The sequence below is a fragment of the Dama dama genome, chromosome 25 (assembly GCF_033118175.1).
Source record: "Dama dama isolate Ldn47 chromosome 25, ASM3311817v1, whole genome shotgun sequence".
NCBI classification, from domain to species: Eukaryota; Metazoa; Chordata; class Mammalia; order Artiodactyla; family Cervidae; genus Dama; species Dama dama.
Window position 1 is genome coordinate 70,546,411 of NC_083705.1, and position 125,502 is coordinate 70,671,912.

Consider the following 125,502-nt stretch of genomic DNA (forward strand, 5'->3'; position numbering starts at 1 on the left):
TTAAAGTCTGACAAGATAATAGTGAAGGACAGATGCCCCTCAGTTAAAGACTTGATTCTGTGTGTTAGTCACTCAGTCCTGTCTGACTCTTTGCGACTCCATAGATTGTAGCCCACCAGGCTCCTCTGTCCATGGGATTCTCCAGGCAAGAATACTGGAGTGGGTTGCCATTTCCTTCTCCAGGGGATCTTCCTAACCCAGGGATTGAACCCTGGTCTCCTGCATTACAGGGGGATGTTTTACCATCTGCGCTACTAGGGAAGCCCAAAGACTTGATTACATGAGTTTATGTAAGCCTCCTTGGCGTATGACCCAAGAGACCATGAATCAATAACTGGTATTATTTTTAGTAAAATAAGAAGTAGAGGACACATGGAAGTTACAAGACTACTTACTGGAGTATAAGCAGTCATATTTTTATAAAACTGTTCAGCAATGCAGCTTGTTTTTACTGTTTTCAACGGTCTCGCCACTCATTGCTTTTTCACACTGAATTATGTAGATCAAACATGAACTTTCCCATCTTTTTTATTCCCAGGCAAAAGTAGGTGTTTTGGCAATGAATTTATTTGCAGGGCCACAGTGGAGAAACAAACATAGAAAACAGACTTATGGGCACGTTGGGGTGGGGGGAAGGAGAGGGTGAGATTATGGAGGGAGTACCATGGAAACGTATATTAGCATATGTAAAATAGACAGCCAATGGGATGTGCTGTGTGACTCAGGAAACTCAAGCAGGGGCTCTGTGGAGGCCTGGAGGGGTGGGATGGGGAGGGAAATGGGAGGCAGGTTCGAGACGGATGGGACATATGTATACCTATGACTGATTCATATTGATATTTGGCAGAAAACTACAAAATTTTGTAAAGCAGTTATCCTTCAATTTTAAAATAAATTAACTTTTTAAAAAAGTAGCGGGTTGAAATGTGTTATTATTAGCTTTCCCATGTGTTCAATTTTTGTGTCTATTATATATGTGTTTATGAAACCTCTGAGCTACCTATCTAACTCTACCAGGTTCTTAAAGAAACCATAAATGGGGAAATCAATAAACAGTAGAAAGATAAGCCACATCATATTCATAGTGGAGTTTCCTAATGGTTTCATTCATAATCATTACAAAACTTTGTGAATAAAAAAGATGGCATGCTTATATAGTGAACATAGCAAACTGCAGGAGAAAATTCTCTCTAAATTAAAACAAGCCAGGATGGAAGGAGACTTCATTTCCTTATAGTTTCTTGTTGTCTTTAAGGGCTTCCCTGATAGCTCCGTTGGTAAAAAATCTGCCTGCAATGCAAGAGATCCTGGTTCAATTCCTGGGTTGGGAAGATCTGCTGGAGACGGGATAGGTTACCCACTCCAGGATTCTTGGGCTTCCCTTGTGCCATAGCTGGTAAAGAATCTGCCTGCAATGCAGGAGATTTGGGTTTCATCCCTGGGTTAGGAAGATCTCCTAGAGAAGAGAAAGGCTATCCACTTCAGTGGCCTAGAGAATTCCATGGACTCTACAGGCCATGGAGTCACAATGAGTCAGACACAACTGAACGACTTTCACTTTCAAGCTATAACCAACTCATTTTTCCATTCTCCGTGATGATTCTTTCAAATAGTTGCCTTCTCCTAAAAGATCCACATACTTATTATTGGAAGCTCTTGTTTCTAAACTCTCTGTGATATTACCATTGATCTGTCTCAAACTTTTATCATCAGTTCTTCAAACTCACCTACACTTTCATCCGAGTTTTCCCTTTTTCAGGCCCTGGAAGGGGTCCCCCTTTCTGCAGCAGTAGGAGTGAGCCCTTGACCTGTGAGGTGTGATACTATACTTGAGTAAACAGTGTCTAGACTGAGCAGAATTGCAGGACACTAAGTCAGTATCAAGACGTTTCTTGCTGGTGGGAAGCACACACACTGGAATTGTTAGGTACAGGAGCTTTTAGATCCTACTATGAATGAAACTGTTTTCTTAATTTCTTTTATGGGTTGTTTGTTAGTGTATAGAAATGGAACTGATTTTCATATCTTGATTTTGTATCCTGCAACTTTGCTGAATTTGTTTATTAATTCTAACAGTTCATGCATGTGATGCCTCTGTGTGTGTGTGTGTGTATGTGTGTATAAAATATTTAGGGCACACTTTCTTTTAAACTGTTTTACAATGTAAGGCATGGGAAATTCACACCATTGCATTTTAGCATTGAATGTGCCACTTGGGCAAGCACAAAGATGCACCACCCAGGTGCCCCTTTAAGGAAGGACTTTCTGCCCAGAGGTGGAGAGCGAGTTGGCAGACGGATGTTACAGACCTCAGTCCAGAAGGTCTGCCTCTGCTGCGGGGAGCCACCTCGTCCACAGTCAAGCCCTTCCCCGGGCTCCCATCTCCAGAGACTGAGCAGGCATTAGATAAACATCTGGCCTATTCAGCCGGATGCCAGCAGTCCCTCCCCTGAGCCCCTGCCAGGGTGGGAGGCTCACCCTGTGACTTCATCTCCACCCAGCCCAGCCCCTTCCCCCTCCTTTCACGGGTGATAACACAGATGAACACCTCGCATCCTAAAATCTTAGTGTCCACTTCCGGAAAACGCAGCCTGAGACATTATTATCAAAGATAGCCATTGTTTTAAAAGATGATTCCTGTTGTATTATTTGTAATTTAAGATTTTGCAGTTTGAGAAAAGTCCATTTAAACAATGGCAATAATTCAGAACCCTAGAATCCATTTTTTAGAAATCTTATGACAGAAGCAATTCCAAAGTAGTAACTCTATTTCTGTTTTAATTCCTTCATTCTTGTTTTCAGAGGAATAAATAAAGATGATCTTAGGGTCTCATTTACTTTTCCTGCCGAGTTGACATCAGGCACATGCAATTGTTTAAATCCCAGCTCCTTGTAGCTTTACTGAAAGGCTTAAGCTCTCTGAAGGGTTATTTCATATCTTGAACTGTTGTTTTAAGTAAATCTATGATTAAGAGTCCAATCAAGAGTCATCATTATTGAAAGTTGCCTCTTATGCTTTTTCCGTGCTTCAAAATTTTTTTGTTTATTAAGACTCTGCCTAATTTCAATCCTTCAGCTTTTATTTTGCAGAGCTTTCTTTTCCATGAACAGGGGTTGGGCCTGTGTCACTAAGGAGAAAGGAGAGATGCAGAATCCCTTACAGAAATGTGTGTTCTGTCTCAGCAACTCTCATAAAACCCGCCTAAAGAACAGGCCGTGAGGCTGAAAGACGGGAAAAGGCAAAACTCATTCATGTAGGTTTCACATTGTTTCTAGTCCGATCAAAAGTCATCTCCTCTGGCCATGAAATGACTACATAAAATGACTAATGTCTTAGATGACTGTGGCACAGTCAGCCATGATCAACTGATTTTGTTGATGACTTAAAATAACAAGATTAAACATAAATAAAGCACTATATTCATACAAAGCAACTCATTTATTTCTCATGAAATCTGCTGGTCTGTTTCCAACTTCAGAGGAAGCCTGGTAGTTATGCAATTATTGTCTCCAATGGCAATTGCCCAGATTGATAATTCAGGTAAAATTGGTCTCTGTTTCATGCTTCAATTATCAGTGTTCACTGATCCTTGCAATTTTACAATAACAGAGCGAAATAGAAAGTCACTCGGTCCAGCCATAAGACAATAAAGAAAACCATCAGGGTACTAGTTCTATCTAATTTGGGCTTTGATACAAATTTTCTGGGAAAACTTTAATACCATCCTTCCTCTCTTTTTACTGAAAAGCAGAATGAAGAGAAAAGTGTACTCTTTTAATATTTTTAAAATCTTTTCCAATGTGAAGTTCTTAGTGCCCAATGATTGAATATCAAAAGAAAACAAGAAAAACATGTGCCTCTGTCTCTGTATATACACAGGTATGTGTGTGTGCACACGTGTGCACATGAATTACTTTTTCTGTTTCACCTCTCAAAAACACTTATGGCTCCAATTTGTTGGTATCTTTCATCATATTTACTAAGATTCTTGGCGTTCCATTTTCCCTTGGAATACTTTGAAAATTCAGTCTCAGTTAGGGTTTCTTTCAATGTAAATAACAAACTTAAAGAAGTTAATTATCTGAATCTCTTTCTTCTCAGATGGGTGAGGACTAGAGGCATGCAGTCCTGAATGGGAAGAATATCTACAAACTGTCCCCAGAGAATCAGGCTTCTACTTTACTACTCTGCCATCCTAGGCATGTGACTTCATCCTCCTGTTCACAAGATGGCTGCTGAACCTCCAAGCACCACATCTTACATTCCAGGCAGCAAAACTGAGAGAGAGGAAAGGCCAAACAATATGCCATCTAAGTCTTTCCCTTTTTATCTGAGAAAAGTCTCACCCAAGAAGATGCTAATTATAACTTACTAGACAGAACTGTCACATGGTCACTGCTAGTTAGAAGGAAGTCTAGTTAATTGAGATTTTTAGCTGAACTCCAGACAAAATCAGTTTCCTTAGAAATGGTAGAGTAGTGATAAATATTGGGTAGACCAATTTCAGAGCCCTCCACAACTCAATCAGTAGTGAGGATAGAGGGACATATTCATTTGTTATCTATTTATCTTTATTGAAGGATAGTTGATTTACAGTGTTTCAGGTGTACAACAAAGGGATTCAGTTAGACAGAGGATAGATAGGTAGATAGATAGATGAGAGAGAGATTCTTTTTCTGCTTCTTTTCCATTGCAGGTTATTATTACAAGATATTGAATATAGTAGATCCTTGCTATTTATCTATTTTAACATATTCATTTCTCACTGAATAATTGACACTGAATATGGGTTAAAACTTTACTTTGGGGGACTACAAAATCACTGCAAATGATGACTGAAGCCATGAAATTAAAAGACATTTACTCCTTGGGAGAAAAGTTATGACCAACCTAGACAGCATATTCAAAAGTAGTGACATTACTTTGTCAACAAAGATCCATCTAATCAAGGCTATGGTTTTTCCAGTAGTCATGTATGGATATGAGAGTTGGACTATAAAGAAAGCTGAGTGCCAAAGAATTGATGCTTTGGAACTGTGGTGTTGGAGAAGACTCTTAGTGTTGGAGAAGACTCTGCAGACCCCTGGACTGCAAGGAGATCGAACCAGTCCATCCTAAAGGAAATCAGTCCTGAATATTCATTGGAAGGACTGATGTTGAAGCTGAAACTCCAATATTTTGGCCACCTGATGCGAAGAGCTGACTTGTTTGAAAAGACCCTGATGCTGGGAAGCCTGGTGTGCTGCAGTCCATGGGGTCGCAGAGAGTTGGACACGACTGAGCGACTGAACTGAACTGAACTGATGGGTTAAAATATGCAAGGTTTGTAATATTTATGATGCTGAGAGGAAGGAGTGATCTGGAGCAGAGCCATCAGATGCTGTCTGACTAGTAAGTGGCGGTGCTCACGGGATGGTTGGATGAGCCCCCGGAGGAGGCTCTAGTGCAGCTGCTGAGGCTGCTAGTGCATCTTTTCTGAGTGTCCTGGGAGGAGAGTGGGTGGGAGAAAGGCAGGGGGTGACCCTAGAGAGCAAGCTCTCTGCAGGAGAGGGAGAATGAGGTATATAACTAAGATGAAGGCTCACTCCTGCATGGGGCTTCAGATACCACGTCACTATTCCCCTTGATACCGTGTTCATCAGAACAGAGTGTACTTTCCTGAAGCTCTGAAATCAGTACAGTGTCTAATTTCTCCACAGGACACTGCTGACCCCAGGAAGGCAAATGATGGTTGTTATAAACATGAAAATACATCCACCATGCGCTAATACTGAATAAGGCTTTTTAATGATCTTGCAACAGATCCCATCCACTGTTAGGTTCTTTACATTTCATTTGAACGAGTATGTAGTCAAAAACTGATATATAACTACATCCTCTCGTCACTGCCTTTCATGGTAACTGGAAATATCAGTTCTCTCCCCCTTGACCAGAACTTCCTCTGCTTAAACTTAACATCTGTCAGGCTGAAATTAACAGCAAAATTACAGGCTCTATTGTTTCCACTTCTAACTAGCTCTGTGCCAGGCTACCCATTGTTAAGTGCAACAATTGAACTAAATTACTGCTGTAAATTATCCTCATTTTATCCCCATTTCATCCACGCTATTGAAACCACACTCAGTGATTTTCTCTGTTTTGTCTTTCTTTCCTCTGTGTTTAGGGACTGAAGAGGTGAACAGATTACGTGATAACCAAATTGGTTTTTGATCTGGTTCATAAGGGAGTTGTGCATTACAGTTGGTCAGAGGTCTAGTCCTCCAGATTCTGGTTGTTTCTAAGCTGGGAGGTTGCAGGATAGAAAGGATCAGACGTGGGGTGTCTTCTGCAAAGTATGTATCTGTGTTTTAGCTCCATAATGTCACTGAAAACATTTATGGGTAAGCTAACTAACCATGGGGCTTCGCTCATAGCTCAGTTGGTATAGAATCCACCTGCAATGCAGGAGACCCCGGTTCGATTCCTGGGTCGGGAAGCTCCCCTGGAGAAGGGATAGGCTACCCACTCCAGTATTCTTGGGCCTCCCTTGTGACTCAGCTAGTAAAGAATCTGCCTGCAATGTGGGAGACCTGGGTTCGATCCCTGGGTTGGGAAGATCCCCTGGAGAAAGGAAAGGCTACCCACTCCAGTATTCTGGTCTGGAAAATTCCATGGACTATATAGTCCATGGAGTTGCAAAGAGTTGACACGTCTGAGGGACTTTCGCTTCACTTCACTTAACTAACCATGGGGGCACTAAGAATTGTGACCGTGCAGGTTAATTATTGTGTTTTCAGCCATTATTGCAAAAGCAGATAGGATCCAAAAGATTAATAAAGCATAGAAAAGTGATGCATTTCCTTCATATAAGAGGCGGGGGGAATCTCTAAAAGGAAAAGTTTCAGAAATCTAGGCATGAATAGCTCAAGTTCAGTGCCCATTAAAATGCCAATCCAATGCCCATTCTTGGATAAATCATCCAAGAATCCATTTGTATGCAACTCTACAACTACAAGGAACTAAGCCAAGAAACTCACAGGGCATTGTGAAGAATGTATTCAGGAGCTCAAACCAAATTTTCTACTGAGTATTGTGACAAGCCTCAAAGATCGGGAGAAGCAACAGATAGGACCTGGTTTGTTGTGAAACCCACTGTCACTTCCTGCATGAGCTTCAGTCTCGAGTAGCATGTTAGGAGGTTAGGATCTTGAAAGAGAAATGCAGTCTCACTGTAAAGTTAACCACCAGAGCAAGCCAATAAACAGGCAAGGTAAACCAGACAAATATTCTGTCAATAATTTACCTAGAAAATCAAGATTCAGCCAAGTAAAATGAATTTAAGATAATAATTCTAGTAAAACCAAGAAAAATAGGAGCACAAAATGAGCTAATTTGATATAAGTCTGAGTCACCTGGAGACGTAGACATTTATCTCATATTTAATTCCACAATCATTTTGTTATTATGATTCACAATATTTGTTGAATAATACTATGGAAATGCATGAAGATCAACCACATGAGAAAAACACATGTTATTTATGCAGAGCTTACCACTGGTAAGGGAGTCAGCACCACCACTGGTGTTTGGAAGAGACTCAAAGGCAGGCAGAGGAGTGAGAAAGGTTTTGTGGGGGGAAAGGATAAGGGACAGCTCAGAGGGGCCCCACTGGATGATGCTGGTCTGGGAGGTGGGACTAAGCAGAAGCAGGGCATCCTGTGTGATTGGTTAGGGGGTGCGCATTTGCCTTTCTGTGTGTGTGTGTGCACGCGTGTGCCCGACTCTTTGCAACACCATGGACTGTAGCCCACCAGGCTCCTCTATCTGTGGGATTCTCCAGTCAAGAATACCGGAGTGGGTTGCTATTTCCTCCTCCAGGGGATCTTCCTGACCCAGGGATCGAACCTGTGTCTCTTGTGTCTCTTGTATTTGCAGGCAGATACTTTACTTCTGGGCCACCTGGCATGCCCACGGCTTTCTCTGGCTTGTCCTAAATTGGAAGCAGGGCAGAAGTTAAGGAAGTTGCTTCTTTAGAGTGGATGGTTCTGGGAGTTATTGTATGGTTATTGTGTGGTTCCCAGGATCAGTCCCTAGAGGTAGTCTGACTTCCTACCAGTCTGCCACAGAGAGCAGACCAGCTTCCATAGAAAATGGGCTGGTTTCCTGAGTCGGATACTGCAAGTTGTGGGTCAGAGTGCTATCTTTCTATCTGGTTAGCCCTTGTCCATTTGTATACTATCTCCCATTATTCTATATTGCTGTGAAAATTCCAGTTTCACAGAGTAAGAAACGGAGGCTTCATCAGTTCAGGTCATGTGGCTGACCCACAGAGTGAGTGATGAACTCAATAATTAGATTCAGATCATCTGACTCGGAAGCCTGATCTGGACACTGTGAGCAGGGCTCACAGGCGAGGTTGGTGGTACTTTTTGATGAGGAAATCAAGAGGTAACTGAGACCGGCTTGTCCGCCTGGTTCTTCGTTCTCCATTCTGTTGGAGATTTTACTCCAATCCTCTCAGTGTGTCTTTGTTTTCAGAATAGTAAGTCAACTTCTATTGCAGTAAGTAAGTAGTAGGTGCTTCAGTTATGTCCATTAAATGCAGCCCCAAGAACTGTAGCCTGCCAGGCTCCTCTGACCATGGGATTCCTAGGCAAGAATACTGGAGTGGGTTGCCATTTCAGGGGAATCCCCTTCTCCAGGGGGTCTTCTTGACCCAGGGATCGAACCCAGATCTCTTGCATTGCAGGCAGATTTTTTACTGTCTGAGCCACCAGCGAAGCAGTGTGTTAGTGTCGACAGCAAGGAAATGACCTGACTGCATGAGTGTCTTGAATAGAAGGCCATGGCAGGGAAGGACTCGTATCTTCCCAGAGAGAGAATGCCTCATGCCCACCTCAGGCTTCATCGTTCATTTTATCAACAATGAACAAACAATACCTTCTAGGCAGGAGCTCACGACACCCAGCACTAAAGTCTGCAATAAAATCTAGTGAGAAAAGTGCTCAATTAAAAGTTTGGTCAAAAGTATAGTTTCAGAAGAATGTGAGGACCTTTTAATGCCCCTTCTGAATAAGTAGATCTTAAATTGATATCCTTTAAAAATTCAAAAGCAAAATAATTTGAATGAAATAGCATAATTGGGAAATTATACGGAAATGAAGTGAGATAAAATTTGGGGAGCATGAATATTCTAATTAGGTGCAGTTTTGAATTTTGTTGCTATCCTAAGCCTCTGCATTTTCAAAGGTTAAAGTGCTTCGTGCTCTTTTGCTGCAGTGGGTCTGCAGCCCTCACAGATCGGACATTAGGCATGCCGAGGGAGTTATGAACATATGCAAATGAATTAAATTCTGGATTCCATTTTGCCACATGTTTACAGAAAAAGAAAACTGAAGAACAATTTTTCTTTGCTCAAATTGTCAAATAGTCTAGGCTGAATCAAAGATGAATAAGGATTCTATTTACCAGTGCTAGAGAATATTATAACTTGCTGTGCCTGGGAACATGTGGCATGTAACACAGAGGCTGGAGAAGAACACTGTCAGTGTGATTGATTTTGCTGCTTGTTTACTAAACTTCTCTGAAGAAGACTTTGGAAGTGATCTAATTCAACCTCACTGTCTACATATTAGTCTTAAGGAAGGTCAAGGTTGAACAGAGGCATACAACTAGCTAGTTTCAGAGATAGAACTAGAAATCACTCTTGACTCCTAGCACTTCGTGCCTCAGCAATCTTCCATTTATTATTTCATCTGTTTCATCTCATTTCTTGCATGTCTTCAGTGTGACAACTATCCTGGGATCTGGACGTTAAAATGAACAAGGAAGACAAAGTCCCTGTGCTGAATCTACTCTTGACGTTCTGTCTCCAAAACTGCTCTTGCCTGGTTTAGACAGTTAGACCCAATCTCTTTAGATTCTGTCCAGTACAATTTTCATTTCTCATAAAGGCTTTCTGTTTGCCAGTTTTTCTTACATGTTATTATTTCCCCAAGATTAATCCATAAGAATCTAAATAAAGCTAGACATTTCATTAGGTGAAAGAACTGCTCCTTGGTCCTTTGCTACAACTCACCCATGGCCAGGTATTATTCCGTTTCCTTTTTGAGGTTTCAACAGTTGTTGATCTAAGTGCTCTTTCATTGAAACCAATTTAAATAAATATTATAAGGTACAGTGGTTTAAATGTTTTTTATATCAGAGTCATAAAGATATGCAATGACTTTTTTTCTACCATCTACTTGTTGATTTAGGGGCAGCATAAGAAACTAAGTTGTTGAAGGAATATAATTTATTTTAAAGTCCTTTTGATGCTAAAATCCTTTGTGATTAAATGGAAACTTACTTTCCAAAATTAAAAAATACACCTCCAAAGGCTTTATGGTCATTTCTCTTCCCTGTGGGAATCTGACCATTTACTGTAAAGGACATTTGTCATTTTTGCAGTTCACCAGCCATCACTCCTCATTTTAATAACAGCTTTTTCAGGAACTCTCCCTTCATTGGACACATGTGAACCAAACCAGATTCACCACCCTTCTTACCCTGGAGTGATACCCTGGAGCAGAGGGACACACTGGATCAGAGCTTCCCAGAGAGGTCTCCGATATGCTGAACCTGTTGATTCAGTTTCCTCTTAAATCACATTATTTAAATCATAGCCTTATAAAAACTTCTTTTATCCCTGATTTCACCAAGTTTATTTCCATCTCTTCAAACTGAAAAATACTTCATTATCCATAAGGTATTTATGTATTTAAGTGTTTACTTAAATACTATTACTTAAAGCCAATGTTAAAATTACTTAAAAGGTGTAAATCTGAATAAAATGGAATGAAAAAATTTGACATAGGCTATTTTTTCCCTTTGTAACTTGGTACACCCATCACTTCATGGCAAATAGTTGGGGAAACAGTGGAAACAGTGACAGACTTTATGTTTGGGGGGCTCCAAAAATCACTGCAGATGGTGACTGCAGCCATGAAATTAAAAGACGCTTACTCCTTGGAAGAAAAGTTATGACCAACCTAGACAGCATATTAAAAAGCAGAGATGTTACTTTGCCAACAAAGGTCAGCCTAGTCAAAGCTATGGTTTTTCCAGTAGTCATGTATGGATGTGAGAGTTGGGCCATAAAGAAAGCTGAGCACCGAAGAATTGATGCCTTTGAACAGTGGTGTTGGAGAAGACTCTTGAGAGTCCCTTGGACAGCAAGGCAATCCAACCAGTCCACTCTAAAGGAAATAAGTCCTTTAGGACTTATATTCATTGGAAGGACTGATGCTGAAGCTGAAACTCCAATACTTTGGCCACCTGATGTGAAGAACTGACTCATTAGAAAAGACCCTGATGCTGGGAAAGATTGAATGTGGGAGGAGCAGGGGAAGACAGAGGATGAGATGAATTGGATGGCATCACCAACTCAATGGACATGAGTTTGAGTCAACTCCAGGAGCTGGTGATGGACAGGGAGGCCTGGTGTGTTGCAGTCCATGGGGTCACAAAGAGTCAGACATGACTGAACAATTGAACTAATTAACTAACTTGGTACAAAGAGAGGAAGTCTTCTTTGCAATTCTGCTGTATAAAAATGGTCATTTATCTCTTTGCAAACCCAACACAAATGTTGAATATTTTATAAATCCCCTTACTGATTCTCCAGTTAAAATAAAACAGGAGGAGTTAAGCAGCAAACTTTAAAACAGTGGAATTACTCAAAGTATCCACGCAGTCACCATAATCACTACTGCTGCTGAAGCCACTACTGACTAGATGAGACAATTCGTCGGTCTTCTGCTGTGTGCTTTGCTGTTGTTGTTCAGTCAATAAGTCGTGTCTAACTTTTTGTGACCCCGTAGATGGCAGCATGCCAGACTTCTCTGTCCTTCATTATCTCCCAGAGTTTGCTCAAACTCATGTCCATTGAGTCGGTGATGTCATCCAACCGTATGTTCTTAGTATTTTTCTAAATACTCCAAGGGTAAAAAATTGTAGGCTTAGTTCATAAGCTCAAGGAACTTTTGCTGACTAAAAGGGGGAAAAATAGCATAAAAGCAGGGGCATGTTGAGTTGGAAAGTTGAAAAGGACATTTTGATAAGTAAAAATGTAATTTGGTTTTCCTGTGTTGAGTATATTAGTTTAGACAGGAGAGATACTATTTACAAAAGCAGTGTCTATGAATGAAGGATTTGAAATTTAATGATTTAACTGCCACCTCACAAGATTGGGATTCCCAGGTGGTTCTAGTGGTACAGAACCCACCTGCTGATGCAGGAGACATAACAGACATGGGTTCGATCCCCAGTTTGGGAAGATTCCCTTGGAGGAAGACATGACAACCCACTCCAGTATTCTTGCCTGGAGAATCTCATGGACCAAGGACCCTGGTGGGCTAAAGTCCATAGGGTCACACAGAATCAGACATGACTGAAGCGACTCAGCACCCACCCACAAGATTTAGTTCAGTTCAGTCACTCCATCATGTCCGACTCTTTGCGACCCCATGGACTGCAGCATGCCAGGCCTCCCTGTCCATCACCAACTCCCAGAGTTTACTCAAATTCACGTCCATTGAGTTGGTGATGCCATCCAACCATCTCATCCTCTGTCGTCTCCTTTTCTTCCCACCTTCTATCCTCCCCAGCACCAGGGTCTTTTCCAATGAGTCAGTTCTTCTAATCAGGTGGCCAAAGTATTGGAGTTTCAGCTTCAACATAAGTCCTTCCAATGAATATTCAGGACTGATTTCCTTTAGGATGGACTGGTTGGATTGCCTTGCTGTCCAAGGGATTCTCAAGAGTCTTCTCCAACACCACAGTTCAAAAGCATCAATTCTTCAGCACTCAGCTCTCTTTATAGTCCAACTCTCACATCCATACATGACTACTGGAAAAACCATAGCCTTGACGAGACAGACCTTTGTTGACAAAGTAACATCTCTGCTTTTTAATATGCTGTCTAGGTTGGTCATAACTTTTCTTCCAAGGAGTAAGCGTCTTTTAATTTCATGGCTGCAGTCACCATCTGCAGTCATTTTGGAGCCCAAAAAATAAAGTCTGTCACTATTTCCACTGTTTCCCCAACTATTTGCCATGAAGTGATGGGACCAGATGTGATGATCTTAGTTTTCTGAATGTTGAGCTTTAAACTGACTTTTTCACTCTCCTCTTTCACTTTCATCAAGAGGCTCTTTAGTTCTTCTTCGCTTTCTATCATAAGGGTAGTGTCATCTGCATATCTGAGGTTATTTCTCCCAGCAATCTTGATTCCAGTTTGTGCTTCATCCAGCCCAGCATTTCTGGTGATGTACTCTGCATATAAGTTAAATAAGCAGGGTGACAATATACAGGCTTGCTGTACTCCTTTCCCTATTTGGAACCAGTCTGTTGTTCCATGTCCAGTTCTAATTGTTGCTTCCTGACCTGGGATACAAAGAGTCAGACACTACTTAGGGGCTAAGCAACAACAAATGAATGTCAGGAAAGTACATGGCATGAAGCCAGGCTTCTTCTAAGAAACTTCTTAGGCCACTTTGCTGAAATCGAAAGACGTGAAGCAATGATCTCTCTTCTTTCCTTCTACACCATCCAGTGGGAAGCTAGCTGCCCCTCCTCTGAACTAAGTTATTACTTTCTATCACTCTTTTGGAATTCATCAATGTCTCCTGGTGTGGCATAAACACAGAATAAAGGATGAGCCTCTGGAAGGCAGAGTCTGTGATCATCTCGGATCCCAAACAGCCCTTGTGTCCCTGCTTCCCCTGCAGTTGCTTCCCAGCAGTGTCTTCTTGAATGTGGAAGGATTAGTTCCAGGATCCTCACGGATGCTTTATCCTCATCTCCATCCTCTCCTGGACAATAGCAGCCTATGAACAGCTCCCTTGTGTCTAAGAGAGAAAATTCTTCCAGAACTTGGGGGGGGGGGGGAAGCTGATTTTTTACTTGTCACAATGCACAATTGTGTTCTATAAATCTGCTTTCTGCTTTTTTTGATAAAATACCCTTGGCTCAGTCTACAGACGTTTATTGATGGCATCTCTTTGCTTCAGCACTCCTGGTTCCCTAGAATACTCCAAACCCACATCAAGTGCGGCAGAGCTCCACAAACTTGTGCATGACCCAAAAGACAAGTACTGACACGTCTCCTTGGTTCAGCTAGAAGATCAGTCTTAGGCAGCTAGGTAAGTGTGAGGACAGAGTCACTCACCGGTCTGACAAATGGGTGTCTGTTGTTTCCTGAGGCTCAGAGCACTGCACTCCCTCTGCTTGGCTGAACTGAGGTGGGGGCCTTAGGGACCTGAGTGGCACCGATAGGAGGGACAAGCCTGCCTAGACCCTCCCACACGGGCTGCTACAACGTGTGTTAAGAAGGACGCACACCCAGACACCCCATCCCAGGACACTGGATGGAAGAAGAAGGGATCCCAGCTCTGACCCTCTGATCCCAGCCAAAACCCTCAGTGAGACCTGGGACTTGGGAAGTCACTTTGCCCTCCTGCCTCAGTTTCCCCAGGGGTGGAATGAGGGGGCTGTGACCAGGCTAGCTCCAAAGGCAACACAAGCTGTGTTAACTTTGCTCCTTAGAAATATTAGGGACCAGCACTGGTCAAATTGAGATTCATAACATTGTAAACAGGTCCAAGGGCTTCATAATACTGTAAAGGATGTGCCTCTGTCCGGAAAGACAGTTAAAATGTGATGTTTGCAGTGGCAGCCAGAAGTTCTCTATAATTGAGGAGCTTGTAGATGATTATAAATGATTGCATGACTGAGGAAACACACAGCACAAGGCATCCCAAGAAATCTACTGTTCTCCGGAGCACGGAAGCCAAACCCATAGATTTTTACAAAGAGGTGGGGAATGACCCAGTGCAGTACAATCTAAGACTCCAGGTGGTTATTGGAGTAGAGCTGTGAATATGAATTTTGTCTGTTTTGTACTTTGGGAAGATACATATTTTTGGTTCCTATCATTTATACTACCTTGAATCCGGGAGGAAATAACAAGGTGACAGAAATCATAAAGGCTGTTATCAAAACATGTTTTAATATAGCCACTGTAAAGCACAGAAATATTTTACATTGATTTTGCCAAAGATATTTTCCTAAATATTATAAAAGTTTTATAAAGCTCTCATTGCAATTCAGTTTCCTTTAATGGTATGATTTTCTAAAATCTAGAGTATATAAATGCTGTTAGACACAGCTACCTTGCAATTATAACCATCTCTGATGGGTTTATTGAAGCAGTAGAGTGTATGAAAGCCCCTTTGTGTTCAAGACAGTGGTCTATAGGATACTGTTAGGACATGGCCACCCCAGACTTCCCCTGGAAAAGTTGCAATCTGCAAGAGATGATACCCACATGCCAATAACCACCAAACCAGGCAGCAATAAAGAAGCACTGTTGCAAATTTTCAGTCTACCAAGTCCACTCTTAAACTCCTCCTTAAACTACATAAACTATTGCTGATTTTTCTCAGCAAGTCTACAGAATAGAAGAAGGGTAGGTACTATCACTCCAAATTAACCCATAGAGGCACAACTCAAGTCACCAAGATCACAGTCATCAATTGAGAAATGAAGGTTTTCACTTCCTCCTAATACATCAAGCTGTTCTTAAGAATGATGGGAGATACATGTCATTTCCCAAGGTCAAGATTAGAAACTCAAGACAGCTTATTGATGGTTAGGCTTCTGATTTGAGTCAGAAAATGCAGGTGTGAGTTCTCTCAATGGAGTTGAGGCTGGCGAGTGTCTCAGAGGAGGAAGAGCATGGGCAGAAGGATAAACAGGAGGCAGTAAGGGATGCTCAGGTGACCTACGAGCAGTGAGCTCTGGTCTGTAGCGTCCAAGGGGGAGCCTGGACTGAGCAGTTTATTCTGCAAAAAGTTGGAATCATTGGAAATATTTATGTAAAAGACAGTGATAGATGGAACGGGTAATTTAGAAAGAGTAATCTTGAAGAGTCTTATGTTGTTTTTGTTTAGTCACTAAGTCACATCAGACTCTTTGCAACCCCATGAACTCTAGCCCACCAGGCTCCTCTGTCCATGGGACTTCCCAGGCAAGAGTACTGGGGTGGGTTGTCATTTCCTCCTCTAGGGTAGGGGATCTTCTCCACCCAAGGATGGAACCTGCATCCTCTGCATTTGGCAGGTGGACACTTTACTGCTGAGTCACCTGGGAAGTCCAAAGGAAGATTATCGAACTCAAAATGTCCAGAAGGCAGATGGAAACATGACCCTAGGGCATCCTACAAGGTCACTGTCAGAAGATTTTTGACAATGGAGACTCTCGTGAGCTGAATGGCGTCCTCTCAAAATTCAGACACTAAAATCCTAGCCCCAGGTGACTCTATTTGGAGACAGCATCTTTTTAAAAATATTTATTCAAGTATTTGACTATATCCAGCCTTAGTTTCTGCAAGTGGGATCTTCACTGTTGCATGCGGGCTCTCTAGCTGTGGACTGTGGGCTTAGTTGCCCCATGGCAAGTGGGTGCCCAGTTCCCTGACCAGGGATAAGACCCACATCCCCTGCACTGAAAGGCAGATTCCCAGCCACTGGATCACCAGGGACATCCCGGAGATAGCATCTCTAAAATAGTAGTAAAGGTACAGTGAGGCTTCCCATGTGGCTCAGTCAGTAAAGGCTCAGCCTGCAATGCAGGAGACTTGGGTTCCATCCCTGGGTCAGGAAGATCCCCTGGAGAAAGAAATGGCAACCCACTCCAGTATTCTGACCTGGAGAATTCCATGGACAGAGGAGGCTGGCAGGCTACAGTCCATGGAGTTACAAGAGTCCGACATGAGTTAACAGCTAAAACGCCAACCACCACCAGGTACAGTGAGGTCACTAAGGTGGGCCCTGATTCCATCTGACTGGTGTCCTTATAGGAAGAGGAAGTTAGGACACAGAAAGGCACCAAGGGAAGACCATGTGAAGATACCAGAAAGTGATCATTGCCATGTTCAGGGAGAACCTTCGGAAGAAACCAGCTCTGTGACTACTTAGTCTTGGACTTCCAGCCTCCAGGACTATGAGAAGATGAATTTCCATTGAAGATGCCCAGTCTATGGTTTCTTTCTATAACAGCCGGAGTAGACTTATACAGCAACTTCAGAAAGACTCTCCCAGGGATCACACTGAAGTTTGAAATAGAAGCTTGTGATTTCACATTTGTACCATTTGCACATTCCCACAGAAGCTGTGTGGAATGCTCTGAAACTCTGTTCAAGTTGCAGCTTGATTCATGCTTCACTGGAGCTCACTCTGCTGTCATTATTTGCCCTCAATTACCCCATAAGTGACTCAAATTCTTTAATCTCTACTTGGAGGAAAACTGCTGATCAGAAGAGGCAAAGAGCCCCCTGAAATGGGGCGGTTTACTGGCAACCCGCAGGGAATACTGATGACTCATCAGTGCTGTAGGCGCTATTTTTTCCCCCATGAAGCTGCAGTTGTGGTTCTGGTCTCGTGTGAGTTTCTCTAGGACTTTGCTGCACCCCCTGCTTAGCTGGAGCGGTGTTCTTCCCTTCAGCGTGGGCTATTGCAGACACCACCTCTATGAATAGCGTGTGATGGAAGTGGTACTTTGGGGCCTGGCTGTCTCCCTGACGGATGCTCACCCTTAGAACCCAGCTGCTAGGTTGTACAGAAGCTCAGATCACATGGAAAGGCCACATGTAGATGTTTCAGGCAACAGCCCAGCTTCCATGTGACTGTCACACATGTGGGTGAATGAAGCTTCAGACAGTCCCAGTCCCAGCCCTGCTGCTTCCTTGATCCCCCACCTTGAGCTGCACAGGCTCATGCCAAGATTTCTCCTTGAAAATTCAACCCTTTAAGGCCACCTTTGAGGGAGGGGAAAGGCTCCTTGTCTCTTGGCCTCTGGCCAGCACTAGCCTACAGCCTGGAGGTCCGACAGCCTTGAGACCTGCTGGGGGTCTTCAGTGTCCCCATGAGTCTGGGGCAGCAAGAAAGTCCTCCAGGGGCATAGAAGGCAGAGTTCATGGACCAGCGATAATTGGCCCTCCAAGAGGCAGGCTTATTTGTGGGGACACATGGAGCACTCTAAAGACTCCAGAAGTCATAAAGTATCCTCGGGAGAAAGAACTGAAGCTCCATTACTAACACGGTGGGGACTTAAACCAGGGTTGAACCCACTTCCTGCTCTCCCACAAGCATGATTCTGCCCCCAGCAGTTCCCATGATCCCTCCGTTGAGAGGTTTACACTGTCCACATGGGCCTCACCTTGTGCAAACTATACACACTCAGACTCAAGCAGAATTCTAGATGGTTGCCACCAGGAAAGCTGGCAAAGTTTAAAAGCATAATCCCCATAAAGCTGACAGCATGCTTGGAAGTAAGCAATTTGACACACCGCAGACAGAGAGAACTTTGCCAAAGAACAATTCAGTGATGACACCAAAAGCCTGACATAGATGCACAAAAAAATAATTTTTTCCCAGCAACTCTTTTATTTTTTAATTAAACAAAATTTTTATTACATAAATCACAGGTACACAAAATACTGATTCACAGTTTTTAAAGGTTATACTCCATTTGTGGTGAAATAGATGTATCAATTTGATTGCATAACTTCACTCACAGGACTGAATCTTAAGAATCTAGTCATGGATGTACACAAAAATATGCCTACAAAAACATTCACTGAGATTTTGCTTTCAATAGTGACTGTTGGAAACTAACTAAATCTCCAAAACAGAGATTGGGTATTCATGTAAGTGAAATCAATACAGGCACCAAGAGTGATTAGATTACCTATGAACACCTGCAGGAGGAAGATGCCTGCTCTGATGTCAGGAAGGACAGTACCTGGTAGGCAGCACTTTGAATTCATATGAGCAGCTGCAACAGAGCAGGACCCTACGGTCCTTCCCACCATGGCCTCTGCCTGTCTTTGGCCTGCAGAAAAACTTGAACCAAAGAACAAGTTTAATCAGAGAAGTGGGAACATGTAGAAACAAAGGAAAACATTCAAACAAGACCTGATAATAACAGCTTTGTCGTTAAATACAATTCAGGACCTTTAGCTCCTCCGCTTCCCTGGTAACCCAGATGGTAAAAGCATCTGCCTGCAATGAGGGAGACCCAGGTTCAATCCCTGGGTCAGGAAGATCCCCTGGAGAAGAACATGGCAGCTCACTCTAGTATTCTTGCCTGGAACATCCCACAGACGGAGGGATGGTAGCCTGGTGAAATATTAAGGCGTTTAGCTGTAGCCTGGTAGGCTACAGCCCATGGGGTCACAAAGAGTCTGACACGACTGAGTGACTTCACAAGAGCTGTAGCTAATATTCTGAGTCGTATCCTGTGGGCTGTCTTGTAGACACTGCAACCTCAGCAGGTGGAGAAGTTAACTACATGGTGATCAGTCTGCAGCCAGGTCATAAGCTGCCACCACTCTGAGAACTGGCCTCAAAGAATGAAGGAAATGAATTGACCCTGGAACTGAAGACTAACTGTACTTAATCAAGATGATGCTGCTCAGACCACCGCATAACTGATTTCAAGACGACCTTTAGTGCTGACTGCACTGTTTGTGCACATAGCTCCTTGCCTCCGTATAGAAAAGCTCTTGTCCATGGATTGTCAGTGGGGGGAGTCAGCCCTTGTACAAGAGTCCACCCTTCCCCCCATCACCCCTCCACCCCAGGTGCCCACCTCTGAAATAAAGCGAACTTTCCTTTCCACCAACCTTGCCTCTGGAGTACTGGCTTTAAAGCGATGAGTCTCTGGACCGCATTTTTGGTAACACAGCCTCCTTATCCTAAGAAACACAATCAAGCAGTTTGCCATCACCTTCCTCAGGGCGGGAGGAGAGCCCGGCCAGCTTGGCTCCAGTCTTCACGTTCTTCTTTCCCACCCTCTTCCTCACTGAGAGTCCTGATCATGTTTGGATCACAGTGTGCGAAGCACAACGGTCTCCACTTCCCAGACCTCCCCAAAGCGAGTCAAGCAGATGAAGCAGAAGGCGGCTGCAGACTCCTGAGAAAGCCCTGCTTCAGCGAAGGGCTCCCTTTCCTCCTTGATTTCTCTGAATTCCCATCCTTCCTTCTCTCCCTTTCTAAACTGCAGACACAATACTTGGAGCAGCTGTCTTTTGTCCAAAAGAGGGGATATCTTCAAGGGCCCGGAGGATGAAGGTGCCCTGGTTTCTGAAGGCATTGCACCGGCCCTGGACCAGTTATATGAGAAGGACAACCCCTCCGGATATTAAGTCACCATTTCTGGGGTCTCTGTTCCTGTTGTTCAGTCGCTCAGCCACGTCCAACTCTTTGCGACCCGGTGGACTCTAGCCGGCCAAGCTCCTCTGTCCAGGGGATTCTCCTGGCCAGAATACTGGAGTGAGTTGCCATTACCTACTCCATGGATTTCTGTCACTGACTTACATTTTAAACCAATTAAAATAATGGATAAAATGTTAAATACAGAGTCAGTTTAAAAGATTTTTAATAAAATGTACACAGGGCTTCCCTGATGGCTCAGACAGTAAAGAATCTGTCTACAATGCAGGAGACTCTGGTTTGATCCATAGGTCAGGAACATTCCCTGGAGAAGGGAATGTTCTTTTATAATAGTGTTAAAATACATTATTTTCCTAAGTATCCTTCTTATCAAATTTCTCTCATGTGTAAGTACTTCATATAAAGAGTGTGTGATGGTTGGAATAAAAATGGGCATTTCTGTTAGCACATGAAGGGTGATGTTTGCCATTTCCAGGCATGTTAGCTGCCAGGAGCTGGAAAGCAATGACAATGCTCTTGTATAGTTTAATTGCTTGACCTGGAAAAACAGAGCTACTTTAGCACAAGGCTCCAGAGCCAGCCGAAATGTACAAGCACCATATCAGCAATGCTACCAAATTCCCTATATAAAGCTGGAAAACATTTTGTCTGGGTTCAAAACAAACAAAATGTATCTATGGCTTTAGCATCCTGTCCAAACACATTGAAGTATTAGGTTTCTCAGCGTTTATTCCATCTACGGAGCTGAAAACCATACAATTAGGAGAAAACCCCATGGCACTGCCTTCAGACTGAAAGCAGCTCATTTCTGATTGATGTCGAGTAGCATCTCCAAACTCCCAGGCTCCTTAAATCTGAGACCGGAAAGGCGTTTAAGAACTTCAAGTACCATTGTCCCCACAGTGCTGTCTCTCAGCCCCTCCTCCACCGTATCTTTCACTTACCCTCTTCCACATCCTTTGTCCCCTTACCAATCATCAACCAATCCCCTGTCCTGGAGGAAGGAGGAGTGGGCAAATACTTATTAATATCAAGACTCTGACGCTGGGAAAGATTGAAGGCAAAAGGAGATGGTGGCGACAGAGGATGAGGTGGCTGGATGGCATCACCAACTTGATCAACATGAGTTTGGGCAAACTCCGGGAGACAGTGAGGGGCAGGGAAGCCTGGCGTGCTGCAGCCCATGGGGTCGCAAAGAGTCAGCTACGACTTAGTGACTGAACAGCAACAATGAACGATGCAAAGTAGAATATCTGTTAACTCAGATTTCCGGATGCTTTGGTGGTAGCTTCTATTCCCAGAATCTGTGTTTTTAAAATACTAAATAGCTCTGCTTCTTCAATTACCTGGTGGCCATCTTTATTGTACAAATTAACATTTGATGAGTATTTTGAATATTCTAGGAGAAAGCCTGGACTATCATATAGTCTATGTGAAATTTTCCATGTAACTGTGACCTAAATGCATTCCTTCCAATAGAAACTACATAATACATGTCACTGCAAATTTTTTTTAAGGCCTGAGTTGATGTCATATCAAAAGGCAAAAATGCACAGGTTCTGTCCAGCCCGTGTTCCATGAGTATACAAATCTATCTTGTGTAACCGCCAGTCACATTTCCACCCAACAAAGCAGAGTAAGCCCTCCACACAGGCTTAGCACTGCGTGCTGAGAAAGTGGGGTGGGGCTTGTGAGTATCCCCTGCCAACCCTCAGATCACAGCTTTCGCACAGTTTAAGGTGAGTTCTCGGGGGCTTCAGTTTCTTTATGATAAAGGACTTGAAACAAGAGAGGAGCTGGCGCCTGGGAGCATTAGAAGGGAGTGGGCAGCTCAACAAGAGTCCTGTGTGTGCTCCTTAGACATGGAGCCCAAGACTGTCTTACGTTTTGTTGTTGTTGCTAACTCACTAAATTGTGAATGACGCTTTGTGACACCATGGACTGCAGCACGCCAGGCTCCTCCGTCCTTCACTATCTCTGAGAGTTTGCTCAAATCCATGTTCTTTGAGTCAGTGATGCTATCTAACCATCTCATCCTCTGCTGCCGCCTTCTCTTTTTGCCTTCAATCTTTCCCAGCATCAGGGTCTTTTCCAGTGAATCAAATCTTCACATCAGGTGACCAAAATATTGGGGCTTCAGCTTCAGCATCAGTCCTTCCAGTGAGTATTCAGGATTAGTTTCCTTTAGGATTGACTGGTTTAATGTCCTGGTCTGATAATTATTTACAAATATGCTTAGGGAGTTTTTCCCCACAAATTTCACAAAGACCCATAAGTAATCAATTATTCAAGAAAATTTAAATATATAGGTCCCAAACAATTTCCCTTAGAAATGTTATTTCAACAAAATATACAGTTCATAATTTTAACACATGAATCTATCATTTTTACTCTAATAATATTTCTGAATATTCAGTAATATACCTCTAGGCATGATTACTTGCTAACATTTATTTCATTTGACCTCACACGTTTGTCAACATGTAGGTCTAGTATTAATTAACCCTTTCCTTCCTTCACTTGTGGCATTCTACATACCCTGCTGCATGCATGTTCTTCAAACACTTACGAACAAATGCAGGGCAAATAGCTATGTACATAAACAATTTGAAATTTCAAGGATTATGAAAATTGCAAAGTCTGGTAGCAATTTGAGTTCAGCTGATGGAAATATCTCTGCTTAAGTGCCAGATGATTTCAGTTCTAGGCACTTTGTTAACTGAGGGTCTGGGGTGGAAAAAAAATCAGTGTGATTTTTGTGTTTGTTTGTAAAATACAGAAGATGAAAATACTGTCTACTGTCATGTCTGATCAGGAGGTTATTTTGAAACTAACAGGAAATGGAGAAGAAATCTTTAAAAAAGTAAAACATTAAGGGCATGTGAGATACGACTATGATCACCCTCTTGCTCTTTGTCATAAAACGTGTGTATTTTATGTCCTACATACAAATGCAGATTCACAGGTATGATAGGGACGAGAAAACACAGAGAGAATTTCTGAATTCAAGATCCTGGGTTACATCTTTTTTTTTTCGTTTATTTGTATTAGTTGGAGGCTAATTACTTTACAATATTATAGTGGGTTTTGCCATATATTGACATGAATCAGCCATGGATTTACAAGTGTTCCCCATCCTGATCCCCCCTCCCACCTCCCTCTCCATCCCATCCCTCTGGGTCTTCCCAGTGCACCAGCCCTGAGCACTTCTGAGTTACATCTTCATGAAAGCATTTTTGTCAGTCAAACCTTACATTGCTTTTATCTGGGCACTGGCTTTTTCCTACCAGCCAGTCAGGTTTCCCCATTTCTTTTGACAGCAGAGTCAATATTTCCATGGACTGGTCCAGAGCCATAAACCTTAAAGTCTTTGGGGTTCAACTCCAGGACTGTGGTGTTGGAATAAGCAAGGCTTCCTCCAGTGGGCACTCAAGAGAGGGCGTGCCCCTGAGGAGGGTACAGATGCAGGGGCACTGCGGGAAAGACGACAGGCGTCTCATGCAGGCACGTGTGTGTCAGGGCACCAACACCAGGCTCTGGACATTTGAAACTGACAAATTTCTGCTCTCACAAGTCTGAGATGGGGACCCTTGAACTTGCAGTAAAAGGTCCCTCTCTATTAATAACATGCATCTTAAGACACTACCAATTTTTTAAATAAATGTATTCTTTTTAGAGACTGTTATTAGTAAAATGATAGGTTATAATACTTAAGCCACCAAAATTTAATAGGGTAGGTCCTAAATTCTTTCTAAAAATATACATGAAAACTCTTCCAAATGCCAAATAGAGCGCTACATTCAAGGCTGTTTAAACATGTGGTTGGCAAAGTGGTGAAGTTCAGAGTCATAAAAACCAGGACCATCTAAGGGCCCCTAGAGAGGAAATTGGCACTGAAATCGCTTTGTCCTGCCTTCCCAGCTACTAATGCCAAGTGTGTGTCAACCGATAAATGCAGAGTGAGCCCAGAGAGGTCCTCCCAGATTCCACGGGAGGGAGGTGGTTCCATTTGTATAACATGATGACTTGCAGGTCCCAGCTACAAATCCAAGATATGGAAGAAAGGGCTCCAAACTCACCCCTACTTCGTGGACCAGAAAGATAAAACAGAAGAAAGTCCATAGAATGTTTCCTAGATCTTACATATGGATGTCTAGGTACTTAGGATGTAGCTTGCCCAGGTATCCCACCTGTGGCAGTCCATCTAATGTTCTAGTTGGCTACTGGTCCCAGGTCATTAAGCAGGATGCTGTGGTGACAGAAGGTAAATTTGATAGTAGTGTTTTGGATTTGGTATTTGACAATGACTGCGGGGGCTTCCCTGGTGGCTCGGTGGTAAGGAATCCGCCTGCCAAGGAAGGAGACACGGGTTTGATCTTCTGTGTCTAGAAGCCTAGATGTAGATTCTATACAGGAAGATCCCCTGGAGAAGGGAATGGCAACCCACTCTAGTATTCTTGCCTGGGAAGTCCCATGGATGGAGGAATCTGGTGGGCTACAGTCCATGAGGTCTCAAAGAGTTGGACACAACTTAGCAACTGAACAACAACATGAGTGATGGGACCTGTAGGCCTATCATGGACCAACACACACTTTGAACCAATGGTTCATAAACATCTAAACCAAGCATTTCATCTGATTCTGCAGTCAGACTCTAAGACATTTCAAATATATTATGAAATTTGATTTGAAAGGCTGTAGCTTTCTAGGTAACACTGAAAAATCAAAGTATTAAAATTTCTAAAGCAATCTATTCTGCCTTCCCACAGAGAGTTATTATGTTTTCATATTCTACACAACTCATTAAAACTTCTTTATCCTCTTTTAATCTTAAGATGTTTGTTCAGCATCTTTCTTCAGCTCATGCATTTATTTTCTAGAATTAGGTTGACTTTTTTCTCATTTGTTGCTTTTGTTTCAAAATGGAAATGACTATTTTTCTTAGATGGATGAAACTGGAGCCCATTATACAGAGTGAAGTAAGCCAGAAAGATAAAGAACATTACAGCATACTAACACATATATATGGAATTTAGAAAGATGGTAACGACAACCCTATATGCAAAACAGAAAAAGAGACACAGAAGTACAGAACAGACTTTTGAACTCTGTGGGAGAAGGTGAGGGTGGGATGTTTCGAAAGAACAGCATGTATATTATCTATGGTGAAACAGATCACCGGCCCAGGTAGGATGCATGAGACAAGTGCTCGGGCCTGGTGCACTGGGAAGACCCAGAGGAATCGGGTGGAGAGGAAGGTGGGAGGGGGGATGGGGATGGGGAATACGTGTAACTCTATGGCTGTTTCATATCAATGTATGACAAAACCCACTGAAAAAATAAATAAATAAATAAAAAATTAATGGACATTCCCAGAAAGAAGTCACATATGAAAATACTAAATATTTAACCAGCTTTCCAAAGTTTTTTCAAGCACACATACATTCATATACATGTAATTATACAATGGGTACAATACAATGTTATGAAGTGACCTTGGCCACACTGTGAGACACTTGAAATTTTAGTTCCCCAACCAGGTATCAAATCTGCGCCCCCTGCATTGAAAGTGTAGAGTCTTAACCACAGGACTGCTCGAGAGGTCTAGAATATTATTCTCTAAAATTTTTCTATGGATCTTTGAGTTCTCATATTGAGTTTCAAGATGCCAGTTAGATACTGAGACTGATACATAGGCATTTACCTCCACTGCCCTCCAAATCCCCCTAAAATGACTGTTAAGCCATAAAAAAACAAAAGCCAGAGAGCACTACCTGGGAGGCATCAACAACAGTTTGGAGACTCAAGATGCAGATAGCCAGGCACCTGCAGTGGAAGACACAAAGAACAAGTGAATTCACACCGCAGAGCCCCATTGCCAAGTGTGTGCTAAGTCTTCAGTAGTGTTTGCCTCTTTGCAACACTCTGGACCATAGTCCATGAAGCTCTTCTGTCCATGGGATTCTCCGGCAAGAATACTGGAGTGGGTGACCATGCCCTCCTCCAAGGGATCTTCCCAACCCAGGGACTGAACCTGCATCTCCTGTGTCTTTTGCATTGGCAGGCAGTTTCTTTACCACTAGCACCACCTGGGAAGCCCCATATAGACCCCAAGATGGTCCAGATATCAATAGCAAGTATAAGTGGGGCTGAAAAGAGAGATTGGTTACAAGTCTGTACAAGAGATAATTAAAGCCTCAAATTGCCTTCTTCACACAATGCAGTCAAACAAACACCAAGACCCAAAACCAGTAGAATATTGCCATTTCAATCCCCCAAGTAGTTGAACAGGAGAGATCCTGAGTTCATGACAAGAGATGGTTGTAGGAGTGAGTATCATTATGAGAACAGGAGAGCTGAGTGAAAATCTACTCTAAAAATGGTGAGTCATCTGCATCCCTTTCTATCTCAACTCTGAAAGCACAGAGAAAAGGCCTCATGGTCTAGGCAGGAGCTGGAAGAGTTCTCTTGGAGAAAGCCTGCCCTACTAAAAATCCTCCAAGTAGAAATTAGGTCTTTTGCTGCATTTACAACAGAAGTTAGGCTCCTGCATGACTACCCTGTAGTGAAGTCCACCACTCAGTAAGCCCTGGCTTATAGAACTTCCCAGTTCTGTAAGTTGTATGATGAGTATGTAAATTTATCTTTTTAAAAACTTTCCATTTGTTTTGAAAGTGGTTAATCCATTTTTTTTATATCACCAATGACTTTGTGCCACATGTGACCACATATGTGTGGGCCTATTTCTGGAACTACAATGGTAACTTGAATTTTCTACCTTCACATCCTACTGGTCATTGTCATCCTACCCATGTTAAAACTCTTCAACACGTTATGATTTAAACACTCGGTTTTCTTTTGATGAGTTTAAAAAATGAGAATATCTTTTTTTTACCTATACACTATTTCCAGCATGCCTCATTAATTTATGTAGATCCGTATTTCCATCAGGCTTCCCTGGTGGCTGAGATGGTAAAGAATCCATCTGCAATGCGGGAGATCTGGGTGATGCCAGGGTTAGGAAGATCTCCTGGAGAAGGGAATGACTACCCACTCCAGTATTCTGGCCTGGAGAATTCTGTGGACAGAGGAGCCTGGCAGGCTACAGTCCAAGGGGTCACTAAGATTCTGACACAACTGAGCAAATTTCACTTTCATATTTCCATCAGGTAATATTTTTATTCTTCCTGAACAAATTTAACATTTTTTTATTGCAAGTCTACTGGTAATTAATTCTGTCAGCTTTGTCTGAAAAAAATCCTTTATTTTATTTATAAAAGATATTTTTGGGAAAATTAGAATTCTACCTTGATAACTTTTTTCTTCCACTACTTTAAAAATGCTGTTCCATATTCTTCTGCTTCACATAGTTTCTGGAAAGAAATCTGATGTAAGCTTAGCTTCGTTTCTCTGTATGTGAAGTGTTTGTTTCTCTAGCTTCTTTAAAATATGCTTGTTATCACTGGTTTCAGAAATTTGATTATAATATCCCTTTGTATTTTCTTCATTTTTCTTCTGCTTGGGTCCCATTAACCTTCTTTAATGTGTAGGCTTATCATTTATATTAAATTTGAAAAAATTTTTGCCACTTATTTCTTCAAGTATATTTTTTCTCCCCTTCCTCTCCTCTCTTCTGAGACTGCAGTTATAAATAACCAGTTTGCCGTAAAGCAATTATCCTTCAATTAAAAAATAAATTAAAAAAAAACCACCTTGTACCAGCCACCAGAGTTCTGTTATTTTTTTTTCAGTCTCTTTATTTCATTTGGAATAATTTCTATTAGTATGTTTTTTCTTCTGCAGTGAGTAATTTGCTTATAAATTTTGACTTTCAGGTATTGCATTTTTCAACTCTAAAAATTCCATGTAGATCTTTTCAAATTTTTTGCATTTCTTTCCTCATCACATTCATGTTCTCTTATATGCTCTCAAACATATGAGGAACACTTATATTCCTTTAACATTGTCTGTCAATTTCAGCATCTCTTTCTTTCATTTCTAATTATTGGGTTTTTTTCTGGTTTGGGGTCATATGTTCCTGCTTATTTTTATGTTTGATAGTTTTGAGTGAATCCTAGAAATTATGAGTTTTATTTTATTTTGTTATTTTAGGTGTTGTTTAGGTTTCTTTTTTAACATTCCTCTGTGGAGGGTTGGCACTTGGTTAAGTTCCTTTCCTGGTGGCTCAGACGGTAAAGCGTCTGCCTACAGTGCAGGAGACCTGGGTTCAGTTCCTGGGTCAGGAAGATCTCCTGGAGAAGGAAATGGCACCCCACTCCAGTATTCTTGCCTGGAAAATCCCATGGATGAAGGAGCCTGGGAGGCTGCAGTCCATGGGGTTGCAAAGAGTCAGACACGACTGAGCTACTTCACTTTCACTTTCACTTTACTTTAAGTTCCTTTAGATCACTCTGATTGTCTTGAGACTTGCTTTTTAAGTCATTTGATTATGACATCCCTTGATGTGTATGATTTTCTTAATTTTTCTTCTGCTTGGGTTCCATTGAGCTTCTTAAATGTGTAGATTGATCACTTATACTAAATTGGGAAAAGTTTTTGCTACTTATTTCTTCACATTTTTTTTTTCAAGAAATATGACCCCAAACCAGTTTTGGTAGGCTCATGGCCTATATGGACTAGCTTCTAACAATATATTTTTAAAAAACCATATACAGACTAGTGTTTAACAATTGTTTCTATATTAATCTCTTTGATTACATGTAGCATGAATTAAGAACCCCAAACCATGCAGAGTACAGGCTAGAATTTCTGTTTTCTCATGGGTCCCTAATGAGAAGCTTCTAAATGTAGCTTTTACAACTAGAGCTCCACATGGGTCCCTGTTGCTGTTCAATTGCTAAGTCATGTCTGACTCTGTGACTTCATCTACTGCAGCACGCCAGGCTTCCCTGTCCTTCACTGTCTCCTGGAGTTTGCTCAGACTCATGTCCATTGAGTTGGTGATGCTATCTAACCACCTCATCCTCTACCACCCCCTTCTCCTCCTGCCTTCAATCTTCCCCAGCATCAGGGTCTTTTCCAATGAATTGGCTCTTCCCATCAGGTGGCCAAAGGATTGGAGCTTCAGCATCAGCATCACTCCTTCCAGTGAATATTCAGGGTTGATTTCCTTCAGGATTCACTGGCTTAATCTCCTTGCAGTCCAAGGGACTCTCAAGAGTCTTCAGCACCACAGTCCAAAAGCATCAATTCTTGAGCGATCAGCATTTTTTATTGTCCAGCTCTCACATCTGTACATGACTACTGGAAAAACTATAGCTTTGACTATAAGGACCTTTGTAGGCAAAGTGATGTCTCTACTTTTTAAAACGCTGTCTAGGTTTGTCATTACTCTTCTTCCAAGGAGCAAGTGTCTTTTAATTTCATGGCTGCAGTCATGGGTCCCTAGGCACTGGGTGCCTAAGTTAAGGTTTTTCTAGTCTTTATATTCTGGCCTTTTTTAAAAAGTGGGCTTCCAGTTCCACCCGCATTAAAGGAATATTGTCCTTGCAGAGGCAGTGAATACCTAGTACTTAGACAATATGTGTTTCTGATTATCTCATGCTCAATACTCTCAATGCTCACTCAGGCTCCACATTTAAATCTTCCCTCATTTTAGGCACTTGTGGTGTTTCTTTTCTTTCCAATCTCAGCTCTGTATTCAATTTTACATTGATCATATTTATCTGGGCTTCCCAGGTCATGCTAGTGGTAAAGAATCTGCCTGCCAGTGTAGGAGACACAAGAGACAAGGGTTCGATCCCTGAATCTGGAACATCCCCTGGAGGAGGAAATGGCAATGGCAACCCACTCCAGTATTCTTGCCTGGAGAATCCCTTGGACAGTGGAGCCTGGTGGGCTCATGGGGTCATAAAGAGTCAGACATGACTGAGTGACTAACATTTTCCCTTTTTCACTTCCATTGTAATACAACTTAGTTGAAGAATCTTTAGGCATTTTTTAATAAGCATTTTGGGTGGTAAAGTGTTAGATGTCTGAACTTTTCCTGACTTTGCTTTTATTTTTATTTTCTTAAGGCTAGTCTTTGAGTCTTGGTAGAGTGAGCTGAGGGAAATGGAAGACTTAAGCCCAGGACACACTGGTCACAGTACTTTGGAGGTGATCTAAAAGCAATGCAGACAGCTTCCCCACAGGAACTAGTTTGTCTCCTCAAAACTCGGCCTATCACAAAGGAGAAAATTCAATGTCACTTAGCAGACACAGTAAACTTATTCTCAAAAGAGGCAGACATTGCTACCTTCTTTCTAACCTATCCATTTGAGAGTTAGACACGTTAACCCAGTTTTCTGCTTCAGGCTGTCAGAATTTTGTAAACATCCATGTCCAGTTCTGGAAGGTTGAATGGAGGATTGAGATGTGCTCTGGATTTTTGCCCTCAATCCCTTCCCTTCTTATGTTTCCCACCATCTCAACTTTTTCTTCATATTTATGGGATTAAACTTGGGCAAAGTGGGTGACACTCTGTGTGTTTGTGGACTGGGTAACAAATCATTGTTGACTCTGAATGCTGGTGGCCTTCCCTCACAAAGAACCACCTTCACAAACTCTAAAGCTTCATGCCGGCCAGCAAGAGGACCTGCTATTCCTCAGATCCCAGTTTAATTTTGTTACACTGCTGAAGCTTGCTTTCTGAAAAATCTTCCAGAAAAGAACCTGACTACACTATAAAGTTCACAGTGCTGGATGAATGGATAAAGAAGGTGTGGTACATACACACAATGGAATATTACTCAGTCATAGAAAAGAATGCATTTGAGTCTGTTCTAATGAGGTGGATGGACAGAGAGCCCATTATATGGAGTAAAGTCAGAAAGAGAAAAACAAATATTGCATAGTAATGCGTATATATGAAATATAGAAAGATGGTACTGACCAACCTACCTGCAGGGCAATGGAGACACAGACATAGAGGACAGACTTGTGGACACAGTGTGGGAGGAGAGGGTGGGACAAATAGAGAGTGGCATGGAGACACATACACCACCATGTGCAGAATACATCAGTCAGCCAGTCAGTTCAGTCGCTCAGTCGTGTCCGACTCTTTGCGACTCTGTGAATCACAGCACGCCAGGCCTCCCTGTCCATCACCAACTCCCGGAGTTTACTCAAACCCATGCCCATCGAGTCAGTGATGCCATCCAGCCATCTCATCCTCTGTCGTCCCGTTCTCCTCCTGCCCCCAATCCCTCCCAGCATCAGGGTCTTTTCCAATGAGTCAACTCTTCACATGAGGTGGCCAAAGTACTGGAGTTTCAGCTTCAGCATCAGTCCTTCCAATGAACACCCAGGACTGATTTCCTTTAGAATGGACTGGTTGGATCTCCTTGCAGTCCAAGGGACTCTCAAGAGTCTTCTCCAACACCACAGTTCAAAAGCATCAATTTTTTGGTGCTCAGCTTTCTTTACAGCCCAACTCTCACATCCATACATGACCACTGGAAAAACCATAGCCTTGACCAGACGGACCTTTGTTGGCAAAGTAATGTCTCTGCTTTTTAATACATAGAATATGTACATACATACATAGAATATGTAGAATACATAGCCAGTGGGAATTTGCCGTATGATGCAGAGAGTTCAAATCCAGTGCTCTGGGACAACCTAGACAGGTGGGATGGAGTGGGAGGTGGAATGGAGGTTCAAGAGGGAGGGGACATATGTTTACCTAAGTAATTTTTTGTGTGTGTTTACCAACACAATATTATATAGCAACTATCTTCCTGTTTGGTTCAGTTCAGTTCAGTTGCTCAGTCGTGTCTGACTCTTTGTAACCCCAGGAACCGCAGCACGCCAGGGCTCCCTGTCCAACTCCCGGAGTCCACCCAAACCCATGTCCATTGAGTTGGTGATGCCATCCCACCATCTTATCCTCTGTCATCCCCTTCTCCTCCTGCCCTCAATCTTTCCCAGCATCAGGGTCTTTTCCAATGAGTCAGCTCTTCACATCAGGTGGCCAAAGTATTAGAGTTTCAGCTTCAACATCAGTCCTTCCAATTAAAAATAAATTTTAAAAAATAAAGTTCACAGTGATGCATTTTAAAATAAGCTGGACAGTAGGTTATTTTCTAAGCACTGAGAGCTCACCCTGCATCCTGGTCTCAGGTCTGGCAATCTGGCCTTTACTGACTGCCAAGGCCAGATCGCCCGTCCTTAACAAAAGTCCCATTCCTACCCAAGGGGCCTTTCACATCCCCAGCCCACCCACCATCTCTCCTTCTTTCTCTGCCTCTAGATTACAAAGCCCTTTTCACCAGTTGCGCTGCATTTATTGCCTCCAGGTCTATGGAAGGACCATCTTCCCAGGGTTGACTTCCCGGTGTTTTTCTTCCCAGAGTAGCAGTGTGGTTGGGGGTTTGGACAGTACCAGCTGCCCCGGGCGTGGGGAATAGCCGGGGAGAGGCAGGTGTCTCATGTCCTAGCCCTACCAGCTCCACCGTTAACTCTTCTAAGTGAGCTGCACATACACTTTAATTTAAAAAGAAAGGAACCACACATCTTAGAACAAAAGCAGGGACTGAGCAGGATCTACCCAAGAACCGACAGAGTCGTCTCAGCATCACAAAGCCCCACTGTCCATTATTCCAGATGAAGATTTGCATTTTCAAGAAGGCATCTTCCTATGAGATTGCTCTTATGAAGGAGGAAGTTTGTGTTTCAATTCAGCTGCTGTAAAAGCGATCGTTTTTGCTGAATTCCATTTATCCAAATGCTTCCCACATGGCTCAGTGGTAAAGAATCTGCCTGCCAATGCAGGAGACCTGGGTTCAATCCCCAGGTTGGGAAGATCCCCAGGAGGAGGGCATGGCAACCCACTGCACTATTCTAGACCAGAGAATCCCGTGAACAGAGGACCCTGGCGGGCTACAGTCCATGGGGTCGCAAAGAGTCTGACACGACTGAGTGACAAAGCGTAGCACACAGCACAGTACACGCCCCTGTAAGTGTTATAATTATCCCCATTATGCAGATGGGAAACTGAGGCATGTAAAGGTCAACTAACATCCCAGGGTCACAGTAAGTCAGAGGATGAGCAGGGTCAGAGGATGAGCCCAGGCAGTCCCACCTGTGCCCACCCATTCAGCTGAGCAATCTCCATTCCCACTAGAAGGCAGTTATAATTCCCTTGCACAACTTTCCAGATTAGTTTGAGGATATCAGTTTCTGAGGGGCAAAACCACACTTTAGAAGGATGTAAAAGTCAGTGTACAAGTGCAGTGTATTACTCTGACACTGGTGCGATTGGGGGCTTTTTGCATTGCTTTCTCTAATGTTTGTCTGGTAAATGCTTAGTCATACTTAACTGCTCAGTCGTGCCTGACTCTTAGTGACCCCATGGACTGTAGCCCGCCAGGCACCTCTGTCCATGACGGTTCTCCAGGCAAGAATACTGGAGTGGGTTGCTGTGCCCTCCTCCAGGGGATCTTCCCAACCCAGGGATTGAACCCAGGTCTTCTGCATTACAGATGGCTTCTTTATCATCTGAGCCACCAGGGAAGCCTTTATATGTTAAGGGATAAGTTAAATAATTTTTGAAAAACTACTGAAAATATATAACAAAAGTTTGGAAAAAATGTTTCAGACTATGTGATCATAATCTCTCAGACTACTAAAATGTGAAATAGCCCCTTGACCTGAATTCCCCGCAAAGACCAAATAGTGTAGGAATTTACACTGACGCTCCCAAAATCCACCCCCGACTCCCCCCGGCTTCCCACGTTGCATGGTTCACACTAGCACTGCCTAATTCTGACCATGTTAAAGGTTAACTAGTCATAGTTAATCCCCAGGCTCTATTTTTCCTACCTGTACTGAGACCTTGAGAATAGGCAGTGGAAACCCTTTATTTCTTTATATAAGCACTGCATCTCCAGGATTAATAAAATTCTGTGGATCTGAGCTGGCTCTGTCTCCCTCTCCTCCACACACCCCAAGCTAGGAATAGTGAGTTTTCTGACATCTATTAGCATAGTGAGGTTGACAGATTTAGACACAAAATTGTATTTTCACTTCAAGTGGAGACCTGCGTGGGTGTCTCCATTTCTACTGCTCTAGACGCTTTGCTGGAACATGCTGGTTTTCAAATACCCTCAGATTTAAAATCCACTCAGAAGCAAAGCCAGACATGGACCTCACAGCTGATGGATGCTGGTCTTGCCCTGAGCATTTGGCTTGTGTTCTAGATGACTCTTTTCTTAATAGAACTCTTTTCTTAATAGAACCGCAGTCCTCTTACTGTTTCTAAGCACGGACACAATTTCCCCAGGGGCTGCCGAATGCTGAATTCATTGAGGCCAAAAGCTTGTCCTGGGAGGCTGAACTGGTGGAAATGCCCCAGCCTGGCCCACAGCTTAGAGAACGCCTTCCCACATGCATTGCTATATATTTGGTTATTTTGCCGTCACCTGTGGGTTCCCTGGATTACGACATGCTGGGATCTAGGTGCCCACTCTGTTCTTCCCTTTGGTCCCTTCTTTCTGAAACACTGCTTGCTATCAGCTGACTTAACCATGATAAAGCCTGTCCCTTCTCCTAAGTCGTTAAAAAATGCATTGACGCCATCCATCACGACAACCCCAGAGAACTCTCACTGTTCACCTTCTTAGGAACGGGCTGTTCACTCAGACCCTTCGTCCCGCTCACAGACAGCTACTCTTATCTCTTTATGAACCACGTCTTCCTCAGCCTCTCGTGAGCCGCTTAGCAAAAGCCCTTCCCATTTCGGAAACGCTGAGTGAGTGAGGGAGTGAAGTCGCTCAGCCATGTCCGACTCTTTGCAACCCCGTGGACTGTAGCCTACCAGGCGTCTCTGTCCATGGGATTTTCCAGGCGAGAATACTGGAATGGGTTGCCATTTCCTTCTCCAAGGAAATGGTGCACATTTAAATAAATTATGTCTCCTGAGCTTCCCTCAGCCACTACTATGTCAACTTCAAAAGTTCTGTGATGGATTAATTTTGCAAAAAATTGGCATTCTCTATTTTTCCTGTTTTCATTCAGTCTCTATAGATTTACATTGTTTTGTTTGTTCCTTTTTTCCTCTTGTTCCTCCTGACATTAGACTTCAATTCTAACTGTGTCCACTGGATTCATGCTCATTTAAGATTTTTTTCCTCTCTTTGTTTTTTTTTTTTTAGCATTTCACTCCTCATTGAATTTTTATTCTCATACTAAACCGGTCAGCGACATCTTTGGATGCCTTTTGTCAGGGTCTGTAGAATAATTACCAGGACATCTGTGTCAGTCTTTAGAGTTTATTCATGAAAGAACAGCTGTACTCTAGACGGACCTCTAGTCACCCCAGCATAAGAGCTGACATTTCACACCTCTGCCCTTAAGCCTGATTGCATCTGCAGTAATGAGGTTCCATCCTAGGGTGACATTAAAGCCCCATTCAATTTTTTATCCAAAGACATCAAGTTCACATTTCACTCTAGAAACTTAAGCACCAGGAGCTATTAAATTGGGAAATATCCATCAAGAAAAGTTCAAATTAGCTCTCTCATGGCCTATACATCACACAGACATGTCCAACGGGCAGTAACTCCATGTGGAGCTGCCCTGAGGACAGGTGTGGGTGGAGATCAAGACCATCAACAGTGACAGGGTCAGCATCACTGATTCCGTCCACGCTGCGCTATTACAGCTGGAGAAGACCCAGGAAAGGCAAGGACATGTACACAGACTGGGTTGCCCTAGAAAGAGCCGGTGTCCAGGGCTGAAGCTTCAAGAGAAGGAGGCTCAGGTTGGTGTCCTAATCAATGTTGTTGTTCAGTCACTCGGTTGTGTCCAACCCTTTTCGACCCCATGAACTGCAGCCTGCCAGGCCTCCCTGTCCATCACCATCTCCCAGAGTTTGCTCAAATTCACGTCATTGAGTGAATAATGCCATCCAACCATCTCATCCTCTGTCATCCCCTTCTCCTCCTGCCCCCAATCCTTCCCAGCATTAGGGTCTTTTCCAATGAGTCAACTCTTCACATGAGGTGGCCAAAGTATTGGAGTTTCAGCTCCAACACCAGTCCCTCCAATGAACACCCAGGACTGATCTCCTTTAGGATAGACTGGTTGGATCTTCTTGCAGCAGAAGTCAAGTGGGCCTTAGAAAGCATCACTACGAACAAAGCTAGTGGAGGTGATGGAATTCCAGTTGAGCTATTGCAAATCCTGAAAGATGATGCAGTGAAAGTGCTGCACTCAATATGCCAACAAATTTGGAAAACTCAGCAGTGGCCACAGGACTGGAAAAGGTCACTTTTCATTCCAATCCCTAAGAAAGGCAATTCCAAAGAATGCTCAAACTACCACACAATTGCACTCCTCTCACACGCTAGTAAAGTAATGCTCAAAATTCTGCAAGCCAGGCTTCAGCAATATGTGAACTGTGAACTTCCAGATGTTCAAGCTGGTTTTAGAAAAGGCAGAGGACCCAGAGATCAAATTGCCAACATCCGCTGGATCATTGAAAAAGCAAGAGAGTTCCAGAAAAACATCTATTTCTGCATTATTGACTATGCCAAAGTCTTTGACTTTGTGGATCACAATAAACTGTGGAAAATTCTGAAAGAGATGGGAATACCAGACAACCTGACTCACCTCTTGAGAAACCTGTATGCAGGTCAGGAAGCAACAGTTAGAACTGGACATGGAACAACAGACTGGTTCCAAATAGGAAAAGGAGTACATCAAGGCTGTATATTGTCACCCTGCTTATTTAACTTATATGCAGAGTACATCATGAGATATGCTGGGCTGGATGAAGCACAAGCTGGCATCAAGATTGCCGGGAGAAACATCAGTAACCTCAGATATGCAGATGACACCACCCTTATGGCAGAAAGTGAAGAGGAACTAAAAAGCCTCTTGATGAAAGTGAAAGAGGAGAGTGAAAAAGTTGGCTTAAGGCTCAACATTCAGAAAACTAAGATCATGGCATCTGGTCCCATCACTTCATGGGAAATAGATGGGAAAACAGTGGAAACAAACTTTGTTTTTTGGGGCTCCAAAATCACTGCAGATGGTGATTGCAGCCCTGAAATTAAAAGATGCTTACTTCTTAGAAGGAAAGGTATGACCAACTTAGATTTAAAAAGCAGAGACATTACTTTGCCAACAAAGGTCCATCTAGTCAAGGCTTTGGTTTTTCCAGTAATCATATTTGGATGTGAGAGTTGGTCTGTGAAGAAAGCTGAGTGCCGAAGAATTGATGTTTTTGAACTGTGGTGTTGGAGAAGACTCTTGAGAGTCCCTTGGACTGCAAGAACAGATCAGGAGAGCTTCTTAAAGGAGGTGACACAACCTCACTTTTTATTTCTTATCTGATGGCGACCACAAAGCAGCTCTTAGTCTCAACCTAACCTAATGCAAATGAATCCATTCACTTAACCACAGAATCCAGCTGTCCAGAGGAAGAACAAAGAGAAGGGGAAAGAGAGAAGAGGCAAGGATGGTGGGAGGCAGGGCTAGTGTGGGAAAGACCACAAACTGTGAGGTTTAAGGAGTAGCTAATCCCTAAAATGGTCACTGTAGAGCCAACTCAGCGTCTAGGAGCCCTTGGTTTGGGGAGTTCTCTGGATGTCTCTGCTGTACGCCCATCAGGTCCCACCTGCTGTCATCTCAGAGTCCCTTACCATCCCTTCCCCTGCCTACCAGGACCAGCACCATCTTGCTTTATTGTCCTTCCACCTGGTCAAAGCCCCAAAGGAGGATAATTTCATATTGTGCGTGCATGTGTGCTCAGTCATGCCTGACTCTGTGAGGCAGGCCCAAGGACTCTGGCCTGCAAGGCTCCCATGTCCATAGGACTTTCCAGGTGAGAATACTGGAGTGGGTTGCCAATTCCTCCTCCAGGGGATCTTCCAGACCCAGGGATTGAACTCGAATCTCCTGGGTCTCCTGCATTGGTGGGCAGATTCTCTACCACTGAGCCACCTGGGAAGCCCAGTTTCCTATCAAGCACCCTTAAAGTCTGTATAGTAACGCATATCTGTAGCATCTAGAAAAGCGGTACAGATGAACCTATTTGCAGAGCCAGAATAGAGATGCAGACATAGAGAATGGATATGCAGACACAGTGGGGAAAGGAAGGCGAAATGAATTGGGAGATGGACATATATATCACCATATGTAAAATACACAGCTGCTGGGAACCCGAAGTATAGCACAGGTGCTCTGTGATGACTCAGCTTAGCGCTCTGTGAGGACCTAGATGATGGGTTGGGGGGAACAGGGGGGTCCAAGAGGGAGGGGATATATGTATACACATAGCTGATTCACTTCTTGTACAACAGAAACTAACACAACATTTTAAAGAAACTAACACAACATTCTAAAGCAACTATACTCTAATTAAAAAAAAAAAAAAAAACACCACAACTGGCAAGTTTGAAAGAAAAAAGGAAAGAGAAAAGCTATGAAAACACATTAGAATTGTTGTTTATATAATAAGAAAAATGCCAACATCTGTTTTGGCATATCCCTAGAACTGGCAGACTAATTTGCTTAGCAGTTTTCTACCAGGAGTTGATAATATTTGAAAGGTTAAATGAAAACAATAAGACCCTGTTTTCCATAGCTTGACACAATTGCTAGAATGGAAAACAAGGTAAGATATTTAAATTCTGATGTCTGAGCTTGATCATTTTGGTTTATTGATCAACAGTGCCAAGTCCACAATATTTTATAATTTCTGAATTGAGATTTTTAATTTTCAAAATTTTTAATTTTTAAAAATTGAGATTTTTAATACAAGCCATCAGGTTTTATAACACTTACAATAAAATCTTGAAGACCAACCAGTTAAAGGCAAAAGCAATGACAATCTCTTACAAATGTCTCAAAATGTCAGTCTAGACCTGCATACTATTTTACCTTATATGGAAAAGTTTCCAACCCTCTATGTATTTTGTTGTGTAAAACAGGCCTAAAATCTCTCAACTTATTTTCTAGCATCTTGATAGATCAATGTAATACTTTTAACTCTTTAGAACAAAAACTATACAGAAAGCCCAAATCTCTTTTTAGAAACATAGGTACGATCTCCAGTGTTCAAGAGGATATTCTTTTTTTTTTTTCCCCTTTATTTATTTATTTATTTTTTCAGTGGGTTTTGTCATACAATGATATGAATCAGCCATAGAGTTTTTTGGTTTTTTTTTTACTCTTCTTTCAGTAAGAGGTTAATAAGTACATAAGACTAAGAGTGTAGGAAGTCCTGAGAATGACAAGATAGGACCCAAGAGTTACACGTATTCCCCATCCCGATCCCCCCTCCCACCTCTCTCTCCACCCGATTCCTCTGGGTCTTCCCAGTGCACCAGGCCCGAGCACTTGTCTCATGCATCCCACCTGGGCTGCTGATCTGTTTCACCATAGATAATATACATGCTGTTCTTTCGAAACATCCCACCCTCACCTTCTCCCACAGAGTTCAAAAGTCTGTTCTGTATTTCTGTGTCTCTTTTTCTGTTTTGCATATAGGGTTGTCGTTACCATCTTTCTAAATTCCATATATATGTGTTAGTATGCTGTAATGTTCTTTATCTTTCTGGCTTACTTCACTCTGTATAATGGGCTCCAGTTTCATCCATCTCATTAGAACTGGTTCAAATGAATTCTTTTTAATGACTGAGTAATATCCCTGGTGGCTCAGATGGTAAAGAGGATATTCTTGTATAGTTTAGTCACTCAGTCATGTCCGACTCTTTGTGACCACACGGATTTCAGCACACCAGGCTTCCCTGTCCTTCACTGTCTCCCAGTTTGCTCAAACTCATGTCCATCGAGTCGGTGATGCCATCCAACCATCTCATCCTCGGTCATCCACTTCTTCCACCTTCGATCTTTTCCAGCCTCAGGGTCTTTCCCAGTGAGTCAGCTCTTCACATCAGGTGGCCAAAGCACCGAAGCTTCAGCTCCAGCATCATTTCTAGGTGTTGCCTTCCATCTGGGAAAGATTTCGGGCCATCACCATAATTTAGAAAAACAGAACAGTCCACTGGTTTCTTGAAAGGAGTCCAGAAGTAGAAATGACATTTCAACTAAACGTCTGGGTGCAATTAATGAGACCTTGGGCTGGTTTCCGCCCTTTGTCTGTCTCCCAGCTGTCTCCCTCGGGATCAGGAATAAGGCTGCCCGCCTCAGTTAGGGTTCTACCAGCCGCCTTTTCCCGTCCTCTCCCCTCTCTAGGTCACCTGCTTCTGGGGCCCCCACGCCTGCCTAAGCCCCGCACTCTGTGCTATGGAAAGCTCCTGAAACCCCTGGCCCTCCCTAGACTGCGCCTCAGCCTAGCGCCTTCGCCGAAACCCCAGGGTCTGCTGGCTCCCGCTTTCCCACCTGACCACTTCCCCCACCCGGAGGAAGGAGGGGAAGTTTCTTCTTCCTGCTGCCGGGGAGCAGTGTCAGCACATGGCCTCATCGTCCTTCCCACTTGTCTCTTGGAAATCCCAGGTCACACGATGATCCCCTCTTTTCTCTCCCGCGGGGCCGGCGCTGGTGTTTGTGCGCATGCTCAGTCGTGTCCGATTCTTGGCGACCCCACGGACTGTAGCCCCCCCCCCCCGGCGCCTCTGTCCGTGGGATTTTTCAGCCAGGAATACTGGAGTGGGTTACCGTTTCCTCCTCCAGGGGATCTTCCTGACTCGGGGATCGAACCCGCGTCTCTTGCGTCTCCTGCACTGGCGTGCAGCTTCTTTACCACTAGCACCACCTGCGAAGCCCTGTGGATTAGTCTTCAATTCACGGCTCCTCTCTTTGGGGATCTGCTTCTTGGCTGCTTCTCATCCCTTGCCAGCATGGGTTACCAGCACCTCCGCCTTTATGCTTCACCAGTGACGCAACATCAACTCCACTGATAACTACCCCCAGATGTTCATTGTCTTCAGATGGCTCGGCCACACCTCAAATGTCATTACCCAGGACGGCTCCACCCTGAAAGAAAGAGACCTGAAATTCCCTGCGATGGTAACAGCCCTCTTTCTGCGCCCTCTCCCCGTGCACTATAGCCTACTCTCAACCCGCTGAAATTGATTACTGTATTCTCTAGGCACTCTTCTTCTCTAGCAGTCCTTCTGTTAACTATCTTTTCAACTTCATTCTTACAATTGCACACAAACTTTGTTTCAATGATCATATTTATTACCTTCGTGGTGGTGATGACTTCACAGTGCGTCCATATGTCCAAACGCATCAAATTGTACGCATTAACCATATGCAGTTTTGGTTTTTTTTTTTTTTTTTGGTTTATAAATTATACCTCAATCAAAGCCATTACAAAACAAAGAGAAATTTTTATGCAAGGAAGAACAGAATATGGTTTGCTGGAATGAACTTATGGTTGACCAGGGTTGGAGGGGGGAAGAGATGGGGGAAGGGATAGTCAGGGAGTTTGGAATGTGTGTATACACACTGCTATATTTTAAGGGATAACAAGCAAAGACCTACGGTACGGCACACGGAACCGTAGGTTCTGGATGGGAGGGGAGTTTGGGGGAGAGTGGATACGTGTATGTGTACGGCTGAGTGCCTTGGCTGGTTACCGGAAACTATCACAACACTGTTAATCGGCTATACCCCAATATAAAATAAAACTTAAAAAAAGAATATGTTGTGCTGGAGACAGGGTGAGTGTAACAAGACTTAATCATCAATATGACCAGATACCAACCTCTTGTAAATTAAAAACCCGATTGGCTTTGTTTATCTCGTATTCCCTGTTGCCTCTGAAAATAACTGCGAAAGTTGTTTACGACGTCACAGAACCATCACGGAGCGGGTTGGTCACGTGGGGACCTCACCCAGGAGGCCTCACTCCTTTTCCCACAGGCGCGAGTTATGGGGTTTACCCTGGAGGTCGGCTGAAGCTTTGCTCTGAAGAACGTGCTTTTCAAAGGTTAATCAGGATCTTTAAGCTGTGGTCATGCCTCCGCGCATCTGGAGACACGGGGGCCACTGAGGAGACGCAATGGGAAGAACCATCAGATTGCTTCCTAAACGGTAGGATTTATTTCAATGCTCACACGCAATGCAATGAGACAAACTGTTTACATACAAGATAAGTAGAAAGATATAATACAGCTTTTACTGTACATATCAGGTATATATCAAGTACATTACTATACATATTTTATCCCCCAAATGTTGGCAGATAGAGATGAGGAGGGGGCTACTGTAGAAGGAAGCTTGGGGGACTATTGGCAGGACACAGGATCATCCTTCATGAATTGTTTATAAAAGATGCAGTGGTTTGGGTTCTAGAACCTGACAATTTGCCAGGAGCAGCGAGTGAGCAGGACACTTGCGCTTTTAGGGTACCAGCTCATTTTTACCTTGTAGACATGCTTCTTTTCCTCAGCGACGAAGCTGGGAGCTGGCAAGAGTCGGTCTCTGCTCACTGGCTGTGTGACCCCCGTCCACCTCGCCCCTGAACCTCCATCACTGATCCAGGGCAGCAGGCAATGGGCTCCCTGCCTGGGCTGCCGTAACCGGTGTCTTATTCTGATTTTGAAAACAGCGTTATCTGTCTGGTGTCATTAGACAACTTTCTTAGATTTAGACCCGGACAGCTTTCCGGTGAGCATTTGAGACCAGCGAACTGATGAACAGAAAAGATGAAAGTGAAGAGCACTGGAAATCTGGGTAGCACATAACCTGGTTTCCAAGGACTGTGATAACTAAGATCAAAAGAGCAGAAACTGAACAGTACATCCAATGCCCCAGTGAGAAAATACCAGGCAAAACAGTCACATTCCAACGAGATGACCAAAATTCGCTCTCTCCTTCAGTTGAAGGTGAAAGGCAACGCTATTTCATTCCACAAAAGCTCCACTGTAACTCATATAGACTGCATTTTTTTAATGCAATTTTTGAGGAAAGTGAGGTTAGTAGTTTCCTGTGCTTTTCACCAAGGGTTGAAATTGGCTTTAGAAAATGTTCAATAACAAAGTAAAACAATTCCAAACAGATTTACTGCATGTCACAAAACAGGAACGGAATTAACACAGAATGAACCATTTAGTGGGCCTTCCCTGGTGGCCCAGATGGTAAAGAATCCACCAGCAATGCAGGAGACCCAGGTCTGATCCTTGCTTCCGGAAGATCCCCTAGAGAAGAGAACGGCAACCCACTCCAATATTCTTGCCTGGAAAATCCCATGGATGGAGGAACCTGGTGGGCTACAGTCCAGGGGGTTGCAAAGAGTTGGATACAACTGAAGCAATTTAGCAAGCATGCATGCATGGATTTGCCTCAGGAGAACAGTAACAAAGCTTCTAATTTCTATATGCACCACACTGACATCCCCACTACAGAACCTACTCTACAGGGGTGTGGGGATTGTTTTGTTTATTGGTTTGTTTTGGAAGATACAAAAGGTGGAGGGATGTCAGATTCTGGAAGACACCCTGTGTTAGCCTAAATCCTGAACAGTCCATAACAGCTCTCCTGGAGGCACAGGGTGAAGAGAGATAATGGGCACATGGGTGGTCACCTGTTCCTGAGTTCAAGGAGAGTTATAAGAACAAAGTTATTTAAAGTACAACCTGACTCTTTGCTTCGGATTGATACCAGTAACATCCAAGTGGAATGATCAATCATCATCTTAAACAAGGCACTGCCAACTTTTTATAAGAAATTAAACTATTTACATTTAAGAGAAGGAAGCTAATAGAAGGATAGTTTGGACTTTCAGAATTCAGATCTTCTTCTGAGCTTGTGAGCCTTTAACGCTGAGCTTTTTAACCTGTAATCACTTTTCAAAATCCAGATGCATATTCGAATTATCTTGGAATTTTTTGAAAAATACAAATGCCTAGGTATGGCTTTTTTTTCTCTAAAGCTCCAGATATGCTTCTAGTGAGAGCAGTTGTGTTTTAAAATGACTGGAATATATGATGATCTTTTACTGTTATCTTGTTTGTTTCACTTTTTCTATTTCGTATTCAGAGCTCCCATTTCATTTAGTTTATGTTTTCCAATTTCTCCATCTCTTTTTTTTTTGTTTTGATGTTCATCTCAAGCATAGTAGAAAAGGTTTTGTATATATATATATACACCATGTATGATGTTGGTTTGTTTTGGAAGATATATATATCATAAACTTGATTTTTTTCCACTGGCAGAGCTAATATGATCTTTAGAAAACACTGTATGTGAGGTGAGTTTTTCTGGGAACTGAACAATTGGTGTCAGGCTCCAAATTAGCTTTTTATGGGGCTCTCAGTCATTTTGATATGGGGACTATATTTTCAAAAGAGAACAGGTCTCTATTCCTGTTGCTTCTGATACGAAATTTCCACTAATAAAACTGTATTAAAGTTGAATAAAACCTTATTCCATCTGCTAAAATGTATAATTCATCTTTAATATAAGTTTATTTTTAGAAGAGCATGGTATACAGTCATTAAAAAATCACTGCTGATACTTCTGCATTTCAGAGAGTCAATGGGGCAAGGATAATATACCTCATTCATTGTTTTCCAACATCCAAAAGAGCAAAGAAGCAAAGATTAGAGCAATATGTCTTCTCTGATTTTGTCATTTCAAAACAAATAACCTGAATGCCTTGGTTCAGTATTTATTGCGTTACAAAATGTCCTTAAATCAATTATCAACCAATTATTATTAGTGATCTCAATAGGGGAAAACAGCAGAAATAAATTCCAAAATAGTGCCCAGGCTGCAAATATTTTTACCCTACATGGTAACGCCCTGTGCAATATTTCATTTCCCCTTTTGTGCATTTCTGAGGTCAAAGTAAGTATTATTGTACTTTCTCTCATTTCACAACCACTGATCAGAGAAGCAAGGAAGTCAGAAAGGCTTTCTGGCATCTACTATAGATAATTCATTAGTGGGTAATCAAACATTCATCAGTCTTAGCTCTGTTGTGTCAACAGACATCTCCAAATACACCATGAATGAATGGACACACTGGACATGCAATCACTTTTAAAAGAATAGCAAAGACTCTGCATAGGAGTTGATTTAAGGGCACCATCTGAATCGCCTACTTGTATGGAAATTTATGGCCAGAGCTGTGGTACTTGAGCAGCACCCCCACCCAACATGCAGAATGGTTGCCTTGAGGCAGATGCAAATGAGTCATTGTAGCCACTCAAGGTAGCTCAGGATACTATCTGTTGTTAGGTACCCCAGTCAGTCTTTCAGTAGAGAAATGCTGCATTTGGACACAAGCCATGAAGCTACCTTTTAAATGCAGGCACTAAAACCTCAATGGTGTGTAAAAGACATCCCGGGGTTGGAGAGAGTTGATGACCATGGGGCAAAAGTCAAAGCTGAAAGTAGCTTGACAGTGTTGGGAAAATGTTCCTGATTGAGTCTCAAAGTGAGGAAAATGCCCAAAAGAAGCATCAGAATATTTGTAAATGCAAACACTATGAGGGCTGCACCTCCAGTGTGCATTAAGGGAGTGTTTACACAAAATGACTAGCTGAGCATAGACTTGATACATTTTTAAATAAAATTTCTTTTGACCTGTGGTTCTACTAACACATCCTTTCAGGAAGTCTCTGGGCTGAAAATATGTCCATAACTCTGAAGGCATCTCACTCACTAACTCTGCCAAGGACTCCTGCGCGAACTCTGACCACACAGGCCATGATGCCCATGAACTTCACCCTTTTGCAGATAAATGAGGCAAGAGAGGCACCTTGGCCTGCTCTCTGGGGAGTTGATCCCGGAAGATCCAGGGATCAGACACAGGACTGTGTGAGATGATCATGGTCTCCACCTGGGATCGTCCACAGGCCTGGGCTGGGAGGCACCAGAGTCCCTTCTTTACAAGGCCACTTTCTCCCAATTCTCTTCCTTTCTCTTTGACATCACTCATGAATCAGGGGGCCAGAGCCCTGGCTCTCGTTGACCCCGCAGGCTGACCGTTCCTGGGCACAGAGGCTTCTCCACGTCGCAGCCCTCACCTTCGCTCACCGCTTACCCCTCTCAGTTCCTTTAGACTCTCTGTCCACCCTCTGCACACACAAGGAACCCTGTTTTTCCCCAGGATTACTGCCAATTCTAGTCAGAATCAACAGGCTTAGTGACATGTCCCTGAAACAGCAGGAAGGTTCAGATCCCCCTGTAAGTTCCAGGGGCAGCAACACGGAAGCAGGCAATCGGGGAAGAAAACACCCGAGTCTGGGGACCCTGGGTCTTCATGGAGCACAGCCTGATTCTGGGTCCCCAGAATCCACAGAGTCGCCGTCGTCCAGGGAGACAAATCCCTCCGTGCGATCAGAGCCGTCACCTGCAGAGCTGCTCTGAGAGGCCGCCTGCTACGCCGAGAGCAGGGACCCTGGGGCAGTGCGGGCTGGTGTTAGGCAGTGACTGGTCTGGTCTAGAGAAAGCACCCAACACTGGGAATCAGATTCCAAAGAATGTCAGTGTGAGACTGAAGCCCGTTTCCTAATGAGAACCAGCCAAACTTCAACTGTATCTAGAAGCAACCCTAGAAATTAAACTGTGATTAGCATCATTTGACATTTAGTTCCTTTAGCATGATCAACATGCTGATGCAGCTTAACAGTATTCATCTCTAATTGTTCTTCTTATGGTAAAAATGAAAAAAAAAAAAAGCTCACACAGAAATTTGAAGCATGACAAGCGTCCCCAGAAGGTTTATGGCAGGAATCCCAAACATCTCAGCCCGAGGAAGAGCTGCTGTGTGAAGAAGTTTCCAGCAAAAGTGGTAGACGCCACCGTGAAAGCCCACCACCACGAGGGGCTTAAGGAGGGGCTCGGAGGGGAGGCGTGGACTCGTGAGCTGCAGCCGTATAGGGATGGGAAAACAGGAGGCTAAGACGCTTAGACCACAGCAAAAATTATTCCAAACCAGTCGATCCTCTGTTAAGTAATTATTTAAACCACGCCATTAAGATGGCTAAAACTCCAAAGCTTGACAAGACTGATTACAAGGAAGAATGTGAAGCAACAGGAACTCTCACTCATTGCTGGCGGGAACGCACAGCCACCCAGCCACTCTGGAAGACAGCTTAGCAGGTTTTATAAACCTACCGGATCCTGGTTTAATCAGAGGACCAACAGGAGAAAGCAGACTGGTTGGAAGGAGGTTTAATTACAAAAGGACATGACGTGGGAACAATGGAAGAGGGGGACAGCCAGTCATTTCCTAAGACAGTGTTGTCTCCTATTTATAGGTGGAGACGTGGAGGCTCAGAGCGCCTGGGCAACTCTTCTCAAGGCTACACGGGGTCAGGTAGATCCAATACTAACGTCCCTCGTGACCTTCTTCCTGGGGACTGGAAAGAGACTGGCTTTCTATGCAAAATGTCGGGCTCAAAAACTGGATTAATAGCTCATTGCGGAAGGAAAAAAATAACAAATGCACCACCTCATTGCCTCATAGGGAGGGGGGGGGAGAAAAAAGGACATTTACTGCACTTGAAAAAGTTGGTTGAAAACAGTGCAAATGTTGTCTCGGGGCACCCTCTGGTGGAAAGTTCCTGAAGTGACAGCCTTTTCCTCAAAGACAGTAGAAGGTCTTCATTTCTTGCATTTCCCTTGTTCCTTTAGAATCTACGTACCGAAGGCCATGGGCCTTGGTTTCACAAGCAAAATGAAGGCACTTCCTCATACGGGGGAGGGAGCCTTTATCCTGCCCATCACCTGTGTCACCACCACGGAGCTTTGCCAGGGCTTCCCTCATAGCTCAGTTGGTAAAGAAACTGCCTGCAGCTAAGCAGACCTGGGTTCGGTTGGTTCCTGAGTAGGGAAGAGCCCCTGGAGGAGGGCTTGGCAACCTACTCCAGTCTTCTTGCCTGGAGAATCCCCACAGATAGAGGAGCCTACAGGCTACATGGCCTTGGGGTCGCAAGACTCGGACAAGACTTCGCAACTGAACCACCACTAAACCACGGCCCGGGGTCCACCTGCCTTCTTGGCACGCCTGTCTGCAGCGGCGGCCATCGATGCCCTACCTTGATGGCCTCCACGCGCCCAGATTGCTGCCGTTGTAAGTTCTGCGAGGGGCTAGCCTCGAGGGGCTGGATACCGGTTCCTCTGGCAAGAGGCATGGCCCCAGGGTGGACAGCGATCACTTAGACGGCAGGTTCAAAGCCGTGTCGGTTTCTTTTTCTTCTCTTTCTCCTCTCAACTTTTTCCTTTTCCCCGAGCCCCCTTTTCCTTTCCTGTACAATTCAGGCCTCGGGGCAGAGCCAGGGAGGCATTTGAGGTTGGCATTCAGGCGCTGTGGGGCCAGCGGGCAGCGGCAGGGGCTGGGCAGGGGGAGGTCATCCCAGGGCCGGGCAGCCCCTCCGGGAATTGGGGGTCTCCTGGGCACACCGAGGACGCGGGACGAGGTCCCCGGACACAGAATCATTCCTGCAGGTGCCTGGGGAAGGCTGGGGCCAGCTGACCCCCCAGGATAGCCTGCCTGCAGGTTTGCGCCCCACACCCGGGTCCCCAGGCGTGTGCCCCTTAATCACCCAGGCTCCTCTCAAGGACTCTCTGAGCCTCCTTCGCCTCACCTGTGATCTGCAGCACAGGTGAGGTATTTCCTATGTGACCCTAAACCCCGGGGGGCCCCCTCCAAGCAGGGCCCCTTTGACGCTCTGGGACACATTCCCCCCGAGGCGTGGAGCAGTGGATTGGCTCCCGGAGGTCGATGGACACCCCTGGGTCTTCTGGGGCCTCTAATGAACATGAGACTCCAAACAGACCCGCAATTCCTGAAGCAGGCTCCTCATCTTCATAACCTGAGGCTGGATAATCCCGGAGGACATTACTGGAACATTCCACAAGTCTCACCTGCTCCCTGACATCCACCTACTTTTCATTTCTCCATTATTTGGTCACTGGATTAACAGAGTGGAAGGAATCCGTAAATCCTGACTTTGCTGGAAGCCTCCAGGCTGGACAGTTCCCAACCTGGGACCGTTGGGTGAAGCCATTGCACCAGCTTTTACTCTAACCCCGAAGCAGTCCTCAAGAGAAGAAAGAGCCAGATCTTATACCTGTCATCATTTCTCCATATGTTAGCCGTTTGGATCCCCGGGGTCAAGGCCACGTTCAGATAAAAGGACTTCTGTTGCACTGGTGACATAGTATAACACGTGGAAGAGGTATGACTCTCCACGTGCAGATTCTCTGTCATTAGCCACGGGAATCATTCCTGCAGGCGCCTGGGGAAGGCTGGGCCAGCTGACATCTTTAGGATGATTGTATAGTCTCTGTGTCTCACGCAACTAAAAATAGCTAAGTTGGAACATTTCAGTAAGCCTACATTTTTTCTCCCTAAGCAAAAATCGTGCCTATTAAACCTCTTGAATCTGCTTGGTGTGGCTCTTTGCTTTAAATACGCTGCTTGCTGTGATTGGTCAGTAAGCTGACAGGGAAATCCCACAGTTAAGTTAGGTGGCTGATTTTCTGGGCAAAGTCTAATGATGTCTCAACAAACAGAAGGGAGAAGTCCATATTGTCTCCCAGAGCATCCTATGATGTTGGATAATTGCTTGTGTTTACCTGCCAGTCCTAAAATGAGGTTGGTCCAACCTCTCCCCTATATCCCTGCTGATGTATTAATATGAGCAGCCTAAAGAGTTAAGACATCATTTCTGAGGTTTACAGACTCACGTTTCTGTACTTTCACTCAATATGCCAATGAGGCATGCGTCTGGGCTCTGTAGCCAGCTGGTCAGTCTGGCTCAGACACACAGGAGCTGCATTTCAGGATGGAATGGAGCTTTGCCTTATGTCATCCTGTGTGCTCAAGGTCCTTAAAGGACCCCTCTGTCCTAACCCAAGAAGGCCAGTTGGGGGGAATATCTGCTGGTCTAAGTTAGGCCTTCTGTGCAGCTCTGGTCGTGACATAGGCAAATTTTGCATAGCACGTGGATGACTCAGACGGAGAATCCAAGTCTGTGATGGATGTGAACATGAGAGTGTGTTTTTTGTCATCCAGGACTGTAGAAAGTTTAAAGGACATAGACAAACACTCATGCCTCATTATAACTGAGTCACCCAGAGGCTGGAAACTCAGATCAGTTGCAAACTGAGTCAAACTGTTAGTTGCTCGGTAATGTCTGACTCTTTGAGACCCCATGGACTATAGCCCACGAGGGTCCTCTGCCCATGGGATTCTCCAGGCAAGAATACCGGAGTGGGGTGCTGTGCCCTCCTCCAGGGGATCTTCTTGACCCAGGGGTCGAACCCAAGTCTTCCACATTGTAGGCAGATTCTTTACTATCTGAGCCACCAGGGAAGCCCCTAGGTGATGTCTTATTGTTGTTCAGCCGCCCAGTCATGTCTGACTCTTTGGGACCCCATGGACTGCAGCACGCCAGGCCTCCCTGTCCATCACCAACTCCCAGAGTTTACTCAAACTCGTGTCCATTGAGTTGGTGATGCCATCCAGCCATCTCATCCTATGTCATCCCCTTCTCCTCCTGCCTTCAATCTTTCCCAGCATCAAGATCTTTTCAAATGAGTCAGTTCTTCCCATCAGGTGGCCAAAGTATTGGAGTTTCAGCTTCAGCATCAGTCCTTCCAATGAACACCCAGGACTGATCTCCTTTAGGATGGACTGGTTGGATCTCCTTGCAGTCCAAGGGACTCTCAAGAGTCTTCTCCAACACCACAGTTCAAAAGCATCAATTCTTCGGCACTCAGCTTTCTTTATAGCCCAACTCTCACATCCATACATGACTACTGGAAAAACCATAGCTTTGAGTAGAGGGACCTTTGTCAGCAAGGTAATGGTCTCTGTTTTTGAATATGCTGTCTAGGTTTGTCATAGCTTTTCTTACAAGGAGCAAGCATCTTTTCATTCCAAGGCTGCAGTCACCATCTGCAGTGATTTTGGAGCCCAAAAAAATAAAGTCTGACCCTGTTTCCATTGTTTCCCCATTTATTTGCCATGAAGTGATGGGACCACATGCTGGATCTTCATTTTTTGAATGTTGAGTTTTAAGCCAACTTTTTTACTCTCCTCTTCCACTTTCATCAAGAGGCTTTTTAGTTCCTCTTCACTTGCTGCCATAAGGGTGGTGTCATCTGCATATGTGAGGTTATTGGTATTTCTCCCAGCAATCTTGATTCCAGCTTATGCTTCATCCAGCCCAGCATTTCTCATGTCATACTCTGCATATAAATTAAATAAGCAGGGTGACAGTGTACAGCCTTGACGTACTCCTTTCCCAATTTGGAACCAGTCTGTTGTTCCATGCCCGGTTCTAACTGTTGCTTCCTGGCCTACATACAGATTTCTCAGGAGGCAGGTCAGGTGGTCTGGTATTCCCATCTCTTGAAGAATTTCCACAGTTTGTCGTGATCCACACAGTCAAAGACTTTGGCATAGTCAATAAAGCAGTGGTACATGTTTTTTGGGGAACTTTCTTGCTTTTTTGATGATCTGGTGAATGTTGGCAATTTGATTTCTGGTTCCTCTGCCTTTTCTAAATCCAGCTTGAACATCTGGAAGTTCACAGTTCACATACTGTTGAAACCTGGCCTGGAGAATTTTGAGCATTACTTTACTAGCATGGGAGATGAGTGCAATTGTGTGGTAGTTTGAACATTCTTTGGCATTGCCTTTCTTTGGGATTGGAATGAAAACTGACCTTTTCCAGTCCTGTGGTCACTGCTGAGTTTTCCAAATTTGCTGGCATATTGAGTGCAGCACTTTCACAGCATCATCTTTCAGGATTTGAAATAGCTCAACGGGAATTCCATCACCTCCACTAGCTTTGTTCATAGTGATGCTTCCTAAGGCCCACTTGACTTCACATTCCAGGATGTCTGGCTCTAGGTGAGTGATCAAACCATCATGATTATCTGGGTCATGAAGATCTTTTGTGTATAGTTCTCCTGTGTATTCTTGCCACCTCTTCTTAATATCTTCTGCTTCTGTTAAGTCTATACCATTTCTGTCCTTTATCAAACCCATCTTTGCATGAATTTTTCCATTGGTATCTTTAATTTTCTTGAAGAGATCTCTAGTCTTTCCCATTATATTGTTTTCCTCCATTTCTTTGCATTGATCACTGAGGAAGGCTTTCTTATCTCTCCTTGCTATTTTTTTGGAACTCTGCATTCAAATGCATATCTTTCCTTTCCTCCTTTGCTTTTTGCTTCTTCTCTTTTCACAGCTATTTGTAAGGCCTCTCCAGACAGCCATTTTGCTTTTTTGCATTTCTTCTTCTTGGGGATGGTCTTCATCCCTGTCTCCTATACAATGTCACGAACCTCCGCCCATAGTTCTTCAGGCACTCTGACTATCAGATCTAATCCCTTGACTCTATTTCTCACTTCCACTGTGTAATCTTAAGGGATTTGATTTAGGTCATGCCTGAATGATCTAGTGAGTGGTTTCCCTACTTTCTTCAATTTAAGTCTGAATCTGGCAATAAGGAGTTCATGATCTGAGCCACAGTCAGCTCCCTGTCTTGTTTTTGCTGACTGTATAGAGCTTTTCCATCTTTGGCTGCAAAAAATATAATCAATCTGATTTCGGTATTGACCATCTGGTGATGTCCATGTGTAGAGTCTTCTCTTGTGTTGTTGGAAGAGGGTGTTTGCTATGACCAGTGTGTTCTCTTGGCAAAACTCTATTAGCATTTGCCCTGCTTCATTCTGTACTCCAAGGCCAAATTTGCCTGTTACTCCGGGGATTTCTTGACTTCCTACTTTTACATTCCAGTCCCCTATAAAGAAAGGGACATCTTTTCCTTCAGAGGATGGACAGAATTAAAAGCACAATCACAGAAAACTAATCAAACTGATCACATGGACCACAGCCTTGTCTAACTCTATAAAACTATAAGCCATGCTATGTAGGGCCACCCAAGACAGATGGGTCATGGTGGAGAGTTCTGACAAAACATGGTCCACTAGAGAAGGGAATGGCAAACCACTTCAGTATTCTTGCCTTGAAAACCCCAAGGTGATGATTAGGTGTCAATTATTTAACACTCACATATATGTAATTAACATTCAAAGTGTTGGGGATCCATGAAGGGTCTTTAGTCTGTTAATCTTGGCAACCAGAAGAAATAGTGAGACTTTTCTGGGGGCCCAGTGGTTAGGAATCCACTTTGCAAAACATGGGACACAGGTTGGTTTCCTGGTTGGAGAGCTAAGATCCCAAAATACCAAGGAGCAGCTGAGTCCACAGGCCACAACTAGAGATTCCGCCTGCTGCAAGGAAGGACCCTGCACAATGCAACTAAGACCCAACACAGCCACACAGTTAAATATATTTAAAAAAAAGAGTAAGAAATAGTTCATAAAAAGTGGGGAAGAGAAATGATCAGAGAATATCAGAAGCTGAATAGTTGGTTGAGAAAAAGAAGAAGGAAAAAAAAAACAAAACAGGCCTTCTACCTCTTCTGGGTACAGAAAGAACTAAGTTTATGGAAGGATGATGATTTTAAAGCTTCTCTTTAAAAAGCCCTGTTTACGGAATACTATCATTGTTCAGCCTCCAAGTCAGGTCCGACTGTTTGCGACCCCATGGACTGCAGTAACACCAGGCTTCCCTGTCCTGGCATTTTGGAATACTACTCAGCAATAAAAAGGATAAAGTACTGATGCACATAGTATGAATACATTTAAAAACCATTTTGATGACTGAAGGAAGCCAGGAAAGGGGGAATACATAATGTATGATTGCCTTTATAGAAAGTTCTAGGAAAAGTTACGTAGAGTGACATAAAGCGGATTCGTGGTTATTTGTGATGGGGTATCAGGGTGAGGGGAGGCATATCTAGAGCAACCAGACCCCACTTTCCACAACAGTTTCACAGGTTATGTTCCAGGTCATCAAACTGGGCACTGTAAATATATGAAGTTTATTATATGTCAATTATACATCAATAAGGGTGTGAAGAAATAATTTGTTTCTTAAATTTTAAAAAAAATATGATTCAATAATATTCTGGGCTCAGCTGTGTTCTCCCCCAAATACATATTTTTGAGACTTCACCCCAGAATGTGACTATATTTGGAGATGGGCCTTTAAAGAGGGAAATCAAATTAAAATGAAGTCATTGAGGTGGACCCTAATGCAGTATGCCATGTGTCCTTGTAAGAGGAGAGTGGGACGCAGACACACAGAGGGAAGGCCACGTGAAGACACAGGGAGGAGACAGCGTCCACCGTCAAGGAGAGCGGGACGAACGGAGAAAGTAGCGCTGACATGTACACTCCATCAGGTGTAAAGTAGACAGCTGTGAGAAGGTGCCGTATAACACAGGGGGTCCAGCCTGGTGCTCTGCAATGACCTGGAAGGGTGGGATGGGGGGTGAGGAGGGAGGCTCAAGAGGGAGGGGACATGTGTATAATGATGGTTAAATCGGGTTTAGTATGGCAGAAACCATATTGTAGAGCAATTTTCCGCCAATTAAAAAATAATTTAAAAAAAAAAGCAGGCAGGGGTGTAGCAGTTTCTCAATAAGCATTTGCTGGATGGATGAGTGAGTGGATGGGTGCATGGATGATGGGTGCATGGATGATGGATGGATGATGGATGGATGATGGTTGGATGGATGATGGATGGATGATGGTTGGGTAGATGATGGATGATGAATGATGGATGGATGTAAGGGTGGGTGGAAGAGGTGGAAGAGGGATGGATGGATGAATAAACATGTACATTAACCTAAAAATACAGTTCCCAGCTTTGTAGCTGGGGTTCCTAGCTGCTCCACTCCTCCTAGGCTGTCTCTGCCTGAATTTCTCGATTCAGGAGACTCTCCTGAACACCCAGCTTTCCAGGCCAAGTGATGCTGAGGAGCTGGAAAGGTCACAGCATCCAGTCTTTCCACAGCCCCAGGGTGGAGTGTGGGAGGACCCCTCACCTGCAGCTGGGAACCGGTGAACTGACATCCTCAGATCAGGGTACCCAGTGTAAACTTGTCAGAACCCTGCCCTCACCTCCTCAGGCTCCAGACACAATGCCTCGTTGTCATCAGCAGATCCTCAGATGCTGCAAGGGTCAACACTCATCACAGAGACACTCTGTTAATGGGAGCTGTGCCTGTCTTTACTTTATTGGTCTCAATATCTTGGTCCCACAGCGGCTCCTTCCCTCTACCTCTTGCCAAACCAGAGCAGCTAAGTCACAAAGGTTGATAAACTCCAGAAAATTGTTTTCTTCTGAGAACCATCTTTGACCAGAAACTCTTCCAGAAACTAGCCTACCATAGGCTGACCCTCCAGCTTCATCAGGAAAACTGAGTGGGATTCTAATAGCTGTCCACCTGAGGACTCGGCTCGGGTCATCTTTGGGACGTCGGTAGTAGGAACTGAGCTGTATTTAGGCATGCTTGAGTTTCTCTAAGAGAACCAGAGCAATGGATGGGGAAGTATTTGGGATTTTGGCTACTAATACTTTATTTATGCAGCAAAGGGAATAGCAGTTCTGAGGAAGAAGGTGAGAAAGGGAGAAGGTGAGTCTAGGGAGAAGGTGAGTAAGAAGCATCTCCCTTCACTTCTCCCTTGATCTGTTAGATTTCATATTCAACAATGTCGTCTTGCAGAATTGGGACAAGTGCTGGGCACTGGGTCTGAAGTTATTAAAGCACTTCAGTGCATCTCCATGGGGCTGCCTGGTTCCCAGAGCAAGTCACACTCATCCTCTGGGGTTTTCTTGTCCAGCTCGAAAGAAACCTTCCCTAATCCCATCCCCTTTGATAATTAAGTAAAAATTCGGGTGAGTCATTTCCTGCTACTACTTTAGCTTATTCATTCAACTCTTTGCAACCCCATGGTCTGTAGGCTCCTCTGTCCACGGGATTTCCCAAGCAGGTATACTGGAGTGGGTTGCCATTTCCTTCTCCTGGGGATCTTCCCAATCCAGGGATCGAGCCTGCGTCTCCTGAGGCTTCTGCATTGGCAGGCGGGTACTTTACCACATGAGCCACCTGGGAAGCCCCTTATTCATCCGTAATTTCCACTAAATAGGGTGCAAATGAGAAAATAATCTGTGCATGTGGCTAAGTCCCCTGGCTAAGTGGTTCTCGCATATTTTCCTGAAAAACTTCATACAAAGAAAACGCAACCTTCTCAGTATTTTTCCCTTGAAAATATTGAAGGAAAAAAAATAATCTACAGATATCATGTGAAATAAGGGCAGGATTTAGCTGCTCTTAGACACAATGGAGTCACGCTGTTTGGTGAAAGTCATCCATCTGGAAAAATAGAAACATGATTTAGACCTTTTCCAAACTGTTCCCTTACCTGTTAACATTTGGACCGTGAATTAAAGCTGGTGAGAGGTGCTGAGTTAATGGCTATTGAATCGAGGGCCGTGGAGATAGTCGCGTGCTCTGGGACCAGACGGTGGGGTGGGCACTTGCTGGGGGAAAGAGAAACAGAGTGAAGTGAGCTTGTCATACATCAAACACAGCCCTGGAATTCAGAGCACACCCAGCCACGGAGCAGCGTCGCTCCCAGAGCGAGGGCGGAAGTGACAGCAAGAGAAGAGACAGCGGCAACAGGAGCGGCATTGGTGATACTGAGAAATAGAAATGCGTTGTAAATCCTTGCTTTGTATCAGGTAGAGCTCTAAGGACTCGAAATCTGTTACTTTCTGTAATGGACAACTGTCAAAATTCCTGTCCGTTTAGGTTAAACTTTCTCCCCAGTTGCCAATATTGATGAAGATAATTTTCTCAGAAGGTAGACGGTGTGACGCAGGCTTTCACACCGAGTCTGCTGGGCAGAGTTCTCTGTCCCATGAAGGCAAATAGACCAAAGGTGTTCTTGCCATCGAGTGTGAGGACCTGCTGTTTATCCAGAGCCACCAGCTCAAAATGCGGTCAGGATTCTTTGCAGAGAAAAAGACGCGAGGCAGCACTCTGTCTACATCATCAACTCTATGATTCACCACTAAAGAAATACGATGCAATTCAGTCTCATCTTGCACAGAGCAAAAGAGTGTCCTGTTGCCTTTTCAGAAAACCTGTATCGAAGTATGGACAGAGTTGTGAGGAGAACTTAAGCCATAAAGACCCACGAAGTCTCTGGGCTGTTTTAAGCCACATTTGTCTTACACAGTTGGAAGAAATAGAAGACGTCTTTTATAATGAATATTGCCCTTGTCCTTGGCTTATCGTCTAATACTGATAACAAAAACCAGATTTTCTTATATGTATCTGAAAACTGGAGTTAAAAATGGGTGAATGTTCAGGAACTAGAATGCAATTAAGATGTATAGACGGAACACCATCTTATATTTTCTTAATTTGATGAAATTTAAAAAAAAAATCTAAAGCCAAAAAGATCCTTGGGCAGACTGCTTTGCAATATCTGGATAAATGGAGCTCACTGGAGATGATGGGAGTCAGTGCCTTGCAGTCACCAAAGCCCATCCAAGCTGCCAGCCACCGGCTCTCAGGAGCACACGTGTGTGACCGAGACCATCCAATCCCCGGAAACTTGACCCTCAGAGCTGCCACATGGCTCCCTCAGAGTCAGAGACCAAGTTACAAGCCCGAGGGAACAAAACAGCCCTGAGCCAAGGCCCCTTCATCTTCTGACTAATACATCACAGGGGACATGCAATTCCACTTCAGCGACCTCACACCCAACAGCGCTCATTTGGAAGTCGTGCAAGATGCTAAATGATGCAGAAAGTCCCTTTTTTTTTTTTTATGACAGAAATAATGAAAGCAAAGGAATGACGCTCATGTGCTGGATGCTCTGTGTTCCAATTTCTGCATCTTAACATAGTAGAAAATATAGAGCATGTTAAGAAAATGGTAAAATCTTTTCCTTCTTCTTTCATTAGGTTTTTTTGATGGAAGACTTCTTCCTCCGCAACAGAAGTGCCTCCCCCGGGAATCACCTCCCCCAGGAATCTATGTTCTGTACTGTTATGACCCCATGATGCTCCCTCTTTCTGAAGCCAAATTCAGGTCAGTAGTGGCTTAATTAACACATCAGGCATCTGGCAGATCATGGTTTACCATCATCTTAGTGGCTCAGATGGTGAAGAATCTGCCTGCAATGAGGGAGACCTGGGTTCGATCCCTGGGTCGAGAAGACCCCTGGAAGAGGGCATGGCAACCCACTCCAGTGTTCCTGACTGGAGAATCCCATGGACAGAGGAGCCTGGTGGGCTACAGTCCATGGGGTCAAAAGCAGTTGGACACATCTGAGCAACTAACACTAACTAACCTCTACATGACAGTAATTTTCAGTAGTAGTTGTGAAGTGAGACATAATAATAATGACAGGAGAAACATAATCATAATGACAAAAATTTCCCCTTATTAATCTTGGTATACATATAATTGGGGCTTCCCTGGTGGCTCAGATGGTAAAGAATCTGTCCGCAATGCGGGAGACCTGGTTTTGATCCCTGGGTTGGGAAGATCCCCTGAAGAAGGGAATGGCTACCCACTCCAGTATTCTTTCCTGGAGAATCCCATGGGCAGAGGAGCCTGGCAGGCTGCAGTCCATGGGGTCTCAAAGAGTCGGACACGGCTGAGCAACTAACATACATATAATTTTTTAATTATAAAAATCAAAATTAAATATTATAATAAAAAGATAAATAGCAATGGATTGCTTCTCTTTAATTGCACTAAGTCATTTTTTGAAAAAAGGGGGAAAATGTATAACCACATATGCGTCTAATGGCTTAACAAATTACAAAACAGCATTTATTTCAATCTGTAACTTCTGCATATTTGTCAAAATTAATATTCTTTGTATATTCATGTTCAATAGACATATAACAAGATTTGTCATATCACTTCACCCATAGTTAACTGAAAAACACTTTTTAAATGTTAAGTTCAGAAAGTTATTTTTCACATAAAGAAACAGATATATGAATTGTTAGGAAAAGTCTTAAATATAAGGATACGTTTGTCAGAGATTCATAAAAAAAAATCATATTTCACAATGATTTCCAGAAACTGAAATACTGTTCCTGTCTTTGTCCCTTCAGGACTGAGTCTAATGGCTTTCAAATGTCTCTGCAACAGAAGAATTTTCCCTAAGATATCTTCACCATAAATTTCTATTCCGTGAAGATGTCCAACAGAGTCTGAGTAAAGAGCTGGATGTTAAGAAACATTGAGAATGTTTAATCCATTGATTTAGAAGAACTGTCCAGTTATTGGTAAAATTAATAAAACACTCAAGCAAGCCTTGGGGCCCCTTCTGGCAACCCAAGGCCAGCCTCTTTTTTCCTTCCTCTGACATTCTTCCTTAAATTGGATTCTTTTTCTGCGTAAATGTCCATTTACTTACACTTTATTGTTGCCTAGTTATCAATAAAACTTTTGTTTAAATTTGTCATTTTATCCACAATTTCTGATCTTCAGGAAACAGTTTTAAAGCTTGAGCTTCACTATATCATTTTTAGGGTTGTTTCTGACTGTTTATAAATATTTCTCTATCTGATTTAGTTGATTTAAAGTTTACACCAGGAAAAAAAGATGGCTCAGAAAAAAAAAAATGATCACATACAGTAGAGAACAGAATCCAAGAATGACCTGCTGTGTCCATGTTAATTTTCAGATGGCAGCGCACTGCAGAGGTTGATGTGGACGTCTAGGTCTGTCTAAAGCCTGTGGAGAACTTCATATATGAGCACATTATATCACCAGGGAGAGTCATTCCAGGCTATACCTAGATTTCAAAGCAGTTTTTACCTAAACAGTGAGACTGAAGGAAGTAAATAATTGTTTTCTAATTGCTTTCCAATGTTAGAAAGGGCTTCGCTGGTGGCTCATTAGTAAAAATCCACCTGGCAGTGAAGGAGATGCAGGTTTGAACTCTGGGTCGGGAAGATCCCTTGGAGGAAATGGCAACCTACTCCAGTATTCTTGCCTGGAGAATCTCATGGACAGAGAAGCCTGGCAGGCTATAGTCCATGGGGTCACAAAAGATTAGGACACAACTTAGCAACTAAAACAACGTTAAAAAGAAAGTCACCATGAAGGAAAACTTCAAGTGGTCATACAGAATAACAAAATTGAAATAACCCATGTTCTGTTTGTGCCTGTCATCCCCATGCCATCATTTAAAATTTTGACTCTTTTATTCAAATGTGGTAACACCTAATGCAGCAGAGACTGGAGATGAGACCGTCCTAAAGCTCTAATGAGGCTGAGTTCCTACCAATTTACTCTCAGAATAAAAACAAGAGCTCCCAGTCATCGCTGGTGGGAACACAAAACAGGACAGCCACTTTGGGAGGTAATTTGGCAGCTTCTTAGAAATTTTTGTTTACAAAAGGAAAAGAAAAGCTTAGCATCCAACCCAGAAATCCCACTCCCACATATTTATCCAAGTGAAGTGAAAACTTATGTTCATGCAGATTTTCTTCAATAGGTAAAGGAAAAAACCGCTGTAAATCCATAGAACAAAATACTGTGTAGCAATAGAAAAGAACCAGATATCAAGTCACACAATCACATGAATGAACCTCAAAGACATTTTGCTAAATGCAAGAAAGTGAAAGGTGAAAGTCGCTTTGTGGGGGCCGACTCTTTGTGACCCCATGGACTGTAGCCCACCAGGCTCCTCTGCCCATGGGATTCTCTAGGCAAGAATGCTGGAGTGGATTGCCATTTCCTTCTCCATGGGATCTTCCCGACCCAGGAACTGGACCCAGGGACTGAACCCAGGTCTCCTGCATTGCAGGCAGATTCTTTACCGTCTGAGCTACCAGGGTGGCCCTAAGACTCACCCAAAAAGCAGCCCTTTGTATAATCTAATCAGGCCACAGTCTGGAAAAGCCAAAATTAGAGAGGTGGACAGAGATTGGTGGTCTTCAGGGGCTCTCTAATAGAAGGAACCAGGGCTCTTTGGGAAAATGTTTAACTGTAACATAGGGACAGTGAGAATTCAGGACGATTCTGAAGCATCTCAAAGCACCAGAAAGTAAGAAGTACTTAGAGAATCAAACCAAGGGGCATATCAAAGAGACTTGAGAGACCTTGCAATGGCCAAAGGTGAACAATTTGAGCAAAAAACCAATATTATAACTCATAGTATTTAATACTCAAGAGTCCTTCTAATAGGAAGGGATAATAAAAATAAAATACATAACTTGGGAGACGGGACAAAGTTTTTTATGCTTTTTCCCTACAAAGCATAAAAATAATATATACAGATACTCCTGCAGGAGGTCAAGCTTAATTTCCCTCCTTTTCAATATGGGTTGGACTTAGTGACTCATTTCAAAATAGACCAAAAAGGAAAAACAGGAACTTCTCAGTGGAGAAACCTAGCAGGTTCCACCAGAACCAAGTGACAGGCTTAACTCACCACATGCTATAACCTCACATGCTATGCCATGTGCTAAAAAGGTGACCTCTCATCTCTCAAAAAACCATGGCCCGAGGGCAACCACAAATAGCGTGCTCAATGGCTCGGCCGCGTCTGGCTCTTTGCAACCCCACGGACTGTATCCTGCCAGGCTCCTTCGTCCCTGAGATTTTTTTCCGGCAAGAATACTGCAGTAGGTTGCCATTTCCTCTTACAGGCAATCTTCCCAACCCAGGGATCGAACTCTCGTCTCCTGCTTTGCAGGCCATTCTTTACTGCTGCGCCGCCAGGGAAGCCCTGTAACCAGGAGCAAGCACCAGAAAAACCCAAATCAGGGGCATCCTGTAACATACCAGAGAAGTGCTTTTAAAAACTTAGGGGTCATGAGAAACAACAAAGACTGAAAACCAGTCACAGGCTGGAGGAGACCAAGGAGATAAGAAGGTTGAAAGCAACACCATGTCCTGGGTGAGGTTCTGGGCAGAAAGATGCTAGTGGAAAAAGTGGCAAAATCAGAATAAGTCCTGGAGTAAAATTTTTAATCTGATCAGAATTAATTCTATAATAATATTATTATTGTATGGTTTAGTAAAGCTATTTAACATTATTTGATAAATCTACTAAATTCCTATGGTTAGTATTATCCAAATCCTATTTCCAAACTGGATTTTTTTCAAATTCTAGAAATACACTTACTTAAAGTTTTTTAAAAAGTAATTTAAGAATCACAGAATATCTAGTGTTCCTAAGAATAAAATGAACAAAAGACGTGTAAACGCTGTGTTAAAAAAAAAATTACAAAACTTTACTGAAGAACATTACAAAAGATTTAATCAAAATGAGAGAATCATTTTCATGATAGCAGGCAACAATATGGTAGAGATTTCAGTCCTTCTGAAGTCTATTCAAGGCAATTTCAATTTAAAAATCTCATCAGGATGTTGTTGATGAACTCCAAAAGCTGATTCTAAAATCTACAAAGAATAACAAAGACCTGAGAATAACCAAGACGCTCATTTAGAAGAAAAATAAGATTGCGTGTTTATGGGGCTATTAAATCTTAGCCAAACCTCCTCGTTTGCAGACTAGGAATGATGACACACGGCTCACAGAAACTCAGTGAGGACTATATGAAGCCCACGAGGGTTGACATAAGGAGGAGATGAACGCTGTTAGCCCCGGGATGAGAAGCGTGGTAGACGCGGGAAGACCAAGGAATCCCGATCCCTGAGCTGAGCTTCTTCTCAGGTCACACAACTCACTGCTTACAAATGTTATATACACACGTACGCTCAACATCATAAATGCTGAAGAGAGACTGATCCAACAATGAAATGCATTCAGCAATCTTCAGCCAATTCTAGTTTAACATTCTTACCCTAAAAGAATACTTCTAAAAATAAAGGTTGTCCTAACCTTAAAAAACACAGCTGAACCTCTGGTCATGAAAATTTAATAGATGTCAAAAGCAGTGTTTGGATTTCCATGAAATGTCAACCAACTCCACTTAAAAAGAAAAACGTTAGCTTTAAACGAAGCATAGATGAAAGCCTGGAAGAATTGATTTAGCAACAGAATGAGTAACACTGCTTTTAATGGTGTTCAACTTAATGTTTCTTGCTGAGTGGGGAAAATTAATCATATTTATTCAAATACTGCAAATCTATTTAAATTATCTCAGTTTTCAACTTTGATGACAATCAGTCACTTAGATGTGTAATGTATGCATGCATTAGATAAATGGCATCACCTGGGTGACTAGAAGAGCTAATCTTTGTGGCTCAAAGAGTGAGCAGGAAACCAGAGCCAGCTGGATCACCGCACACGGGACGTTCTATAGGGCAACCGGGCTTCCTTGGTGGCTCAGTTGTAAAGAACCCACCTGCCGATGCAGGAGACATAAGAGACAGGTTCAGTCCCTGGGTTGGGAAGATCCCCTGGAGGAGGAAATGGCAACCCACTCCAGTATTCTTGCCTTGGAGATGCCAGGGACAGAGGAGTCTGGCGGGCTACAGTCCATGGGGTCACAAAGAGTTGGACACGACTGACTGAATTTCACATCACAGTGCCCCTCAAGCACATGCTGAAGCTTAACAAAACTTTCCATAACCAAACATGAAAATCACTGCGGTCTCTAAAGCAAAATAAACTAAGTACTTCAATTAAAAGCAGATAAACAGATAAAAACTTAAAGTACAAATCCAGATGAAATAACTTTACAATTAGTGTGGTGATTAAAGAAGTTAAAGCTTGAATTTATTAATGTGGATAGCCTTTCCAGTATTTTATTAATCTGACTGATAAAAGAGGAAATTGAAGTAGAGTCCACTTAGTGAGAACATTTCAGGAAAATTCAGTTAAAACCAAGTCATGTCCAGTGGAAAAAAAAATACCCAGAGTGGAGACGCAGGGTTCTGAACAGGCAAGAAAGCAGAACAGCTCAGAAGCCCCAGGTTATTGGAAATCATACTGTGGCCCGGGGGACTTTAAAGTCAAGGAATAGTTTGGGTACTTGGGAGCTTGGGAAGTCAGAAGAACACCCTCAAGTCTGATCAGAAAACCCAGGTTTACACAACACAGTATATTAACGCATATATATGGAATTTAGAAAGACGGTAATGATGACCGAGACATGATATGCGAGACAGCAAAAGAGACACAGATGTAAAGAACAGACTTTTGGGCTCTGTGAGAGAAGGAGAGGGTGGGATGATCTGAGAGAATAGCATTGAAACATGTATATTATCATATGTGAAACAGATCGCCAGTCCAGGTTTGATGCATGAGACAAGTGCTCAGGGCTGGTGCACTGGGATGACCCTGAGGAATGGGATGGGGAGGGAGGTGGGAGGGGGGTTTAGGATGGGGAACACATGTACACCCGTGGCTGATTCATGTCAATGTATGGCAAAACCCACTACAATATTGTAAAATAATTAGCCTCCAACTGAAATAAATTAATTAATTAAAAAAAAAAGAAAACCCAGGTTTAAGACTTAGACTTCCTTAAGGTAATTGTTTATTTTTCACATAGCAAGTTTTAATTTACAGTAACAAGCTGATGCACAGGAATACAGTGTCCTTTATTTTATCCTAAGTGATCACAGTTTGCTCATAAAGCTCCTAATCCAGGCTTGGTAACCAAACTGTTTTCACTCATATGTCTGATACCATGCATACAGGTTGGTTCTGATGTTGAGATACATTCCCTCTACACCCAATTTGTTGAGGGTTTATATCATAAAAAGATGGTGAATTTTGCAAAACTATAAAATATAAATGAATGAAACTGTGGAAGACACAAATAAATGGAAAGATAGTCCATGCTAATGGACTAGAAAAAGATAACACTAATAAATGTCCGTACTAGCTGTAGTGATCTACAGATTCAATGAAATCTCATTCCATTGGCACTTGTCACAGAAACTGAAAAAAACAATCCTAAAATTTGTATGAAATCACAAAAATATCCCAAACAGCCGAAGCAATGAGCTGAAATGGCTTTAAAGCCTTGGTAACCTATGTAAGATTGAAGGCAGAAGAAGAAGGGGATGACAGAAGATGAGATGGCTGGATGGCATCACTGACTCGATGGACAGGAGTTTGGGTAAAGTCCGCAAGTTGGTGATGGACAGGGACGCCTGGGGTACTGCAGTCCAAGGGGTCACAAAGAGCGGACATGACTGAGTGGCCGAGCTGAACTGAACTGAACCAATGTAAGCCACCAGAGCTTTATGTAGTGCCTCAAGCTTAAGAAATCAAACCTAAGGACATCCAATAACAAACAAACAGACTTCCCCAAATAACCCTTAAGCCACAGGCCGTCAAGGAATTCCCTTGCTTCGCTTCCCCATCTTCCCTGTAAGTCTTCTCCCTAACTTCTGTAGGTGGAATGCTCTGTTAGGAGTTGGATTTTTTGGGGGGCCATGCCTCAAGTCTTGAGGGATATTAAACCTGGTGGGCTCTGGCAGTGAAAGCATCAAGTCCTAACCACTGGACCACCAGGGAATTCCCTGAATTGAATTTTGCTCAAATAAAATCTTAAAATTTTAATATACCTCTAAAAATAAACACAACGGAGTGTTCCTCAGTCATGAGAAAGAAATTCTGCCATTTGCAACAACATGAATGAGCACAGAAGACGTTATGCTCAGTGAAATAAGCCAGACACAGAAAGACAGAAATTGTATGGTCTGACTTATATGTGGACTCTAAAGAGGACAAAGTCAAAGTCATAGAAATAAAGGGTAGGATGGTCGTTACCAGGGCCTGGGGGCTGGGGAAAACAGGGGAGATTCAATCAAAGGGTACAAGCCTTCAGTTTTAAGAATAATAAGTTCTGGGGCTCTAACACACAGCATGGTGACTATAGTTAACAGTGCAGATTGGATACTTGAAACGGAGTAAATCTTAAACCTTCTCATCACACAAACTCAAATATGTTAACTACGTGAGGCGATGAATGTGATAATTAACCTGATTGTGGTAATCACGTCACAAAGTCTACACAGACCAAATCATTATGTTATACATTTTAATTATATACAATTTCATTTGTTTATTTATTTAGGCTTCCCAGGTGGCTCAGTGGTAAAGAATCTGCTTGTCAATGCAAGAGAATCAGGACATGGGTTCGATCCCTGGGTCGGGAAGATTCCTTGAAGGAGGAAATGGCAGGTCAGTCCAGTATTCTTGCCTGGAAAATTCCATGGACAGAGGAACTTGGCGGGCTACAGTCCATCGGGTCATAAAGAGTCAGACATGACTGAAGCGACTTAGCACCCACACATGCCAGTTTTCTTGCCTGGAAAATTCCATGAACAGGGGAGCCTGGTAGGCTGCAGTCCATGGGGTTGAGAGTTGGATAAGACTGAGCACACATGCATGCACACTGTTTGTTAATTTTACCTTAAAAAAGTTGGGAAAAAACTTAGACAATTAACATTTGTTTTACTGGTTTTCTCTATTGCATTTTTTTTTCTATTTCATTGGAATCTTCCTTTATCTTTACTGCATTCTTTCATATGGCTGGCATTTAATATAATTAAAGGACATTAATTATAATTAAACTATATTATAATTAATATAGATTAAAATGTATATTATAATATACATTTAAAAGATCATAATGTACTGGTCCTTTTCCAACTTCCCAGTATTTAAGCTTAGATCACTGACTTTTAAGCTTCTTTAATTTGATCAGAATTTAGACACAACAGTTTCCCCCAGAGCATTGGTTTAGTTGCAGACTTCAAATTTTGAAATGTCTTTTTTTGTCTTCATCAAAATATTTTCTAATTTCCTTGTGATTTTTTTCTTGAGTCGTAGGTTACCTTGTGTTGCTTATTTTCCAAATATTTGGAGGTTATTCTGGTTTCATTTAGCTATTTTAATTCTCAGAAAACCTAGTGCACAGCTTCCATCTTTTTGAAAGTTGGTGTATTCTGGTAAATATTCAATGTAAACTGGAAAACATGCTCTATTCTGAAGCTATTGGTGTTAGTGTTTTATATATGTCAATCAGCTCCTATTGTGTTAAAGCTTGTTTAAACACTTAACAATATTGTCTGTTTTTTTTTTTTGTGTAGTATGTCAACTTTCTGAACTATGATTTTGGATTTGCCTTTTCCTTTTAGTTTTGACAGTTTTTGCTTTCTAGCAATATATTGAGTTGGCTAAAAAGTTCGCTCAGGTTTTCCCACACAGCATCTAATAGCAAAACCACAAAAGAACTTTCTGGCCAACACAACATTTATGCTGTCTTACTAAGTGCATGCATATTTAGCATTTTCATGTCTTTCTCATCAATTGACTAATCACTATAAAAATATCCATCTCCTGCAATATTTCTTGAAGCTGCCTTATCTTTAATAATTTTTATTTATTTACTTTTGGCTGTGTTGGATCTTCATTGCTGTGCAGGCTTTTGTCTGGTTGTGGGGAAAGTGAAAGTCACTCAGTCGTCTCTAGACTATGCAGTCCATGGGATTCTCCAGACTAGAACACTGGAGTGGGTAGCCTTTCCCTTCTCCAGGGGATCTTCCCGACCCAGGGATCGAACCCAGGTCTCCCGCATTGCGGGCGGATTCTTTACCAACCGAGCTATCAGGAAGCCTTGCTGTGGTGAGTGGCGGCTACCTCCTAGCAGGGCACGGGCTTCTCATTGCTGTGACTTCTCTTCTTGCAGCTCCCAGATTCTAGAGCACAGGCTCGGCGGTTGTGGCACATGGGCTGTTTCACCAGGGTGTGTGGGGTCTTCCCAAATCAGATTGAACTGGAGTCTCCGGCACTGGCAGGCAGATGCTTTACCGCGGGGTCACCACAGAAGGCCTCTTGAAGCCTCCTTTTACACTAATTAAACTATACTCCCTTTCGTTTCCATGGTATTTTGTTGTTATCCAGTTCCTCAGTCATGTCCAACTCTGTGACTCCATGGACCGCAGCACACCAGGCTCCCCTGTCCTTCACTATCTCCCGGATTTTGCTCAAGCTCATGTCCACTGCCTCAATGATGCCATCTAACCATCTCCTCCCCTGTTGCTCCCTTCTCCTCCTGCCCTTAAGCTTTTCCAGCATCAGGGTCTTTGTGAATGAGATGGCTCTTCCCATCAGGTGGCCAAAGTATTGGAGCTTCAGCTTCAGCATCAGTCCTTCCAATGAGTATTCAGAATTGGTTTCCTTCAGGATTGACTGGTTTGATCTCCTTGCTGTCCAAGGGACTCTAGAGAGTCTTCTCCAGCATCAGTGTTCAAAAGCATCAATTCTTTGGTGCTTAGCCTTCTTTATGGCCCAACTCTCACATCTGCACATGACTACTGGAAAAACCATAGCTTTGACTAGACGGACCTTTGTCGGCAAAGTGATGTCTCTGCTTTTTAATATGCTAAATCTGTCATAGTTTGCCTTTCAAGGAGCAAGTGTCTGCAGTGATTTTGGAGCCCAAGAAAATAAAATCCCATCACTGCTTCCACTTTCCCCCATCTATTTGTCATGAAGTGATGGGACCAGATGCCATGATCTTAGTTTTTTGAATATAGAGTTTTAAGCCAGCTTTTTATTTTTTAATTGAAGGATAATTGCTTTACAGAATTTTGTTGTTTTCTGTCAAACATCAACATGAATCAGCCATAGGTGTACATATGTCCCCTCCTTCTTGAACCTCCCTCCCATCTCCCTCTCCATCCCACCCCTCTAGGTTGATTTATTTGCAAGGCAGCAATGGAGAAACAGACATAGAGAACAGACTTATGGACATGGGGAGAGGTGAGCAGAGGGTGAGATGTATGGAAAGAGTACCATGGCAACTTACATTACCATACGTAAAATAGACAGCCAATGGGAATTTGCTGTGTCTCAGGGAACTCAGAGGCTCTGTAAGCCAGTTTTTTCACTCGTCTCTTTCATTCTCATCAGGAGACTCTTTAGTTCCTCTTCCCACAAGCTTTATTATCTTCTTAGACATCATAATTGATATTTATTCATTCATTTATGGCTCTCCTCAGTCAGAATGCAAGTTCTGAGAACAGAGGCTTTTTATCAACTTTGTTCACTCCTGTTGCCACAGTACTTCAGTACCTGGTGAAGTAGGCACTGAAAATACCTGTGAAATGGATGAAATTTCCCTCTGGGTATTGCTTTGGCTGCAACTCATGTGCATCTTTAGCACTTTGGAAGAAATCAGTCCTAAATATTCTGTAATCCATTTTCATTTCCTACGCCACAGGTCATTTGCATGGGTTTAAAAATTCCTCAGTGCAGCCTCAGTGGGCTGATTATAGTTCCTTCTTAACTCTGTCAGGACCAGAGAACAATGCCTTATTTCACACCATCTGTTGTCTCCCTTTATGGCCTAGTTCATGGTCAATTTTAAAACTGTCTCAAGCATCTGAAACCAGTGTGGGTGCCTGGATGCGACTCACACGTCATCTAGTTTGCCGGCTGTGAAGTTCACATTCCCACACTTTTTAATCTGACAGTTTATGACTAAGTAGATTATGTTCCAGTATTATGGTGTCTGGAATTCAGTTTAGACTACTCCAGCGCAGATACCTAGGTGTGTTACAGAGAGTAAGGAACCCTCCGGGTGCAGTCAGCATTCTAATGAGGAAAACCATATAGCTGATGGTAGGCTACCTCAAGCTCTTCTACTAATTTCATCATTGATCAGCCTTATGTTACCGAAAATAATGGGTCCAACGGTAGCTTCTTACAATAACTGAGGTTAGAAAGGGGCTCTTACTGAACACCTAGTGTACTAAGATATGATGGAGTTTGACTATATTAATTCAGAGGTACTCCTCACTTCTACACAAACAAGGTCGAAAAAGATTTTTCTAGCAAGACTCTTGGGGTAGTGCCTGAGGCATATCCCCAAAACAGCACTGTGTCCGGCCACTTGGCTGGGGGCGGGGCGATGCAGCTCAAGATGCTGACAGGAACCAAAGTTTGCCCTTGTGAATCTCACAACCACCTTGATGTGAAACTTTTTATGCAGGATGTGGCTGGACCACCTAAGAGAGACAGTGCTGGCACTTCGCTGAGCTTACAGGCCTGGCTGTAGGAAGCGTTGTGCCTAACTGCTAATAAATACACTGTTCAACAGCTGCATTTGCTGCAGAATCTGGCCTGGGATCTAGTTTTACCCTCATTTGCTGGGCAAGGCTGTGAGGGAGCAGCTGATTAACTCTCATCTGAACCTGGTAACTCACAACCTAACAGAAATAACCCGGATGTTGGGCATAAACCACAGGGCTCAGGTCAGGATCTGAGGCCACTATGAACATGCCTCAGTTTCTCTTTTGGGATCTGTCAGTTTTGGCTTCCCTAGTGGCTCAGACAGTAAAGAATCTGCCTTCACTGCAGGAGACCCAGCTTTGATTCCTGGGTTGGGAAGATCCCTTGGAGAAGGGAATGGCAACCCATTCCAGTACTGTTGCCTGGATAATTTCATGGACAGAGGACCCTGGCATCCTACAGTCCATGGGGTCACAATGAGTTGGACATGACTGAGTAACTAACATAGCAATATGGACGGGCAGCGCTGGTAGAGGGACACACGTTCTTAGCTGTGTTTTCTTGTTAGGATGATCAACAAGGGATATTGTTCTTTGCCCTTTTCGTGTTTTCACCTTAAGTCTATTCTGGCTAATGTATAACATATGCACATAATTTTGCTTGATATGTTTTCTTATGCCTTGTAAGTTTTTCCAGAAGTATTTCTATTGTAAAAGACATGAAATATATAAGATTAGAGGTTATAACAAACTGCTTTGAAGTCTTAACAAATCTTAAGATTATACACAATATTATTTTAGATATTTATTTTTCAAAATGACCAGAACCCTTTGACAGGTAGAGATTTTTTAAATGCGAATCTCTTTAATTAAAAAAACAATATATACCAGAGACTAGGAGAAAAAATTTCGATGCCCCTTTTATACTTTGGTTTCTGTTCTGACAAATACTAAAAGAGAATGGGTCAGTGGGAATTGTCTTAGTCCAGTAGTCCAATCGAGCTGCTGCAACAAGATCTCACTGGGTAGCTTATAAACAACAGAAATCTTTCACAGTTCTGCAAGCCAGAAGTTCAGACCAGGTGCCAGTGTTGTTAGGTTCTGGTGAAGCCCTCAGGGTTGCAGATGCCAACTTCACACTGTGTCTTCACAGGGCAGGAAGAGCAGGGAGCCCTGTGGGGCGTCTTGAAACAAGGGCACCAATCCCATTCCTAAGAGCTCCACCATCATGACCTTGTCACCCCACAAAGGCCCAGCTCCTAGTACCATCATATCAGAGGTGAGGAGTCAAACATATGAACTGGGGGGCAGGGTGGAAGCTGGGGGACATAAATATTCAGACAATAGTAGGAATTTATGAAATACAAGGGTATTAAGTAGGTATTTTAAGCCCAGGTTACAATCACAGAAATAACAATAAATTATGTGGGAAAATTTAAAAGTACACCAAAAGGGGCAGAAATCAAAAGATGGGAAATGGATCTATAATCTGAATGCAAATTTCTTTAAATTCTGGAACTGTGATATTAAGAAGAAATAACCATGCTAAGTAAATCATATGCCAGGGTGGAATTTCAAAATATAGTTTATATTTCTAGCATCATGAAAAGAATCACTGTAAGCATTACCTTAAAATATTTTTATCAGAAATATAGTTTCGGTAATAAACCATCTGATAAAATTATATATAAACATGTAATCAGATTTACTATACATATGTAATTTTAATACACTCCTATGAATACTCTTTATGGTGTATTTCATATAAAATATAAATTAATTTTAGATTATTAAAAAAACTGGCAACCAGTTCACAAGACCTGACCACCTACCACGTTGGCTCCCGAGCTCACATCCTGTGCTGAGAAGCCTTCACACGCACTGACAGAGACGCCCAGTGAGCCGGTCGACGTCCCTGCAAAAATTCTCCAGGGTATAGAGGTGGCCTGGGAGGTGCTGGTGGAGGAGTCAGGGCCGCCTTTCCGTTCAGGGTGGTTTGGGGAGGGGTGAGCGGTGCGGGGAGCCGGCCTGACTGCTCAGGCCCCTTCTCGGCCCTGAGAGAGATCAAGAGGTCCCTCTCTGTCCCGCCACCCTTGATTTGTTAAAGTGCAAATTGGCCTTTCTCACCTCCCTCAAGGAAATCGCTGCAGCCACCATTTGCCCATTTTCTTGACTCTGATAAGATTATCGGGCTCCTGTGAATAGCTTATGTCTAGGTAGTCTTTACCTGATTGTAAGACGCTGGTGCCATGCTCTGCTGGAGTTAAGATAAAACTCCTGAGCTAAAACTAGTGTCTGCAGTTCTGCACGTATGCAAGTCTTTGATCTAAAATTTGGTGAATCCTGTTAGTATATATATGTATGTTACCCCTCAATAAAGTCGTCGGAATCAGTCACAAGCTGACTCAGTCCCTCTCAACCCCATCTTTCCTAGTCTTTTATTTCTCAGGTGCTCTGGTGATTGCGTCCTCGACCTGTTCCTTTTGCCGGCAGGCCCGGCAGAGTGGGGGAGGTATGGAAAGCTGAATTGAAAGTTTCCTGTATGGTTAAAACAGTCCACGCCCCACTCCATCTCCTCCAAGAAACATTGAAAAAAAAAATTTTTTTTTTTTTAAATTTAAACGCTCAAAGTCCCAAGCTTCAAGTCAAGTTTTATGTTGGTACTTTCCGCCAAAAAAAAAGCTTAATTCTCTTCTTTTACTTTCCAGGTTTATCACCAAATATCCTGAAGATACCGCTTTTCTTCTTTTAAAGTGGCCAATGTTTTCATTGCCTCTAGTTTCTCAACTCCAGTCTCTCTGCTTATTATTTCCACAAGGGCATCGTGGACATCCTTGGCCATATTCTTAGCATCTCTAGAAAAAAAAGAGTAACCACATTCTGTTTAAGAACAGGAACTGTGCACTAAGTCCTCCTGCATATTCATGCTTCTCAGGCCGGGCCTGCGTCACCACACTGTAGCCCCCCCTCCATCTCTCTGGAAAGTGACCCTCATGTCTCCAGGCACTGGTCACCACCACACCCCGCCCCTGCCCAAGGCCAGGCCTTTGCCCAGGGACCACCGGCACATGCAGTGCTGACCACCCCATCCACAGCTTTAAACCCTTCAGCGGGCTCTGTGCTCCAGGAGCAGCCAAAATCTTGAAGAGCCTGAGAACCTCACGCACCGGGCCCTCTTCGTCTCTGCCCTCCCTCCACTCTCAAGGCCTTCCTGGGGGCAAGGAGCTCCCCAGACACGTCTAAGCCTTCATACCCGGCGGGCACATGGGCACACAGTTATTAACAGGCACATCACTGGGAGCTTGCTGAGGGCTGCCCCTTCTTGGTGCATCTCCACAGCCCAGCTCTTTCACTGCAGGCCGGGCGAGGACCCACACAGCACCCGCTGCGCCGTGCGCGCTGCTGCCCCAGCTCTCCACGGGAAGCGGGCGGCTGGGGTGGAGAGCACCTCGCTCACCTCCCATCTCCAGACATCTGCACGGGCCGAGGCGCTCGGCAGGCGCTGCCACGTCTGCGGCATGAGTAACTGTCGGGCAGACTCCACTGTGCTGGGAGCTGAACTCGCCCTCCCCCTTCCAGCGAGATTCCTTGAGAAAGCCCTAACGGCCGCCCCAACGTCCTCCTCCTGCTCCCCGCAAGCACACCAGCAGCACCTCAAGGCCACCCCCAGCCCTTCCTCACAGCCGGGCTCCAGCCGCCACATCTCCTGTGCCCTGCGTCGTCTTCTTACTCGACTCTCAGCAGCAAAGGCTCCCCCTTGAGACAGTGTCCCTGGGCTGAGGGACAAGCTCGTGCCTTCCTCCGTGGCTGTCCTCCTCAAGGTCCCTTTGTTTGGTCCACACCAGAGGCCAAGGGGGGTTCACTCTGAGCCCTCACCTCAGACCGGCTATGAGTGCTATCAACCTCACTTCCCGGATGTGAAAGAATGAAGCAGCAGTGATGGTGAAGGGTTACTTCTGGGCTAACATTTTAAGTTCTCAAGTACCAGTTATTCATATACTTGTACATGTATGTTTGTACGCGGACTTTGCCCCCATTATTTTAGAGCTGCATTTAAAACTTCAGCCTAAATCTGACAGCACTGTCGTCTGCAAACAAAAGGAAGACAAAATACTTCACTAGAAGCTATATGAAAACATAAACCAACACGACATTCAGGAGCTCGGTCCTTTCTGACCTAAAGCAACTTCTTCTAGCTGAGGAGTCATTAATAGGTCATGAAATCAACTTAGGAGCCAGTTAGCTTTCTTTAAAATGATACAATGAACAAATAGACGTTATCAGAATGTGTCACAGAGAGTAAGTCCAAAAAGTAAGATCTGTTTTATAAACCTTTTCAATTATATTTATATGTACTCCAGGTCATTATGCCAGTATTTCTTTTTCTGTGTCAGTTTTAGAAATAAAAAACAAAAAACTCAACCTGATAACTTAACAGAATGTTTTAAACACCAGGCCGGGACGTGTTAGGATAAAAAGAAAAAAAAGTGTAGCTTCTCATTTCAAAACTCCTTTTTAATTAGCAAACATTTTGAGTTCCATTAAAACAAGTAGCTAGTTCCTAAATTTTTTTTTCCCTATGGCAATCTTGGGTTTCTACAATGGATCTTGTCTCAGAAAGTAGATGAAACATAAGAATGACTCCTGGCTCATGTCAACTTTGACATTACAAATTATGTCTTAAGAAAAAAATCCTAAATTCACATTCTCGGTGAAAAGTGAAAGTGAAAGTCGCTTAGTCATGTCCAACTCTTTGGCAACCCCATGAACTACACAGTCCATGGAATTCTCCAGGCCAGAATACTGGAGTGGGTAGCTTTTCCCTTCTCCAGGGGATCTTCCCAACCCAGGAATCGAACCCAGGTCTCCCGCCTTGCAGGCAGATTAATTACCAGCTGAGCCACAAGGGAAGCCCAAGTATACTGGAGTGGGTGGCCTATCCCATCTCCCGCAGATCTTCCTGACCCAGGAATCAAACCAGGGTCTCCTGCATTGCAGGCGGATTCTTTACCAACTGAGCTATGAAGGAAGCCATTTTCAGTCAAAACCAAAGCTGTTTTCCTAGGTCAATTGCACAAATCACACGTTTAGTATTCACTGATCAAAATCAATTGAACAATGAATTACGCATAGCAAAAACAAACACAGAAACCTAATTTAAAATAGCACAGAGCAGTTTGCAACATATGAGTTAATTTTCCTTTGGGATCTCAGTTTCCCAACCAGGGACTGAACCTATGCCCCCTGCAGTGGAAGTACGGTCTTAACCACTGGACCCAGGGAGGGCTGCATGAGTTAATTTTCACTTTGTTTTCCTGATAACAACTTCCTGGCTAGCGAGGGTATGTAAAAATAGCTTTAGAACTTTTATTTCTATTCCTGTACTTGAGAATCAGATGTCCCACCCGTACAGGTCCGGACTGTTAACCAATGGGCCCCTGCTTTCTTTAATGAACACCACCGACTGTCCCCAGCCCCCTGCACTCACCCACACACGTAAATGAAACCGCTCTCCTGGAGGAGGACCCCCGCCACCTCCTTGCTGTGACGCTGGAGGCTGTCTTGCACATACTTGGCTGGGCCTTCCTCCTCCCCCACAGCAGCATCTCTTGAGAAGGAGACTTCCAAGTGAGTGAGCACTCCACACTTAAGGAAGTGTCTGAGCTCATCTCTGAAACACGATACGTAAAGAGGTCAGTGGAAGATTTGTAATTTAAAGTTGGAGAAGTCTGAGATGCCAACTGTAGTGTATGGTGGAGCCTTACAACACAAGGGCTGTCAAGTACCTGAACAAATAATCCCTCTCCTTGTGTCTGCAGCCGAAGAACAGCCACGTGGCCCCAAAGCGGCCCCCTGGGTGTCGCTCCTGGAGCTTCTCTCTGAGGGGAAAAGAAAGCCGAGGTCTGGTAGAAAGAATAGGTAACAAAATCTCTTTCTTTTTTGCCTCTCCAGGTAGGTCTATAAGACCCAACTTTGCAGTCACTCAAGGTCCGTTTGCTGAATTTATACTTCATCGTCCACAGGGTAAGTTGGCCACTCCAGCGGACACTAGGGAAAGTAAGCTCACCTCTGGGCTGAGACATCTATGACCTTTATATGACATCTCCAGAGCACGGGTAATTCAAATGACCACACTGTGAAACCTAGACTGCTTTCTACACTAAATACTAGCAACAATCTTATGACTTAGCTCTCAATTAGCGTAATAGAGAAGTGGCACAGGGCTCTAAAAGGTACAACACTGCTGTGCAATTTTCAGACATGATTGACATGTCCCACATTTTTGTTTTCTTAACAACAATAGCAAAAAAACTACACAAAGATTTTGTCTGAAAGATATTACTACACTACCCAGGGAGCATTATGTAAGAATTGTTATTTCACACACAGGGAGAGAAGCACAATTTTATTTGTATCAAATAATTATGCCCTGATATGAAGATACATGAATTAATATTCTGTTGAAAATTACTGGTGTTAGGGGTTTGATTTTGAAATGCTGGGTCTTTGTAATTGGGTCTTTGTAACGGGTCTTTGTAATTGGGTCTTTGTGACGACCCAGTTAAAGAACAGACGGATGCTAGGAAAGGTTAAGGGCAGGAGAAGGGGATGACAGAGGATGAGATGGCTGGATGGCATCATTGACTCAACAGACATGAGTTTGAGCAAGCTCCAGGAGATAGTGAAGGACAGGGAAGCCTTGAGTGCTGCAGTCTATGGGGTTGCAAAGAATCGGACACGACTGAGCAACTGAACAACAAAGGCACAGATGGGGCAGCTGCACATCAACACAGCATCAAGATGTGCTTGAAACCTGTCCCCAACGCATGCACTATCATCTACAGTTCAGGGCTGGGCAGTGGGGGGAATAAATACCACAGTAAAAATGGAAGTTCCAGCACAAAAGTCTCTAGACAATATATTCACTTTTCCCACAGTGACAAGTTATGCTATGCTATCACACATTTCACAGTAATTTAAAATAAAAATTTTACAACTGAATCCCAATATCCTAAAAACCTCAGAAGAAAAAAACAAAAAAAACCGCTCTATTATACTCCCAGCCAGGTCCACCAGGGACACATACCTGTGTTGCAGGAAACCAATGAAGGGGGCCACGCCCGCTCCTGGACCCACCATTATGATGGGGACTGAAGGGTCACTTGGTAAGTGGAAAGAGTTTGTTGTTCGAGGAGAGATGGATATCTGAAACATTAAGCCAGTGCTCATAAGTTTGGGGAAAAAAAAAAACTTGAACAAAAGCATACAACCAAGGAGATGTCTGCCAAGGAAATCAGAAAGTGGAACTTCCCCTTAATTTCATCACTTCCCCTTTCCCTTAGAAGCATCACAAAATTAAGCAGCAGCATTAAATCTCATTGAAACCACAAACACATTTGTCAATGCAGAGAAATAAACAAGTCTGTCTTGCAAATTTTTTTCTTTCTAAATCAAAAGTATTTTTAAAATGACAGGGCTATTTCCAAGGTAGAACACTGAATAAATAAATAAATAATGAGTTATTTTTCTAGGCCCAAAGAAAAAGACCTGTGTCCTAGTGGGCAACCCATCGAATGTATCATGAAGAAATGCACACACAAAATGAAGACATGGTCCTTCACATCAGGACATGAAGGGGCAATGCAGAGGAACGCCAAGATGGGGTGAAGGGTTTAAGCGGAAATTAGGCACAAGCCAAAGAGAAATGAAGGGCCTGCCCTAAGGATGGCAGAGCACTGCACCACCTCTGCTCCCGCGGGTCCAATGTGGGTCCAGCGTGTGCTGCAAAGCTAGGCTAATAAATGAGATACAGATAAAATCTTTCTGCTACAATTTCAAAAGGGTTTTCTTCTAAACCATGTGTCAGGGACACTGACAAGGCATCAGTTTGTTAATATAGGTGACTCTCAGTTTACTTTGCCATATGCTTCAGTTACTCTGAGTGATACTAACACTCAAGAACAACGGGAATTGTCCCTATATCGCACACAGATATAATCGTATACATTTTAGCCTTTAGTTAAAGGGAAGTTGTCTGAAGTTCATCAACAGGATGGACACAGTACTTTTTAAATGGAGAACTGGCAGAGTTGTGTCAAATGACTATTTTTGTTTTGGAGGGAAGCTGTGATGGATATTACATTAGCCTTATTCACTTGATTCATCCACTTAACAATTTTACTGCAGGTACTCAACACGACAAGCACTTAGGATGGAGAAATGAGCAAAACCAAATCCATCTCGGTGGGACGCATATCCTACTGTGTGAAAGACAATAAACAAATATTCACCTACAGAAAGACAGATAATAAGTTAAGTCCCATGAAGCAGAATAAGACTGCTGAAGAGACCACACTTCCATGGTCCAGCGACGGCGAGGAGACAGGAGAGGACTAGTCGGCTCCTACTGCTCACGGGACGCTCACCCTGGCTGGGCTCAGGGTGGCAGCTCTGCACCACGACCTCCTCCACCTGCATCCAAAGCCAAGGAGCATCCTTGACCTGAGTCATCCCATCTGAGGTCAGAGGCGAAGATGAGAGCGGCAAGTCCAGCACCCCCATTGGGCGCGGAGCTCTTGCTGAGACCTGGCACAAGCCTGTCCGCTCACCTTTCCCTGCGAGGCTGGTCACATGGCCCGGCCACCCAGGAGCGGGAGGGGAAGTCTGCTCCCTGGGGGCGGGGCATCTGTGAACCACAGGACCACCTACCAGTTGGGGGAAAGCGTGTGGTGGATGGATCATGGATAAAATATAGTATTACACGGCAAGATGAAACTTAAGTAGTTATAAGTTATATCCTTTCGCTATATCTGTACCTCCAGGGCCTCAAAACTGGGTAGTCAATAAAAATCTGTTAAAATGGGGAAGGAAGAAGAGGGAAAAGGATAGGAGGAAAGAGAGACAGACTATGTGAGAGGCACCATGCTTGGTGTTTGTAACACAGGTGTTTCAATATGTTATTTTTAACTTTCTGGAGATCATCTGCCATTTTTATGAGACCATGAAGTGACACGATACTCGTGTGTCAGTACTATTACTCTAGTATTTCTTTTCAAAAGAGAAGTTTCTCAGTTCTCAAAATTTTGTGGCTGTAAGGAAATACACATGGTAAAACACCTGTTCCAGGCAGCAGACTGGGAAAATACAAAATTCAAGGGCAATCTTAAGCCCCAGTCTTCTTGTAAGCTCTCTCAAGTATATATCAGAAGTCTTAATTACCCCAACGGCTGTCAACTTTTTAACTTCAGTAACTTAGAGCAACCAAACCAGGAATAAGACATTACAAATGTCTTATTTTTCAAAACCATGGAAAAGACTTCATGATAAAACCTCAACTTTTTTTTCGATTTCAACCATTCTTATGGGTGAGGAGGGAGAATGTAATTGTTCCCTTTGTATACGGTCTCAAATGAGATTTGACAAGTGTGAATCAAAACATAAAACACAAAAGGTCTTCCATTTATGAACGTGACGAGGAAGGAGCGAAGACTGTACTGTATACAATTCATACTTTACACACTGAGCAAACACATGGACTTATAATACTGAGTGAAAATTATGTTCTCCTGACTTTCCAAAAGACTAAAGCTCAAGCATGGCATAAAGTTTCCTTTGAATGGTTTGTTGGTAACGAAAAAGGCAGGGGATATTTTTCCAACTAAGCAATGAATGCTTTCAGTGTCACCAAAACTGCATACTCCTCGTACCTTGGGAGCCAGGGCTTTCTTGCCATCTGCATTGTTTGCACACGTGTACGGCTGAAGAATTGATTCAACCAAGGTGGCCAGCCAGCCTGTGCACACGCCTCTCCGAAGAACCACCTCCGTAGTGTTAGACAAAAACTCCACAATGTTAAAAATGAAATGAAGCTTCCCTGGGTGAAATAGACTTGAGCTGCAAAGATAGACAGGCAAGTTTTTAAACTCTGCATCAGGACTAACACACACAGGTGTTTTTTTTTAACTGCACTGAGGGGTATTTCCGAGTGGGCACTAGTCACCTTCTCTCCCTTCAGAGAACAGCTCTGCTAATTACTGCAAAGCCGCCCTGCCCCCAGCGTCCTGATATCACTCAGGACAGTTTCTGGTTACCTGTGTGCCCCCAAGACTAGATGAGATTTATACAGAACCCCTCCCTCTCCCCTTCCTCCTCCACCCCCATCCAGGTGGCGAGGCACACCAATAAAGGTCGCAGGGGGAGGACTCGGAGACTCGCTAAGTGGGGAAACGGTTCTGGACCGTAAGAGCGATGGAAGATGCCACGCCCTATGAACTCTGGGGGAACAGGAGTCCAAGCCTGGTTTTCTTCACTCCTTATCACGTCTGCTACTGTCTTCCACAAGTCTGGTAAGTTTTCAGTAAATGGACCTGTAGCTAGCAAGGATCTGAAAGCTGGAGTTTCATCGTATTTTAGGAGAAAGACGCTGTGTGTTACGTTAATAAGCATCAGTACCTTGCACACGAGTACGGTCTGGGTTGGAGCTTGGGAAGATGTTCTAGAAAAGAGCAAAAACAGGTAACTATTAATTCACTCCTACTGAAAATAAAGTATATGTATACATGTGAACTACATGTAAAGGTCTGACTTCCAAGTTTTCTCTTGCTTAGAACATTCAAAACAACTTTTGTTTCAGCTTTCATCATACTTTTAAGTACCTACACACTCACGGCGAGTAAGCAGACCATCACTAGATACTACATCCAAATCGTAAAGACCCAACAGACCCGTTTCCTGAATGTGAAGCCAGTATTTCTGCCTAAAGGCTGTTTGGTCTTTTTAAAACAGCAACAGGAGTAAGGTCCACAAATGGGCCTCAGAGTCAAGGGACCAATTATATTGTTTTCTGGGGTGTCTCCAGAGTTTTCAGACTTGAAATACAATCGTGACCCAAAGACGATCAGACTGTGGGAAATACTTAGGCTGAAAATATTTTTCCTTTCTTATATTTATAGGGTTATAACAAAAAACCAGAGTGTAATGGTGGACACTGTTAAATCAAGTAACCCAGAAATCCAGTGGTCTCAAGGTACATAGGTACTCTTTCAAAAGGAGACTAAGAGTCAATAGTTGAATTGTCCACTAATAAACTCTGGAAATTTTTGTGTTCAGTATGTTATCATTTTGATAGCTATTTAGCAAAAATTTGGAAAGCCCTTTCTGAAATGTCTTACAGTTGCAATGTCAGAATAAGGTTTAAAAGAGGGCTCAACACTAACCCTTAGGTCTATTTTCTCACAGAAATTAGGAAATAACTGAAGTTTCTATAAGTCTCAATTATATAAACTTCTAAAGTTTATAAGCTGAAGCTTCAATACTTTGGTTACCTGATGGGAAGAGCCAACTCATTAAAAAAGACCCTGATGCTGGGAAAGATTGAAGGCAGGAGGAGAAGGGGACGGCAGAGGGTGAGATGGTTGGATGGCATCACCGTCTCAACGGACATGAGTTTGGGTAAACTCCGCGAGTTGGCGATGGACAGGAAGGCCTGGTGTGCTGCAATCCATGGGGTCGCAAAGAGTTGGATACAACTGAGCGACTGAACTGAACAATTAGCTCAAAAGAAAGAGGGTAAGAGTGTTCATTTGAACAGGAAAATGGGAAGAGCAGCCTCACCACTTGGAGGACAGAGAACATTAAAAAGTAAAGCGGGAAAGCAAGCAGGGCCTGACTTATAAAGGAGGGCCCTTAACCATACTTGGCATCAGAAGGGGCCCTGCCGGCCTAACAGTGCAAAGTACAGTACACGTTTTCCTGTCACTATTTATCACTCTAGGAAAACAGACAGGAGATGATAAAAGTACAAGCATAGAAAGTATTAAATAACAAAGGTTTTAAAATCCCATAAATGCTTACAGTCACCGTCCCTGGTAAACATCTTCCTTAAGTAAGATCTGAAACTCTCTCCTGTTGGAGTACAAGAACCAGAAGACCAGGGTGACCTTCCATCTGGATGCCTATCCCCCCAAGTCCACACTCGGAGGCACCCTGAGTAAGGACACTTGCTTATGCTGGGCCAACATGAGGAGACCCTTGGGCTCTTAAAAGAACCAAAATCTGGACCTGCCCAGGTGGGACATTTCTGAACCCTGCTCACAGAGTGCACACTTCATCACACTCCGTCAATTATCACTATCTTTGAAAAAGATCCTTTTCTTGGAAAGCTCATTTTTAGATAAAATTTGGCCAAGAGCTTTCTGAAAAACACATTCGAGGCTGAAGGCTGAGTGAAAAAAGAGAATTACAACTGATTCTATTAATACAGAAAAAGACCCTGCTGCTGGGAAAGATTGAGAGCAGGAGGAGAAGGGGACGATAGAGGGTGAGATGGTTGGATGGCATCATTGATTCAATGGACATGAATCTGAACAAAGTCCAGGAGACAGTGAAGGACGGGGAAGCCTGGTGTGCTACAGGCCATGGGGTTGCAAAAAGTCAGACACCTCTTAGCGACTGAACGACAACAACATTGAGAAAAAAATGACAGTGACGACGGCAGGAAAGAAAACTGAAAAAGCGGGGGGAAAAAAAAACAGGAGAGAGATTCTCTGACCTCAGGAAGGAAGTTCAGCCGCTAAGGCCCCGGCAAGCCCAGCTGTGAGACGCTTGCTTACCGGCAGTCATGGAGACATGCCCCTACAGGCCTGCAGGAACTCGAGGTGCCCTTAGCACAGAGGGGCTGCCCGGGGAGCGGGGCTGTGACGGCGGCCACTCACCGAGCAGGAGGCCGAGTGGAGGCTGGCAGGACGGGAAGGCCCGCAGCAGGTCGGACAGGCAGGCGCAGGCGTCCCTGACGAAGCGGGCGTAGTCGGCCGCCCCCTGCCGGCTGCACAGCTCCAGCAGCCGCCGCCTCTCGGCGCCGTCGCCAGTGTGGTCCGCGAGGGCTCGCAGGAACGCCTGTGGCCAAGAAGCCAACAAGTCACCACGTGCTCTGCATCAGAACGCGGGGTGGTGTCCACCTGGGATGTGCCCAATCTTAAAGAAAAGGGGAGTGTGGCCACCAGGAGTGTGGCCGGGAAAAGGGCATTTCGTTTCGTATTTGCTCTGATGGCAGCCTATCAAAGTGGGAAGACCCACTTTTATTTTTTGGTCACCTTCCCTGTATCTTAAACTGACCTAATCAGTCATAAGCACAGTCTCAAGTTACACGATAGGTCTATGTGAGTAAGCAGGAAGTCAAGTCTCCCAAGCAAACTTTTTTTTTTAGTATTTATTTATGTAGCATCTAGTTCCCTGGCATGTGGGATCTAGCTCCCTGATCAGGGATCAAACCCAGGGCCCCTGCATTGGGAGCCCAGAGTCTTAGCCACCAGACCACCAAGGAAGTCCCTCATTAACCACATGTTTTTATCTCAGGACACAATACCTGTTCCTGCCTTAGCTGATGACTACAACCTGGATTTCGACATGTATTTGACCACCATTAAGAGCCTTTTCTGACAGGCACTGGGTACAAGAGGACACCTAACTTGCCCAAAAGGCTTCACAGGAGAGTGGGAGCAACAACACTACCTGAAACGGGAGTGGACACCACTACATCCATGGCCCCTGCATCCCGCAGGCCCAGATGCCCTTGACAGGGACGACGAGATCACATTCCCGTGGGGCCTCAGGTTTCCACTGACTAGCCAAGAATCCCTGCCGAACCTACCCAGAGACCCACCAGCTACAGGAGCACAGGAGCTTACCAATAACACTTCCAGCCAAACTTTCTCAAGTCAATAAACCTTCCCAAGTTACAGGCTAAAGCAGTAGCATATTTCTCACTTTAGTTAACAGAAACTTCACGGGACTAATATAGGAAATACTGTATTATGTAGAAAACAAGTTGACAAACATTACTAAAACTTAAATTCTAAATATTTTTAACACAGTAATTGTACTCCAAGGAGTTTATTTTAAAAAGAAAATTTAGACAGGTGCATACAGATGCAAACAGAAGGTTGACCTAAATGAATTTTTAATAGTGAAAAACTGGAAACAATGGACTGTCATTAATCAAATCAACAATTACAGCATCTTTTAATAAGATCTCCAATATGTTTCCATGTTGGGATATGCAAACTCATGATTTCTTTTTAATTAAAAAAGGCAAGTTACAGAACAGCATATATACTAGCAGCACAGATTCAAATGCTAACTGCAGTGTGACAGTGGCTCAGTCGTGTCTGACTCTTTACAACCCAGGGACCAGAGCCCACCAGGTTCCTCTGCCCTTGGGGCTCTCCAGGCAAGAACTGCAGCGGGTTGCCATTTCCTTCTCCAGGGGATCTCCCCAACCCAGGGACTGAACCCAGATCTCCTGCTTTGCAGGCAGATTCTCTACTCTCTGAGCCACCAAGGGAAGCCCTATTAACTGCAGGGGGATAATTAAAAAGCACTTTTGCTTCCTGAATTACTTTTGTGTCCAGACTTTTTACAAGCATACTGCTTTTGCAGTAAGCAAAAATACATTTTTAAATATAAACATTGTGAAGTTTTCAGAAATGATAGAGTTGAACTAAAATTGTGAAATTACGCAGGAAATTTTCATCACAGTGCATCGTAAATTTACTCAAATTATACCCAGGATTAAGCCTTTCCATTGAGTTCACTTCCTGAAGAACTACAAATGCAGGTAACACGTTAATAAAACAGAAGATGAACATTGCAGTGTGGACAGTGTAATGTAATAACAGTATTGTTTCTGCTCATTCGCAAAACAAGTTTGGTAAAACAGCTTGGAAAGTTCGCCCACTAACATCCTTGGAGGAACAGGGCTAGAAAAACAGCCGTAACAGCGGCACAATACTGACACCCAGTGGACCTTCACCTCCAAGCCCGTCTCGCATCAGTGTGACCCAGCAAAACCCTCCGCTGTGCCCTGAAGAATGCGGACATAACAAATTAACTGCAGACTTTCAAACAAAAGGGGTCTTCCCAGCCTTAAATGAGGGACAGGTGAGGGAAACCCCTAGCCTCCTGTCAGCTAGGGAAGAAGTGTCCGTGCGCAGCTGGAAAACCCATGTCATTGAGGGCCACTTTCATCACTGGTTACCGTGCAACATCGAGTTAACATCTAGTAAAATAAGATTAAGGAAAAGCCCTACTTGAAATTCTTGTTTCAAAAGAAAATGTAACATTTCAATTTAAGAGCAATTTAAAAATTTGTCCATGACATCACAGAGAGACAGCATGCCTTGGGAACTATTCTGAACACAGGCTGTGAAGACCACATTTTCTAAGCCTTCAAATGATTTAATAAACTCTATAGAAAGATAAGTATATTTTTAAGGAGATACCAAAAGAACTTAAAAAAACAATACCTTCTTGGGAACGGCTCGTATTTCGAGGCACCAGGTGAGAAGGAAGTGGAGAGAACACCTCTCAGGTATGTGCTCGGGCAAGGCTGCGCCTGTCCAGGTAGATGGGGAAGAGCTCACGACTCAGAAAATAAAGATGTTTCCAACCCCGAGAAACACTAACAGCTGTAATCCTTTACATTATAGTGCTATCAAAGTACAACATGACGCTTATTCAGTCAAAAGATTTCCTCACAAAGAATGTGAAAGAAAAATCCACTTTACAAAAACAATTTCACTAATTCAACAGTATTACTGTACCAGCCACACCTACCAAATCTAGGTTTACTAAACAAAAGGAAGGGAAATCATCTAAAACCAAGGAACAGCTCTTGGGCTCGGATCTAGGTTGCGTTAACATGGCGAAACGCACCAAGAAGGTCGGAATCGTGGGCAAATACGGGACCCGTTATGGTGCCTCCCTCAGGAAAATGGTGAAGAAAATTGAAATCAGCCAGCACGCCACGTATACCTGCTCTTTCTGTGGCAAAACCAAGATGAAGAGAAGAGCTGTGGGCATTTGGCACTGTGGTTCCTGCATGAAAACAGTAGCTGGTGGTGCCTGGACCTACAACACCACTTCTGCTGTCACAGTAAAGTCTGCCATCAGAAGACTGAAGGAATTGAAGGACCAGTAGAAGCACCACCATTTGATAATGTTGCTAGCCTATAATAAATGGGTTAATTTATGTAACAAAAAATAAATAAATAAATAAATAAAACCAAGGAACAAAAAGCCCAGGAATCAAACTGGGGTCTCCTGCACTGCAGGTGGATTCTTTACCAACTGAGCTATCAGGGAAGCCCCTTCCTGGCAGCGGTCCCACAACACTGCCTGTTGTCCTCAGAAAGAATTTCAGAGCTGCCTGAGCTCTAGTTTCAGATTCTAAGCAAATCGCTGTTAAATAATTTTCTTTAATCATGGAAAAAGCAATTACTTTCATGTATTAAATAAGCAATAACAAATACGCCATGGGACACAAACATAAAACTACCTTTTTTTTTTTGCCACATAGTGCAGTTTGTGGGATGTTCTCCCACCAGGAATTAAACCTGGGCCCCAGAATTGAAAGCCCAGAGTCCTAACCACCAGGGAACTCACAGCAAAAAGCAGTTTTCAAAACAGATTCATATAATATAGTTTTACTGAATAATAACTCTAGTGTGCAAACTTAGAAAAAAAGCAATGCTGATTGAAAAAAAACAACCTAACAAATTGGCTCAACTAACCAACCTGCTTCTCTGAAACCATAGTTATATTCATCTTTGTGTTTCCCAGTTTGCTGTAAGCTTGCTAATGTCTAGAGTTCTGGAAAGGTTGATTCTTCAACTTCATGTTTAATGTCTATAAGCATCCAATAAGCATAAACTCTATCGCCATCTCATTCAGGGTAACTGACTCACCCAGGGCACCTGCTGTGGATGCTAAGGACTCCCACCCAAGACCAAGGCCGGCCCTCAGGCACCTGTGCAGACCCATGCTGCCACCCCCGTCCCCCCAAGGACGTCCAGAGCAGGAAGACATCAGGCCTGCACCTTTCTTCCTCGTGTCTGCCTTAATCGTCACGGCGACACGGTGCTCTCTCCTGTCTTCGAGCTGCAGTCTCTGCAGCAGGAACTGTACTTCAGAGTCGCTGTTGGGACAGATCACATTGAAGGCATCTCCAGGCTGATAAGAAAAATCCGTTTTCTAGAGAAAAGCCGACACGAAATAAAAAAATGCCACATGAGTTAAGAGTTTTAGCTGTGGGGCAACCAACACAGTTTTTCTTATATGAACATCTGAACAAACAAATTCATTTTTGGCAATTAGAATTATTTTGTTTCTAACAAATAAGACCAATTAACTAAACAAGCATACTTGTACTAGGAGTTATTTTCAAAAAAGAAATTCTGTAATTATCTAATGTTTTGCTCTATATCGAGTATTCACAGACTAGAAATTAAGACCTGCCTCTTCTAGAGATTAAGGTGTCCCAGTAAGCAGTGTTTTTAATAATCCATGTAAAAACCCTCTTTTGAAAACATACACACGCACTTTAGGAGCAAAGAAACTGCTCTTCAGTGGTCTCTCCTTACTCCTTTCCCTCGGGGAGGAGCGGGGTGGGCGAGACCGCTTTTCTTCCTTTAGGGACACGCAACACTAGAGCATCTGGCTCAGCCCTGGCTGTGCACAGACCCAGGCTCCAGGTGGAGCCACCTCCCACAGCAGGTCTACACACTCTGCACAGAGTGGGTGAGGGTGTGGAGGGCTCTGGGAACGGGCCTCTGACCACACATGCCCACACCCCTAGCCTGTGAGGGACGCAGTGACAGACCAGACCCACCAGTCGGCCAAATCTCACCTCTTTATGACAGAAATGTGTAACAGAAGTGAAATGCTTTCGTGTATACAAGATATTTAACAGTGGGGATAAAAATGTTCAAAAGAAAATGGAATTACTCAGTAGTATGAGAGTCCCTTGGACTGCAAGGAGATCAAAACAGTCAATCTGAAAGGAAATCAACCCTGAATATTCACTTGCAAGGACTGATGCTAAAGTTCCAATACTTTGGCCACCTGATGCGAAGAGCTGACTTATTGGAAAAGACCTGGAAGCTGAGAAAGATGAAAGGCAAAAGGAGAAGGGGGCAGCAGAGGGTGAGAGGCTAGAAAGCATCACCAACCGGCTCAGCGGACATGAGTTTGATCAAGCTCCAGGAGACAGCGAAGGACAGGGAAGCCTGGAGTGCTGCAGTCCATGGGGTCACAAAGAGTCAGACACAGCTTAGCGACTGCACAGAACAACAGCATGTAAGCAAAACCATCCAGTTTTGATGCCTGCCGTATTTCTTTTTCTATTAGAAATTCAACTAAACCTCCACCAACAGCCTTGACACAGTCTTTTCTGAAAGTCCAGCCCACTGAGCTCCACGGGACCCGCATCCAGGGCTGAGCTGCACGACTGTAGCAGGTCTAAACACGGCTTCCCACCTGAGGCCAGCGGCTGGGGCGGGGGCTGGGGAAGGCCTATGGATGGGGCTCCCGAGAGCCACACAGAAACCCCCTAAAACTGTGTGCAAAATGCTTATATGTAATCCTTCTTCTGGAGAGGGGGGTCGATGACTTCTCCCAGATTCTCAAAGGAATCACGGACCATCACTCTGAGAAGTGACCGTCACACAACAGGCTAGCCTGGGCTCAACTTCCCTGGCCGCTGATCTCAGCTTCCTTGCCTGGGGCTCCCATATGCCAGTGCTGTCCTGATTCCATTAATCTTTCATGGCTTAATGAGCAAGGCAGCAACACTACTCTTTCCAAGTGGAATCACGTCCAGTCACTCCTCATTTCAGCCCCTCCTTGAAGTGGAAAGAAAACAGGGATGAGATGGAGAGACAAAATGACGGGTCAGGAATAAACATGACAGGCCAGGTGGCTGGCCGCTGTCCAGCCAGCACCTCCTCCTTCCGGCCTGTGTGGGTGAGGACACACCACAGGTCAGCCTCCGCGCTGACTGACAACATCCCTGTGCTCAGAAACACATTCTGGAACTCACCGAAATGTCCAGTTCTATCAGAAGAGTGGTTTTTATGGCATCATTCGTAGTCAGTTGAACTGCCTTTGAAATTGGAACGCGAAACACTGGATCCACCGAACTCACAGATGCGTGGCTTTCCTCCTTGAGAAAGAAATGTGATAAAGTGCTAAGAAATGCGATTTTCAATTATACTTACCACTGCTTCACTTGGAGGCAACATCAGAGCTACAGGATCTTTCAACGCTCCCTGGTGAGATTTCAGAATTCTTTTCTAAGGTAAATGCCTACAGACAGGCCTCTCAATCTTTCAGAAGAGAAGCTCATCTATATTTTAAACTCCTTGTCTACTAGACTAAAATTTCTGAGAGTATATGGGAAACATCAGATACTAGCACTTTCCATGGAAAGGTCTAACAGTCTTCCTAATGAACTGTGCAAAAAGAAATAGTGTGTGTGCACATTTCAGAAGGAGATTCTAAAGGAGTGACAGATTACGGTCGGGAGCTGTCTGCACAGATGGTGACAAGAGCCCTCAGAGCGGCGGGCGGTGCCGTCCCACAGAGCCTTCTGGACGGCGGGGATGCTCCATGACCTCACTGGCCGATAGCTGACCACTGGGCAATGGAAACATGGCTGGTGCGACTCAAGCATTGAATTCTTAATTTAATTTTCATTAACTAATAGTAGCAACATGCAGGTAAAATTAAACAATACAGGCCTTGGGAAACTAGAAAGAAACCCAAATCTTGGTCCTACCTCACCAGATTCATAACCTGATAATCCCAAGTTCTAATAAAAATAGAAACTTACATCTCGGAAAGTGCTGGTCAGTTAACTGTGGATGAGTGGCTATGTGGGAAGGCCGGGGAGAAGGCCAGGGCTGAGGTCTGCGAGTTGTAGTGACGGGGACGGGGGCATGGCCTTCGGCAGGGCTGCCGGCAGTGCTCACAGCGGGTCCCCAGCCCCTCGCCGTCACCTCCAAGTAACCCCTGAGCACTCAAGGTCACACCTCCGTCTAGAGGCCACCCCATCCAAAGACTCATCAACGACTGCACAGCCTAGCCCCTGTGCAGAGCTCACAGCAACCTGAGGGGCCGCCTGGCTTCGGAGAGCCCTGCAGCTCAGCTTCTCCTGTGCCCCAGCCGGCTCCTGCCCCCTGACATCCTGGGGTGAGGAGGAGGCCCTGAAGACCATCTCACAGTGATTCCCAGGAACCCAGGCTGGGACAGCCAGGCCAGAGTGGCCCGAGAAAGTCGCTAAAATGGGCATGTGGCGCTGGAGGGCTGCCCCGGCTGGCAGTGAGAACACACCTGGTGACACGCGCTCGGGACAAGGAGGGGGCAGCGCCAATCAGGCCGCTGGGACTGGAGGCCTTCGGCTAAGCTTCACCGACACTTTTGGAAAAAATGCAAAAAGCCAAGAATAATGAGGCAACAACTAAAATCTACCAGTGAAAGCCAGAGGACACTCTCAGTAGCTTACACATGAGTGCTCACCAGCTGCAGCCTGAGGGCAGAGAAAGCCAGGGAGACTCTGCAGGGAAGAATGGGGGAGAGACACCTGAGTGAGACAAGCCCTGGCACCCGCGGAAGGGACCGCTCCTTCCTTAAGGACAAGAGCTCCCTTCTCACATTAAGACAACGCAGGGACTCCACCCCACACCCTATCCCTCCTCCTGGCTGCTGGACCAAAACTACAGTTAAGAAGCAACAGGCCTGGCTGCCCGTGCGCTGGGCCAGCTCCAAAGAAAGGGCAGGACAGCAACACGCATCAACAGAACAGAACACGCATGCCCCAGACAGAAGGCTGAGGTCCCGGGCCAGGCGGGGCAGGACACAGGTCTGGATGAAGGGCTTTCTAACTGGGACACTCTCCCAGGACACAGGCTTTCTTCACCCTGGCAGAGCCCCAGAGATGACATAAACACACGGACAGCAGAGCAACCAGAGCAAAGAAAAAGCTAAGTGGGGCAGAAATGCCAAGACATTTGAGGGCAGGATTGAAAAGCTCAGAGATGAGGGCCTGTCAGAGTGGACAAAACCACGTAAGGCCAAACCCACCAGCTGACAGGGGCTCACTGGAGCGCCCAGAGACCACCGCACTGCCAAGGCCAACAGGCCCTCGCTGGTCAGGGGGACAGCAGCACCACTGAGCTCCCTGCTGACCAGAGCTCACAAAGTGGGCACCCAGCAACAGGAAAACCAGAGCCACCCTGCCCCCCGCCCCCGGGCACCAAGGACAGAGGGAGGCGGGAGCACCTGGCCAGGAACGCTGGGGGGAGGGGTGTGCACAAGGACCACAGTGAGTAGAAAAGCTGGGGGGCGGCCAGGGGCCCAACTCCCAGAAATAACAAGAATGACGAACTCATGGCTTCCAGAGCATCAGAGTTAACGGGCGGCTGACAAGGGCGCTGATCGGTCCTCACAAGGGAAAGAAACCAAGACGTCATGAGCGGGAAGCTGTCCCAATGAACGCTCAAGGCCCTCTGTCCAGCTGCTGGACCTGAGTCAGCTGTCAGACCTGGAGCCCTCCCACCTGATGGCAGGAGCAGGCAGGCCCCCAGGAGGAGCGACTCCATGAGGCACAGAAACCACACTGATGCTGCCCCAGGGGTAAAGGAGCACTGGACTCAGGGACGCAGGGAGAGCGGCCAGGTGCAGCTGCTGGCCACACAGGCCCGAGGGCTGAGCCCGGGGCGGGGACCAGAGTCCTGGGGAACAGGAGCACTGGATTCGGGACGTGGGGAGAGCGGCCAGGTGCAGCTGTTGGCTACACAGGCCCGAGGGCTGAGCCCGGGGCGGTGGACCAGAGTCCTGGGGAAAAGGAGCACTGGACTCAGGGATGCGGGGAGAGTGGCCAGGTGTGGCTGCTGGGCCACACAGCCCCGACGCCTGCGGCCAGGGGAACTGAAGTCCTGGGGTAAAGGAGCACTGGACTCAGGACGCGGGGAGAGCGGCCAGGTGTGGCTGCTGGGCCACAGCCCCGAGGGCTGCAGCCAGGGGGACCGGAGTCCTGGGGTAAAGGAGCACTGGACTCAGGACGTGGGGAGAACAGCCAGGTGCGGCTGCTAGCCACACAGCCCCGACGCCTGCGGCCGGGGGGACCGGAGTCCTGGCCCGAGTCTGGCTCACAGGGCCCAGAGGCTCACCTGCGGTTGGCATAACCCCAGGGTGAAATCTCGGCCTGCGGGCTATGAGCCATCAAGTGACTGAGCCGCGTGCACTGAAGCTCAGCTTCCCGCCCTGCCCGACCCGGCGCCCATCCTCCCCTCCCCCACCCGCCCGGCTCCCCAAGGGGGTATCCCAAGATGGAGCCCTAAAATAGGAAACTTTTTTCCTCAATCCCTTATCCTCTAGGTATATCCTTTAAACAGATTTACACAAGTTTCTGTTAAATAGCTGAGATTTTTAAAAATCTTTTGAAGACATTACCAACAACGCAAGTCTATTTAATAACACCTATCATAAAAGAAACTCTCAGGCAGATCCTAAGTGAAGTGCCTTGTCAGATCAATCAGAGATCGACACCCCTGCCACACACTCATCCTTGCAGCGCAAACCCCGGCCGGCTCACCACCCTGAGTCCACCTGCCTGGCATGTTTATCACAGCCACAGCACCTGTCCCCAATTCTGACTAAGAGGTACTTATTGTGATAATCCCTTTTAATAAAGAATGAAACATGAGTGTGAAAACAATAACCCAGGGAAGGTCATATAAAAACCTATCTGTTTATATGAATGCATTAGAAAAACATTGTAAAAATATGACGGTGAAAACACTGGTATGCATATCAAGTGTTTGCAAACAGTTTTCAAATAAACTAGAAAGTTGGACTTAAACTGTTTCTCAAATGTCTTTCCTCATTTAATAAAAGGAAAAGAAGAAACCAGAAACCATGACAGTTGCGTTAAGGGTGTGGTTTACCTGAGAAAGCCCACATGGAGCTCCCTCTGAACAGAGGGGTCAGCCAGGCGTCACAAGACTGGCTGCCCTGGAAGCTTATTCCAAGCATGTTGGAAGAAATTTCAGGGAACCATATGCTGACAATCGTGGGGTAATATCAGCTATTATTCAACTTGATGCTCAGAAATGTACAGACCACTTTAAAGTCATTTATTTACTGATAGGAAAAATACTCAAGGCATAGAAAAAAAAAGACTTAAACAGACAAAAACAGGTCTATAAAATATTACCAAGAGAAAGAAAAACCCCTAAGATGGAGAATCCCAGAACAGCAAAGATCCACACTGGAAAAGTGATCTCACTGTACCTGACTCAGATTAGTTGCTGAGATGGTTTCCTGACTGCCCACAACTCACCCTTACCTGACTGACATCTAAAGCAAGAAGCCAGGATGTTACTTCTCCAAGGCAATGGAGAAACTGAGCTCGTACCCATTTACTTCTTCAAAGAGAAGCCAGGCAATAATACAAGCACATCTGTAACACTCAGAGGTAACGCCTCTTTGGGAGCCACTCAACTCCACCATTGCAGTTCCAATAAAACTTCATTTACACAAGAAATGGTAGACCACACTCACCCAGCATGCCGTAGCTTGTTCCTCTGCCATAATTAAAAAAACACCACCAACATCATTGCTTACCTGGCCAAAGGCCTCCTCCAGATGCACCTCTAAATATTCCTGTGGTAAGGCAGGAATATTCAGAGAGGCTTGTGAAAGTGGGGGTACTGAACAGGTAAGCGAGGCCTCAAAGTCTGCAATCAAAGTACTTGATTGACTGCTGTTCACTGCATTTTGTTCCAAAACTTCAGCAGCCTTTCCTCCAGAATCATCTAATCTCAGAAGTCCAACTTGTGATTCCACATGTAATAATTCTGGTGTCAAGGGATCTGTCCTCTGGGAAGCATGAGATGCCATGGTGAGAGTTTCACTTGTATCCTCTCTTCCTCTGTTCAACAGAAAATGCTTCTCGAGGGCGGCCCAGAGTCCGTTAATCCATGGCTCAACCACAAGTTCTAAACTGAGTTGGAAAAAAACAGGAAAAAAGAAACAAACACTTAAGTTCTCCATTTAAACACTTAACAACAGGATAACATGAGAGTCTGTCCATTTGACAGAATGCTGTGCAACTGTCAGAAACATTCACCATGAAGGCTATTCAGAAGACAAAAATACTTATGATTAAGCTAAAAACCAAAACTTTACTGTGTTCATTAGCACTGAGCTATAAAAAAGTATGAACATGCATAAAAGTCAGAGAACAAAAATGAAGATGATTTAGCAAAAGGTAACAGGAGTTTGATTCCACTTAACTTCCTAAAATAGAGTTGATATTGTAAGAAGACGTCATTTTAAACAGGCATGCTAAATCTGATGACGCTAACTGAACATACCCAAAATCCAAGTCTACTCTAATATCATAAATGATAATTATATCAAATGCACCACCATTTTTTGCCTAGCCAATTTACTGATCTTTGTTTCCTACAGATTAAGATACCACCAAGAACCCACTCCAGATTAATGCTCTTTGACTAATAGCTCAACCCTTCAATCATACTTTAGGAGAGCTGAATTAACCGTAAGTACATCGTAAAATATGCTCATCTACTGGCTGGAGAAAGAAATGGCAACCCACTCCAGTATGCTTGCCAGGAAAATCCCATGGGCAGAGGAGCCTGGCAGACTACAGTCCTTGGGGTCGCAAAAGAGTCGGACACAACTTAGCAACTAAATAACAAACTGACTACTGGCAAAGTATGACAACAGTAACATTCCCTATGCTCTGTTCACAGAGTGAATGGCTAAGCACTGCATCAAGACCTTGAGAAGGACATCTCTGTCATTTTCAATCACAACTCCAATGCGTGATCAATTAAGTTCCAATTCATAGAGCTAAGTGACAAGAGGAGACACATTTTAGACCTCTGTCTTATCGAGACTTTGGCTATAATTTCATTGTATTCATTTACTGCTCATGTGGTACATAGTTCAAAATTTGGTGATATAGTACATCCATTCCTCAGGGGCATTTGGAAGAGCAAGCATATAAAATTAATGGTTCAATAATGACAGCTACCTTTAAAACACAATTCTCACAACTCAGAAATACTAATACGGTAATACTCTTAAAAGAAAGCTCATGCCCATGGAGTATGCACTATATGGTGGATGTTGTTCTAAAACAAGTTTTATTCATTCATTTGATGCTTCAAAGAACCTTAAACAATATATATTGTTATTATCCATTTCACAAGGGGGAACACCAAGACACAAAAAGTTTAATTTGAGCAATGCTTCATAGCCAGTAAGTGGGGAAAACCAAGGATCTGAACGCAGGTATTTGAACTCCAGTCTACATTCTTAACCCCTTCAATGTGGTGGTACAGTAAGCCAAGATGTCTCCTTGAAAATATTCTAATTTTAGAAAAGAGTACTTAGGTTGAAAATTTTAGAGATGCAGGCTGCTAAAATATACATTGAAGAATTTTAATGGTCAATGCAATAAATCAACAGTGAAATGAAAAGCCTCTGAAGTAAAATATGAGTTGAGCAATAGGACTAACAGATTTATAAGCATTTAGCATTTAAACAGCTCATAAAAGACAATAAACATTTAATGCCAACAACGTTTCTCATGGGAAAAAGAGCCCAATACGACGAGACAAAACTGAAAGGTAACAAGCAAGGCAATGTGGTGGAACTGTCACCGTAAAGGACATATGCCCTGGGGCAATGGAAAAAAACTCACAGCACCACAGCTGCAGAAAATGGTGGACATATGGACTCACAAAGGTGAGTTACGGGCAAACAGAAGTGTCTCCAACATGCCCATGCAAGGCGGCATATGCAGAAAAGCACAGCCTTTGCTGAACTTGTCATGTGGCATAAGCCCAGATCTAGTGGGTGAGATTTACTTAATACACAGAGCTAGTAGAAAAAAAATTCGAGTGAGTGCATGTGCTGTTATGACAGAATAAGGACAATTCTATAAGGTCTCTGAATTAACACATTAAGAGGATTTGTAAGGCGGCACATAGGGTGAAATACTGAACTGTAAAAACAAGAACAAATTAATGAAATAGAAATTACATTCCTGGTTGGCAGGGTGGCAAATGCCCATGAAGATGGGGAGGGAGAGCCCCAAGGAGCGGGGGTGCTGGGAAGGCCTCTGGTTCCCGTCTCCGCCTGTAATGCGCGCGGGCTGCCGGGCGCCCTCCACGGGGAGGTCCAGAGTCCAGTCACTCCCCTGCAGCCACTGGCTCTCCAAGTTCCTAAAGAAAACAATGACTTTTGCAAATAGCTGCACATTTCTATGCCTGAGGTAACTGTACCGGGCTACCTTCCTAATGTCTTCCATTAGCAGACACTGAGATGGACGAGGCACTTAAAAAAAAAAAAAAAAATCAGCAAACAGATAAATCAAACTCTGAAGGATTTTCCTTGGTCCCAAAACTAAAATAGGACTTTCAAGATTGAAAGTTAATGCTAGTTCAAAAATGAACCCCTTTTGTAAACTGACTTACATCATGTACAAACATGGTTTACTGGAAACGATAGAGGTACATTGCTCTTACCCTACACAGTCATCCGCGTGGCCAGTGTTGTAGAAACGCTGGGCTCCAAGCTCCTGAAGTCGTTTATCAATTACCTTCCCCCCGTTACAGAAGTACGTGTATTCTGAATCACCCAGACCTAGAGTCCAAATGGGTTATTAGCATGCAGTAAGGTTTAAATTTAACCACATACACAAGAGAGAAACAAAACATTCAGAAGACCACCACTCAAAGCTCTTCTTGATGTAACAGGAAATAATGTGCAGCTTTGTATTATTTTTTCCTTGAGGAATACTAACTATGCAAACAGAAACAAAACAAGTACTTTGGACCACTGTTAACAGAAATATATCTCACATTTTTGTTTCCATGAATTTGTGTAAAAATATGGTAATCTGAAAATAAGGATTAGCGTACTAAATGAGAGGGTGACAGGCAGGAAGGCCAGGGGTCTCCAAAGGGAGGAAAGAGGCTCCAAGTGTCAGACACTTTTTCTCTCTCTCTTAAGCAGCAGGAGGAAACATACTAGTGTTAATTTTTTCCCCTTCTCTATACAAATTTAAAAAAAGTTTTCTCTTAAAATTCTGTGTTGCCATGACGACACCTGGCTCCACCAGAACTTAACTTTTCTCAAACCTTGAGCTAACCAATGCATTTTCTTATGGAAATGTTTGTCTTAAGCTATGTTAATGAACTATGTATTTACCTTAGACTCTGGTCTTTCTTCAAGTCTTTCCTCTTGGGACTTAGAATGACAAGGACTCAACAAACCTATATGTTCTACTCATACACTGTTCCCCTAATCTCTAACTGTTAATGAAGCTGTATATTTTCTTGGAAACCTGCCTTTCTTCAAGATTCATGTCAATCGTTTTATGGCCCGGGATGACTCACCTGGTGCCAATGTTATCTCAAAATGCATGTTACGGGTGAGAGGCCTGGAGCCACTCTGAGTTTTGGGACATCTCCTTTCTCTAACTAGCAGCCTGTTGATAGGTATGTAACTTACTGCTAAAGGCTGGGGGGCAGGGGGGGGGCACTCTTTCTGCCCCCTTCTGATGTCTATGTCAGAAGCCTTCTCCATCTCTTTAATACTTCAGTAAAACTTTGTAACACAAAAGCTCTGAGCAATCAAGCCTCATCACTGGCCCCAGATTGAATTCTCTGGAGGCCAAGAATCCTGGCAACTTTCACAGCTCAGCAACAACCTTTGCTGAAGAGCAAACAACCTTTGCTCCTTTCATTAGAACATGCAATGTCTGTATTTGCAGGCTTTTCTGATCCCACTGCAGGGTCTGCAAACTACAGCCTGTGGGCAATTACCATCCACTGTCTCTGCAAATAAAGTTTTATTGGAACACAGCCAGGTCCACCTGTTCACACCTTGTTAAGGCAGCTTTCAAGCTCCAACAGCAGAGATGAATCATTGTTAGATAGACCAGTGACTTATGAAGCCTGAAGTATTTGCTATCTGGTCTTTTATGGAGTTTACTGACTCCTTATCTAAAACAAGAGGTACTTCCGAAACACAACCAACCATTATTTGCTCTGTTTCTGTGTTGCATATAAGAATCGCTTCTGTGTTTCCTCGTAAGAAATGGACTAACACTTTCATACTTCGTTGAAAATATAAAATTAAGAGCTTAAATTTCATACTTGTTTGTCTCCCTGAATTTTTCCTACAAGAACAAGGTGAGCAATCCATCAGTGGGCCCATACAACCCATACACAGGCCTAAGATTGACTAAATGGCCGAAAAGGCTTCAGTCTTTCCTTTTAAATAATTTTGAGGAATTTTTAAACCAATATGTACATGTTCACTCTTCTAAATAAATAAATTGGAAAAACTGAATTAAAAAGCTATATATACACATTCTAATATGCTCTCTTGAATACACTACACATGACAGATCTTGGCCAGGCTCATCATTTCAATCCCTATCCAGTTATTTATCATCGCACATTCCATCCTTTCTCGATACCCTCCCCAAAACTGCTCTCAAAGGAGAACAGAGAGCGCGAGCCAGGCAAATGGATCCTGAATTCCCTCTCTGGTGCAACTATCTCACTGAGCTGGTCCTTCTGAGCCTTTAATATTTTAAAGCTATTCTTCACAGACCCTACCCTAGGCCAGTGCTTTTTAAGTTGGGGTACATAGTAGAGTCACCTGAGAGCTTTAAAAAACACTGATCCTGGAGACGGAAATGGCAACCCACTCCAGTACTCTTGCCTGGGAAAGTCCATGGACAGAGGAGCCTGGCGGGCTGCAGTCCATGGGGTTACATGACTGAGCATGTGTGCACAAGGGTGGAGGGAGATGGGTTGGCAGCAATAAACTGGTAGAACTAAAAAAAAAAATAAAAAATACTGATCCCAGGACGCTACTTCAGAATGATTAAGTCGGAATCACAGTGGGGTGGGGGTGGGGTGAGAGGGGCAGGGAGGGAGGCACTCAAAGCAATGACATTGGAAGGAAAACTCCCAGCGGATGCTAGTGTGTACCCAGGCTGGAGAACCAGTATCCTAGGGGAATGGTCATCTGCTAAGGAAGCTGTCACAGACACATAAGAACTTTGAGGGAAAAAAAAAAAAAAACACAGCATGCAGGGTTGCTCCCTTGGTTTTAGCAGAATTGGGGTGGAGCCCAATCACTTACATTTCAAAAATATTTCCTAGTTGAGTCTGGTGTGCACCCGAGGTTAAGATGCTATTCTGGGGCTCTGCAGAGGACCTGCTGGGGGTGATGGCTAGGAAGTAGCACCTTGTTTACTCTCAAATGTTATACATACATAAAACAAATAAAAACCCAAGGAAGACAAAATCTATACAATGATGCACCATGGTTTTGAAAAACACATTTAGATACTAGCGCTAAGCCAGCAGTAACACTCTAGTAACTACACAAAATGCAGTCCACACCTAGTAATCCATATCGCAGGTGAGCCAGGAAGTCAGGTGGCAGCGTCTTGTCCTGTATGGCTTTAACAAACTTGCGGGCTGTGTCAGGCGGGTCTCCGTTGCCCGTGGTAGAAACCACCATCACAAGAGGTGCTGTTTCAGTTTTCAGATCATACTATAAAACAAGGGTGTCACGTCAGAGATCTACTGCTATGTAGACTTAACATGGAGAAGGCAATGGCAACCCACTCCAGTACTCTTGCCTGGAAAATCCCATGGACGGAACCTGGTGGGCTGCAGTCCGTGGGGTCACAAAGAGTCGGACACGACTGAGCGACTTCACTTTCACTTTTCACTTTCTTGCACTGGAGAAGGAAACGACAACCCACTCCAGTGTTCTTGCCTGGAGAACCCCAGGGATGGCGGAGCCTGGTGGGCTGCCGTCTATGGGGTCGCGCAGAGTCGGACACGACTGAAGCGACTTAGCAACAGCAAGCAACAGACTTAACACATCAGCAAAACAATCAGCTCTATCTTCTGACCCGTTGTCCGTGTCGTGTAATGGCAGACAGGCACACAAGAGCATTTTAAAATCAGCAAAATGAAAGTGTTACTCCTCAGACATCAGGAAACCTAGCTGTCAGGACAGGCCCGACCTCCTCAGGGTTCCAGAGAGACAAGAATATGGAATACTAGGATCACTGGTGTTTCCAAGTCTTAAAATTCACGTTTCCTTATTCTAACTCTCACCTAAATTTAAGTACTCCCAATAAAGCACTTCACTCTCTCTATTCACAATCATGAGCTCTACTATCAATGAATATCATCTCACTGGGCTCCAAGGTATTTGCTTTATTTTTCATGCTGATGTAACAGGTGAAGATTTGAGCTAACATTTTACCAGGTGACCAACACTTATGGGACAGAACTCTGCAGTTTACGGTGAGTGGCTTTACCTTGAAAAAGACTTGACTGTGATTGAGGAGGGCAGAGAGCAATCAGGTTAAACTTGGATGAGGAACAACTGAAGAAACCATTCAGCTGAGGAAAGCAAACAACATGACTACTGTGGGATCAAAAAACAACTCACTGCTCACTTAACTTTTCAAAGAGCTGCTGGCCCATCAGGGCTAGTTGTGTGACGCTGCCTACTCTGTCTCTGGGGTTAGTAACAGATTTGGACGGAGCTCCACCCTGTGGCACCACGCCTCACTCTGAATGTGCTGCAGGCTCACGGAGCCCATGACTGGCGGTGCCCCAGGACCCTCCCGGCTGGGTGAGTGGCTCCGTCGGGACTCCTCCTGGCCCTGCTACATCAAGGAACTTGGTGGTTTCCCCTCTAGGAGCTAAGCTTATAATTCACCTCTGTGGCTGACAGGCTAGTCTTTCCGATCAGACATGTGGGAAGGAACAGAGGAGGTTGTGAACTGGAGCCAGAGTGCATAGCCGGGTGGTTTTTCAAGTACTGAGCTGAATCCGAGGACTTAGTGGCTGGCACCTCACCGTGGGTGTTATAAGGGCCCTGCTCGTGGCTCAAGCCTGAGTGAGTGTTAGTTGCTTAGTCGTGTCCGACTCTCTGCAACCCCACGGACTGTAGCCTGCCAGGCTCCTCTGTCCATGGGATCCTCCAGACAAGAATACTGAAGTGGGCTGCCATGCCCTAAGGCCTGAAATGCATGAGACTATAACCTGAGGGCCTCAGTCAGACTAGGTATTCTAAGCACAGATCTGTTAAGATGTCATGTAAACAACTCAGTGAACACGAGTCTGAGCAAACTCTGGGAGGTAGTGGAAGACAGGGAGCCCCAGCACACTGCAGTCCACGGGGTCACCAACAGAGGGACACGACATGACATAGCGCCTGAACGACAATAACAACAATCCTAAGGTGGGAACTTCTGCAGAGACTGAATACAGAAACATAAGCAGTCCCCAAGTCTCCCGCAGATCCTACACCTTCACTCTAAATTCTATCTTCACCAAAGAATTCAGTGGTTCTGCACTTGGAAGAACTCTGGCATGAATGACAAGGTCATTATTTCAGGGAAGTTTGTATAGGGCACCAGGATTCACAAGGTGGAAAGCTCACATGTTCCTGTGAACACACACATCTCATTTGTTCCCAGGCACCCAGTGAGAAAAACAAGGCAAACATACTAGTTCCATTTATAGTTGAGAACGGTTAGTCATCCTAGTTTTTAAGACCATGTAGTTTAATTTAACACACACAGAGAGAAAAAAATTGGCAGAAGTCTTACAACACAGTTGATAAAATGAATTTCTAAGTGTTTAAAAAAACAAAAAAAGGATCATGGTGGCATTTAGGGTCCCACTTTGTTTTTTAACATCAATTCCCAAGCAAAACACTTCAAAGCATGAAACACAGTAAAAACCATGACTTACCTTATCCGACTCACTAATACAGTAGAGATCTGCAGAAAAACCATACGTAACTGCTTTTTCACTTATTTCTTCTGCTATGGCCTTTGCCTGTCCTCGTTGTGTAGCATAGAGTAACAAAAACCTCCTCATCACCTCAAAGCATATGGTACAGCTGTAACAGTTACACTGTAAAATGGAAAGGGAAAAGGGATTTCTCTTTTTAATGGAGCAGTAACAACCTGCAGGTATTAATTTTCTTAATTAAAAACAGACTGCAACAATATCCAGGGATAATATGAAACAGGCTTACTAACTTTTTTAGCATTAATTCTTACGGTCTAAGAAAGAGAGTATTCATGAAATCAAGGCCAATACAAGGAAAGCTCTAATGCCACAGCTCAGAAATCAGATTCTGGGGCCAGACTACCGGGGCTTGAATCCAGCCAGGAGTGACCATTCACAGGAGGGGAACTTCAGGCCAGCTTCTCAACTGACCAGTCTCTTGGTTCTCTCACCTTTAGAGTGGGGACAATGACGGTACCTACCTGACAAAGACAATGGTGAGACACAGAGCAGTGTCCAATAAATTTCAGATACCTTTGCTCTCTTAAAAGAAGGTAAAGTTAAAAATTCACTAAAATGGTAAAAACTCGATTAAAATTGATTCCTACTTGATCCCAATGCTAAATAAATCACAGTACTCTAGTTAATACCTTTCTTATTTAATTCAGTATCATATACATCTGCATGCATGTGTAGACATACTCAACAAACCTACATACCTTACATACCTACATACCTAAACAGAGAGAAACACTTTTAATCCACTCAAATCTTTTACTAGTTTTATGTTTTTTCCTGAACAGATAACCAGGAGTGAAATAAAGGGCTCACAGATTTTTCACCACACCTCAAGTGTCTAAACCTGACAGACTGTCAATACCTAAGGATTCAGGATTCCCAGGTAAACTACTGGTAAAGAACCTGCCTGCCAACGCAAGAGATGTAAGAGACACCCGATTAGATCGCTGGGTTGGAAATCTGGAGGAGGGCATGGCAACCCACTCCAGTATTCTTGCCTGGAGAATCCCATGGACAGAGGAGCCTGGCAGGCTACTGTCTATGGGGTCGCAAAAGTCGGACACGACTTAGCGACTAAACTACTTCTACTAGGCTCCTCTGCCCATGAGATTCTCCAGGCAAGAATACTGGACTGGGTTGCCAAGCCAGGGGCTACAATCCATGGGGTCACAATGAGTAGGACACGACTGAAGCGATTTAAGAACGCAGGGCAAACTGAAACTCAAATCAAAACTTGGCTTTTGGGGAACGAACCGCAGATACTTTTTTGCTCCTCTGGCCAATTAGATCTGAGGACAAAAGACACAAAGGAATTAAAAGGTAAAAGCACAGTATTAACAAGCAGGATGCTAAAAGCAGGTAACAACCTGCGGAACAAAACAGCGCTGGATACAGCGGGTACGCAAGAGGTTAACTCTGGATTGAAAACGAAAAAAAACCTGCATAGCTCAGTCGGTAAAGCATCTGCCCGCAATTGCGGGAGACCCGGGTTCAATTGCTGGGTCAGGAAGATCCCCTGGAGAAGGAAATGGCAACTCACTCCAGTATTCTTATCTGGAAAATCCCATGGACGGAGGAGCCTAGCGGGCTACAGTCCATGGGATCGCAAGAGCCGGACACGATTGAGCGCTCTTTCTTCTTTCTTCCCAACTCTTGATAAATGGGTAAGGGGACGACACGTTAACACTACACACGGAGCTGATCCAGAAGCACGACAGCGCAGTGATGGAAAGGGTTTCAAACACTATCCAAGCCAAGGGCCCGGGGCACTTCGCAGGAGCCACAGGCACCGTCCGAGATGCTCGCTGCGTGAGACCCTCGGCCCCTCAACCACCTTACGGAGCAGGCACTTGCAGCCCACATTTCTCGGGGGGTGGGGTCCCCGGCACCCGCAGGACAAGGTCGGGGCGGAGAACCAGCGCCTGCAGCTGGTCCGCGTCCCCCGCGTCCCCCGCGTCCCTGCCTCCCGCGTCCCTCCCCATAACCCGGTGCCCCAACGTGCCCTTCGACTCCCGTCTAGGAAAAGTGTTCGGAACCACAGACCCCGAAGGAGGAACGGCCCACAAGAACCTGCGGGACCGGCTCCGCCGTTCTGCACGCCCCGCGGCGCCTCCGGGAGGCGACCGTGAGGGCACACGGCCGAGTCCCCGGCGCAGCCCGCCCTCCGCCCTGCCAGGCCGGAGTCCTGACCTCCTCCCCGCGCGCGTCCAGCCTGGGCCGGCAGGAGGGACCCGGAGAGCGACGCCGGTCGCCCAGATCTGGCAGCAGCGGCCGCTGGGTACAGTCACCTGTAGGAATCCGGCCGGGCTGCTGAGGAAAAAGCTCAGGGTCCGCAGGCCCCGGCTCCCGCGCCTGCGCACACCGCCTCACGCCGAGGACCAATAAGAAGGCTCGGGCAAAGGAGCTGAGGCCAATCACCGCGCGCCTGGGCGTGGGGCGCCCGCCCCTTCTTGGCTCCTGCGCCGGAGGCCCCCTCCGGTGAAGGGCGAGAGTTACGGAGGCCGGCGAGGCTGCGGAGCCGCGTGGGTTGCTGGGACCCCGGCGTGCGCGGAGTCCGGTAGGTATCCAGGCGGGCTGTGGGCTTGGCTGTCCCGGCGTGCGTGGCCTCACACTAGTTCCCCGTCTCGCCGTCCCGCTCTTCAAACGCGGTTCCCGCCTTTCCCGGTGCGTGAGCGTAGGATTCCGCGGCGCTCGTTTTGGGGGCGCCCGGCCAGTAAGGTCCTTTCCCTCCAGAGAGGACGCGGTTCCCCCTTAGGGCGCCCCGTCCCCCGCTGTCCCGCACCCTCGTGTTCCTGGGTCTCCCACAGCGGGGCTGGTCAGGGGTGGACCGGCCGGCCACCTTTCCCCATCGTTGATAAGCGTTTTAATTTTTTTTTTTCCCGTCCATCTGCAAAGCTAGACCTTCTTGTGCCAGATCCTAACTCTGAAGGGAAACCGACCCCTCGGAGATCTTGAAGCTGCTCTTTTCACCCTTGCCGTGTGAATTCATGGTCACTTCAGTTGTGTGTTTTGAGGACGTTGCAGCAAGTGCAGTTCTTCCCGTCAGCCAACACATAGGAGGCGTGCGTAGGAACCAGACTATCCGAGGTGAAGTCTGGCTCAGCCGCTTACTAGCTGTGTGAACTGGACAACGTGAGATCTCTGTGCTTCGGTTTCCTCATTTCTAAGATGACGTTAAAGTACTTAGTTCATTGTGTTGTTGGGAGAATTAAACATAACATTGCCTGGCAGATGGTAGCGATGATTATGAGATCCAACCGCTTTTCTGTAACATCTTGGAAATCTCCACACCGTCCTAAAAAATAGTTGGAATAATCCTCTCACTCATTAGCGTATGAAATCACCCAGCCTATATAAACTAACCACACCTAATTTCGCAGCCACATTCACCCTCTGCGATGGCCCACGTTCCATGGAGTGTGCTTCTCTCTGTATCTGAATAAACCCACTTCTTACCTATCACTTTGTCTCACTGAATTCATCAAGAACTTGAGCTTCACTAGGTCCTGAAACCAGGTACTGTGGGCTTTGGCTGGGTTGGAGTCCCAGCCACGTGGGTTCAAGTCCCAAGCAGGGTTTTGGCTAGGTTGGAATCCCAGCCACGTGGGTTGAAGTCCCAGGCAGGGTTTTGGCTAGGTTGCAATCCCAACCACATGGGTTGAAGTCCCAAGCAGGGTTTTGGCTGGGTTCGAGTCTGGCCATGTGAGTTCGAGTCCCAATCTGAGGTAAACAGTTTCAATTCTAAGCTCTAGGTTGCAGAGTCCCTCTTCTTCTGATACTTAGGCCTTTTTGCTGTTGTTTGTTTTCATTGGAGTATAGGTGTTGCTTTACAACTATTTTGTGTTAGTTTACAACTCTATTTGTGTTAGTTTCTGCTATACAAGAAAGTGAATCAGATACATGTATACACACATCCTCTCTTCTTTGGATTTCCTTCCCGTTTAGGTCACCACAGAGTCCTGAGTAGAGTTCCCTGTGCTTACAGGAGGTTCTCGTTTGTTATTGTTGTTCAGTCACCCAGTCATGTCAGACACTGTGACTCCATGGATTGCAGCACACCAGGTTTCCCCTTCTTTCACCTTCTCCTGGAGTTTGCTCAAACTCATATCCATTGAGTTGGTGATGCCATCCAACCATCTCATCCTCTGTCATCCCCTTCTCCTTTTGCCTTCAATCTTTCCCAGCATCAGGTTCTTTTCCAATGAGTTGGCTCTTTGCATCAGGTGGCCACAGGATTGGAGCTTCAGTTTCAGCGTCAGTCTTTGCAATGAATATTCAGGGTTGAGTTTCTTGAGGACTGACTGGTTGGATCTCCTTGCACTCCAAGGGACTCTCAAGACTCTTCTCCAGCACCACAGTTCAAAAGCATCAATTCTTTGGCACTCAACCCTCCTTATGGTCCAAATCTTACATCCATACATGACTGCTGGAAAAACCATAGCTTTGACTGTACAGATCTTTGTTGGCAAACTAATGTCTCTGCTTTTTAATACACTGTCTAGGTTTGTCATAGCTTTTCTTCCAAGGGGCAAACGTCTTTTAATTTTATGGCCACAGTCACTGTCTTTAGTTATCTATTTTATATGTAGTATCAGTAGTGTTTATATGTCAGTCCCAGTCTCCCCATCTATCCCACCCCTCCTCCCCCCTTGTTCTCTATGTCTGTGTCTCTGTTCCTGCTTTGCAAATAAGTTCATCAATACCATTTTTTAAATTCCGCATATATGTATTAATATAGGATATTTGTTTTTCTCTCTAATTTACTTCACTCTGTATAGCAGCCTCTAGTTCCATCCAAGTATCTGCAAGTGGCACAATTTTGTTCTTTTTTTACATCTGAGTAACGTGGTACTAATGTTTGAGTGGGAGATGTTTAGTGGGAATGACTCCTTTTGGGTACTCATCCATAAGCATTGATGTTGAATGAACTGTGCTCTAATATATTTGACCACTTTTTTTTTCTTTTTTTTTAGCCTTTTAACATAGTTGTAACTCAAGAGGAGCTGAGAATCTGATGACATGGCTTTAGTTACCTTACGGAGGAACCTCTGTCACTTATCTGATTTTCGGTTACACGGAGCTCTGGCTGCTCTGAAAACTCAGCATGTAAATCATGTTCACAGGACAGTGAAAGAGCATCTGTGTCCATGGTTCTGGTCGTTGCAACCTGGGCCCATCAGAGTCCGGTTCCATCATGCCCATTGTAAGAAGTTTCATTCAGAAAACGGAAATGACCTCCATCCAGTTGGGGAGCCAGGGTTCTCTCAAGTACACAACTGGGACAGATTTGAGCACAATGTTAAAAATGTGGACGAACAGACGTTTTACAGGAAAATAAACAGCTTCACTTCATCAGGAGAAGTCTTACATTTTATAAGCACACTGGAGACTTTGCCTGATACTATGATGGCAGAAGCCTTACGTCGGATTTGTGAAGTGGAAAAAAAAAATCAAAGGTTGCCAAAAGAAATACTGGAGAGTAGTGCCTTTCAAGCTTTGTGTGATCGGTTTGGACGGGATCCCTCGAATCTGTCAAGTGCGGGTTTGGTGACTGCTTTTCAAGCCCTGACTCTGTTGTATGGGGATGCCCAGAGTCACTTGCTGATGAACCTGGAGGCAGAATGCCAGCATCGTCTTGAAAGAGGCGGCCTGGACGTTCACAGTCTTTGTATTCTGGGAGAAAGTCTGATTAAACTGCACGGTCCAGGTTGTTCGACGCTAGACCTGATCATATACCAACTGCAAGGGGAAAGTTTGGAAACATTTACCCCCGAGGATATCGTGACCGTTTACAGACTACTGCAGGCGAGTCCTGAAAAAGCAGACCAACAGCAGAGGTTCTTAAATAAGATCAATCACTTTTCTCTATCACTAGTTTCCAACCTGAGTCCTAAATTGATGAGCCAGATGCTCACTGCCCTAGTGGTCCTTGATCAGACTCAGGCACTTCCCCTGGTTATCAAGCTGAGTAAATACGTCGTGCGGCACATCGCTCGTTTCACTAGTGAAGAGCTCAGAAAGGTCTTAGAGGCGTTCATATACTTTGGGCACAGTGACAGATTCTTTACAGAAACCCTGGAGCAGCATGTCGCTTCACTGTGTCTCACTCTGGATCCTGAGCTTGTCAGCAGAGTCATGGAGTACTGCAGCAGAAAGCTGATCCTTTCAGAACCCATCTTCAATGCAGTGGCAGAAACTTTTGTTTATCAAACAGAAAAATTTTCACCTAGTCAAACTGCCGAGTTAATTGAGCCATTTGGAAAACTCAACTATCTGCCACCAAATGCTTCTGCTTTATTTAGAAAGCTAGAAAACATGCTGTTAACCCACTTCAATCATTTTCCCCCAAAAACACTGCTGAAGCTTCTCCATTCATGTTCACTTATTGAGTGCCATCCGGTCAACTTTATGGCCAAGATATTCAGCCCATATTTTCTCCAGCGGCTTCAAGGTGAGTTGGTTATAACTTCTGAGAGTAGGAAACTTAGCATTTGAACTTGATGTTTTCAAGTCACGTATATAGCTTTTTTTTTTTTTTTTTTTTTGAGACGGAGATGGCAACCCACTCCAGTATTCTTGCCTGAAAAATCCCACAGACAAAGGAGCCTGATGGGCTACTCCTCTAAAGAGTTAGACACAACTGAGTGACTAAGCACACACACACAGCATGTACCTTTTTTATTGAGCTTTTATTTTTTCTTCCACTATGATCTGAAGTTGCAGGTGCTAACATAAACACAAGGTTAAAGACTGGTAGAACATTGCTTGGAGAGATAAAGCATTTTTGGGTAAACAGACTCTGCTGCCCTAGCTGAGAAACTGAATCTTCTTGTAGAGATCTGGTGATGACAATGGCAGTATCATAACAACATGTAAGGAGCTTTGATGACAACAGTTGTATCACTCTTTTTCCTTTAACTGGCCGCATGTGGAACTTCCTTGACCAGGGATCAAACACATGCCCCCTGCAGTGGAAGCCTGGGGTCTTACCCACTTAACCACCAGGGACATCCTGTCCTTTTTTTGAGAGATGTTCATCTTAATTCAAGACCACCCAAATCTGTAAGAATCTAGATCTCCATAGGTAAAAGGAATCCCCACTAATTCTAATTCTAACATGTATTTGTCACTTTTAATTATATTCTCCAGTTAGGAGCTTGCATTCTTGAAAGCCAGAATGAGATTTCATTGAGATGACAGGCAGGAAGGCATCATTAATTCTAACAAGTTATTTCCCTAGTGTCATTTAAAGGTATCTTATTAGAGTGAATTAATTAACATTGTTGTGGTTCAGTCGCTCAGTCATGTCCAACTCTTTGAGACCCCATGGACTGCTGCACGCCAGGTTTCCCTGTCCTTCACCATCTCCCGAAATTTGCTCGAACTCGTGTCCTTTGAGTCCGTGATGCCATCCAGCCATCTCATTCTCTGTCATCGCCTTCTCCTCCCGCCTTCAATCTTTCCCAGCATCAGGGTCTTTTCCAGTGAGTCGGCTCTTCGCCTCAGGTGGCCAAGGTATTGGAGCTTCAGCTTCAGCATCAGTCCTTCCAATGAATATTCAGGACTGATTCCTTTAGGATTGACTGGTTTGATCTCCTCGCAGTCCAAGGGACTCTCAAGACTCTTCTCCAGCACCACAGTTCAAAAGCATCAGTTCTTTAGTGCTCAGTGCTTCTTTATGGTCACAATTAACATTGTGCATTCTGGCTGTTCTTTCTCTGATTGCACACACCAAAGTTCAAACTTAACTCTGACTGACATGCTTTGTGTTTCAGGTGAAGAGTCCTATTTGGACAGACTGAGCCTAGCGCAACTGACCCAACTCTTCTTAACCTTGATTCTAGAATGCCCATTCTATAAGGTAAAAGCATGAGCTCATTGCTTTATTTCCCTACAGGGATGGGTTTCTTTGCTTCCTTCTTCCCCTCCACCACTGCTCCCATTAACCCCCCCACCCCCAGTCATCTTTTAAGTTCCTTCTCTTTTGAGCTGAGTAACCGCTTTAAAAAACAGAGTTTTCATTCACTTGGAGTCAGTTGCTACCAGGTAGACTTTTTTCTAGTAATTCCACCCGTCGTGGATGGACTTACAGGCCTTTTCCAATACTTGTCTTGATCAGCCATGCTGTCATAAACATGCATACATACCCTTTCATACTGAAGCCCTCTTGTTGTTTTAATCTAAAGACTAGGTTCCTGACCATGGGATGTTGCTGTTCAGTTGCTCAGTCGTGTCCGACTCTTTGCAACCCCATGGGCTGCCCGCCAGGCTTCCCTGTCCTTCCCCATCTCCCGGAGCTTGCTCAGACTCCTGTCCATTGAGTCAGTGATGCCGTCCAACCACCTCGTCCTCTGGATGGCTGGATTGATTTTCGGCAAACACTGATGGATTTATTTCCCCCTAATAGTTGTAGATGCCTCATTTCACCAGCAGTGAATTAAAGTGACTTGTCTCCCTCCATTTCTGTCACAGTATGTTCTTAGCGCCTTTAATTTTGTCATTCGACTCAATGAAATGTCATGTCACATGCTTCAGTTGCATTTTAATGAGCAGTAATGAAGTTGGACATATTTTCATGTGTTTATTGGTCATTTACATTTGCTGTGAATTGCCTCGTTATGCCTTAATTCTTATTTCTTAGGGTTGTTTGTCTTTTTTGTTTTGTTTTTTTGTCCTAGTGAAAGTGAAAGTCACTCAGTCATGTCCAACTCTTTGCAGCCTCATGGACTGTATAGAATTCTCCAGGCCAGAAACTGGAGTTGGTAGCCTTTCCCTTCAGGGGATCTTCCTAATCCAGGGATCAAACCCAGGTCTCCCACATTGCAGGCAGATTCTTTATCAGCTGAGCTATCAGGGAAGCCCTAGAACACATTGTAGAAGACATTAACTATTATGTGTGTTGCACATATGTTCTCCTGGTTTGTTGTTTTAAATTTTTTTAGTTTCAATTTAATATTGTTTATGACGCCTTTTTGCTACACAGAAATTTTTGTTTTCTATTGTCAAATCAGTTCATTTTTTATGGCTGCTGGGTTTCCTGTGTTGTTTTTGAATATTTTGTGACTCCTAAGGTAGTATAAATATTTTACTGAACTTAAAAGATACTATTTTCCTATTACATTTAGATCTTTAATCTACCTGAAGTTGATTAAAGTCTGTAATGTGTGGCAGAACTGTAGCTTATTTCTTTTCCAGATGGATAACCAATTACTAGCACCATTACATAGCCTTCCTTTTCTTACTAAATTGAAATGTCAGCTCTATCACATTTTCCACTATTGAAAACTCAGTTGGGTGGCCTCAAGCCCCTTAAAGTAGTTCTAAGAGCTCTAGGAATATTTCTTGAGCTGGCTTGCTTTCTTTGTCTTCCTTCGTTCCATCCTTTTTTTCTTCTTGTGACCATTGACTACATTTAAAACATTTAAAAAATATTTTGAATTAGTGGTCTTGAACTATAACAGGAGTGTTTGGCATTGTCTCATTGGCAGCAACATGGATGGGCCTAGAGAGTGTCATACTGAGTGAAGTCAGAGAAGGAGAGATGTTGTATGATAGCCCTTATATGTGGAATCTAAAAGGAACGATACAGATGGACTTATTTACAAAACAGAGACTCAGAGTACAAACTTATGGTTGCCAAGGGGAAGGTTAAGGGGAAGGGATAGTTAGGGAGTTTGGGTTGGAGATGTACACACTGCTGTATTTAAAATGGATAACCAGCCAGGGATAGCACAGGGAACTCTGCTCAGTGTTATGTGGCGGCCTGGAGGGGAGGGGAGCTTGGGGGAGAATGGATACTTGTATGTACATGGCTGAGTCCCTTACCAGTTCACCTGAAACCATTGCAGCACTGTTTGTTAAATCAGCCAAACCCCAGTTCAAAATGAAACGTTTTTTATAAAAAGAATATTTGGTATTGCCATTTTGAGAAAGGTATTTGTGCTAAATCTTAGAGACACATCCTGCCTATAAAGTAATTTTGGGTCAGATTTTTATACTCAGGTAGCATTCATTTTACTCTCTGGTTTTGTATCTTATTTTTCTTTTTCACGTTTGCACATACATTTTTAGGGTCCAAAACTTCTTCCTAAGTTTCAAGTGAAATCCTTTCTTACTCCGTGCTCTTCCCTGGAGACCCCCATGGATTTTCACCTTTATAAATCTGTGATGATTGGACTGATCGACCTGTTAGGAGCAAGACTGTATTTTGCTTCAAAAGTGTTAACACCCTATTGCTACACAATAGGTAAGTAGTAGGGAGTTTTGTTGGTAACTAAACCTTGGCATACAGTCCTCTGATGGAACCGTGGGCCTTAGTAACCGCCACTGGTCTGGAAACAAAGTGGAGCTGGTCCTTCACTGAAGGCAAATGGGAACAGGGGTAGGCAGTAGGGATGAAGGGTCAGGACTCTGGGTGGAGTCCTGCAGGTTAGCCTCATGCAGCAGAATGTCTTTGGACATCTTTTCGGGGCATTCATTCTAGAGGAATAGTGACCCAAAGTAAACAAACGAAGTAGCTCAGGCTAATACCCGGGACACAGTAAGTACTCAGTAATTGTCAGCTGTTCTTGTCCTCTTGGGGCGGCTCGGAGGTGAAGAACCCTCCCGCCAATGCAGGAAACGCGGGTCTGATCCCTGGCTCGGGAAGATCCCCTGGGGAAGGAAATGGCAGCCCACTCCAGTATTCTTGCCTGGAAAATTCCACGCAAGGACAGAGAAGCCTGGTGGGCTGCAGTCCCTGGGGTCACGAGGAGTCAGACACAACTGAGCACGCGAGCACTTGTCCTCTAGGCTGCTGTCTACTACAGTAGCCGCACATGCTGGTCGCTGTATAAATTTAAACCAGTTACAGTTTTAAAAATTCATCGTTCAGGTCCCCAGGTGCACTAGCCACCCTTGAAGTGCTCCGTACCTGGTATAAGTGTTTCCGTCATCGCTGAAAGTTTTGCTGGACGGCACTGCCTAGAGAGTCAAGGGCCTTCTCCTTTCACACTGTTGCGTCAAAGACAATCAGCTCAAAGAGGACAGTGTTCCTGGGCTTCACACGGTCACCTCTCACTCCCCTCCTTCATGAGCTGCTTTTACAGGGAAGGACGGGAGGCTGCATGGCCAGGGCCCACGCGTCAGGGTTCTGGCTGCCTCACCCACCCCTGGGGCACGGGGGCGCGGGGATGCTGGGTGCCAGTTGTGTAGGATTGTCTTCGCTGTTCCCACCATCTGTTACCGAGAGGCTGATAGTGTGTGTGCTTCACGTCGTGCCCCAGGGACCCAGAGGGCCCCCTCCTTGTTCGAGTTCAGGGGAGCCCTCTTAGTTTACCCTGATGTGGTTGGGCAAAGCTCTGATTAAATTAAAGTTCTCACCGTTGTCTGGTGTGATTGTTACTTTGCAGCCTTCTGCCCAGTTGATAAACACAGTGCGGAAGAAATCAAAACAGCCAGAAGGGAAGGAAGCTAGTGTTTGTGAGGGTATCACACGAAGACTTTTTCCTTTCTTCTCTCACCAGATGTTGAAATTAAATTAGATGAAGATGGATTTGTATTACCATTTACAATTGATGAAGATGTACATAAAAGGTAAAGAAAACCGTTGTGGTCTGTACGTTACGAGACTTGTCCAGGTTAATACACAAGGATTGTTTCTTAAGAAAGTGGAAAAAGAAGACATAGTTCTGGAGATAAACACTATGGCATACCAGTTTTAGAAATTCTTTGTAACAGTTTGTGAACCTTAATGTTGATAAAGTTGAGTGCTTTTTTCATCAGATAATTGGATGACAGTCATGAGTCATTTGAAAACAGTATGGGCACAAAGGCATGGCCAAATCCCAAATAAACTCTGGCAACTAAAACTATATGAATATTTTGGATTGTTATAAAAATGAAGTTCCTCTCTCCTGTTCCGTTTTTTAGAGTAGCACTGTGCATTGATGGTCCAAAAAGGTTTTGTCTGAATAGCAAACACTTACTGGGGAAGGAGGCTACTAAACAAAGACACCTGCGCTTGCTTGGTTATCAAGTTGTCCAGGTACGGTTTTGCCTTTTTTTTTTTTCCCCAAAAGTCATTTCTAGTTCAGATTTGCTTTTCCCAGGGTACTAAATGGTGTGTCAGCTCAATGGACCAAGACTAATGTCTAGTTAAATGCCAACTTTGTTCATTACACTCATCTCCTGATTGGTACTTTGAAACACGGTTTTTAAACTTGTTTTCCAAAAGTGAGACATCCCTAAATTCTACATAAGCTATGTTTTACTTTGCTTTTAGAATTGCTAGATTATTAGACTATTTTAATTTCCCTTGATATAATAAATAAAATGGACAAGATGGCCCATTAAAACCAGGACCTTCATCGACTCCTAGTGTTTAAGACTCTTACTTGTCTTTACATTGAGGATCACTCAACAGGGTCTTAAGTGAGCAGTCACCATGCGTGTAATGGAGGTTCCTGTCCCCAAGCTGTCTACCACCTTGCTCTCTGCTTTCCTGTGTGGTTACTTTTTTCCACTCTGTCTTGTACATACCCAGATTAATTTTTCTAAAACAAATCATTGCCAATGTGCTCAGAAACCTTCCTTGTTTCCTTACCGCTTATGGGATAAAGTCAAACTCCTCTGCATCTCAACATTCCGGACGCTCCATGGTCTTGCCTGCAGCCAGGCTGTCTGCTCGAAGCTCAGCGGTCTCCCTTCTGGCCTTTCTCCCTCGCCCAGGCCACTCAGGTGGTCCCACCTCTCAGAGGGTCCCAGTTCTAGTCCTTCATAACTCGCAGTGAGGTCGACCTCTCACCCTAATGTAAAGTGTCAGAAATTCCCTCTCAGTACTAAAGCATGATGCGCATTGTATTTTCTGCTTATTTTTTGTATTTATTGCATATTTTAAGTTGGTACCTGATTTGTAGGCTCCTTGGGGACAAGGATCATGTTTAGTGCTTGTCCGGTCACCCCTCTCAGCGCTAGCAGCACCCTCACAGGCTCTGGGCACACGGGACACGTGAGCCGGTTGTGATGCCCTCCCCCCAGGAGCCAACATTCCACCGTGGGGGCGGGCGTGACGGACAGACAGGGTACCCTGAAGCCAAGGTGATTTCAGATTATGCAGGATCATGATGGCTTTCTTTTCTTCTCTTCACAGATACCCTATTATGAGATCGAGATGGTAAAATCAAGACTGGAATTAGTGGACTATTTACAAGGAAAACTATTTTCTCAAAACTCAGGTGGTCATTGGTAATAAGAATGAATATGGACTTTTGAGCTCACACAGTGAAAGAACTTGCGAATTAGCCATTTATTTATGGAATGATCTGGAAAGGGTCTCTTGTTTCCTTGTACTACGTATACACTTTTGTTGTTGTTCAGTCACGAAGTCGAGTCCGATTCTTTGCAACCCCATGGACTGAGGCACGCCAGGCTTCCCTGTCCTTCACCATCTCCCGGAGTTTTGCTCAAACTCATTGAGTCAGTGATGCCATCAAACCATCTCATCTTCTGCTGCCCCCTTCTCCTCCTGCCCTCAATCTTTCCCAGCATCAAGATCTTTTCCAATGAGCCAGTTCTTCACATCAGGTGGCCAAAGTATTGCAGTTTCAGCATCAGTCCTTCCCATGAATATGCAGGGTGAACTTCCTTGAGGATTGACTGGATTGATCTCCTTGCTGGCCAAAGGACACTCAAGAGTCTTCTCCAACACCACAGTTCAAAAGCATCAATTCTTCAGAACTCAGTCTTCTTCATGGTCCAGCTGTCACATCCATACATGACTACTGGAAAAACCATAGCTTTGACAGCATGGACCTTTGTCGGCAAGGTGATGTCTTTGCTTTTTAATACGCTGTCTAAGTTTGTCATAGTTTTCCTTCCAAGGAGCAAGCATCTTTTAATTTTGTGGCTGCACTCACCATCAACAGTGATTTTGGAGCCCCCCAAAATAAAACCTGCCACTGTTTCCATTGTTTCCCCATCTGTTTGCCATGAAGTGATGGGACCTGATGCCATGATCTTAGTTTTTTCAGTGTTGAGTTTTAAGCACTTACCAGTAGCAAATTTAAAATTAATCTTTATTTAATACTAGTATCATAGATACTTTTATACATCAAACAACTGATCAAGTACAATAAAGGAGTGAGTAAATGTCATTATATTTTTTTAAGTCTTGTGTCTTGTGATGGTTATCTGCTAACTGAAAATATTTTGAGAAACTTTTACTTGCTCTTCTAACGTAAGAAATTTTATCTCCTATTTTTTTCTTTTGTATTTTATTAGAGGAAGTAATATATGGTAAGAAAAGGAGCAAGGAAAATAGGTGTGCATATGAACATATAGAATTATAGATTTACGCAGAAGTAATCCTTTAGTTAATAAAATTTTGTATTGGTATGTGAGCCTTTTTTCATAAAGGTATAAAGATGTGAAAAAGACAACTTAAGCCGGGTTAGGGGGTATTTGGAGGGAGAAACTTCTAAGTTTAGCATGGCTTCAAATTACCTAGTTCACTGTGTATGCTTCATTGTCCCATTATGGTGAGTTACAAGTTTTGGGGGATAAGAAAGGTTCAGTGTGTGCTTTGGCCAGGGGGTTGGGGGGTAGGGATCTCCACACACCACCAAACTGCTTCAGCACCCGCCGAAGGTCCTACAGTTGAACTCTGTTCTGACAGTGTCTGCCTGGAGAGAGCTCCAGATCCCACAGGTGGAAGGCTCAGGCCCACAAGACTGTCCCCTCACCCCCACCCTTTCACATGCTGGTCACAAACAAGTCCAGGTTGTCACATGACCCGACCAACTGTCTATAGGTCAGAGGTTCCAATAACCCCCCTCCTTCAGTTCAGTTCAGTTCAGTCGCTCAGTCATGTCTGACTTTTTGCAACCCCATGGACTGCGGCATGCTAGGTTCTCCTGTCCTCTACTGTCTCCCGGAGTTTGCTCAAACTCATGTCCATTGAGTCGGTGATGCCATCCAACCATCTCATCCTCTGTCGTCCCCTTCTCCCACCTTCAATCTTTCCCAGCATCAGGCTCTTTTCAAATGAGTCAGCTCTTCGCATCAGGTGACCAAAGTTTCAGCTTCAACATCAGTCCTTCCAATGAATATTCAGGACTGATTTCCTTTAGGATGGACTGGTTGGATCTCCTTGCAGTCCAAGGAACTCTCAAGAGTCTTCAACACCACAGTTCAAAAGCATCAATTCTTTGGCACTCAGCCTTCTTTATGGTCCAACTCTCACATCCATATATGACTATTGGAGAAACCATAGCTTTGACTAGACAGACCTTCGTTGGCAAAGTAATGATGACCCCCTCCTTGGGTTCCATCAATTTGCTACAGCAGCTGACATAACTCAAGGAAATGTTTTACCAGAATATAGGTTGATTATAAAAGGATGTAACTCAGGAACAGCCAGAGGGAAGAGATGCTTGGGCAAGGAATGGGGAAGGTTGTGGGGTTACCCTACCCTCTCCAGACACCACTCTCCCCTTAGCTCCACCTCTTCACCGACCTGAAAACTCTGAATCTGATCCTTGCGGGGTTTTGTGGAAGCTTCAGTACAAAGAGGTTACAGTAGTTTGTTAAATATGCTATGAAAAAAGCAGCATAGCCTAAAACCTTCATCCACCTTTTCCATTTACCTGAATTCTCATCCATTGGGACTTTTGTTCCTTACTGTTCTAATCGGAATGAGACACTGGTTCTACAGTTTTAGTAATGTACTCTGCTGAACCTTTGTCTCACTGGGCTCTCCATTCATTCACTCACCAAACATTCATTAAAGAGCCCCGATAATGCTGGGCTCCCACTGAACGTCAGAGCTCCGGAGGGACGCAGGAAAGAGGAGAGGCTCTGCGTGGGGTGAGACAAACGAGGGGGTGATTACGGTGATGAGCCCGCTGGCAGTCCTGAAGCAGGAGCAGGACTCTGGAAGGCAGATTTCGGGCCTGCCAGGGGGGAGAGAAGGGGCTTCCTGGAGTAATTCGTGAGCTGAATTCAGAGGACGGAGGCAGGTTTCTGACTGCTGTGCCCAGAGCACCCAGCACAAAGCAGACAGGCTGCCACAGGAAATGGGAGTGAAAGTGAAAGTCGCTCAGTTCTGTCCGACTCTTTGCGACCCCATGGGCTATACAGTCCATGGAATTCTCCGGTCCAGAATACTGGAATGGGTAGCCTTTCCCTTCTCCAGCGGATCTTCCCGACCCAGGAATCAACCGGAGTCTCCTGCATTGCAGGTGGATTCTTTACCAACTGAGCTCTCAGGGTTGAAACTAAATGACACTTTGTTTTAAAGCAAATTTTAATCCTGAAAAATGTGTGGGGATATGTTAGGAAAAGAGTTTAGGCTAACAAATAGATATGAGATTGCTGATTTCACCAATTGGAGTAAATTTGGCAAGCTCCATAAGATTATAAAGCCATGTGTGCTTATAAGCTGAATCCTCAGGCCAGTAAAATTTTAATGTCTACCTAATCCTAACCCTATGTAAACAAAAATGTGAATTTTCTTTTTAAATTACATACACAGTATGATATAGACCTTGTTGCAATGTATTAATAACATTTTTAAATAAGACATAATCTTGATTTTCTTTTTTTTAAGTAAAGCAAAGCGGGGAAACTAAAGCAAAGAAAAAAATAGGTGAAAGAAGTTAACAAATACAACCCCTGAAAGCAAGTGGTTATCTTCGGACCAGCCACTAGAGGGCAGCAAAGGTTCGGACATTCAGCGATGGTAATCGAATGGTCCGTAATAAACGTATGTGTTACAGGCTCGGAGCTGTGGGTGACAGTTTTGCCTGAACAAAAAGAAAGAATGCACTTTGGCTGAACCAGGCCTATCAGAAGAGGGTAGGTGGTATCTTGGGATGAAGAGATTCTGGCTGGACCTTGAAGACCAGGATCCTACCTACAGAGTTTCTGCACACCTGGGTGCATATGGAGACTTGGTAAGTATTTGTTAGGTGGAAGAAAGAATAGAAAGAAGCAGAATTGAGCATATTTAATAGAATTCCAGGAGCAGGGGGAGATCAGTTCCCTCTAAAAAACAAACAAACAAACAAACAAAAAAAAACGCTGGCCCCACTGGAAGACTGTGTACAAATTCAGGGAAGGGAGCTCTTGGCTCCATGATGACGAGTTAACCTCCAAAACCTGAAATTTCCCCAACTGGAAACATATCCAGATCCACTTGGAATCTGAACACTTAGTGTAGGATTGTCACCAAACCACACTTGGGTCTGCTCACCTGCGCAGAAAAGCCAGTCGGCTGACACTGGGTTGTGTTGAAGGAAAGCACAGGGTTTATTACAGGGCACCAGGCAAGGAGTCCAAGCATCTAGCGCTTAAAAGACCTGAACTCTGATGCGCCAGGCCTCCCTGTCCATCACCAACTCCCAGAGTCCACCAAACTCATGTCCATTGAGTGGGTGATGCCATCCAACCATCTCATCCTCTGTCGTCCCCTTCTCCTCCTGCCTTCAATCTTTCCCAGCATCAGGGTCTTCTCAAATGAGTCAGCTCATCAGGTGGCCAGAAGTACTGGAGTTTCAGCTTCAACATCAGTCTTTCCAATGAATACCCAGAACTGATCTCCTTTAGGATGGACTGGTTGGATCGCCTTGCAGTCCAAGGGACTCTCAAGAGTCTTCTCCAACACCACAGTTCAAAAGCATCAACTCTTTGGACTTCAGCAAAGCGTTTTTAAAAGCCAAGTGAGGGGGAGGGCCTCGCAGGGGCTGTGATCAGCTCCTGCACAATTCTGTGATTGGCTGACGCGGACATAAAGGGGCTTTGTTGCAGGGGTTAACGGAATCAATCCTCAGGCGCCAGCAGGTCTGGGGGCTAAGTGCTCAGGGTCATCAAGTGGCTAATTTCTTCCATTTGGTGGTGGTTTTAGCATCTGTAAATCAACTCAGGAAGTGTGCATCAGATGCTATTATCTAGGCACTTCAGAGAGGAGCCTCAGCAGAGGGTGTGGGGGGAGGATCCGTCCCGGGAAGGCCCCTTAGGGTCCCACCCAGTTTCAGGATCGTGAAATAAGACGTTCCTTGTCAGCTGTACGGCAGGAACTGGAAAACAGTAACTCCCCAGCGAGCCACACGGGCTCTTGTCATTAGTAAGTGAGTTAACAGTGCAGTCAGGCCTCCTTGCTACAGTTGCAGAAATGGAGCCCGTCAGAGACCCCCAACAAGGAGCAGTAGCGAAGAGGAAAAGTGGAAATTTTTCCATCACCTCCTGCTCATCCTGCCTCTGTGACTCAGCTTGCTCCTTGCAAAGTCTGGATCACGTAGGTCAGGTGGTCTCAGAAAGTGGGGGCTTAGATACTAGGAACTGGAGCTTGTCTCACTCACCCTTGTCCTGCTCTTTGCAATCGCCTGGCCCCTGCAAGCCTGCTTAATCATGCCTGCGTGTGTAAAGGTCAGGCATCCCCCTCCCCGTCTTGACCGCTGTCCCTGCACCTGGGAAACACCTTAGTTTAAACCAGCATATAGCAGCTAGTGTTGCCCACTATCATCTGTACATAAACACTCTGTAACCCCTTTGTTTGGGCCTCAGAGCTTGGAGTGTTCACACCTCTGGGCCCACCGGCGTAATTAACCTGAGATCTCCAGCTCTCCGAGTGTGGTGCTTGATCTCTCGATTGCTGGTTTCTACGGTACCGCTGCCTCACTGGTTAAGCCGCCCCCAAGAAAGAGCCCACGGCCACTCCTTTTGCTGCTTGCCAGACACCGTGCTGAGAAACCTTGTTCTATAAAACCTCTGCTGTAATAAGAACGGAACGCACCTCGGTTGCCTGCTCCATCATAAGATAGTTTGCCTTAACATGCTTGAAATCCCATCTCAGAGAAGCCCAAACATCTGTCTCCGTGACTCCTTGCAGTCTCTAGCATATAGGGCACACTCTTTGTGTCTTGAACTTGTATTCTAGGATCTAACATTTGCAAGAAGCAATATCTCAGTGACTCGACTGTGACTTTTATTATGGAAAGCATTGAGCACACACAAGCTTAGGAAGAGGGCTTCCCAGGCGGCTCAGTGGTGGAGAATCCGCCTGTCAGTGCAGGAGACGTGAGTTTGATCCCTGGGTCAAGAAGATCTCCTGGCGTAGAAATGGCAACCCACTCCAGTATTCTCGCCTGGAAAATTCCATGGACAGAGGAGCCTGGTAGGCGATACAGTCCATGGGATCACAAAGAGTCAGACATGAGTGAGCGAATGAGGACACATGCACGATTAGAAAGACTAGCATAATGGATTCATGTTTCTTTAATCATCATGAAAAAAATACCCTTATTTTCCGATCCTGTTTCATCTCTTTATTCCCTTATTCTTTTTCTTTCTTTTCCTATATTGGAATGTTTCTAGAAAAATCCAAACAATCATCTACTTTTATCCTAAACACTTCAGTATGAATCCATAACCAATAAACTTTTTTTTCTTACAACAAACAAGGCTGATCATTCTTACCTATGGTCATTTAATACCGGGTCTATATTCCAGGTTTTCCATGCTGCCTCAGAAATAGTTTTTTTAATTAATTTTTGTTATTGAAGTATAGTTGATTTACAATGTTGTGTTAATTTCTACTGTACAGCTAACTGACTCAGTTATACCTATATACATCCTTTTTTATGTTCTTTTCCATGATGCTTTACCCCAGGATACTGACTTTAGTTCCCTATGCTATACAGTAGGACCACTGTAGATAGAATAGTTTGTATCTGCTAATCCCAAACTCCCAATCCATCTCTCCCTTACCTCTCTCCCTCTTGGCAACCTCAAGTCTGTTGTCTAAGCGTGAGTCTGTTTCTCCTTTGTAGACAGGTCCATCTGCACCATATTTTAGATTCCACAAGTAAGCGGGATCATATGGCATTTGTCTTTCAAGAATATCTTTTCAATGTTGATTCCTTTGAATCAGGATCTGAACAAAGTCCACATACTAATTTTAGGTGTTACACCTCTAAGTCTTAAATCTCATGTCTGTAACTGCCCCCCTCCTCACCTAGGTTCCATGTCATGAATTCACTGAAGAAGTCAGGTCAATTGCCCTGGAAAAAGTCCCACAGCACTGATCTGACATTTTCTAACTGGTTCCTCTGCTGAAGTTCCTATTAAACGAAAAGATCCAGAGGCTTGCTTAGATTCAGCTTAATTTTTCCAGCAAGGCTGCTTCACAGGAGGTACTGTATATTTGTTTTGCATCATACCATAATGTCCTGTTACCCTCTTAGTGGTATTCATTAAGATTGATAGGCTCACCACCAGCCTGATCCCTCTTCTGTAGACCCCGTCAACCTTTCACCTAAGGGCTTTAGCATCTATTAATGACAGTTGCCTAGACTCATTCTTCCAATAGGTGTTTTAAAAGAGATTTCCTCACTCTATCATTCCTTCTACTTTTATCTGCTTGTATTCATCTATAAAGAAGAAATTTCTCCAATCAACTATTGGTGAACTCTAAAATAACCCTGCTTGTTTAACTTATATGCAGAGTACATCATGAGAAATGCTGGGCTGGATGAAGCACAAGCTGGAATCAAGATTGCCAGGAGAAATATCAATAACCTCAGATATGCAGATGACACCACCCTTATGGCAGAAAGTGAAGAAGAACTAAAGAGCCTCTTGATGAAAGTGAAAGAGGAGAGTTAAAAAGCTGGCTTAAAGCTCAACATTCAGAAAACTAAGATCATGGCATCCAGTCCCATCACTTCATGGCAAATAGATGGGGAAACAGTGGCTGACTTTATTTTTCTGGGTTCCATAATCAGTGTGAATGGTGATTGCAGCCATGAAATTAAAAGATGCTTACTCCTTGGAAGGAAAGTTATGACCAACCTAGACAGCATATTAAAAAGCAGAGACATTACTTTGCCAAGAAAGGTCCGTCTAGTCAAGGCTATGGTTTTTCCAGCAGTCATGTATGGATGTGAGAGTTGGACTGTAAAGAAAGCTGACCGCCGAAGAATTGATGCTTTTGAACTGTGGTGTTGGAGAAGACTCTTGAGAGTCCCTTGGACTGCAAGGAGATCCAACCAGTCCCTCCTAAAGGAGATCAGTCCTGGGTGTTCATTGGAAGGACTGATGCTGAAGCTGAAACTCCAATACATTGGCCACCTGATGCAGAGAGCTGACTCATTGGAAAAGACCCTGATGCTGGGAAAGACTGAGGGCAGGAGGAGAAGGGGACGACAGAGGATGAGATGGTTGGACGGCAACACCAACTCAATGGACATGGGTTTGGGTGGACTCTGGGAGTTGGTGATGGACAGGGAGGCCTGGCGTGCTGCGGTTCATGGGGTCACAAAGAGTTGGACACGACTGAGCAACTGAACTGAACTGAAAATAAGGTTTGGGCTCCCCTGGTGGCTAGACGGTGAAGAATCCACCTGCAATGCGGAAACCTGGGTTCAATCCCTGGATTGGGAAGATCCCCTGGAGAAGGGAAGGGCTACCCACTCCAGTATTCTTGCCTGGAGCATCCCCATGGACAGAGGAGCGTGGCAGGCTACAGTCCACATGGTCACAAAAAGTTGGACAAGACTGAATGACTAAGCACAAAATAAGGTTTATACACAAACTTATGTTACCGGGGGAAAGGGAAGGAGGGATAAATTGGGCGATTGGGATTGACATATACATACCACTACTATATATAAAAATTGATAACCTACTGTATAATGCAGGTGTCGACTAAAAATAATACACACAACCTCAAAATTGAGAGGTTTTATTCAGTGGGAATATTAGGACTTGAGTCCGGGAGACAGGATCTCAGGTGACCCCAAGAGAGCTGACTCCGAGGAGGCGGGGGAGGAGTCAAGCTATATACAATTTTGCAGCCAGGGGCAGGTAATCTGAATATATGAAGATTACTGTTAATCAAAAGAAAACAAAATCTCCTACATGAAGAGATTTAGCGATCTTCTATGTATGGGAAAATGCAAGCATCTGGACTTGCTGAAATCATTTCTTTCATAAGCCTCTAGCTATCTGGGGCCAGTCCTGCTTTCTTTATTGTTCACACACTAATTCCTTGTGGACTGTAAGAGAAGGCGAATGTGGTGAATGGCTGCCTGTAAATATCCCCCAGTTCCTCAGCGCTTACCAGGGAGGAAAGTAGTTAATGGCTTCCAAATAGCTGGCTGTGTTTTTCACCTGGGCTCAGAAATTTGCATTTGGAAAAGGCTTGTTTACTGGTAGAGCATAAAGCAGAAAACATTTCATTTCACACAGGCAACTCTTCTCGATCCTCTGTAATGACCCATATGGGAAAAGAATCTAAAAAAGAGTAGATAATATGTATACATATGGATACATGTATAAATGATTCACTTCACTAGACAGCAGAAACTAACACATCTTACGTCAACTACACTCCAATAAAAATTTTTAAATGATGAATTAAACAGAAAAAACAAGATAAATGTGTCTTTCCTTTTGTCAGGTTTTAGAATAAAGAGCTGCGCTTCTGGTCAGTTTTTTGTTTGTTGTTGTTTGTTTTAGGCTATCTGTGAATTCATGACGTTTTATATACTTGATGTGCTTCAGTCTGTCACAGTCATCTTTTGGATGTTTACCTTGTATTTTAGACTGGTGGTGTTACAGAGTCCAAGCTCATTCTGCTCGCCACACGATGGGCCAGTGAAGCTGAGAGACGAGGTGGTCAGGCAAGGAAGAGACTTTAATCTGGGAGTCGGCAGACTCTCAAGATGGCAGGCTAGCGCCTCAAGATAACCATCTTATTGGAGCCTGGATGCCAGGTTGTTTTATAGATCAGAAAGAAAGAAGCAAGGAGGAACTGAAGTCAAAAGGCAGATAGAGAGGAAGATGCAGTGGGGAAATAAAGTGAATGGGTCTTCAGTCTTGTAAAACATCTCCAAGGGAACATCCAGCCTTCAGAAGGGTGTGTTAATCTCTTCTATTCACAGGTGGGCAGGGACAAGTTATCTCTCCTTAAGCTGAACAAAGGCACTTAAGTCTACAGTCAAGCAGAGGGGCAGGGTCCTCCAGGCAAGCCATTGAATATGATTATAATAATAAATAATACTAATTTAAAAAGGGCTTCCCTTGTGGCTCAGCAGGGAAAGAATCTGCCTGCAATGCAAGAGACCTGGGTTCAATCTCTGGGTTGGGAAGATCCTCTGGAGAAGGGACAGGCCATCCACTCCAGTATTCTGGCCTGGAGAATTCCATGGACCATATAGTCCATGGGGTCCCAAAGAGTCAGACACGACTGAGCGACTTTTACTCACAATAATAAAAGCAAGTCAAAGAAACAGTTTCTAACATAGAGTCAGCACTGGCTTCCTCCCTGCCACAGTGGAATACCCTTCATGTCGATCTGTCTATCCTTTTGACCTGGACATACTCGCTTTTGAAAATTTCTTGGCAGAAGAGGACTTCCCAGGCTCAGTCACCTCTTCTGTCTCAGCCCTGGGGTCAGCCCTCTTTAAGGAGCCTGGTTCTGACAGGCGGTCCTGCTCACTGCTAGAGTCACAGGTATTGGGGATTTTTCATTTGGGACAGCTATGAAATCACATTCATTTTGATTTCAAAATCAACAAGGGGAACAAATCACAATTAAATTTACACTTAAATGCCTTGAAATGTAAGTTTGATGCTTAAAGGGACTCATAGGGACTCCATCAATTGAACGAGTCAGCCTCCAGGAAAAACCTGATGACAAACTTGTTTTCTAAGTCTACTGGCAGTATCCTACAGGGAAGTGAATT

The 125,502-nt window shown here is 44.1% G+C and overlaps 3 protein-coding genes across 8 annotated transcripts; 2 read left to right on the forward strand and 1 right to left on the reverse strand.

The window, feature by feature from the left end:
• Positions 1-70,817: 70,817 nt before the first annotated feature.
• On the reverse strand, positions 70,818-104,130 carry MTRR (5-methyltetrahydrofolate-homocysteine methyltransferase reductase). 5 transcript variants are annotated; one of them, XM_061129341.1, is made up of 15 exons: positions 104,068-104,124; positions 101,720-101,884; positions 99,338-99,491; positions 96,440-96,557; positions 93,504-93,882; positions 88,918-89,040; positions 86,918-87,071; positions 85,346-85,434; positions 82,757-82,937; positions 80,496-80,538; positions 79,751-79,937; positions 77,131-77,249; positions 75,830-75,922; positions 75,532-75,714; positions 70,818-72,898 (listed from the first exon to the last, which is right to left on the reverse strand). In XM_061129341.1, the coding sequence occupies exons 2-15, from the start codon at positions 101,846-101,848 to the stop codon at positions 72,757-72,759; spliced, it is 2,094 nt and encodes a 697-aa protein (XP_060985324.1). In that variant the 5' UTR covers positions 101,849-101,884; positions 104,068-104,124; the 3' UTR covers positions 70,818-72,756. The 5 variants fall into 5 exon arrangements, with proteins under 5 accessions (XP_060985324.1, XP_060985323.1, XP_060985327.1 ...); XM_061129340.1 differs by having other exon boundaries at positions 103,970-104,124; XM_061129344.1 differs by lacking the exons at positions 96,440-96,557; positions 99,338-99,491 and having other exon boundaries at positions 104,068-104,130.
• Positions 85,706-86,071, forward strand: LOC133046505 (large ribosomal subunit protein eL43-like). The gene has a single exon (XM_061129345.1). The coding sequence runs from the start codon at positions 85,741-85,743 to the stop codon at positions 86,017-86,019; it is 279 nt and encodes a 92-aa protein (XP_060985328.1). The 5' UTR covers positions 85,706-85,740; the 3' UTR covers positions 86,020-86,071.
• A 117-nt stretch (positions 104,131-104,247) lies between the features above and the next one.
• FASTKD3 (FAST kinase domains 3) lies at positions 104,248-116,101 on the forward strand. 2 transcript variants are annotated; one of them, XM_061129347.1, is made up of 7 exons: positions 104,248-104,336; positions 106,753-108,230; positions 109,555-109,640; positions 111,851-112,025; positions 113,284-113,353; positions 113,690-113,804; positions 114,909-116,101. In XM_061129347.1, exons 2-7 carry the CDS (start codon positions 106,799-106,801, stop codon positions 115,005-115,007), a joined length of 1,977 nt encoding a protein of 658 aa, XP_060985330.1. In that variant the 5' UTR covers positions 104,248-104,336; positions 106,753-106,798; the 3' UTR covers positions 115,008-116,101. The 2 variants fall into 2 exon arrangements, with proteins under 2 accessions (XP_060985330.1, XP_060985329.1); XM_061129346.1 differs by lacking the exon at positions 104,248-104,336 and adding an exon at positions 104,425-104,443.
• Positions 116,102-125,502: the final 9,401 nt, after the last annotated feature.

Coding starts and splice junctions, on each gene's coding strand:
- LOC133046505 (XM_061129345.1), top strand. CDS start 85,741: ATGGCGAAACGCACCAAGAAGGTCGGAATCGTGGGCAAATACGGGACC.
- MTRR (XM_061129341.1), bottom strand. CDS start 101,848: ATGAGGAGGTTTTTGTTACTCTATGCTACACAACGAGGACAGGCAAAG. Junction 87,072..88,917: donor TGATAGAACTGGACATTTCG/GTGAGTTCCAGA, acceptor GCTTTTCTCTAG/AAAACGGATTTTTCTTATCA. Junction 75,923..77,130: donor ATTGGTTTCCTGCAACACAG/GTATGTGTCCCT, acceptor TTTTCCCCTCAG/AGAGAAGCTCCAGGAGCGAC.
- FASTKD3 (XM_061129347.1), top strand. CDS start 106,799: ATGGCTTTAGTTACCTTACGGAGGAACCTCTGTCACTTATCTGATTTT. Junction 108,231..109,554: donor TTTTCTCCAGCGGCTTCAAG/GTGAGTTGGTTA, acceptor TTTGTGTTTCAG/GTGAAGAGTCCTATTTGGAC. Junction 109,641..111,850: donor TAGAATGCCCATTCTATAAG/GTAAAAGCATGA, acceptor ATACATTTTTAG/GGTCCAAAACTTCTTCCTAA.